This window comes from Equus asinus, chromosome 5, assembly GCF_041296235.1.
Source record: "Equus asinus isolate D_3611 breed Donkey chromosome 5, EquAss-T2T_v2, whole genome shotgun sequence".
NCBI lineage: Eukaryota > Metazoa > Chordata > Mammalia > Perissodactyla > Equidae > Equus > Equus asinus.
In genome coordinates, this window is record NC_091794.1 from 77288268 (window position 1) to 77414293 (window position 126026).

General features: G+C 44.7%; 4 protein-coding genes across 9 annotated transcripts; 1 reads left to right on the plus strand and 3 right to left on the minus strand.

Annotated features, from left to right (window-relative positions):
- Positions 1–21615: 21615 nt before the first annotated feature.
- Positions 21616–47897, minus strand: NSUN4 (NOP2/Sun RNA methyltransferase 4). The gene is made up of 6 exons (XM_014827892.3): positions 47767–47897; positions 43275–43618; positions 37473–37627; positions 33594–33754; positions 24199–24323; positions 21616–23597 (listed from the first exon to the last, which is right to left on the minus strand). The coding sequence occupies exons 1-6, from the start codon at positions 47857–47859 to the stop codon at positions 23321–23323; spliced, it is 1155 nt and encodes a 384-aa protein (XP_014683378.1). The 5' UTR covers positions 47860–47897; the 3' UTR covers positions 21616–23320.
- Positions 47898–47983: 86 nt separating this feature from the next.
- Positions 47984–93280, plus strand: LRRC41 (leucine rich repeat containing 41). 4 transcript variants are annotated; one of them, XM_070510002.1, is made up of 11 exons: positions 47984–48114; positions 59486–59557; positions 79618–79704; positions 80359–80429; positions 86237–87380; positions 90326–90586; positions 91158–91322; positions 91412–91510; positions 92087–92209; positions 92420–92495; positions 92593–93280. In XM_070510002.1, the coding sequence occupies exons 4-11, from the start codon at positions 80403–80405 to the stop codon at positions 92810–92812; spliced, it is 2115 nt and encodes a 704-aa protein (XP_070366103.1). In that variant the 5' UTR covers positions 47984–48114; positions 59486–59557; positions 79618–79704; positions 80359–80402; the 3' UTR covers positions 92813–93280. The 4 variants fall into 4 exon arrangements, 3 of the variants coding, with proteins under 3 accessions (XP_070366103.1, XP_014683360.1, XP_070366104.1); XR_011503415.1 differs by lacking the exons at positions 47984–48114; positions 59486–59557 and adding an exon at positions 75880–76078 and having other exon boundaries at positions 92593–92948; positions 93024–93280; XM_014827874.3 differs by lacking the exons at positions 47984–48114; positions 59486–59557 and adding an exon at positions 75880–76078.
- On the minus strand, positions 68064–75496 carry UQCRH (ubiquinol-cytochrome c reductase hinge protein). Of its 2 annotated transcripts, XM_014827879.3 has the most exons (5): positions 75383–75495; positions 72115–72141; positions 71478–71625; positions 71206–71367; positions 68064–68280 (listed from the first exon to the last, which is right to left on the minus strand). In XM_014827879.3, the coding sequence occupies exons 3-5, from the start codon at positions 71538–71540 to the stop codon at positions 68248–68250; spliced, it is 258 nt and encodes an 85-aa protein (XP_014683365.1). In that variant the 5' UTR covers positions 71541–71625; positions 72115–72141; positions 75383–75495; the 3' UTR covers positions 68064–68247. The 2 variants fall into 2 exon arrangements, with proteins under 2 accessions (XP_014683365.1, XP_014683363.1); XM_014827877.3 differs by lacking the exon at positions 71478–71625 and having other exon boundaries at positions 75383–75496.
- Positions 93200–118272, minus strand: RAD54L (RAD54 like). 2 transcript variants are annotated; one of them, XM_044770708.2, is made up of 19 exons: positions 118140–118272; positions 117591–117676; positions 117398–117484; positions 115822–115941; positions 110379–110439; positions 109520–109655; positions 108993–109062; positions 108588–108876; positions 108235–108359; positions 103565–103715; positions 100927–101053; positions 99791–99865; positions 99525–99655; positions 98183–98293; positions 97900–98023; positions 97456–97534; positions 96959–97138; positions 93699–93862; positions 93200–93601 (listed from the first exon to the last, which is right to left on the minus strand). In XM_044770708.2, the coding sequence occupies exons 2-19, from the start codon at positions 117591–117593 to the stop codon at positions 93391–93393; spliced, it is 2244 nt and encodes a 747-aa protein (XP_044626643.1). In that variant the 5' UTR covers positions 117594–117676; positions 118140–118272; the 3' UTR covers positions 93200–93390. The 2 variants fall into 2 exon arrangements, with proteins under 2 accessions (XP_044626643.1, XP_070366105.1); XM_070510004.1 differs by lacking the exons at positions 93200–93601; positions 93699–93862; positions 118140–118272 and adding an exon at positions 93886–94088 and having other exon boundaries at positions 117591–117729.
- Positions 118273–126026: the final 7754 nt, after the last annotated feature.

Below are 126026 nucleotides of genomic sequence, written 5' to 3' on the forward strand. Positions count from 1 at the left end.
TACCTTTATGATGTAATTGGACAGGTAGATCAACTCATAATGTCATTTGAGTTATAACCCAATATCTGAGAAATCAAGAGCACCTGTCCTAGGAAAATCCTTGTAAGACTGGAAATACAGCTTTAGGGGCAGTTCCACCCATTTCCCTTGTCTCAGAGAGCTTGCAGATCCTCTGGGGACTATCTAGCCCATCACTAATTCCTCAAACTGAAGAAAAAAAAAAGGAAAACAGCCAGAAAAGCACCCTTGCCAAAAATCGAGCATCTGGAGTGTCTTCTCCACAAATATTAGTAGAAAGGCTAAAAACAAAATTTGGATTCATTACTAGGGAGCCTTGTACCTGATTCATGGCAGTAATTTTAAAACAATAGCTGTGAAGTCTCTGTGTATGTGTGTCTATACATATGTTACATGTGTGTGATATTTTTACCTTGGGATGGTATGGCCAGAAATTAAGAGCTCTGTTTAATTGGCTTAAAGTAAGCACTTCTAAATGGAAAAGAAATTAACCCAAATGTCTTTTAAGTTAACATGATATAAAATCAATCTTTGGTAAATGAAAGCTTATTTAAAGTTGCTGGTTTGATTAAAATGGACATGTCCTCCAGAGTTAGCACTGGGTATGATGCAGACATGCAGCCTTTATTCTACATTTATTGGTCAAATAAGCTGATGTTATCTCTATTACAAAACTGGCTCCAAAAATAAGAATTTAAAATGATGGCTAATTTTGTCTAAGGTCTCATGAAGTTTTATAGGCCATGTAAATAATTATTGGGAACGACTAAACTAAATAGATGTGAAAAAGATAAAAGTGTCGGGTGAACTTTTAAAAATAATTTTGTCTTATGATATGTATATTTAAAATAACTTCAAAAATCTTTCTGGTAACTTGAAACTTTGAAGTGTTGCTAGGTAAAATAGAATGATAAAAAACTCACTGAATATCTGGGTCATTTTTCTTTTTTCTTTTTTTTTTAGGAAGATTAGCCCTGAGCTAACATCTGTTGCCAATCCTCCTCTTTTTGCTGAGGAAGACTGGCCCTGAGCTAACATCCATGCCCATCTTCCTCTGCTTTATATGTGGGACACCTACCACAGCATGGCTTGCCAAGCAGTGCCATGTCAGCACCCGGGATCCGAACCGGCGAACCCCGGGCTGCCGAAGCGGAACGTGCAAACTTAACCGCTGTGCCACCAGGCCAGCCCCTGGGTCATTTTTCAAATAAGATAAAATACTGAAACATCATTAGACATGTCTAGATTATCTACTTTTGGCTTCTTATTACAAAGAAACTAAAAGGTGTTTGGGTCCAATAGTAAACATGTCTTGTATTTTATTTATTTTTTAATTTTTTTGTAAAGATTTTATTTTTTTCCTTTTTTCTCCCCAACGCCCCCCGGTACATAGTTGTATATTCTTCATTGTGGGTCCTTCTAGTTGTGGCCTGTCTTGTATTTTATTAAGATTATACCATAAAGTAGCATGTTACTAGAAATTATAAAACATATTTATAAATTTGCCAAGCCACAGGATGCTAATGTAAAGAATAGTTCATAATTGGTTAGTTTTTAGTTTTTACTAGGGTCTGTAAGGGTTAAAAATTCTAATTAATATATGTAATTAAAGCTACTAAAAATTAATAAGGCAAACAGCTCTGTATACTTGGTATTAAATTAAATTGTATGTTTTCAGTAAAGAAGGTATAAAGAATGAAAGTATTTTTGTTTGTTGGGTTAAGAACGATAAATTTGTCCTCAAGTACTAGAAGGGAAGAAAGCAAGCATGGGACAAATTCTGAATGTAAAAAGAAAGTTATAGAAGGTTTGTGAAAGAGAAATTCTGAAAGGAGTTTTATGCCTGGTCAAGTTGGCTAAGATTGAAGTAAATCCAATTAAGAAAATGAGTTTTAATGTTAAAAAAATATACATATGAGCTGGTGCAAAAATTAAAATTTAGTTTCTCTCTCAGGATAATTTTCTTGAACTTTTGGTCTGCTCTTGATAAAGAGGTTATAAAAGATTTTTTTTCTTTATTTTTGAGAAAGTGTACCTAAAAGACAGAGAATCTGTTTTCTTAGAATAATTTCCTATGTTCAGAAAGACTAAGGTCTCTCTGTTAAGATTTTTTGATTGTTTTAACTGTTTGCCCTTGACTGTTTCTATTGTCACTTTGAATAGATAGCCGAGTGTTGTTTCCTATATGAACAAGTGTTTTAAAACCTTTTGATATTTTTAACAAGCCTCCCCCCCCCCCCCCCCACCAAAATATTCAAATCCTGAATAAAGGCTTTCTTTTGGCCTGGAAGAAGGGAGAGAATTTCTCTGAGGATTTTCAGAGGGCCTCTGAGACTTCTCAAAGAGATTTTCTCTCTCTTCCTATAAGGAGGAAGACACTAAGCTAATTAGGCTTATGTGGTATGTTAAACTACATGGCAAGCATTGTCAAATAAGTGATAATAAACTTTCTTAGGTGGTATTATGTGGATAAATGTTATTGATATAAATGTTTTAAAAATTATATAACATTCCTAAAATTCTGATCGGTTCTAGTTGTCAGCCATAATTCTGGTTATTATTTTAAAGTATTGCATGTCACAAAATTAACCAAATTTCTTTGTCAGTTGCCATTTTGGAATCTTGTTGTTTACGGACAGTTAATGTTTTACTCTGATGCTTTCGCAAAATATGTTTCATCTTCAGAGAAATCCATGGAAAGGACTCTGACACTTTAGAATACAGGTTTCTGGTAAACTTTCAGATAATAAAACTGAACTGAGTAAGAAATTACAGAACTCTAACAGAGAAACTGATGACCTCATAAAACTGCCAACGGAAGATGAAGATCAAGGATCGATTTCACAGGACTGAATGAACTGATGAGAATGATTATGATTTATATGACTTTTCATTTGAGATATTGCTGATTTTTTGATGTTCTGTTTTGTTTCCAGATTTAAAGAAGTCTTTTTCTCTTTTTCTCTCATGCTAACTATAACTTATATCATTTTGATAAATTATACCTTTGTAAGCAGACTTGAAACATTTATTTCTCTCCCTACCTGATCCCTCCAGGATTTGAAAACTCTTAATGAGTGAGTATTGTTTTCATGGCAATATATTTATTTGCATAAGTTCAATAAGAATCTATTCTCCTTATAACAGGACACAATTGGAAACATTGGTTATCTTACCAAAGCTTTGACTGGAATGTCATATTTGAGAGAAACATACAGACTCAGATATGACAAGACAGCTTTTGAGGAATAAAGGTTGACTTCCTGGAATAAAGCCACTTGGAAATATTGGCCTAGTACCTTCTTTACAAGGATTCCAGCAACCTGGGTAAGTAAGGTAGCTCACTTATCTGGCAGGTGCCTGGGACTTCGAAATACTTTGGGGAACCTCAAGAGAGGAATCCCCCTAAATCTGCAGGTATTGCAGGCAAAATCTGATGACAAGTCTTTGACTTGGTTTTCCTGGCCTAGAGAGGCCTTTGAAGTTCAATCTGAGATTCCTCATAAAGAGTTCCTGCAAAGCAGATTTGAAAGAACCTATATACTCAAGTGCTATTCTTGCTGTACTTATGTAAATAATTGGGCCAAGTTTGTTGAAACTAAACTTATTTTGCAAACCGATTAGTCTTAATTTGGCTATCTTTGGTAAAAATGAGGGTGATTTTAGAGAGAAAAATTATGTTTCAGTAAAAACTATAGTACACATTCGTGGATATTAGGTTCTCCTGATAATTGTCTTTGAGGTTTTTATTTTATATCTGTTAACTGGACTGGATCCTGAATTCTTCTAGTCTCTTGAAATATCTGGCTACAAATCTCCAAATTAATGTTTTCAATTTTTTCCGGATCATTTTCATTTGGAATCATTGAGAACTGAGCCTGCCCTTTTTCCTGAAGCCTTGCAAACTGAAGCAGGGCAACTTAATATAAACTTAAGAGAGATTCATGTCTGTTGCTGTGTAAGACACTCAATAAGATGCCTGAACACCTGATGACATCATCAGAGACATTTCAAACTGCAAAAGAGGCTTCAACTCTGACACCTAGAAATCTTTTGACTGGCTGCCACCTGGGCTCAGAAAGGTTTATAATTTGCTGGTGTATAATTTGCTCCCACTGTTAACCTTGTTTTTCTTTTTGTGCCTCTAGAAATACTTATTAAATAACTTGTTACTTGCTAACACAATATAGGCTGAACTTTGGGAGACCACCTGCATCACTATCTTACTAAGAGACTGGTTCAGTGAGATGGAACAACCTATGCCCTCATCAACAGGATAATCCCTCAGGATTGAAGATGAACAACAAAAGGGGAGATTGATACCAGTGAACACAAGGTTGACATAATGGAAGCCATATTGTAAAAAAGAAACCATATTGTAACTTTGAATGACCTCTGATTAACCCAGACATGCTCTGTAGATTTTATGGACCCTCTCAGCTGCTATAAGTTGATAACTTTGTTCTTTTGAGTTCCTTAGGAACGTGATGACCCCCAGGCAGAGAGTCTGTGCTGATGGCCATCATTAATGACAACTAAAAGATCAGGGTATAGGCCATTGCTCTGGTCTCTGATGCATATCCAGTAAAAGAAATGACTATCAGGAACTGAGACCAGATGTCTGCCCCCACCTGGAGATCAGAGGACCCAGACTTGCACTGGGATTAGGTCTATTTTTCAGGGACTGTTAAAATTTGGGTTGTTTATACTTCTTACCATTCTGGTAAGCCAGAAACAAGAGAATATTTCCAAATGAGTGCTAAAGAGTTTTGTTCCTTTAACTCAGATCTATGCCCCAATTCAGCAGGAAGTAGCTGGATTGATCATTGCCCCAAATCCCTCAAGAACAAGGAATGACCAAAGAATAGGCAGGATTGAAACTGACAAACAGCCATTGATGATTAAGTATCTAGGTGCTAAAGTTTTTTTTGTTTTTGCAACTACTGATTACAGCTTTTAGCTGTTTGATCTGCCCATCGTTAGCTGTGCTGCTTAGGCAACATGCTCTCTGACTCCCACTAGGCTCATATAGATAACATCTCCCTGGAGCCTGGGTCCCCATGGTAATGGGTGTGTGAGCTGTTTTTCAGGAATTAGAACTCCTTGTCCATTTCAGGCTGGTAGAAACCACCAACTCATCAACTGGGCCCATGCAGATGTCCGATAGGTGACCTTTTGATGTCAAGAGGCTAAAAACTCAGATCATGCTCATGCCGCCATTTTTTGAACATGGGTCCTATGAAGCGGCATGAAGTCTGACTATGCTTGCACAGATCATCAGTTACCTCACCTCTCCTCACCTCCAATCACCTATCTCCACATTTCAGACCACCTTGCCCCCTATCCCATAAATATCCCTGAGTCCCTAATTTCGGGGAAGCAAATTTGAGGCTCCTGCTCTCATTTCCTCACGTGGCTGCCTTGTGAGTAAACTCTGTCTCTGCTGCAATCTTGCTGTCTTGGTGTTTGGCTTTCTGGGCAGCGGGCAAAAACGAACCTGGTTTGGTAACAGATCCCGTGGAGATGGGTTTCCAGGCCTCCACCAGTGTCATCAGAGAAGCAACTGTAAGTCAACACCACACCATTCAGTGAGCCAGAAGAGCATGGACCTGCACACAGGTGGTGCATGTAAGGGAGAATTACTCTTCCATGCAGCAGGTAAGTCCCTCAAGCAGGTCCTGGTGGGTTCCCTGAGCAGGATCAGGGTCCTCCCCAGTTAGCTGGTGACCTTAAGCAAGTCATCCTTATGTGTCCTGAGCTGTCGAGTGGGAAGACAGGTGATATTTTGCTAAGTTCCCTTGGAGGTGGGGGCGGTGCTGCAAGGAGTTGGGGAGAGCTTGCAGAAGGGAAGGGAGCTTCTCAGATTCCAGAGCTTTTCAATCTGACTTTGTTCTGGGGTGAGAACAGAGAGAGTGTTCCCCTGTTCTCAGTAACTGCCCTGCTTCTGTTTCTTTTCACTTCTGTGAGCCTTTCCTCAGCCTTTGTGAGGAGAGGGCCGGAGGGGGACACAGCTGTGCTCCAAGGAACTCACAGTCCCACAGGTGAGGTAGGACACCACACTCAAAAGCACTATGTTGGGCGCTTTATAATTTTCAAAGCACTGTCAGGTCTTTGACCTCAGTTGTCTGAGCGCCCCCCCCCCCCCCGCCACCACCTCAGAGGCCCCCTACTACCCCTACACTTTCCTCCGTGTTAGGGGACTCGATCAATGCTACATAGCCAGTGGGGGGCCCAGCTGAGAGTCAAACGTGGGTCTTTGAGACTCAGAATTGCTACTGCCTCTGTAACAGACATCTAGACTTTAGAACTGTTATTAAAAGTTCCTAGTTGTTAGCTTGGAAACACACCAACCACACCTCACCTTAAATCTTTTTTCCTTAACCTATTTCAACCCATGCCCTCTTTGGATATACGTGAAATGCTATGCTTTCTCCCTTCTAAAATTTATTTGAAACTGCGGGGTAAGTTTCTTTACCATTCTGTAGGTGAGTTTCCTCATCTGTAAAATGGGGATATTGTACTCCCTCACTGGCTATTAATAAGAATTAAATGAGTTAATGTTGGTAGTGTTTAGAATGGTGCCTGACATATAGCAAGGGCTATATAAAATAATGTGACTAAAAATGAGCCACAGCAATAGCAATTTTCTTGAAACCTTTTTATTTTGATCCTGAGAGCTACATATTTTTCATTTGGATCTGGGTACATCAGTGTGAGGGTTGAGTCAGCTGGTATGCCATAAGCTCTATCCAAGGTGGTGTGGGAGACATCTTGTGGGTGGCAAACCAGCTTTTGAAAACCAGACACACAGAAAAGCACATGCCTCCTTTCTCGAGAAGCACTGGCAGGACATTGTTACACATCTACCTCATATTTCACAGAGAGTATATTCTTGGTAGGTGGTGTATAAATCAAATCCTAACATAAATGTACGTTATGCAAAGAACTCATCTGTGGAATCATTCTGCAAAGTGAACATGGCTTTTGTAAAGTAAATCAGTATCCCTTTGAGGGACATTAAAAATTTTGACTACAGATGGATTGAATTTCTTTGTGTCTAAAGCAAACCTGCCCATCTAGTCCCCTCAGGGGACTCTGGTCCTTCTCTCTCTTTCCAGGCTCCTCCCACAGTTTCCAGGGCTGAATGCCACTGAGCCTCAATACAACCCCAAGAGGCCTCTTGCCTCCTCTCATTTGGCCTCTTGCCCTTGGCCCTTTAGGACTGGGACTCATGCGATTCCTGGCTCTACCAAGATGAATCCCTTTGAAACCAGAAGGTGCAGGACTGTTGTCCTCAGTGACTCTGCTGTCACGATGTTGATAGTCTGAATATTCAGCTATCAAGCTCTCTGGCTTCTGCCCTAGCTGGCAACAACCTGTTTACAACTTCCTTCACAAACAGGGGCATCTAAGAGAGATGTAGCCCACATCTAGCAGATGCCCACATCTAGTTCTATGAGTTAGCTGTGATATCAAACCTGGTCAGTTTGCTCACCCGTTACACAGCAAGCCAATTGCTGACACGGGGTGTAGTGGAAGAAAGTAGGACTTTATTATTGCACAGTGCTGAGCAAGGAAAAAGGGAAGCTAATGCCGAAATCCCAAACTCCCCGAAAAGCTAAAAGGAAGGGTTTTATTTGGGGTTTTAGGTAGGGGAGGGGGTGCATATGGCCTTGCTGGTCAGAGCTTTTCCACCAGCCTGTGTTTGGCCTTGAGACTACTTGCAGAGAGGAAGGAGCCCATGACCTTGCTGGTCAGCAATTTTCCCACTAGCCTGTGGGGAGGAGATAATGAATCCAGGTCGTTTTCCTTGGCCATTTGTTTCCAGGGCAGAGAGTGGATTCTGGGGCCAGGAAGCCAGGGAGTAAGCAAGGAATGAGTGCTTGGTTTTAACCCCATATATGCTAGGTTTAATGTAGGGAAACTGATGTCAGGGCCAGTATCAGGTGAACAAATGGATAGGGTTAAAACTCAGTATCCAATGGCTCTGGCAGGCTGTTGGAATGAGCACAGGTATGAAGGAAGGTCCTAACTAACTTCTAAGCTTTCCTCAGACACGTTAGGCCCTAGTATGATTCTGTGCCTTTGAACACACTATTCCCTTGGCCTCTAATGCCCAGTGTTCCTCTATATTCTTCCTCCAACCACCCCCACCCTGTGACACATACTGCCTGGCAAACTTCTATGCATTCTTCAAGACCCAATTCAGAGGCCTCAGGTTCTGGATGGCAGATGAAGCACATGCATTTACCTTCCCCATTAAAAGAACAGAAAAACATATTTTTAAAAGAAAAACAGAGGCGTTATTGGCAAGCCAGAAAAAATGTAAAATTCTTAGAAGATAACAAACTTATTCAAACCTATGATGAAAAAGAGAAACAGGGGCTGACTCTGGGCCAAGTGGTTAAAGTTCCATGCGCTCCACTTCAGCGATCCAGGTTCACAGGTTTGGATCCTGGGAGCAGAATGACTCCACTCATCAGTCATGCCGTGGAGGCATACCACATACAAAATAGAGGAAGATCGGCACAGATGTTAGCTCAGGGCAAATCTCCCTCACCAAAAAAAAAAAACAAGAGAGAGAGAAACAAAGCAAACTACCATAGACATATTTTGAGACGTAACACCTCCTCCATAAGAGCCTAGGCAGGTCCTTCTGGAAGTATTCCAGCAAAGGCATTGTTATCAAAGGAGATGACAGCTCCATGCATGTTACTGCCCCTGAAGACTTTCTAGTGGAACAAGATGTGGAGGTAGGAGACAGTGATATTAATGATCCTGACCTTGTGTAGGCCTAGGCTAATGTATGTGTTTGTGCCTTAGTTTCCAGCAAAAAAGTTTAAAAAGTAAAAAAAATAAAAATTTTAAAAATGGAAAAAAGCTTATAGAATAAGGATATAAAGAAAATATTTTTGTACAGCTATGCAATGTGTGTGTGTTTTAAGCTAAGTGTTATTACAAAAGAGCCAAAAATTTTTTTAAAAATAAAAAGTTTGTAAAGCAAAAAAAGTTACAGCAGGGGCCGGCTCCGTGGCTGAGTAGTTAAGTTCACGCACTCCGCTGCGGCGGCCCAGGGTTCAGATCCTGGACGCGGACATGGATGGCACTGCTCCTCAGGCCACGGTGAGGCAGCGTCCCACATGCCACAGCTAGAAGGACCTGCAACTAAGATATACAACTATGTACGGGGGGGGGGGTTGGGAAATAAAGCAGAAAAAAAAAAAAGATTGGCAACAGTTGTTAGCCGGTGTGCCAATCCTTAAAAAAAAAAACCGGAAGATTGGCAACATTTGTTAGCCCAGGTGCCAATCTTTAAAAAAAAAAAGTCCCAGCAAGCTAAGGTTAATTTATTATTGAAGAAAGAAAACATTTTTTATAAATTTCGCATAGCCTAAGCCCACAGTGCTTACAGTCTACACTGGTGTACAGCCGCGTCCTAGGCCTTCGTACTCCCCACTCACTCACCGACTCAGCCAGAGCAACTTCCAGTCCTGCAAGCTCCGTTCATCGTAAGTGTCCTATACAGGTGTACCATTTTTTCATCTTTTATTCTGTATTTCTACTGTACCTTGTCTATGTTGAGATACACAAATACTTACCATTGTGTTACAATTGCCTACAGTATTCAGTACAGGAACATGCTGTATAGGTTTGTAGCCTACGAGCAATAGGCTGTACCACAGAGCCTAGGTGTGTAGGTTTGTGTAAGTATACTCTGTGATGTATACACGATGACAAAATAGCCTAACGATGCATGTCTCAGAACATATCTCCATGGTTAAGCAATGCACAACTCTATATTAAAAAAATCTTTAAAAGAATCTGATTGGGGGGCCAGCCCCGTGGCTGAGTGATGAAGTTCATGCTCTCTGCTTCGGGTGGCCCAGGGTTTTGTCAGTTCGAATCCTGGGCGCGGACATGGCACCACTCATCAGGCCATGCTGAGGCAGCATCCCACATGCCACAACTAGAAGGACCCACAACTAAAATACACAACTATGTACCAGAGGACTTTGGGGAGAAAAAGGGAAAATAAAATCTTTAAAAAAAAGAATTCTGATTGGGGGCCAGCCCAATGGTATAGTGGTTAGGTTTGCCTGCTTCGCTTCAGCAGCCCAGGGTTCGCAGGTTCTGGGTGCAGACCTACATCACTCATCAAGCCATGCTGTGGTGGCATCCCACATAAAAAATAGAGGAAGATTGGCACACATGTCAGCTCAGCAACAATCTTCCTCAAGCAAAAAGAGGAAGACTGGCAGGAGATGTTAGCTCAGGGCCAATCTTCCTCATACACACAAAAAAAATCTGGTATTCTTAGAGAAGTTTGAAAAAATACTGTAGAATCTGAAACATTTCAGAATAAATTAAAAATACTACAAGCATAGGGGCTGGCCTGGTGGTGCAGCAGTTAAGTTCACACATTCAGTTCTCGGTGGCCCAGGGTTCACCGGTTCGGATCCTGGGTGCGGACATGGCACTGCTTGACAAAAGCCATGCTGTGGTAGGTGTCCCACGTATAAAGTAGACGAAGATGGGCACGGATGTTAGCTCAGGGCCAGTCTTCCTCAGCAAAAAGAGGAGGATTGGCAGTAGTTAGCTCAGGGCTAATCTTCCTCAACAACAACAACAACAACAAAATTACAAGCATAAAAAACAGATCAGGTTGCTATGTAAAAATAGCAATCCAAGAATATGGGGAAGTTCCTGGAAATTAAATATATGGGGATTGCTGAAATAAACAAATTCAACGGACAGACTCAATAAAAGTCATAAATAGGGGGGCTGGCCTGGCAGTGCAGCGGTTAAGTTCACACGATCCCCTTTGGTGGCCCGGAGTTTGCCAGTTCCATCCTGGGTGCGGACATGGCACCGTTTGGCAAGCCATACTGTGGTAGGCGTCCCACATACAAAGTAGAGGAAGATGGGCATGGATGTTAGCTCAGGGCCAGTCTTCCTAAGCAAAAAGAGGAGGATTGGCAATAGTTAGCTCAGGGCTAATCTTCCTAAAAAAAAAGAAAAAGTCATAAATAGGACAACAGGCCAACCTGGTGGTGTGGATGACAAAAATACAGAAATCTCCTAGAATACTGAACAAGAAAGGGAAATAGAAAATGTAAGAAAAAAATTTAAAGGCAAGAAAACTGATCCAAAGGTTCAACATCCATCTAGTGGCATTCTAGAAGCCAGGAAGTAATAAAAGAAATATTTTCCAGGGGCCGGCCCAGTGGCGCAGCAGTTAAGTTTGCACGTTCTGCTTAAAACACTTAGCTTAAAACACACACACATTGCATAGCTGGCCCTGAGCTAACATCCATGCCCATCTTCTGTTATTTTAATGGGGAAGGTAAATGCATGTGCTTCATCTGCATAGAAGTTTGCCAGGCAATATGTGGGATGCCTACCACAGCATGGCTCCACTTTGGGGGCCCAGGGTTCGTGGGTTCAGATCCCATGCACAGACTTACACCCACTCATCAAGCCATGCTGAGGCGGCAACTCACATACAAAATAGAGAATGATTGCTACGGATGTTAGCTCAGGGCCAGCCTTCCTCAAGCAAAAAAGAGGATTGGCAACAGATGTTAACTCAGGACCAATCTTCCTCACCAAAAATATATATACATATAAAAGAACTATAAATGTACAGTTGGGTGCACAGTGTTCAAAGGATTGTAGTTGATCTTTTTTTCTTTTCCTCTTTTTGGCATCTACTTCATTACTGTGCGGCTGGTACACTTGTCTTTCCCGTCTCAGCTGAAGCATCCCTTCTCTGGGAGGACTGCAGCTCCCCAGCCTGGGCCGGGGCCATTCCTCTGTGCTCCCAAAACTCCCTGTGTTCTCCTGATGGGAGGATTTATCACACAGTATTGAAACCATCTGCTTACACGTCTGTCTGGATGCTCCTTAGAGCAGGGACTGTGTCCTATACCATCGTATTCCTAGCACTATGCACATTTAGTGAACATTTGTTGAATAGATTGGATGAATGAAGGAACAAATGAATGACAGCAACTGTATTGTATTGTATTGAATTGTACTAATGACACCTCTGTTTACATCCCAGTGGCTAGTGTATGCAACTGGTGGCTACTGTCCTTCCTTAACACATTTAATGATAAACTATCAGGACTTGCTGGTCAAACCCCAAGACTGGTAAGTTTCTAAAAATCCTTCTCCTATGCTAAGTGCTGGCAGCCTACAATCCACTGGATCAGGAGCGGAGTCCCCCAAAGCAGGCACGATTCCTTTGTCCTCTAAAGGAGGAGGATGGACATGTTCAAACTGAGCCTCCTCAGACTACCCTCTCCTGACTTTGTCACTGCAGATGACAGTGGGGTCCTGATAAACTGCAGATATATCTGTGTACACCCAGAGACACGTGTCCCGTGGGCTTGTGGAGTGACTGAAATCAGGTGTGGTTCACCTGAGAAGCCTTCCTGGCCTACCTGGAGGAATATAAAGCAAAGGGCCCAATGCAGGACCAAACAGGTGGCTCTGAGGCCTGGGCATGTGCATCTCTGGCTCCTTCCTGCTACCCACCACCTGCAGCTTCTGGCATCTGGCTGGCTTCTTGGCAACAGCTGGCACCTAAGACTCAGAATAAGGTGGCAGCCCAAAGTCACTGGGCCATCCTCAGCACTGCAGGCAACAAATGTCCCTCCTGCCTGCCCTGTGAAGTCCCTAGGACTCCATAAAAGACCCAGCTGAGCTCACTGGTCAGTTGTCTACTCTGATTATTACTCTCCCGCTTTCCTTTGGGCAGCCCCAGGATTCCCAGAACCAAGCCTAGGCTCTGGCAGCCACTCATGCCTCCTCCGTGTCCCATCCTACTTCAGCCACGGAGGTAACAGTCAGCCCTCATTGAGTGCTTTTACATGTTAAGCATGTGACAAATATTTTTTTCATTTCACCCTATCAGCCCTCTGAGGTAGGAACTATGTTTTTTCCCATTTGACAGATGGAACTGAGGCTAACAGATTAAAGCACCTAGTTGACCATCCCCTTTTATTAATACTTTATCTCTCTAGAGGGTTCTGTAGTTTATACTGTACTTTCAGGCATGTTCTACCCTTTAATCCTGAAAACATGGAGGCTCAGAAAACGGAAGTCCCTAGTGGCATCCAGGTGAGAAGTGGCAGGTCAGGAAATAGAAGCCAGGTCATGTGACCCTGAAGCCAGGTTCCTCTTCTCTTTCGCAGCTGACTCCAGCTCGAGGGTAACTTGTGTGGGGCTTGTGCTCTTATCTAGGGCTCAGATAGGACGGTGACCTTGTGATTCTGAGTGTAAAGGGCCATCGGAGCCCAAACTTCAGCACCGTTGGCTTGCATGTCACAGACGCTTGGAAGAAATTAAATACTGTACCATGAGTAAGTGCTGCTGGAAAGGCAGCTCAAGCAGTACAGAGGATTAGGAATGCTCCAAGACAGAAGTAAGCTTCCACCGGGCTTATTTGGGTAGGATAAGGGCTGGCCAAGAGGAGAGAGAGAATGGGAGAGATGTCAATGAACTTGGGCTCGTGTCAGCTCTTAAGAGAGACCTCAGAGGTCATTTGGTCCAGTCTCCAACAGTACCCAAATCCCGCCAGTAACATCCTTGTGTCAAGCCGATCTAGGTCACTAATTCTCAGTTTTTAATGTACTCTCAAGTCATTGGAAAAGAATTCTAAAAATGCATATTTCTGCAGAAAGCCTGAATCAGTAGAGATGGAACGTAGATATCAGTATTTTTAACAATCACTCCAGATGAGTCTATTCTCCACACTTGGAAGAACATCAAATTCTGGATCTTATTATCAATACTTCTATAGCAGTTAGGTTGCCTTCAGTTGCAAGTAACAAAAAACCCAACCCAAAGTGGCTTACGTAATAAAGATATTGGCCAAAATAATGGAAAAAACCAGCACGAGGGTGAAATTTGGTTTGATCAGGATGCTGGCACTCATTCTCTGCAATACTCCTGGTTTTGCCTTCACTCTCGGCACATGTCTAATTCAGGCCCATGGCGGTCTGCTCCACACAGTTACTTGGGGACTCAAGCTGATGTACGTTCCATCTCAACAAATGTTTCCATGATCACTGTGATGGGAACGACATGGCAAATCTGGTATCAGCTTTACCCTCAGGCTGGTTTTTCTCATGGTCCCAAGATGGCTGTCAAGCAGCAATGCTTCCTCATTTTCAGCCAGGAAGAAAGCATTACTTCCCACAACCCTTGAACAAAAGTCCTTAGTTTTACTCTGATCCACTGAATCAGTTGCTGAGACAAGAGGGAAGGGTTTACCCCAACAGGGTTAGACCAGTCAGAACCCATTTTGGGGCAAGGGGTAGGGTTGCTTCCACCCAAACTATAAGACTGACAAGCATTACAGGAACATGGATGACAAGGAGGGAACCACAATGTCCACTCCAACTTCTAAAGACTAGAAAATATCAGAGTGCAATACTGTATTGGTTATCTATTGTTGTGTAATAAATTACCCTAAATCTTAGTGGCTTAAAACAAGATGTATCATTTACTGTCTCACAGTTTATGTGGATCAGGAATTCGGGCATGGCCTAGCTGAGTTGTCTGGTTTAGGATGTCTCACCAAGCTGCAATTAAGATATCATTTGAGGCTGCGATTAAGATATCATTTGGGGCTGCAGTCATCTCAAGGCTCAACCGGGGAAGGATCTTTTTCCACACTCACGTGGCTGTTGGCAGGATTCAGTTCCTTGAGGGTTGCAGGACTGAGGGTCTCAGTTCCTCGATGATGACTGGAGGCTGCCCTCAGCTTTTTGCCAGGTGGCCTTCTCCATCAGGGAAAACATGTAAGAGTCAGAAAGAGAAAACCAGGGGCCGGCCCAGTGGTGCAGCGGTTAAGTTCACATGTTCCGCTTCAGCGGCCCGGGTTTGCTGGTTCGGATCCCAGGTGCGGACATGGCACTGCTTGGCAAGCCATGCTGTGGTAGGCGTCCCACATATAAAGTAGAGGAAGATGGGCACAGATGTTAGCTCAGGGCCAGGCTTTCTCAGCAAAAAGAGGAGGATTGGCGGCAGAGCTCAGGGCTAATCTTCCTCAAAAAAAAAAAAAAAAGAAAGAAAGAGAATACCAGTACAATGGAAGTCATAGTTTTTTGGAATCTAATCATGCAAATGACATCTCATCACTTTTGTCATATTCTGTATGTAGAAGCAATAACTTGGTCCAACCCACACTCAAGGGGAGGGGATGACACAAAAGCATGAGTACTAGGAGGCAGAGATCTCTGGGAGCCATGTCAGCAAGTGTCTAATACACTTACAAAGTAGCACTCTCCATTGCTAGACCACTGTCATTGTTTAAAGGGGTGTTTTTTATACCTTTTTTTTTTTTTACCATGATTCATAGAATTATGAATAGACCTTAAATTAAAACCTAGTAATGTGTGTGCCCACACACACACAAGCAAATACTTCACAAAATGATATTTACCCTTACTATATGTGATGTACTCTGATGTTTTCTATTCTATTCTGTTTCATTAAAAACGTGTAGCTGGTCTATACCTGCTGTTATCAGTCAAGATAGACTAAGTTATACTGCAGTAACAACACAGACTCTCAGTGGCTTAACACAATGGTTTTTTTCACTCTTGCCACATGTCTAATTCAGGTCCATGGTGGTCTGCTCCACACAGTCACCTGCGGACTCAGGCGGATGTAGGTTCCATCTCAACAAATGTTTCCATGATCACTGTGACGGGAATGACATAGCAAATCTGATGCTCACTCTCAAAGATTCTATCCAGAAATGACAGATGACACTTCCACTAATATTTCATAAAGCAAGTTACAGGCCACGCCCAACCGCAGGGGAGTGGGAAAGGAAACCCTGCCAATTGCCCAGGAGGAGTAATTAGTACCTGTGCAGAGCCCTAATGCCTACCACACCCACAAAATTGATTTTGTGACCACTAATGAGTCATGGTTGTGAACTATTGTTCAGAAAACACTAGTTTAAAGTTGTCTCATGTTGACCAGAATCTGGCTCATGACAACTTCCTTCGACTGGCCCCAGCTTTCTCCTGGGGACACTCAAAACACATCAGCTCCCCCTGGCTCAGCACAGTCCTATTTAGAGACAGCATCTTTCTTCCCCAATTCTTCCCCTCTCCTGGCTTAATACTCCCCATTCCCCCAATTCTTCTTCCCAAGATGAGACTTTCAATTTCCTCTCCATCCTGGTCTCCCTTCTCAGGCTACACTTGAGTCTGCCAATCTACCTTGTAATGTGTCACCTCAAAATGTGGTCTGAGCAGCTTGGAGTTCAGCAGTTCCCATTTACTCAGAGATATGAGGGCTGAGTAAGCTTAAGGACAGGACTAGCCTTGAGCATTTTCTGTTGAGCCAATTATTTAATTTCCTCATTTGGCAAATACTATTGATAATCATATTCCCAGTGGGAGGCCCATGGAAATCTGATCAGATCATTTTCTGGCTTGAAACTCCTGCAATGGGTTCTAATTACTCAGGATAAAATACCCACTCCTTCAAGTGGCCTGCAAGGTCCTGTGCAGTTGGCTTCTGCCTGCTTCTCTAACCTCATATTTCACAACCATCCCCTTCTCTCTACACCTTGCAGAACACCGAACCTCTTTCATGTCCTAGAATGTACTCTTTCCTGCCTCAGGAGCTTCACAGTAACATGACTTGTTCTCTCTTCTAGAGAATATCCCCTCACACAACACCCCCCCTTGGCCTCACTAATCTAATCCTCATCATCAGGTCTGTTTAAAAATCTCTTCGCCAGGCTAGGGTAAGTCCCCAGGGATATGACCCCCTTCTCTCAGCACTTTGCTCACCTATAATTTAGTTGTAATTCATTTGTAATTACTTGTCTGTCTTGCCCACCGGATCGTATGTCCCATGAGAACAAGGACCTTGTCTGTTCTGTTCACCACTCTCTAGTTTCTAGGATTAGGCCTTGCACATAAGAGATACTCAATATGTACTGACTACCTAATATGTACCAAACATATCAGTGCTTTCGGGTTAGGGATGCAAAAATGAACACTAGCTTCCTGCTCTGAATAATTCCCAGTCTGGGGATGGGGTGAGGAGAGAAATCAAACATGGGAAGTGCTGTGTTCACGTTACACACGGAGGGTTGGGGAAGCATAGAAGAGGGCAACTCAGTCTGCTTTAGAAGGATCGGGGAAGGCTTCTCAGAAGGGAAATTTGGGCTAGCAAGAAGAGCAGAGAGAACCGGGCATTTAGACAGAAAAGACCACGTGTCATGACACACAGGCATCAGTGGGGCACGTTACACTTGGGATAGACAAAGAATCTGTGAGAGAAGAGAGCAGTGGGGAATGGCAGAGATGGAAAAGAATCAATAATCAGGGGCCAGGGCAGAGTTTAGACTTGATCCTGCAGACAACAAAGAGAGAACAAAAGATTATAAATAGGTGAATGATGCTATCAGATTTGGGTTTTTAACATGCGTCAGTTACTTATTGCTATGAAACCAACCACCCTCAAAATTTAATGGCTTAAAACAACCATTTTATTTGCTCATGATTCGAGGGTCAGCAGCTTAGGCTGGTTTTGACTGGGTCATGCATACAGGCTGGGTCATTTGACCACTTCACTGAGGTTGGAAGGTCTAATATGGTGTCCATCACATGCATCCAACAGGCTAACGTGAGCTGCTTCACATGGCAGTAAAAGAGTTCCAGGGAGAGAGCGGAAGCTGCAAGGTTTCTTGAGCTCCAAGCTTAGAACTTACACAATGTTCCTTCCACCAAATTTAACCAGTCAAAGCAAATCATAAGGTCAGCCCAGGTTCAAAGGGTGGGAAACCAGACTGTTTCTTGATGAAGGAATGGCAAAAGTCACACTGCATTGGGACGGGATAGGAAGAATTACTGTGGTCAGCTACCACATAACAGATAACAGGTGGCATGAGAGGGTGGGGAGAACGGAAGGATTTAGGACTGGTTAGAGTCCTAGGAATCAGTTTTCAGGCTACTGTTATTGTTCTGTGAGAAATAAGGCCTGACCTAAGATACAAGAGATATTTCAAGAAAGAAATTTCAGATTGTATGTAACTTTTTGGAAGTTACGTAAGTGGTCTAAGTGCATTTCCTTATCTATAAAATAGAACTAAAAGAGTACCTATCTCTCAGGGGGTTTTGAGGACAAGGAAAAATGCTGCGTGTAAAACAATGCTCAGCATGGGCCTGCCTCAGGTAAGCGTTCGATATGCAGAAGTGACTCCTGTCACTGCTATTATTACATAGGCATCAGAAGCCACTGTGGTTTCTGGCTTGGGCAGCAGGGTGGACGGTGGCGCTGTGTTTGGAGATGAGGAATGCAGCAGGGAAGAAGAGCAGGTGGGCAGGGGAGGGAGTGGGGACTTGAGTTGGCCTGGGGGCTCTGCTTGCCCCCTTGGCTTCCTCTAAAGACCCTCAAATTCTTTTTTTTTTATTTAAAGTTGTTTTTTTTTTTTTCCTTTTTCTCCCCAAAGCCCCCCAGTACATAGTTGTATATTCTTCGTTGTGGGTCCTTCTAGTTGTGGCATGTGGGACGCTGCCTCAGCGTGGTTTGATGAGTAGTGCCATGTCTGCACTCAGGATTCAAACCAACGAAACACTGGGCCGCCTGCAGCGGAGTGCGCGAACTTCACCACTCAGCCACAAGGGCCAGCCCATTAATTAATTAATTTATTTATTTTTGAGGAAGATTAGCTGTGAACTAACATCTGCTGTCAATCCTCCTCTTTTTTTTTGCTGAGGAAGCCTGGCCCTGAGCTAACATGCGTGCCCATCTTCCTCTACTTTATATGTGGGACGCCTACCACAGCATGGCGTGCCATGCAGTGCCATGTCCACACCCAGGATTCGAACCTGCCAACCCCGGGCCGCCGAGAAGCAGGACGTGTGAACTTAACCACTGCACCACTGGGCTGGCCCCAAGACCCTCAAATTCTGAGACTTTCTAATCCAAAGGTTTTTAACTTGGGGTTTACAGATTGGCTTTAGGGAGTGTTCAAACCACTGAGATTATGTGTAAAATGTGGTGTTTTATTTTTCCCTGAGAAAAGCCAAAGCTTTTTCCAGACTCTCCAACAATTTGTGACTCCCCATAAGGTAAAAACCACGGACCCAAGCTGTCTCCCTACCATGACCCATGGCTGCCTCAACACCTGGTCCTCTGCCAACGATGGGCTGTTGTAGATCACAAGGAAAGAGAACGCAGGAGCAAGTCTGGGGCAGCTCTCTAGATATGGCCCCTCCCACAGCCCACATCAAGCCACATGTAGCACAGTTATACTCTACAGGCTTCATTCTCTACCCCCTCCTCTCTTTTCTTGGACATCAGGTGCACAGAATTAGACTAAGCATAATCCTTGTTCACGATACAATTTTATCATGCACAACATACTTTTTTTTTTGAGAAAGACTGGCCCTGAGCCAACTGCTGCCAATCCTCGTTTTTGCTGAGGAAGACTGGCCCTGAGCTAACATCCGTGCCCATCTTCCTCTACTTTATATATGGGACGCCTACCACAGCATGGCTTGCCAAGCGGTGCCATGTTCAAGCCTGGGATTTGAACCGGCAAACCCTGGGCCACTGAAGCGGAATGTGCGCACTTAACTGCTGTGCCACTGGGCCAGCCCCCACAACACACTTTTAAGCACAACTTTTCACTAATTTAGTTGTTTTGACAATGTAAGAAACACCAAAAATGAAAGCCAGAACCTTGACAATAACCTAATCTAACTCTATGCTCCCTCCAGCCCCATCTTATCCCTCTCCCTGTGGGAAACATCATCCTGAATCCCACAGCGAGAACCATTCTTCCCTTTTTACATAGTTTTACTGCACATATGTTCTTTAAAAATGTTTTAAAATTCTTAGTTGTATTTAACTTTATAACATCACTAGTCATCAGAGAAATGCAAATTAAAACCACAATGAGGTGGCCTGGCTCAGTGGTCTAGCAGTTAAGTTTGGTGTACTCTGCTTTGCTGGCCCAGGTTTGGTTCCCGGGTGTGGACCTACACCACTCATCAGTGGCCATGCTGTGGCGGCAACCCACATACAAAATAGAGGAAGATTGGCACAGATGTTAGCTCAGGGTGAATCTTCCTCAGCAATAAATAAATAAATAAAACCACAATGAGACATCAAAACACACCAACTAGAACAAAGTTTAAAACTTAGAATACCAAGCGTCATCAAGGATGTGAAGCAAAGTGCTCTATCTTCGGATGGCATCACTGTGATTTGTGTGAGGAATCTTGGCTTTGGGAGAGCTCAAGTTAGAAGTTCCAGGCAGAGTTTTTATGCTATTCTGGCCATGTAACCAACACCGGTTAGGCCAATTGTAAACCATCAGTAAAGAAAGCAACCCTGGGAGTCACTTTAAGTGGCACATTAGGAATCCCAATGCCCTTACCTTGGCCAAGAGTGAAAAACAAGACATCCAGATAAAGACAGAGCTTTCGCAATGCAGCTGTAAATCAACTCTATCTCCCACAATATGAAACTCTAGAAGAGGCAAAACCATAGTGACAGAAAGCAGATCAGTGACTACCTGGGACCAGGGAGGGGCAAAGGGAATTGTGCAAAGGAGCACAAGGGAACTTTTTAGGAGATGGAATTTTCTTCTATATTTTGATGGTGACAGTGATAATACTATCTGACAATTATCAAAATTCATTAAACAGTACACTTAAAAGTGATAAATTATATTGTATGTAAATAACATAAAAAAGACAAAAGCTGTTTTTTTTTAAAAAAAGACATCATGCTACATTTAATATTCTGAGACTAAACTTCAATTAATATTTTATTGCTAAGATTCATCCATATTGTTATATATCACTGTAGCTCATTTGTTTTGACACCAGTATAATATTCCATTGTGTGAATATTTCAGTTTATTTGTCCACTCTCTTGCTCATGGACATTTGGGTTTGCTTTTGTGACCAAGGCTGCTATGAACATTCTTGTACATGTCTCTTAGTGTACATGTATGAGTTCCTCTTTGATTTGCCCCTAGTATTGGAATAACTGGGCTGTAGGTTAGGTAAATGTTCAATTACAGGAGATAATAAAAGTGTTTTCCAAAGCAGATCTCTGTTTTTCTTAACTGGGTCTGTCTGTCCCCATTAGACTGGGACCCCAGGGGCAGGAGACCCCCTCTTGAATTATCACTGCTTAGCATTCAATTAGCACCAGGCTGGATGCCCAAGCACCTGAGACCTCCCAGCCTCAGCAAATACTGAGTGCAGAATAAACAGCAGGCAGAGATCACATACAACACATGGAGGCTAATTAGGGTCCTACTCCCTGAAGCTCTATCCGCTCAGCTTCACTCTATTTTGAGCCTGGAAGGTCTTCAAGGGCCCTCAGTTACAAGGCAAATCCTAAGAAAGAAGAAGGCTTAACCTTATCTAAAATCCTTCTCAGCTGACACCTGTAATATGCAAACAAGGATTAGCAGGAAAGGCATAAGGAACAAAGGGAGTGACAGAAAGAGGAAGAGGAGGGATGAGGAAGAGGAGGGATAAGGAAAGAGGGAAGAACCCTTTTATGCACAAGAACAAGTTTTTCAGATTTTTTTTTGTGTGTGTGTGAGGAAGATTGTCCCTGAGCTAACACCTATGCCAATCTTCCTCTACTTTGTATGTGGGACGCTGCCACAGCATGGCTTGATGAGCGGTGTGTAAGTCCATGTCCAGGATCCAAACCTGCGAACCTTGGACAGCTGAAGTGGAGCACATGAACTTAACCACTATGCCACCAGGCTGTCCCAAGAAAAAAAAAATTTTTTTTTTTTAAAGATTGGCACCTGAGGTAACATCTGTTGTCAATCTTCTCTCTTTTTTTTTTTTCATGCTTCTTCTCCCCAAAGCCCCCCAGTACATAGTTGTATATTCTAGTTGTAAATCCTTCTGGTTGTGCTATGTGGGACACTGCCTCAGCATGGCCTGATGAGTGGTGCCATGTCCACACCCAGGATCCGAACTGATGAAACCCCACGCCACTGAAGCAGAGTGCAAGAACTTAACCACTTGGCCCTGGGGCCATCCCCAGAAAAAAAATTTTAATAAAAAAAAAAAGCAATATCTGCAAGTGACCATAAGCAATTTTTAATATCCCTGCCATTAAAGTATTGCCTTCTTCATGCTAAAGTCACAAAAACAACACAACTAGCATACAGTCAGTAAATGATGTAATGTCGCCCCAAACACGGTGTGAGGTAAGGCCTTGTGACGCTGCGGGAAGAGCCCTGAGGGATTGGGGGTGGGCCGAAGAACTGGAGCCAGAGCTCAGTTACACACCAGGAATGAGAAAAAACAAAACAAAAAGTAGAATATAACAAGACATCAGGAGATTCCTAAGTGCTCAGAGAGCCAAAGGAGGAGAGCTGCCATTCCAAAGGATGAGGTCTTATTATCTCCCACGATCCCAACTGCTACAACTCCAGCAGCTCCCTGGCTACCTGTGAGATAGGAGCTCAAGGTATACCTGCTGGAGGAATGAACAATGGAAGGAACACACAAGAGAACATCGCAGCCCTGGGGCAGAGCAGCTTCCCCAGCCACATTTAGGCAGCAGTGCTGTAGAGAGCAGGCGGAATGGTGGAATTATCCAGCTCAGGAGAGCTCTCTTGATGTAAGTAAGGAGATTATTACGCATTGGCTTAACATTTTTAGTTACTCATTCCTTAAATTAGATCATGAGCCATATGGAGAAACTAGGTAGGCTTGTTTGGGCCCACTGGGCTCAAGACTGACCACGCAGAACTTGCCTCAAGTGTAAGAAGGGCTCTGTAACCAGAGGCCTGTAACCAGGCTGAGGTCCGGGGCTTTGGGCACCTAGGAACTGGTGCTCAGTAGCAGCAGCTGGTACAAACAGAACTAACAGCACTTGGACTGACATGAGGCCCTCAACTTCAGCCCCAGCTCTATGGAGCTTCAACAATTTTATTGGCTAAATGCTTCTTCCCAAGTTTACAGCTTAAAGTGTAGGCCAGCTCACTGGCTCCTCCTCCTAAGCCCCCAATGGGGCAGGAAACTTTAGCACAGGCTTGGTGATGGGGTGTTGGGGTGAGGTGTAATAAGTTAGAAACCTGCTGATGCTCCACAATTGGACAGCAGGACTGAAAAACTCCTACTTTCGACTGCTGAAAACTGTCTATAGAAAGACTTGAACAGGATGGAGACAGGACCCAGAGCGCATCTTTGCCTCTGGTCTGAGATTCTGGTGCCTCCATGGGGGTACACTCTTTGTCTTCCTACACCAGGGCTTCAGGAATGGGGTAAGGCTACGTCAGCCTACACATTTTGCAAAAGTACATAGGCCCAAAATTGGCCATGAGGTTTGGGATTACCAGCTCTCCAACCTGGCAGGAGGGGAAGAAAAAGAATGTGTCCATGAAAAGCTTTCGGAAGTGAGTCAGGTCTTCCACCTGAACGTGGATGCTGTACTGATTGGCCAGGAACTCAACGGTGCCTTGTACCACATACTCGTTCTGTAAGTGTGAGAGTGAGCAGGTAGAATAGACAACGTGGCCTCCTGGTTTGGTGGCAAGGAGTCCAGCCCTGAAACCAGAATGAGAGAGAAGCAGTGACTAGTGAGCTTCCCAGCAGTAGGAGGGCAACAGAAGCAGCTGGAAGCATGGAGAAGTCTACTGTGGGATGGGTAGTTGCGTTAGACAGCCTCTGAAGTCCCTTCCACAATGACAGTGCCTGAAAAGTCATTCTCAAAGCAGAGAACAACCCAACCTTACTCCATGGGCTCTCCTCCAGGAAGTATTCTTGAAATGATCTCCTGAGCTCTGACTCTGGTTATGGACCAAACCCTGATGCTGGCTATGGACTGAGTCCTTACCCCAGCCCTACAGAGCCTTGACCTCAGTAACTATTTTTCAAACTTGTACTACTCAGTGGTACTTGGACTAGCATGGGGGTAGGATAGCATAAGTGAATCTGTGCAGCTCACCTGCTATGTATGTCCTACTGCATAGGGTTTTTATGTTCCAGAGAAGACCAACCCATGATGTCTGTCTCCTCCAGGCAGATCCCCAGCCAGAAAACCCTTCTATAGCTGATGGTCTTGGTAAGAGCTTCCAGTCCCCCAGGCGACCAGACACCCGGAACACTCTGGTCTAAAATCCTGAGTTTTTGTAAATCTATCACTCACGCGAGAAGCTGCATCTGCAGCATAGGCAACATCTGCCGCTCCTTCTTCCTCGATCGCTGAAAGATGTTGTTCTCCTCCTCATGAAGGGAGTGGCGGTCCGTGGTACAGGGCACATCCACCAGCACCTGCCCAGAGTGTTAAAGGGTAAAATATCAGAGCTCCTTACAGGGTCCTCTTCCTTAGGCCAGGGCTGTTTTAGGCCCCTGGCTTGGGAAGTTTTGTGGAGTGCTCCCTCTGTCCATCTTCCCATTGCAGAGTACCGGACGAAGCTTCTCATTTTAACCTGGTAGACAACTGTGGAATAATAAGTGGGAAAATCGTATATTTAGATATACTCAGGGCTGGTCAAAAAGCCATCAACACACATATAACTATAATTAAATAATTGATATCAGCCTAGGAAGAAGTCTTTAGTGCTTCAAGGTTCTGTCCTTGGTTCTGTCATTAGCTATTTGAATGAAAACATCCAATTTACAGATGATACAATGCTCAGAGGGTAGCCAATATACTGAATAAGAGGATCAGGATTCAAAATTATCTTATGTTGAAACGATGTCATATCCAATACGGAAAAGCTTTAAGGTGAGAAATGTAAAATCATTCATTCATTTACTAAGAGCCTACTGGGTGCTAGGCACTAGAGACAAAAACAAAAATTAAAAATAAAATCCTATAGTTATGTTTTAAAAAAGTAAAATCATTTATGGAAAAGACCTGTGAATTTTTAGTTAAGCAAAAACTCAAGAGTAAATTAATAATGACCCAATGTTCAATTTTCTGATATATTCCTAGGCTGCATGAATTGACACAGTGCATGCAGAGTAAGAGAAATAATGATTACCTTGTATTCTGATCAGGTCACATCTCAAGAGCTATGATGGGGCTGGCCTTCACAGGAAAAAGAGACAGTAACTAAATAGGGATGCCCAGAGAAGGGCCCGTGGGATGTTTAGAAACCACATCCCAGAAGAAATTAACACCTCTATCTCCAGCAATGTAGTAAATTAGATATCCTGAAAACCCTTGGAGTACAAAATACCTAAAAAGGCTGGATAAAATATTTTTCAAAAATACTTTTAAATGCACAGCTCACAGAAAATTAGAGAAATCCTCAGAAGCCAAAGAAAAACTAAGAGCACAAATCTAGGGAGGCATGCTGGAGCTGAGTTGATGGCTTCTATCTTTTACCAACTCCTGATAACCCAAAGCCTTGGTGGACAGAAAACAGGGCAGTGGGCCCACCTGAGGTAGAGACTGGAATGGAAATCCATAGCAAAGCCAAAATCCTCAAAGGGCTTCATTTTCAATCAAAGAGTGAAGTAGGAAAAAAAGCCTCAGCCCACAATAGAAGACAACAAGAGAACTTGTCTGTTTTGGCTTTAACTCTGGGCAAAAAGAGAAAAAGAAGGAAGTCTCCCTGAGAATGTGTAACCACTCAAGTAGAAGGTTCAAACTCATAATGCCTGCATGACCCAGAAAACCCCCTAGAGGGTAATTAATTGTCCTGGGTTGACAGATCCCCCAAACAACTGGCAAAAGTAGGTTTCTTTCTGGAGGAATGCAGATTAGCCCTCAAAACAGGGCTCTTATAATTAACCAGGCAAGGATTCTAAGCTGACAATAAACAAAATCAGATTTTTCCACTTCTAGTAAAGGCAGAATAGCTTGTTGCAAACCAAGAGAACTTTCAGCAATCCTATGGGGCTGAGGGAACAAAAACTGGAGTCCAGAGTCCACACCAAAGAGCAGAGGGTCCTGGTAAACAAACACATCATGCCTTGAGTTGCAGCCCTGAAATTTAATAGCCCAGGTGTAGAGGTAAACTGCAAAGAGAACAGCCCTCACAAACTCCAGCTTGGAATCACACTAATTTCTGACTGAATTAAGACGATCTGCTCTGATATTAACTGTCAGCCTGAAGGAAAATCAAATCCTTTCTAGAGAAAGATGTCACCATCTAGAGCCTCAGATTATCCCTACAATTTTCACACAAAATGCCTGGCATTCAAGCAAAAAATACTACAAACACCAGAAGACAAAATCAAATAACCAAAAACCAAGAGAAGAAAACAGATGATAGAAGCTGACTCATATGAGATCCAGATATTCAAATTATCATAGTTTTTGAAACAATCATGATTAACATGTTCAAGAAGTTAGATGACGGGCTAGCCCCATGGAGAGTAGTGGTTAAGTTTGGCATGCTCTGCTTCAGTGACCCAGGTTCATGGGTTCAGATCCTGGGTGTGGACCTACACTACTAATCAGCCATGTGTGGCAACAACCCATATACAAAATACAGGAAGAATGGCACAGATGTTAGCTCAGGGCTAATCTTACTCAAGCGAAAAAAGGGGAAGATTGGCAACAGATGTTAGCTCAGGGCAAATCTTCCTCAGCAAAAAAAAAAGTTAGATGAAAAGACACAAAATTTTTTTTCTTTTTTTTTAAGATTGGCATCTGAGCTAACATCTATTGCCAATCTTCTTTTTCTCTTCTTCTTCTTCTCCCCAAAGCCACCCAGTACATAGCTGGATATTCTAGTTGTAGGTTCTTCTGGTTGTGCTATGTGGGACACCACCTTAGCATGGCTTGATGAGCGGTGCCATGTCAGTGCCCAGGATCTGAACCGGTGAAACCCCAGGCTGCCGAAGCAGAGTGCACGAACTTAACCACTCGGCCGTGGGGCTGGCCCCAACAGAAAATTTTATAGTTTCCAATTTCAACAGAACTGGAATTTTTTATAAAAAGAATCAGATGGAAATTCTAAAAATGGAAAACATAATAACTAAAATTAAGAACCCAATAGATGTGGTAGAAATGTAAATTGGTGCCACCATCATGAAAAACAGTATGGAGATTCCAAAAAAATTTAAAAATAGAACTCCCATATGATCCAGCAATTCCACATCTGAGAATTTATCCAAAGAAAATGAAAAGACTAACTTGAAAAGATATCTGCACCCTCTTGTTCATTGCAGCATTATTTACAACAGTCAAGACATGGAAGCAACCTAAGTGTCCATCAACAGATGAATGGATAAAGAAATGTGGCACGTGCACATGTGTGCACACACACTCACACATACATACATACTGGAATATTATTCAGTCATTAAAAAGAAGGAAATCCTGCCATTTGTGACATGGATGGACCTTAAGGGCATTATGCTAAATGAAATAAGACAGAGAAAGACAAATACTGTATGATCTTACCTATATGTGGAATCAAAAAAAAAAAAACACAATGAACTCATAGATACAGAGAACAAACTGGCGGTTGCTAGGGGTGGGGGGTTGAAGTGGGTGAAACGGGTGAAGGTGGTCAAAAGGTACAAACTTCCAGTTATAAAATAAATAAATCCTGGGATGTAATGTACAGCATGGTGGTACAGTTAACAATATTGTATCATACAGCTGAAAGTTGCTAAGAGAATAAATCTCAAAAGTGTCATCCAAGAAATCTGTAAGTGTGTGTGGTGATGGATGTTAGACTTATCGTGATAATCATTTCACAATGTATACATGTATCAAATCAGTATGTTTAATGATGAACACCTAAAACTATACAATGTTATATGTCAATTATATCTCAATTTTAAAAAAGACCAATGGCATAGTGGTTAAGGTTACACGTTCCGCTTCGGTGGCCCGGGCTTCGCCAGCTCAGATCCCAGGCGTGGACCTATGCACTGCTTATCAAGCCACGCTGTGGCAGGTGTTCCACACATAAAATAGAGGAAGAAGAGCACAAATTTACTTCAGGGCCAATCTTCCTCAGCAAAAAAGAGGAGGATTGGTGGTGGATGTTAGCCCAGGGCCAATCTTCCTCAAAAAAAAATAAAATAAAATAAAAACAACTCAAAAGACATGTTTAATAGCATATTAGACACAGCTGAAGAAAGGACTGGTGAATCAGGTCAAAATAAATATTCAGATTGAATTATAAGAGGAAAAAAGGAGAGAAGAATATAAAAGAATATAAAATATATATGGGACACAGTGAAAAAGCCTAACATACATCTAATTAGGGTCCCAAAATCATAAGTGAGAAAAACCGAGGCAGAGAAAATACATAAAGAGATAACAGGTGAAAATTTTCTAAAACTGATGAGAAAATCAAGCCACAGATTCAAGAAGCACTATAAACCCAAAGCAGGAAATATATATATCCCCTTGTAAGGGCACTAGCCTACGTGCCCTATCATAACCATGTGTCCTTCTGGCCCCCTTCTGGGCATGCCGCAAACCATCTTGGTATTGTAACAATCTAGGGACTTCGCAAAGAACACCACCTCTTGGAGGAACACCGAGCCCTTCCACGAGAGCTACCCGGCCTTGGAATGCTGTCATGTGAGGACAGCCCCTCTTGGCAAGTGTGTAGCCTTTGTTCCCCTGCTCAGATAAGCAAACCCCTCTCTGTTCACAGTAGCAGGTGTAGGTGCACAACTCCATCCAGCCGGCAGCTCCTGGACATTCCCCATAAGTAAGACCCAATAGACCTTTATGTCTCATACGCCATCTCTGGGTCTTTTCTTCAGTCTCTCCACAACCTATCCCACACTGCTTGCACAACTGGGTGTGCAGCCAGACACACCTTTAGAAGAATTTTAATAAGATTTATAGCTGACTTTTCAAAAGAAACAATGAATAGTAAAAGAAATGAAATAAAATCTTCAAAATGCTGAAAGAAAACAATTGCCAACATAGAATTCTATGTCCAGCGAAATTATCTTTCAAATTTGTTCTTCAGATTCAGTGTAACCCCTGGACAAAGCCCTGATGATTCTGTTGTGCAAATTAACAAACTGATTCTAAAATTTATGAAAATGCAAAGGACCAGGAATAGCCAAGAGAAATCTGAAGATAAACAAAGTTGGAGGATTTACTATACCAGACATCAAAACTTATTACAAAGCTATAGCAATTAAAACAGTATAGTTTCTTGAAAATAAAGACAAATGGGCCAATAAACAGAACAGAGTCCAGAAACAGACTCACACATATATGGATATTTGATTTATGACAAAAGTGATATGGCAGAGCAGTGGGAAATGAATAATCTTGTCAATGATTGATACTGTGCCAATCAGATATCATTTCTGGCATCCTTACTTTGTTCGCTCTATGTAAAAATCAGTTTCAAATGGATTGAAAATCTAGGTGGGAAAAGTAAAATAAAAATGTCTCTAGAAGATAACAGAAGAATATCTTCATTACCTTAGGTAGGCAAAGGTATCTTAAATAAGACCCCAAAGCACTAACCATAATGATAAATTAGACCGCATTAAAATTAAGAACTTCTGTTTACCATTAGGAGGGTGAAAAGATAAGTCACAGAGTGGAAGAAGACATTCTCACAATACATATATTCAATAAAGGACTCATATTCAGAATACATAAAGAACTCTTATACATCAATGAGAAAAAAACAGACAACAGAAAAAATGGGCAAAATACTTGAATTCTCACTTCAAAAAGAATGGCCAATAAATGCAAGAAAAGGTGTCCAAATTCATTAGTTACCAGTGAAATGAAAATTAAAACCACCATTACACACCTACCGGAAAGGTTAAATGGGGAAAAAACAGTACATGTTGATGAGGTTGTGGAACAACTGGAATTCTCATATTGTGTAGGGAGGAATGTAAACTGGCACAATCATTTAGAAAACTGTTTGACAGTATTGACTAAAGCCAAACATATACATACTCCATTACCCAGCAATTCAGCAGAAATGGGTACAGCAGTGAACCAAGAAAACATTTTCAAGAATGTTCACAGCAATGTTCCTTGTAATAGCCCCAAACTGGAAACAACCCCATCGTCTATTACAAAAGAAGGGACAAATAGAATATTGTCATATATGCGCACCATGGGATGTAACACAGCCACAACAGTGAACAAACCACAGCTACAGGCAGCAGCGTGGATGAATCTCACATACGTAATGTTGAACGAAAAAAGTCAGACAAGAGCACAGACTGTATGATCACATTTACATAGAGCTCAAAACATCTATGGTTTCCAAAGTCAAATAGTGATCACCTCTAGGAGGGTAGAAACGGGCATAAGAGAATTTCTGGGACACTGGTAATACATTTCTTTGAAAAGGTGATGATAACATAAGTGTATTTCACTATAATTCCTTAAGAAGTATACTTACAATTTGATCCCTTTTGTGTTATACTCCAATAGAAAAGTTGTCAGAAAATTATGACAGGTAACCAAAATAACCACAAAATTTAGAAAGAAATAAGCTTCCTTGAGCAAGAGTTAGCAGAAACTACAACCAGTAGAATTAAACCCTCAAACAATTTTGATATTGAAATTACCTAATGTAAAATTAAAATATAAACCTACCTAAATAACAATAGAAGTGGAAAGAAAACCAAAGAAGCAAAGAAGAGAGATCAGAGTAAAAGAAACACAGTAAATAAAATAAACACAGTAAAATAATTTGACAGAGCTGACACCATATGTATCAGTGGCATCAATTGTTTTAAAAGAATAAAATTTACAGATTGGTTCACAAAGTGAAACCAAACTCTATGCAGTATATAAGAGACACATCCGAAAGGAGGTGATTCAACAAGGCTAAATATAAAGGGATAGGCAAAGTTATAACCACAATGCACCCAGAAAGAAAGCTGTGAGCGGGAAAGGGAGTAGGTGTCTTGCCAGGAACACACAGAGCTCTGGAGTCCTGTCCTCACTCCAGCTGATGGCCAGGAAGAGTTGGCGGAGGGAAGGAGTTATCAAGAGTGTGTGGAGCCCTGAAATAGCATTCTTCTTAGCATCTAAAGTGCTTAACACTTGCCTAACACATAGTATGTTGTACATAACTATTTGTTCAACAAATAAATTAATCATGACATATTCAGGACATTAAAACTGTTTTCAAATGTCTGAAGCACTTTCAAGTGAAACGGGAGGCAGCTCATTCTATATTGTTCCAGAAGGCATAGCTAGGATCAGTGAATGGAAATAATAAGGATTGTGATGATGATAATATTATTAAACGCTTTCTATATGCCAGCAACTGTGCTAAACGCATTCTTATTTAATCTTCACCTATGGGATAGGCACTGCAATCCTCATTTTACAGATGAAGAAGCTGAAGCTTAACTGAAAGGTTAGCTTACCCAAACTTCTCTAGCTGGTAAGTGATGAAGTCAGGACTCCAATCCAAGCAGTCTGACTCCAAAATCCTTGTACTCAACCATAGACCATACAATCTACAGATTTTTTTTTCTTTTTTTCTCTTCTTCTCCCCAAAGACCCCTGGTACATAGCTGTATGTTTTAGTTGTGGGTTCTTCTTGTTGTGGCATGGAGCATGCTGCCTCAGCATGGCCTGATGAGCTGTGCCATGTCCGCGCCCAGGATCTGAACTGGTGAAACCCTGGGCCGCCGAAGTGTAGCGCGCGAACTTAACCACTTGGCCATGGGGCTGGCCCCCAATCTACAGATTTTAATTCAATAAGAGGAAGAACTTCCTAACATCAAACCTGTCCAACCACAGAACCTCAGTGAGCCCCTGTCAATGGAAGTGTGCAAGAACAGGTTGAGTAACAATGATAGCTACTACCTGCCTAATCTTCATGGCCAGGTGATATGCTAAGCGCTTTCCCGGGACATTCCCATTGAATCCTCATAATAATCCTACATAGTAATACTCCCTGTTTTACAAATGAAGAGGTTGAAGTTCAGAGAGATCAAGCAGCTTTTCCAAGGTCAGTAAGTGGCAGCCCTGTGACAGAGAAACAGGTTAGGCTGACAGCAGAGGTCATGCTCTCTCCACTCTGTTCTGCTGACTCCAAGTAAAAAAAGCCGAATAGAGGATTCTTACACAGGCAGGAGGCACATCTCCTAAGCCTACCTAAGATTCTATAAGCCTTGGTCTTTCAATTTCTCAGACTGGTTGAGGCAGGGTGGTGAGAACTGGACACATTAGATAAACGAGCTAGATGACAACACAGAGACAAGAGTTACATAGTTTTTAGAAGTATCTTTTTTAGGGGCTTGCCCCTTGGCCAAGTGGTGAAGTTCCCACACTCCACTGCATGTGGCCCAGTGTTTCGTTGGTTCGAATCCTGGGCGCGGACATGGCACTGCTCATCAAACCACGCTGAGGCAGCGTCCCACATGCCACAACTAGAACGACCCACAACGAAGAATATACAACTATGTACTGGGGGGCTTTGGGGAGAAAAAGGAAAAAAATTTAAAAAAAAAGAAGTATATGTTTTAAATAAATATTTTTAGAATATGCCAATTAAAAGAAAATACAGATAACCTAAAAATATGAAATGACTTTCAACATCATTCACAATAAGAGAATACAAATTAGATGCTACCAGTTTGGCAAAAACCAGTTTGACGACACCAATGATGGCAGGATGTGAGGAAACATTACTCTTATTTGCTGCCAGTAGAAGTGAAACTGATTTAACCTCCACAGAAAGAGATTTAGTGACCTCAGCCAAAATCTTAAACGCATATAAACTGTTCCCAGCAATTATACTTCAAAAACATAAAAAAGGGGCTGGCCCCGTGGCCGAGTGGTTAAGTTCGCGTGCTCCGCTGCAGGTGGCCCAGTGTTTCGTTGGTTCGAATCCTGGGCGCGGACATGGCACTGCTCATCAAACCACGCTGAGGCAGTGTCCCACATGCCACAACTAGAAGACCCACAACGAAGAATATACAACTATGTACCTGGGGGCTTTGGGGAGAAAAAGGAAAAAAATAAAATCTTTAAAAAAAAAAAAAACATAAAAATGATTGACCCTCATGTTATGTTATTAACTGAAAAAACACAAAGTTCAGAATAGTCAATATAATATACTACTATTCCCATTTTTATAAAAAACACACACATTTATATTTGTATATATACAAAGAATGTATTTTAAAGGTTACTGAAGAACACAAACACTGGTCATCTGAGGGAGAGGAAGTAGACGGCTGTGAGACAGGAGTAAGAGGGAAATGTACTTTTCACTCGATACCCTTTTGTGCCTTCTGAATTGTGCAGCATGTGCTGAATTAATATTCAAAAATAAATAAAATGGGCTTATTCATACTTATTTTAATGAGGGTTTCTGAGCAACCAAGTGAGTCAAGAAATAAAATAAGTTAACTTTTTTCCACTCGATCAGGTTCAAACTCTTTTTGCTGCTGTCTCTAATGAAGACAGTAGCCAGTCATCTAAGCTGAACTGATAATTCCACAGATGACTGTTTTCTCCCAATCACCCATGGAGAGCTGCCCAGGTCCGGAAACAGCCCTACATACTCAATTATGTAGGGTTGAATCCTACTGGCTCAGGGCCTGGAGCCAGGATGGGGAGGCCAGATTTGGCTGGCTGGATGTCCCAGGTCAGGAATCACTTACCCGGTCATAGGTGTCCCCCTCCAGTTCTCCCCACTTCCTGCCATCCCATGAGGTAACTCGAACTCGATTCCTCTCCCTGATATCTTGAGGTACATAGCTGTGAAGGACCTTCTGTAGTCTGCCTGTTCGGGAAGTGGAGAGATCATTGGCAGCAAGATTGCCTGTGGGAATATAAATTTTAGGGTTATTTATTCTACTTCCGTAAAAAATGCCATTGGAATCTTGATAAGGATTGCATGGAATCTATGGATGGCTTTGGGTAGTATGGATATTTTATGCCTGTGGGAATAAAGAAACTTCAGGTGCCAGTGAAACATCCCATTAGCAATGGAGCTGATGGACTGTCAGACCACTTCTCAGGCAGAGCCAATCAATGCAGACCCTGGGGCAGGGAGGGGCAGGTGGAGGAGAAACCTTTATTATGTGCATGGCACTGTACTAGACACTCTGGAGCAGGGGCTGCAACAGCAAACACCTACACAGGTCAAAAAGTTTTTGTAAATAAATAAAGTAGACCAGGTAAGAATATTTTTTCTAAAGAAATACACTCTCTTGCACTTTTCTTGAAATATGTATCTCTCTTCATCTTTGGCAGACACTACACATTATTTACCCAAAATTTATTCTCCCCTTATTCTTTAGTAATGGAGCTCTAATTTTATTTGGGGAGGAGAGAGCAATGTGCCCCAAAAGTCTACATTTCTTAGCCTCCTTTTACAACTAAGTATGACTATATGACTAAGTTTTGGCCCAAGTGTTATGGGCAGAATTATTGTGTGACGCTTCTGGGAAGATGTTTAAAAGAAGCTGACACAATTAGATGCGCCTCTTTTGCCCCATCTTCTCTTCCTGCCTTGAATTTGAGTGTGATAACTAGAGTTCCAGCAGTCACCCTGGACCATGAATCCTGAGGACAGAAGCCAGCAATAAAATAGGTTGCCAAAAGAAAAAAGGAACCCAAGTCCCTGATGATTGTGGAGCCTCCATACCAGCCCTGGACTGCCTATATCCCAGCTTCTCTCATGTAAGAGAGAAATAAACTTTTCTTCTTTAAGCCAGTTAGTTGAGTTTTCTATCATATATGACCAAACCTAATCCTAACGATCCTGATTCACCATCTGTCTTTCATTTTCCCTTTTGTGATAGACACGAGTTCAAGAAATATCTCACTTTGCTCTTGGCTCTACTATAAGAAAAAATATTACTGCAATCTTGATGCTAAATAGCACTTGATACCTGGCCTCAGAGCCAAGGAGTGAAAGGGAGAGGTGGAAACTGTGGTGAAGAACTAGAAAGTGCATATCTTATCTAACGGGAGTGGTCACTACTATGAACTAGCTTAGTGTTCCCACAAAGAAATATGGTCCCAATTCTTTTTTTCTGTGTGTGTGAGGAAGATTGGCCCTGAGCTAATACCTGTTGCCAATATTCCCTTTTTTGCTTAAGGAAGATTGTCTCTGAGCTAACGCCTGTGCCAATCTTCCTCTACTTTATGTGGGATGCCGCCACAGCATGGCTTGATGAGCAGTGCTAGGTCCGTGCCTGGGAGCCAAACCATGGCCAGCTTGGTGGCACAGTGGTTAAGTTCACACCTTCTGTTTCAGCAGCCCAGGATTTGCCAGTTCAGATCCCGGATGTGGACCTACACACTGCTCATTATGCCACGCTGTGGCAGGTGTCCCACATATAAAGTGGAGGAAGATGGGCACACGTTAGCTCAGGGCCAGTCTTCCTCAGCAAAAAGAGAAGGATTGGTGGCAGATGTTAGCTCAGGACTAATCTTCCTCAAAAAAAAAAAAAAAAGAAGACGACAAACCTGCAAACCCCAAGCAGCCGAAGCAGAGCATGCAAACCTAACCACTACACCACTAGCCAGGCGCCCCCCTCCCCCTTTTTTTGTGTGTGAGGAAGACTTGCCCTGAGCTAACATCTGTGCTAATCTTCCTCTACTTTAGTATGTGGGATGCCTCCACAGCATGGTTGATGAGTGGAGTAGGTCCACACCCGGGATCTAAACCTGAGAACCCAGGCTGCTGAAGCAGAGCATGCAGAACTTTAACCACTCAGCCATGGGGCCAGCCCCAGTCCCAACTCTTGAGGGCACTCAAAGAACTAAAGAGTGAGCGGCCGGCCCCATGGCTAAGTGGTTAGGTTTGCACACTCCACTTCCGCACCCCAGGGTTTCGTCAGTTCGGATCCTGGGCACAGACGTGGCACCGCTCATCAAGCTACGCTGAGGCAGCGTCTCACGTGCCACAACTAGAAAGACCCACAACTGAAAATACACAACTATGTACCGGGGGGTTTTGGGGACAAAACGGAAAAAATAAAATCTTTAACAAAAAAAAAACTAAAAATTGGGTTGTCTGCTCAACAAGAATTTGCAGAAGGATATGAACTGAGAACAGAAAAGCTGGGTTCCAGTTCTGGCTCCACCTCCAACTCGTGTAAAAACTTTAAGTTATTTAATCTCTCCAGAGTTCAATTTCCCCCTCCATAAAACATGAGGGCTGGACTAGGTAATCTCTAATTTCCCTTCTTGCACTGAAATTCTGTGCTCCCATCTCCCTGGGATCAAGGAGTCACTTGGGTGAGTTGCTGGGATGAGGGTGAGGTGCTGGTAATTCAGCACACCTTAGAAGAGCAACTCTCAATTACTTCTCCTTGGCCCTTCTCTCGACTCTTATTTCAAGTTCCTCCTCTTCCTAGTAACTCTACCTCATTCATCCCCCTTCTGACAGATTCCCACACCACTCAATCGGATTAGCACAGCCCAGCACACAGACTGGGCTCTCTTGCATTGGACTCATTAAGCCATATCAAAGTATCTGTGGATTTCCAGACGGCTAAGATCAAATGTGGTACCTCTCTGAATCACTCATGGGGCCTACCATGAGGGTGGAAGCTAACTCAAACTGTGCAAGTTGGCTGATGAGAACTGGAAAAGAAGAGTCCAGGTCCAACAAAAAGGCCAGGGCATATGGCAAGAGAAGCCTGGCTGAGCTCCAGGGTGAGTGTGAAAATCACAGACCCCTTGTGGATATTTCTCAGGTCCCCAAGGAAAAAACACTGCCTAGTATAAGGCAGGATGTTGGCCAGTAGATGCTGGAGTAAACACTTACAGTGCACAGGCCCTGGCTGGGCTAGGCTACTGAGATGAGGAAGACTTGGGCCTATCCCCAAGGAATTCATAGTCTTGAAGAGGGAGAAGATGCACACCCAATAAAGTTTGGATGCAAGGCTAATGTGCTAACAGTTGCAAGGGTGATGCCCATCGTGTAGGAGCACGGGGGACAGAGGCATCACTTCTCAACTGGCCAGCAGAGGTCATGAGGGAAGACTTCCAGGAGGTGGCACACTTGAGCTAAGGCTTGAAAACTAAAAGGATGTAGATAGGCCCACTGGGATGGGGTGGGGGTATTCTAGAGAGAAAGCATAACATGAGCAAAGGTGGAAGCTTATTCAGGCACCAGAGAGTAGCAGGATGTGGCTGAAGCACATAAAGCCGGAGGAAGAAAGATCTACAAGCTATAAAGGGTGGCTGCAGCCAGATCTCATCGCTTTAGCTGGCAGGCTAAGGAAATGGAAATTAATCTCAGAGACTAAGTAAACAGATGCAGAGGAGTGAAAGTGTCTGCGGTAGATTGATCAGGGCCCTGCTTTAATCTGCCTTCTGAGACCCTGCTCTGCTCAGCAATCTTTGCTGGCCAACTGACAGAGAAAGGGAGGAAATAATCGCAAACAGAAAAAATATACCAGCTTAGCAAGCAAGCACTATCCCTTCTGATCTTGGACCAAAGAGCCCACCATATTCATGGTGCCCCCGGCTGGGTGAGGTGGGGAGCCCTCCCTGCCCAAGACATCAGCCCTCTGACTTACGACAACAGCCAGTCTGAAGCAATGCTAGTGTCTTTCCCCCAGGGGCTGCACACAGGTCAAGCACCGTGTCACCAGGCTGCAGGCCAAGGGCCAGGACAGGCAGCAAGGAGGCAGCGTCCATCAGGTAGTAGTCCATGACACCCAGGCTGCCAAGCCTAGAAGAGAGGAGACCACCTTACAGTCAAATTCCAAGTCAAGAGACCCACTGGAAGTCAAGGCACCAAGTTCACGCCCTCAGGGGCTACTGAGTTCTACTCAGCAAAAACTCACTTCTTAAACCCACACTCACTTATTTACTCACTCACTCATTCATCTACACAGCAGCCAGAGCAATCCTTTTAAACCATAGATCAATTCACTCTAATTCGGCCATGCTAGCCATCTTGCTATTCCGTAATAAAGTCATGCATGCTCCTTCTCAGGTTTTTGCATTTGCTGTACCTTCTGCCTGCAGAGCTCTTCCCCCAAATATCCCTCATTTGCTTCCTCACTTCTTTCCAGTCTCTCCTCAAAAGTTCCCTCATCAGAGAGGCACTGGCATTTCCTGACTACTCTACCTAAAACTAGCAGCACCCAACTCCCATCACCTTCTCTCTATCTTGCATTATTTTCCTTTAGAACACTTCTTAATCACTTTACATGTACAGGTGTGTGTGTATTTTTTCCCCTCTCTCTCTCCCTATTAGAACAAGGGCAGGGATTTTGTCTGCTTTGTTCACTCTAATATCCCTGACACCTGAAACAGTGCCTGGCCTATAGTAAGAACTCAGTTTTATTGGGTTACATATTGAGATCAAAGAGCTTTGTGGGTTCAGAGAAAAGTGCCATCAACTGTGCCTGTCAGAGTTATCTGAGTTAGGCCTGATGAAGGAATAGGCCTTCATTAGGTTTAAAAAAAAAGGAAGAGCAGCATTCCAAGCAGAAGAAAAGAGAACAAGCAAAGGCACAGAAGCATGCAAACTCACAGCTTCTTTCAGAAAACAATGAGAAATCTGGTGTGGTAGAAATACAAGGTGTATGAGATTGAGGTTGGAAAGCAGATAGAGGCCAGGTTGTAAAAGGTCTTAAACCCTATGCTAAGGAGTCTGGACTATAACCTATAGGCAGTTACCAAAATTTTTTAAGGAAAATGACCTGATCCGCTAGATAGAGTTTTAGAAAGCTAGGTAGGCTACAAAGAACAAATTAGAAATAGAGACACCAGTGAGAAGGCTGTTACAAGAGTCCAAGTGAGAGCCAATGAGGCATGAAGAGAGGCAGCAATGGTGTGGGTAGAGAGAGAGGAACAACAGACAACAACCTAATGGTCACAGATGGACTCCTCACTCCCAGGCCAGTTGACAAAGGGCAACTGGTAGTAGAGCCATTCCCCAGGCTGAGACACAACTCAGCAGGAAGCCACTGGGGACAGACTCAAGGAGACAGAAACCACTGAGGGTCAGCTACAAGAGCTACAATCCCCAATAGTAAGGTTGTGACACCTCCAGGATTCACAAATGGGCTCAGGCTGTGATAGGATATTTTCAAAGTCCAATTACACTTGGATTGTCTGCCAAATTGTGTGCTTCATGTCTCACAAAGGAGAACGAGAAGAAAACTGAGAAATCTGAGAATTGCTATCACATCACCACTGGCCCACAAAATCCATTCTCATCAAGTTCCTTCCTTTTGGAAGCATCACTCCTTAATATTTTTTCAGTTCACAGACAGTTTTGAGAATCTGCTGAAAGCTACAGTCCCTCTTTCCAAAAAAAAAAAAGAGTACAACAAGTTTTCAGACAATTCCAAGAGGTTCCTGGACTCCCTGAATACCCTGAATCTTAACCCTGAAAGGTTAAGATTCCTTGATTTATAAGGAGTCCATCAAGACAAGAAGGAAAAACCCAAACATACAGGGGTTGCTTTCCCTGCTACTCTCAGGGCATTCTCCCTGAGTAGGAGCCAAGCCCCTCAGGCAACGTAGGAAACCACATGGTTCTTACCCCAAGGTTCTGCATAAAGCCAGTGCTTCCAAACTGACCTCCAATCTTGCCCAATCTCTCTCCTCTACCCACCCCCCACAACTAAAATGATCTTCCTGAAGCATAACTTTTTTTTCTTTTTGAGGAAGATTAGCCCTGAGCTAACACCTGTTGCCAATCCTCCTCTTTTTGCTGAGGAAGACTGGCCCAGAGCTAACATCTGTGTCCATCTTCCTCTACTTTATATGTGGGATGCCTACCACAGCACAGGCGGTGCCATATCTGCACCTGGGATCCAAACTGGCAAACCCCAGGTAGCCAAAGCAGAACTTATGCATTTAACCACTGCGCCACCGGGCCAGCTCCCCTGAAGCATAACTTTGATGAAAATAACATCAATAGCAAGAGATTTATTTATGAGTGCTATATTGTGGTACTATAGTAGGTGTTTAATATGCATCATTTCGTGTAATCCTGACCACAACCCTACGAGGCAGGAGAACCCGGATTCCAGAGCCAGACTACATGGATCTCAAAATCCAGCCCAGTTGCTCTTTAGTTGTGTGACCTTCAACAAATTACTCAACTTCTCTGTGCCTCAGTTTCTTCACGTGTAATGAGTACCCACTAGATACAACTACCGTGAGAAAGGAATTAACAGAAGTCAAATGCTTAGAACAGTAGCTGGCACATAGTGAGCTATAGTGTCAGCTATTACTATCATTATTTTCCAGAGAAGGACACCAAGTCTCAGTTACCCAATGCCAAGTCTAATAAGTGAAGCAAGCAGGATCCCAATCTAGATTTTCCTGACTCCAAAGCCCATGCTTATAACTACTGTGCGTTATTGCCTTTCCCCTGCTCAGAAACTCTTTTCAGTGGTTCCCTAGAACAGATCTTGGCAACTTAGAGCAATAGGTAGTAAAAGGCACATGGTCTGAAGCCACCCAGCCCTGGCAATTCCAGCCATTTATAAGCAACCCTGGGCCACCAGAAAAATTCCTTTTCCCCAAACTGCAAGCTCCTGGCACTCCCACACATAGCCCCCCATACACTTTTCCAGCCTCGTCCCTTACTTCTCTTAAGCATACAGCCTTTCCTCAAGCTAGTAGCTAGGATTATTGCAAAGCCTCCTACTTTACATCCCCATTTCTAGCCTTGCCCCTCTCCAATCTGTTTTCCACACAGCAGCTAGCATGATATTTGTTTTATTTATTCTTTTATTTTATTATTTTGGTGAGGAAGATTGGCCCTGAGCTAACATCTGTTGCCAATCTTCCTCTTTTTGCTTGAAGAAGATTGTTGCTGAGCCAACATCTGTGCCACTCTTCCTCTATTTTGTATGTGGGATACTGCCCCAGCATGGCTTAATGAGTGGTCTGTAGGTCCACACCCTGGATCCAAATCCGTGAACCCCAGGCTGCTGAAGTGGAGAGTGCAAACTCAACCACTATGTCACCTAGCCGGCCCCTACAATGATATTTAAAAAATCCAAATCTGGTCATGTCATTCCCCGGGTTAGAACTTTTCATGGCTCCCTCTTTCTTTTAGAGAAAAAGTCCAAAATCCCCTATAGCCTATAAGACCTTCATAATCTGGCTCCTGCCTGCTTCTGTAGCCTCATATTTAGCCTCTCACCCCCATCCCAATCACCTGCCATCAGCTTTAATTCATACTCAGTTTTCAGGTCTTAGCTTACATTTCACTTCCTCAGAAAAGACCGGGTTAGGTCTCCTAATAGTCATGTGTCGCTTAACGACGGGATATATTCTGAGAAATGCGTCATTAGGCGATTTCGTCGTTGTGTGAACATCATAGAGTGTACTTACACAAATTTAGATAGTGTAGCCTACGACACACCTAGTCTATACGGCACCAGTCTTTGGGATCACCAATGTATATGCAGTCCATCATTGACTGAAACATGATGCGGCACATTTCTGTTTAAGACTTCACAGCATCTTGTACTTTTCCTTTGTAGCAGTTAATCACAATCACAAATAGTTTTTTAATAGTTGTCTTCCTCACTAGACTGGAAGCTCCAAGAGGGTTTGTACATGGGGCCAGCCTGGTGGTACAGCGGTTAAGTGCGCACGTTCTGCTTCAGCAGCCTGGGGTTGGCCAGTTTGGATCCCAAGTGCAGACATGGCACTGCTTGGCACACCATGCTGAGGCAGGCGTCCCACATAGAAAGTAGAGGAAGATGGGCATGGATGTTAGCTCAGGGCCAGTCTTCCTCAGCAAAAAGAGGAGGATTGGCAGCAGTTAGCTCAGGGCTAATCTTCCTCAAAAAATAAAAAAAGAGGGTTTGCACACCCATAACCCAGGCACTTCAGAATGCCTGGCATTTGGTAGACAATAAATACTTGTTGAATGAATGAACTAATCCTGCAAAAATCAATTCCCACATTAACAATGAGCTCTCCTTTTCTCAATTTCTAAAGCACAATTTAGCATTTGATTACAGAGTCTCCTTTTTTTTTTTGAGGAAGATTCATCTGAGCTAATATCCGCTGCTAATCTTCCTCTTTTTGTATGTGGGCCGTCATCTCAGCATGGCCACTGACAGATGAGTGGTCTAGGTCTGCACCTGGGAACCGGGCCCGGGCCACTGAAGCGCTGTATTTAACCACTAGGCCACTGGCTGGCCTTAAGGAGTCTTTTTTTTCATTCAACTTCATGTACATTCGAGGAATGGATCAGAAGACCAGAAGTTCTCCTTCCCTCTCCGCACACCTCATCTGTTACTAACTCTGTGCCCCCGGGGAAGCCCCATTTCCTAGGCAAGTCCCACTTCTTTGGTACCAAACCTACTCACTTTGATGGGTGGCTACAAGAGCAAACTGAGAAAGCAGTTGTAAATCACACACATTTTAACTGGAGAGGGTGCAGTAAGTGCTCAAGGAAGAGGTGGTTGTTTTCTATGCGAGGCAGTGGAGCACAACAGGTTCAAAGCACAGGTTCTGGAGTTAGACCGCCTGGGTCTAAACATTAACTGGACCACTTACTATCTAAGGGACCTAAAGTAAGTGAAACTGAGAACAAAGGAGTATAACTTTCCCTGATTTAGGGTGAAACCATGCCTGTACCCACAAAGTTGATGTGGGAGACAAAATAACCAAAGTTTCTGAGCTTGTTTTACAGAACAACAGGAAGACCAATGATAAGAGAGCAGCTTGCTGCAGCTCCCCTGCAACTAAACATCGCACAGGTGCACTGAGAAAAGCTAAAATGACCGACTGTAAATTTTAGATGTCACACACTAAAAGTCCATCACATGCAACACATAGAACCCCCCCAAATTTGCACATGCAACCCATGAAGAAACAGGAAAGGCATTCGCACCTGTGCAGAGGATTATTAAAACTTTAGCTCCCAAGGCCACATGCTCCCCCTCCCCTACCTAAAACGCCAAATAAAAACCCTTGTTTATAGCTTTTTGGGGAGTTTTGAACTACAGCGTTAGCTGCCTGTTCTCCTTGCTCAGCGCTTTGCAATAAAATTCCTACTTTCTTCCACTACACCTGGTGTCAGAGATTGGCTTGCTGTGCGACCGGTGAGTGAACCCACTTCTGGTTCGGCAACATAACTACCTTAATTTCTCTGCACCTCAGTTTCCTCAAATGTAAAAGAGGAACAATATTACCTACCTCAGAGGGTTGTTGACAGAACAAAAGGACATAACATATATACAGCACTTAGAAAAATGCCTAGCATGTATAAGTACTCAGTAAATATTAGCAATACTATGATCCTTATTAAAGAGGGCAGGGGCTGGGTCACTTCCCGTCTACTTCCAGCAGATGCTCAGGACAGCCCCAACCATGGCTTCACACCCTACCTGGCAGGAGGGAAACGGCTGACATCCCCTCTGGGGAAAGTGAAGCATCGAAGGTTGGGACTGCAGGCCCAGGAGGCTGGGGATGGAACTGCAGTCTGGCCACTCTCAGGCTCCCGTTCCCTGTGGGAGATGGCTTCATTCACAAAATCCCGGGCACTCAGTTGCTCCAGCTCAGCACTCACATGGTCCCAGGCAGCAAAGTTATTGACCAATGCACCATACTTCTGCTCTGAGAGGAGACTGACCCGGATTGATGGCCAAAGATCTTCAAACTGCACACTGTAGGTCATGTCAAAATTCTGCAGAGCCAGTCGAGTGGCAGGAAATTTGGGCTCTGTGGCAGCCTAAAAGGGAAAGAACAGAATTATTGATCTTCCAGTCTTGCCTCTACCCCCTACTTCCTGACCCCACCAATACCTCAGAACCCTGGGGCAAATGTGGATCCAGCTAGTGCTCACTCCTGCCTTTGCATCCTGCCTGAGAAGAGAAGTGCGGGAAAGAATAGCGGAGAGCTGCCCTTTCTATCTCAGGTTTGTGAGAGAAAGGAAGCTGTACCTCTCACAGTAGCATGTGGGGGTCACCAAGAAAGGGGACACTCCTTGAGGCCTTGGAGTAAGAGGAACTTAAAAGAATGGGAGCTCAGGAGAGGATTCTTGAGGGGAGTCTACAGAAGGTTGGAAGAAAGTACAGAGGCTCTGGGGGAAGCTTCAGGCTTAAAAACAAAAGACGCTTTCTCTCTGAACAGTCCTTCCATTTCTCAAAGCACTTTCACATCTCCTAGCTTATGTGAGCATCACAACAGATAGCTCAGTGGGACACAAAAAATTTCAACCTTCCATATTTGATGGAGAGATGAGGGTAACTTACCTACAATCATGCAGTGACTGACACCATAATGCTCAGAATCACAGGATTAAGGGTCATTTTGGGAGAGTTCCCAGACCCCAGGAAGGTGGGATAAGGAGAGCACACAGAAACCTTGAGGTGTGAACCAAAATGGGGACTTCTAGGACGACTGCTATGGGGGGTAGCAGTGAGGGACATGAGTCAGGTTTGAAGAGCATAAAAGTAGATTAAAAGGAAAATTAAGACTTCAGCTGAGAAGTCCACAAGCTGGCCCTAGTTGCCACAGCTGGAACACCTGCTGTGGCTGGCAACCTTGTTACTGTCCGAATTTTGCTCTGGCCTGGATTTTTGGTTTGTTCAGAACTCTCTTGCTCTGATCATCATTTCTTTCTATGGCGGGGGCTCTTGCTCCGACCATGATGTCTGTGACCGCTGTGACTCCCACTTCGACTCCGACTTCCTTTATGACGGGCTCTCTTGCTCTGGCCCCGACTTCTGACATGGTGAGGACTGTTGCTTCGGCTCCGACTTTTGCTACTGTGGCCCCGATTTCCTCTAGGTGGAACACTCTCATTCTGATCCTGATTTCTACTTTGGTGGGTATAGTCACTCTGGCTCCAATTTTCGTTTTCAGAGGGACTCTTGCTCCGGTTTTGACTTCTACTAGGATGGAAACTCTTGCTTTGACTCTCACTTCCGCTACAGCGGTGGGGACTCTCACTTGGGCTCCGACTTCTGCTTTCGTGGGTATTCTTTCTCTGGCTGTCACTACTCTGGCATTCATTAATAATAATAGTTGAACTACAGCTGGAACTCTTGGATGAAGGCAAAGGACAGCTGTAGGGAATCTGGGGAGATTCTTTGCAAGAGCCTCGAGAAGCCACAGAGTAGACATGGAGGCCACAGGGCATAGCATCAGGGCGGCCCCGGGCTCGGGGGGCAATGGGTAAACTTTGGAGGTCAAAGGGTGTTCTCAAAGGGATACAAGAATAGATGTGGGTAGAACAAGGAGGTGCCACACTCTGGCGACGGGGTTGTGGTGGGCCCCTGGGAGGGCCACAGTGGGGCACCATGGGCTGCCTATGACACTGAGGGGGGCCTGTGGATTGACTGAGGGAATCAGAGAGTGGGCAGGGATTGGGGGTGGGAGGAATCACAGAATATACATGGGTACTGCAGGGGGACCTTAGGAGAGGTCCACGGGGGCTGCTCTGAGCACAACTATTGGGTGGGACAGGATCACAAGGAAGGCGGGGGGGAAGAGAAGTGGGGATAACAGTTTTGAGGATTGTAGGGACCACAGTAGGTACGGCAGTCCCTTGGGGAAGTTCTTTAGGGCAGGAATTTGAGCAAGTTGTCACGGATGTCACTATACAAGAAGCACCTGAGAGATCAGACGAGCAGGAGGGAGGTGGAGGAGAGGTGCTGGCCTTAGGGGGCGTGGGCTCATCAGGAGGAGTTTGCTGGAGAGGGGTGACCAGGGAGCGACTTCTGTGGGGAGCACGTGGCTGCCTTAACTCTGAAGATTTCGGGGACTTCACTTGGGGGCAAGCTGGGGTAGGGAGAGGAGGTTCATTATAGCTTCTGCTGGGGGGTGACTGAGGTGGAGATATCAACTGGTTGCCCAGGGGTGAAGGGAAAGAGAAGGCAGAACAAGGACAGGGGGAGGACAGGGGAAGAGGTGGTTCCTGGGGACAGGGAGGACCAGAAATCATGGCGACTGGGGTTACGAAGAGGTAAGGGCTCCCAGCAGTCTCCCAGGAGAACGTGGACCCAAAGCAAGGCTTCCTGGAAGCCTGGGACTGGGGTGAGCAAGGAGAACCAGTACTCCCAGGAGGCAGGCGGATGGCACCACAAGGGCTCCCAGGGGCAGGTATGTGGGTCTCTGGGGGAAGATGGGAACAGTGATGAGAGCCCTCTGGAGGTGAGCTGGGACAGCCAGATGTGCCTGCCTGAGAAGAAAGTGGGGCGCCACAATAATTTTTCCCACAGGGCGAGTCAAGCTGTGGTTTCGGTTCATAAGAGTCTGGAGGCTTAAGGTGGCCATGGTAAAAGCTGCCCGTTGGTGGGGAAGATGCTTGGGAAAGAGGAGGGTCATTATAACTTCTCCCTGAGGACCAGGGAGAGAGTGGAGGGGAAATCATGATCCCAGTTTCCAAAACCCTGTGAGAAAGGGGTGGGGAAATTATAGCTCTAGTTTCCATGGGCCGGTGAGAAAGAGGAGGTGAAATCACGAGGCCAGTTCCCAATGGCCTATGAGTAAGAGGAGGTGAAATCATGGGGCAAGTTCCCTGGGATCCAAGAGTGATGGAAGGGGAAATCACGGTACCAGCTCTGGGGGGCTCACGAACGAAAAGAGGTGAAATCACGGGACGAGTTTCCAAAGTTATATGAGCGAGCGGAGGGGAGGTCCCCAGGCTGTTTGCTGGGTGCTGATGAGTGACAGGTGGTGAAATCATGGGGCCAGTTTCCAAAGGCACACAAGTGAGGGGAGGAGAGGTCACTGGGCTGGTTCCTGGGGGCCGATGAGTTAGAGGAGGGGAGGTCACCGAGCTGGTTACCAGGGCTAAAGGGTATCCACCACAGTAACAGATGTACGTCTGCTGGTCAATGTACGGGCTTCGGGGACAGGGACACGGTGTTCTCGGGGAACTGATCCAGCCGCAACAAGGGCTCCGGGGACAAAGAGGGGGTGACTGCAGAAGGCTGAACCGGTCAAAACAAGGGCTCAGAGGGGACGAGCCCGGGAGGATAGGCTCAGGGCAGCAGGGCCTTCCGAGGAGCGGAGAAGAGGGTTCAAAAGAACATCTCCCCGGACGCAGGGGCGGCTGTGGGGGTGGGGACGGGGGTGGTGGGGGTGGGGAGGGAATCGGTCGGGGTAGGGAGGGGGGCGTGCCGGTTACGGAAGAAATTCCTGGGCAACAGGCGGGGCCAGAGAAAGGCTGTCTGGAGCACGGGGGACAGCCCAAGGGGTGAGAGGAGTCGCTGCACCTTTTGCCAGGGTTTGGGGAGAGGCCGGGAGTAAGGGCAGGGTGGTCACTGTAACCTTTCCTGGGCACCAAAGGCAGCTCGAGGGTGAGGGAGTTGACTCCTTTCCTGGAGGGCGGCGGAGACCCAGGAAGGAAGGGGAAGTCGCTCCGACATTTTCCGAAGAGTGAGGGCGGCCGGGCTCGAAGTTCTCGGAGGAAAGGAGGAGAAGAGGTCATAGTGGGTGAGGTGGGGATGGGGGCGGGGTAGGAAAGAAGGGGGGCGGGGGAGGGGGGGAAGGGAAGGGGAAGGGACAGTGGCGGCCCAGGGGAAGGTAACCGCGAGCCAGGGAGCAAGAGGCGGTGACATAACTGAAAGAATGAGGGCGAAGGTGATGACGTAACTTAGAGGGGCGGAGCCAGGAGGCTGCGGACGAAACAGGAGCGAGAGCCGAAGACGCGCGACGAAACAAAAGGGCGGACAGAGGCGATGACGTAACACATGTGAGAGGAAGGAGCCTAGTGACGCTCCCAAGGGGCGGGACAAGAGGCCGAAGACGTTCCAGAGGAGTAGCGAACCTAACTGAGCCGGCTGGCAGCGGAAGGCCTGGAGAGGTTTCCCGAGAGGTGGCGGCAAGAGGCGCTATCACTGTTCCCTCCTGGGCCCGGCTGGACCTTACCCATTTCTTCTTATGTCGATGTCTCCGCGGGACGGTCGCGAAGTCTGCACGCTTCAGCACGTCCCGAACACCTCTCACTACCAGCGCAGCCATGTCTGCGTGCGCAGCGGGGTAATTCCGACCGGAACCGCAACCCGAGACTCGCGGGTTCCGTAGAGATGATGCGCGCCACTCTGGACGAAAAGAGGAGGGAATTACTGTTGTCTCCCGAGGCTCCGCCCACCTTTACATCCCCGGTGCAAACGCCGCCCCGCCAGAGATCTTTGAGAGCGCTGGAAAGGAGCAACCGTTCGCACCTAATGGTGGTTTCGCCTGGATGCTTGGAGCATTGGGAGAGACTCCATAAAGGTCCCTAACCCAGTTGGGGGATCAGGGAGGACTGGGAGCTGGCAGTTGAATACTTAAAGAGTTAACTAAAAAGGGGCAGGAAGGGCCTTCTAGGCAGAAGTTGCGCGGAGACAAGATCCTAAGGTAGATAAAAGCCGGGCTAGGGGGCTGCCCGTGGCCGAGTGGTTAAGTTGGCGCGGTCTGCTTGGGTGGCCCAGGGTTTCCCCGGTTCGGATCCTGGGCGCGGACGTGGCACCGCTCATCAGGCCGTCCTGAGGCGGCATCCCACGTGCCACAACTAGGAGGACCTGTAACTGGAATAGACAACTATGTACTCGGGGGGCTTTGGGAGAAAAAGGAAAAATGAAATCTTTAAAAAACAACAACAACAACCAAAACGAGGCTAGACTTGTGGGTAGGGACGGATTTAGAGTGAAGCTAAGGATGTGTCATTTGCACTGCCCCCTTTAAGGCCCTGTACCTAATTTTATATTATTTTTCTTAAAGAAGGCCTCCCGAATTGTGTAAGTTTTAGCCCCCACAAAACTTCAGTCTACCAAGGAGCCAGTGGAGAGGAGGGACATGTGCAGATGAGCGTTTTTAAAAATGATCATCTTGACAGCCGATGATAGGAGTAGGTAGGAGTAAGGCAGGGAGATCAGGTGAGAAAAGATGATGATTTGGATTAGTGTGGTGGCAGTGAAGCTGGACAGAAGAGGATGGATTCCACTTACGATTAAGAGAGGATTACAAGATTGGTTGACTGATTGGGCCGTACAGCACCGTTAATAGCTGTCCTCTTACTCTGCTTTTATTCTTATAATTTATTACCACCTGACATGTATTTATTTTCTTATAGTCTGCTAAATTGTAATTTTCAGAAGGTTAGAAACATAATGCTAGGGGGTGGCCTGGTGGTGCAGCGGTGAAGTTCCCACCTTCCGCTTATGAGGCCGGGGTTGCTGGTTCAGATGCCGGGTGCGGACATGGCACCACTTGTCAAGCTGTGCCGTGGTAGGCATCTCACGTATAAAGTAGAGAAAGATGGGCATGGATGTTAGCTCAGGGCCAGTCTGCCTCAGCAAAAAGAGGAGGATTGGTAGCAGATGTTAGCTCAGGGCTAATCCTCCTCAAAAAAAGGAGAGGGGTAAAAACCAATGTAATGCTTATATAAATATATAATGAACACATCCCGAAGATTTTATTCATCATCATAAACCACTCATCCATTACTATCCTAAATAATGAGGGAACCAGTAAGTTGGTAAGACTTATTCAGATGAGAATTTGAGTTTTAGAGATTTAGATTATCAGCCGAAGGAATGCTGAAATAAATTTGCTAATACTTGCAAAAACAGTATTTTATTAGGTAATAAACTGTAATGTTTGGGATTATCTCTTCTCCCAGATGAAAATCAATTTTATCTTTACTGGACAAAATTCATTTGCATTACTATGCACAGGAGTCATTTGCATTGCTCTCAGACAAGAATTATTTGCATTTGCCATCAGTTTTCTACAAGTTAGCCTCTACCCCAACAAAATTGTAAGATGGCCTAGTCAACATAAAGTCAATCAAATGTAAACCACAGCACTAGAATGAAAGAGCACCCAGTAATCCTCTTCTGCCCATTTACAAGTTCTGGACAATTTTTCTGGACGTGTCTCCCCTCACAAGAATGTAAGATTTAAAAGAGCAAGGATTTTGTTTAATTCATTGCTCAATGATCAGCACCTGAAACAGTATATGGTACATAGTTGGCTCTCAATAAATATTTATTGAATGAGTGAGTGAAAGATTAGAAAGTAGAGATGTAATTGTAAACAATTTTTTCAAGAAGTTTGTTACAGGGACCTAGCAGTTGTAAGATAGAAGGAGAGGTATGTGTATGGAGGAAGGCCTTTTTTTAAGAAGCTCATAGACATTTAAATGCAGGCAAGGATTATGAACCTTAAAAATAAAACTCAATTGTTTTACCAGTGAAATGAATTTATTCAGAATAGCTAAAGAATTGCAATTCGGAATGTGCATGCTGTGGCAGACCATAGGCAAATCCAACAATCAAAGGAGGGGAATGTTATTTCATAGGGAAAAAGGAAGAAATTGGGAGGAGTTGTTTTGAAGGAAAATCCATTGGAGAAAAGCAGGAGTTCAGAGTGGCGATGGCTTCTCATTGGCTCCCTTGCTGGGGTACTGGGTTTCTGTTTGAGATGCAATGTACATTTCTTCCTGATGATTCTTTCCTGTTGATGACTTCTGTTGGGGTCTATGATTGATTATCTTTTATGTGATTGACCTCAAGTGGTACTGCATGAGAACTCCCCTTTCTGGCCTCCCAGCTCCTTTTTAAATGAGATTTCCCCTTATTAATTCTCACTTTTTCCCATTTTGATCAAGATCTTCTTCCAGAGCATTGCTGATCAAAAGTCAGGTTCTCTGCATGTAGTGGTTTTGTCCCCTGGTGCCAGGAAGGACGTTTCCTAGTAGTCATGTCCCATGGTGGAGGGAAAGTGCATAGTGGTTGGAAACCATTGAGGCCACATGTGAGTAACAAGGAAGGCCATGGGGGAGAACTCTCAAGCATCTCTTATTTAAAGTCTGTAGTTGTCCGAGATCATAAGCATCAGAAATCATTAGAAATTCTTGAGTTAACATCAGCTGATTAGGTTTGTCATGTTTACAAAGGTTCAACAGGTAATAGGTACAGAGTTTAACAACAAGTACACAAAGCAGGATTAAGAACAATACAACAGCACAGTTTGTAACAGGCTAAATAAATCAAACCCACTGTCTAGTGGGTTATTGGGTGAAATTTGTTGCAGCCAATGTGCTTGCTCCCTAATTCTCTGTAACTGGATCTCTATTTCCCCAGAGTTATTTATCCAGGTACAACAGGTGGTGTTTGTTACTGCACGGACACCTCCCTGCTCAGCAATGAGGTATCTAAAACTCCTCTGGCCAATGAGTTAAGCAACTGTTGTTGGGTTGTAACTGCTTTGGCTGTGGAATCAGCTGACTCTTCTAGTGTTAGGGAGAGAATCCTGATCATTTATACATTAGCGCTTATTCCAATCCACAGAAAGAAAGCTCTCCACAGAGGCATACTCAGAATCATGCACACCTCCTGCAAGTTCTTGTTTGAGGCAATTATAGGAATTTAGTGGAACTGACCAATGAGAGGCTTCTGATTGGTTATGCAGGGAGAACAGGGTGGTGAATATGGCAAGGGCGTGCTGACCTCGTACTCTCCAGCTGTCAAGGCAATGAGATACCCAAGCATAAAGGCTATTGTCAGAGCCTCCACATATGAAAATGTAACCAGCAGGTGTACATAAGGCTCCTGCAGAAGCAACAATATCTGTGGACTCGTTCACTGACATTGAGTGATTACCACCATTTAACCAAGGCTCAGACATTGTACTGTTACATATTAATAGGTTGCCTAAATACATGGATATAACAAATGTACAAATGATCTGATTTACAATTGCCATCTTACAGAATTTATCATACAAATATCCATAGGATCTTGTCTTTCCCTCCCAAGGGTGGGTTAAATTAAAGCAAGGAGTGAAATTAGGCAGGCTTAATACCCTGACTTAATGGGCCTGCAGAACAATTTAAACATACAATAGCATCTGGAATTCCAGTGAAATTTCTTATAGGGTGAACTAAGGGGTTATTATTGTCCTGAACACATCGAAGTTTCTGATGGCAAATCCAGCAATCAGAAGTTTCCCCCTTTGATAAGGGATTGAGAAATGTGGACAAGGGCGTTGTCTTCCCAGGAAAGGGAGGGAGAAAATAAAAGTGAGACAATGGTGGGAAGGGGCTATACAGGCCTGGCCCAGGAACCTTGAGAAAGCTGTCTGCGTCAGATGTCAGTGCTTCTCTTCCTAGTCAGTTTGATTTGGAGGTCTTCAGCATTTGTACAGGACTAGATGTCAGGGAGAGCCTTCTTTAGCTGTGAGGTTTGTACCCAAGGCTCAAGTCCCTGAAGTTTGGCTGCCATCTGGATAGTGAGGAGAGCCTAGTTTAGTCCCTTCCAAGGATATTTCAAGGGCAGTAAAAATAGGAAAAGTTAGTTTGGAGTATGATAGCCAGACATTTAAGGAAACTGTAAGAATTTAGGATCCAGTCCAGCTTACAAATATATAACAAAACCTTAAAGACAATTAATAGAACTAGAATTTAATACTTACAAATGTGCAAACATAATTTCTCTCTCCACAATTACCCCCATTTTTATTAAGCATAATCATAGTAAAACTAATTTGTTTGTGTTAAACTTGGCCTGATTATTTATATAAATACAGCAAAAATAGTGATTGACCATATAAGCTCTTTTTTTTTTAAGATTGGCACCTGAGCTAACCACTGTTGCCAATCTTTTTTTTTTCTGCCTTTTCTCCCCAAACCCCCCCAGTACGTAGTTGTATATTTTAGTTGTAGGTCCTTCTAGTTGTGGCATGTGGGATGCTGCCTCAGTGTGGTCTGACGAGCTGTGCCATGTCTGTGCCCAGGATCCGAACCAGCGAAACCCTAGGCCACCAAAGTGGAGCACACGAACTTAACCACTCAGCCACGGGGCCAGCCCCCATATAAGCTCTTTTTTAAGATTGCTTTGCCGAAACCTTATAACCAAGATACTAGGCTGATTTTTCCTAGTGGTTCCTTAAAGCTCTCTGGTTGTTTCTGAGTCTATGTACATCTTTTTTTAATATAACATATTCTTTCTTGAATATGACAAGTCGGAGCCTTGGTAATGTAGCCAATATTTCCAGTTGTGTCCTGTTACAAGGAAAACAGACCCTTACTGACCCCATGCAAATATATGTATATAGTCATAAGAAGAATGCCTAAGAGATTAATCCTAGACCATGTAACTTGAAAACATTTGGATTAGTTTTGTTATATTTCTGAGGTTGAGGAATACTTTATTTATAAGCACTTGAAATTTCAAGCCAATTAAATAGAGCTTTTACAAATCAGTCTTAGCCATACCATCTGGAGGTAGAAAAGTATCCCATGCATACATAGACAGACATAACATATAGACAGACACAGAGACCTTATAGCTTTTGTTTTAAGAATTTCAGCCATGTCTCAGGTACAGAGTTCAAAGGAATAGTTAGATCCAAATTGTGTTTGTGGCAGATGGACTAAGTTAAGGTTACTTGCTCAGGTGGCTGAAGTTTGAGCAGTAGAGGTGGGGTAGAAGGGAAGGAAGAAGATGGCACCAGAGGTGGGGCCTGAGCTAAAGACAAAGAAAATGGGCAAAGGGAAAGAGGCCTCAGAAGCCATTTTATCTTCCCTCAGTTTTTTAGTTGTTTCAGCTAATTTAGATATAGTATCCTGTATTGACGTGATTTTAGAGTTTTGTGCACTTTTGGAAGCCTCCAGGTATCGATTAAAATAAGCATACCATTCGTTTTGTTTAATATTGGAGCTGCAGTTTTCCAGTTTGGTTTTAAGAAAATGAGTTTGGGGAAACTTCTAAAGTTCCCAATGGCCATTGTAATTCTGGAATACTCTTGGTCACTTTGGCCCATTTAGTTAACAATGCACATGTAGGGGGGCCAGCCTGGTGGTGGAGCAGTTTAAGTGGGCACATTCTGCTTCGGTGGCCCAGTGTTCACCGGTTCGGATCCCGAGTGCGGACCTACACATCACTCGTCAAGCCATGCTGTGGCAGGCGTCCCACATAAAATTGAGGAAGATGGGCACGGATGTTAGCTCAGGGCCAGTCTTCCTCAGCAAAAAAAGGAAGATTAGCAGCAGATGTTAGCTCAGGGCTAATCTTCCAAAAAAAAAAAAAAAAAGAGAGAGAATGCACATGTAGGGGCCCAAAGTTTTCAGATATAAACCTGACCAGGGTCTCTGAAGAAGGGTTTCCTTCAGAACATTTAGATGACTTGGATCTCATTTCTGAAATTTCCTCTGAAAACCCAAGAAGCTGCTAGAGTCCTAGCCCTGATCCCCAGAGGAATCTAAATACAAAAGAAAGTTGCTGGATTCACAGCCCTAATTCCAAATGGAATCTGAAAACTCCTGGATTTTCAGCAAGGTCAAGCCCCAAAAAGATCTGTATTACCTTCAGAAAACAACTGAGTACTTACCAAGGACAACGCCTTGAAACCAAGGACAGAGGCTTGAACTCGGAGGACAAAGTTCCTCCCCTGAGAGAGCAAAGCCTCTCCCCAGTGATCTGGAATAAAGTCAGAGAGGTCAGAATGCAAAGGGAGTGGAGCTCAAAATCCTAGAGAAGACTCCAAACCGAAAGTAGGTGGTGACTCATGGAGGCGATCAGTGCAAGGGGCTTGGTGCAGGTACCTCGCTGAATCCCAGCGGCTGTTGTCTCTCAAGGGTCACCTCCTTTGGATCCTACTTCGGACGCCATATGTGTCAACCTTAGAAATAAAACAGCTGGTTATTTTACCAGCAAAAGGAGTTTATTCCGGAATAGCCAAAGAATTGCATTTCAGAACATCTGTGCTATGGCAGGCCATAGACAAACCCAACAACGAAAGGAGAGGAACTTTTTTTTATAGGGAAAAAGGGGGAAATTGGGAGGAGTTGTTTTGAAGGAAAATCCGTTGGAGAAAAGCAAGAGTTCAGGGTGGTGATGGCTTCTCATTGGCTGAGTTGCTGAGATAGTTGATTTCTGTTTGGGATGCAATGTACATTTCTCCCTTTTATTGATGATTCTTTCCTGTTAATGACTTCTGTTGGGGTCTCTGATTGGCTGTCTTCCTGTTGATGACTTCTTTCTGTTGGGGTCTGTAATTGACTATCTTTCCTGAATTGACCTCAAGTGGTACTGCATAGGAGCTCCCCCTTCTGGCCTCCAACTCCATTTTAAGTGAGGTTTTTTCACAGGACCCAGTGAAGAGAGACTGAATACACTGGACAGGAGGTATCCCAGCCACACCTGTTCTCAAAGGCTGACACCAAAGATGGAGTGTCAGGACCACAGCCACAATCTTCCTGTGAAGGGCCCCCTCCCACTCAAAGCCTAAGTTTATCTGTCTGTAAAGTGGGGTAGCAAGGGAGAAAGAGTTGGGCCATATCAATGATTCTCAAACTTTTTAGTCTTGGGACCACTTTACACTCTTAAAAATTATTGAGATGGGCAGCCAGTGGCGCTGCGGTTCAGTTCGCACGTTCCCCTTCTCGGCGGCCCAGGGTTCGCCGGTTTGGATCCCGGGTGCTGACATGGCACTGCTTGACAAAAGCCATGCTGCGGTAGGCACCCCACGTATAAAGTAGAGGAAGATGGGCATGGATGTTAGCTCAGGGCCAGTCTTCCTCAGCAAAAAGAGGAGGATTGGCAGCAGTTAGCTCGGGGCTAATCTTCCTAAAAAAAAAAAAATTATTGAGAATTATTGACCTTTTATTTGTCTATTAATATTGCCAGGTTAGAAATTAAAACTGAGAAATTTTTAAAATACTTATTCATTAAAAATAACAATAGGGGCCGGCCTAGTGGCGTAGTGGTTAAGTTTGCACACTCCGCTTTGGTGGCCCAGGTTTGCAGGTTCAGATGCTGGGTGCCGACCTAGCACCACTTGTCAAGCCACGCTGTGCTGGCATCCCACATAAAATAGAGGAAGACGGGCAGCAGATGTTAGCTCAGGGCCAATCGCCCTCACAAAAAAATTAATAAAAATAACAATAATAAACCCGTTATGTTAGCATAAACATCTTTATGAAAAATAATTATATTTTCCTAAAAGAAATTTAGTCAGAAGAATGGCATTGTTTTATAAGTCTCTTGCAAATTAATGTCTGGCTAATAGCTGGATTCTCATATCTGGTTATTCAACGTGTTGTGGTATATTGTTCTAGTTGAAGTACACGTAGAAAATCCAGGGGCCAGCCCGGTGGCCGAGTGGTTAAGTTCACACCCTCTGCTTTGGCAGCCCAGGGTTTCGCTGGTTCAGATCCTGGGCGTGGACATGGCACCGCTCATCAGGCCCTGCTGAGGCAGCATCCCACATGCCACAACTAGGAGGACCCACAACTAAAATATACAACAATGTACTGGGGGGATTTGGGGAGGAAAAAAAACGTAAAATTAAAGAAAAAAAAGAAAATCCATCCTCACACAGATATGTAGTTAGAAAAGAGAGAAGTATTTTAATAGTCTTTATAGATAACTGTGAATATTCTTTGGTACTACACCAAAATTTAAAAGTGGTAGTTTCCTTAGTTAGTGGCAGTGTGGAATCTGAAGCCATATCAAAGAACTTTCCATGTTCTGTTATATTAAGATCCATTGGTGTCTTGTACTTTGAATGAAGCTTTTGCCCTTGCGTGATTTTGTCACATCACACAGTGGTGATTTGAAAATTATTGGTTCACTGAGTTATGCAGCTCCTTCAAATATTTTCACAGTCATTATACAATATCAAAAAATCACAGGGCTGCCTGCTGGCATAGCGGTTAAATTCACGTGCTCCACTTTGGCACCCAGGGTTCACCAGTTCAGATCCCTGGGCGGACTTATGCACCACTCCCCACACCATGCTGTGGCAGGCATCCCACATATAAAGTAGAAGAAGATGGGCAGTGTTAGCTCAGGGCTAATATTCCTCAAAAAAAAAAATCAAATTTGTTATTATCACTGATTATCTCATGAGACAAGTCTATAAATGTTAGGAAGCTTTTAAGCTCACAAGGACGGGTGCAAGTTTTTCAAAACACTAATTTTTGCTTGAAAGCTTGAATTTTATCTTTGGCCACAAATACTGTCGATTGTTTTTCTTGAAGTGACAAACTTACTTTGTTCATTTTTTTTAAAAAAGTATATTAAAATACATTTGATTTTTATCTATTGCTCTTATCTCAAGACCTTCCTAAATTTATGTTTTGACAACTGTTTTGGAAATCTTTTCAGATTTTCTGTGCACAAGGTCATATCTTTTATAAAGGCACTTTTACTTCTTTCTTTCCAATCTATATGCCTTTTCTTGGCTTTATTCCACTGGCTACTGCTTAACAATACACTGTTGAATACATGTGGGAGTGTTAGACAGCCTTGCCTTCTTCCCAGTCTTAAGGGGAAAGCATTCAGTGCTCCATTATTCTATATAATGTTAGCTGTAGTTTCTTTTATAGATGTCCTTTACTAGATTAAGGAAGTTCTTTTTCATGCCTAGTTTGTTGAGATTTTTTAAAAATCATGAATGGTTGTTGATTTTCTTCAAATGCTTTTCCTGAATCTGTTGAGGTAATCATATGGTTTTTCTTCTTTATTCTGTTAATATGATGAATTATATTGACTGATTTTCAAATGATGAACCAACTTTGCATTCCTGTAAGAAAAACACACTAGTTCATGATGTATTGTTCTTTTTATATATTGTATTTTTGCATCTGTGTTCATGAGAGATATTGGTCTGCACTTTTCTCTTCCTGTAATGTCTATTTAATTTTGACATCAGGGTAATGCTGGCCTCATAAAATGAGTTTGATAAGTGCCTTCAACCTCTATTTTCTGAAAGAATTTTTGTAGGATTGGTATTATTTGTTCATTAAACTTTTTAAAATGTTTTCTTCTTCTTCTCCTCCTCCCCCTTCCCCTCCTCCTCCTCTCCCCCCTCCAAAGCCCCTCAGTACATAGCTGTGTATTCTAGTTGTGGGTCCTCCTGGCTCTGCTATGTGGGACACCGCCTCAGCATGGCTTGATGAGCAGTGCTAGGTCCACGCCCAGGATACGAACTGGTGAAACTCTGGGCCGCCAAAGCAGAGCTCGCAAACTTAACCACTGGGCCCCGGGGCCAGTCCCCTTCATTAAATTTTTGATAGAGTTTGACAGTGAATCCACCTGGGCCTGGAGTTGAGTGTTTCTTTGGGGGGGGGGTAGTGTGGGATGAGTAGGAAGGGAAGCTTTTTAAGTACAAATTCAATTTCTTTGATTGATATAGGGCAATGGTTTTCAACCAGAGGTGATTTTGCGCCTCCCCCAGGGGACATTTGGTAACATCTGGAGATATTTTGAGTTGTTACAACTGGGTGGTGCTTCTGGCATCTAGTAGGTACACTTTAGGGATACTGCTGAAAACACTACAATACACAGGACAGTCCCCCTACACAAAGAATTATCCAACCCAAAAGGTCAATAGTGCTGAGGCTGAGAAAGCCTGATGTAGGGCTATTTGAATTTTCTAACTCTCATACCAGTTTTGACAATTTGAGTCTTTTTAAAATTTTATTTCATCTAAGTTATCAAATTTCTTCACATAAAGTTGTTCACAGTATTCCATTATTATCCTTTTAGTATCTATATCAGGGGGCATCAAAGTTCAACCACAAGCCGAATTCAGCCTGTAGCCTGTTTTTGAAATACTGTTTTATTTTAACAAAGCCACACCTTTCGTTTACTGCGGCTCTGTTACTGCTACAACAGAGCGGAATGGTTGTCTCAAGGTCATATGGCTCACAAAGCCAAAAGCATTTACTCTGTGATCTTCACAGAAGAAGGGTGCTGACCCCTGATTTTAGGATCTACAGTAATGTCTCCTTGCTCAGTACTGATATTGGTGATTGGTGTCTTCTCTCTTTTGTACTTTATCAGCCTAACTAGAGATTTGTCTATTTTATTGAACTAGTCAAAGAACCAGCTTTTGGTTTCGTTCGTTTTCTCCTTTGTTTCTTTTGTATTTCCTAGATTTGTGCTCTTTATAGTTTCTTTCATTCTACTTAATTCATTCTTTTTATTGTTAGATATCTTTTTTCCATTTTTTAAAAATTTTTATTGAGTTAATGATAGGTTACAATCTTGTGAAATTTCACTTGTGCATTATTGTTTGTCAGTCGTGTTGTAGGTGCACCACTTCACCCTTTGTGCCCACCCCCCACCCCATTTTTCCCCCAGTAGCCACTAATCTGTTCTCTTTGTCTGCATTTTTAAATTCCTCATATGAGTGGAATCATACAGAGATTGTCCTTCTCTATCTGGCTTATTTTACTTAACATAATTCCCTCAACGTCCATCCATGTTGTTGCAAATGGGACGATTTTGTTCTTTTTTACGGCTGAGTAGTATTCCATTGTGTATATATACCACATCTTCTTCATCCAATCATCTCTTGATGGGCACTTAGGTTGCTTTGGGTTGGATAATTCTTCGTGTAGGGGGACTGTCCTGTGTATTGTAGTGTTTTCAGCAGTATCCCTAAAGTGTACCTACTAGATGCCAGAAGCACCACCCACTTCTAATAGCGTCTTGGCTATTGTAAATAATGCTGCAATGAACATTGAGGTGCATGGGACTTTGGGAATTGCTGATTTCAAGCTCTTTGGATAGATACCCAGTAGTGGGATAGCTGGATCGTATGGTAGTTCTATTTTTAATTTTTTGAGGAATCTCCATACTGTTTTCCATAGTGGCTGCACCAGTTTGCATTCCCACCAGCAGTGGATGAGGGTTCCTTTTTCTCCACAACCTCTCCAACATTTGTGAGTATTTGTTTTGGTTATTTTTGTCATTCTAATGGGTGTAAGGTAATATCTCAGTGTAATTTTGATTTGCATTTCCCTGATGATCAGCGATGATGAACATCTTTTCATGTGCCTATTGGCCATCCGTATATCTTTGGAGAAATATCTGTTCATGTCTCCTGCCCATTTTTTGATGGGGTTGTTTGATTTTTTGCTGTTGAGTTGTGTGAGTTCTTTATATATTATGGAGATTAACCCTTTGTCGGTTGTATGACTTGCAAATATTTTTTCCCAGTTAGTGGGTTGTTTTATTGTTTCAATCCTGTCTTCCTTTGCCTTGAAGAAGCTCTTAGTCTGATGAAGTCCCATTTGTTTATTCTTTCTATTGTTTCCCTTGTCTGAGAAGACATGATGTCCGAAAAGATCCTTTTAATACTGATGTCAAAGAGTGTACTGCCTACATATTCTAGAAGCCTTATGGTTTCAGGTCTTACCTTTAGGTCTTTGATCCATCTTGAGTTTATTTTAGTGAATGGTGAAAAAGAATGGTCAATTTTCATTCTTTTACATGTGGCTTTCCAGTTTTCCCAGCACCCATTTGTTGAAAAGACTTTCTTTTCTCCATTGTAGGCCCTCAGCTCCTTTGTCGAAGATTAGCTGTCCATAGATTTGTGATTTTATTTCTGGGCTTTCAATTCTGTTCCATTGATCTGTGCACCTGTTTTTGCACCAGTGCCATGCTGTTTTGATTACTGTAGCTGTGTAGTATGTTTTGAAGTCAGACACTGTGATGCCTCCAGTTTTGTTCTTTTTTCTCAGGATCGCTTTAGCAATTTGGGGGCTTTTGTTGCCCCATATGAATTTTAGGATTCTTTGTTCTATTTCTGTAAAGAATGTCATTGGGATTCTGATTGGGATAGTGTTGAATCTGTAGATTGCTTTAGGTAGAATGGACATTTTAACTATGTTTATTCTTCCAATCCAAGTACATGGAATGTCTTTCCATCTCTTTATGTCATCATCCATTTCTTTCAGAAAAGCCTTGTAGTTTTCATCATATAGGTCTTTCGCTTCCTTAGTTAAATTCACCCCGAGGTATTTTATTCTTTTTGTTGTGATTGTGAATCGTATTGTGTTCTTGAGTTCTTTTTCTGTTAGTTCGTTCTTAGAGTATAGAAATGCTACTGATTTATGTAAATTGATCTTATACCCTACAACTTTGCTGTAGTTGTTGATTATTTCTAAAAGTTTTCCAATGGATTCCTTGGGGTTTTCTATATATAGGATCATGTCATCTGCAAACAGCAAGAGTTTCACTTCTTCACTCCCTATTTGGATTCCTTTTATTCCTTTCTCTTGCCTAATTGCTCTGGCCAAAACCTCCAGTACTATGTTAAATAAGAGTGGTGATAGAGGGCATCCTTGTCTCATTCCTGTTTTCGTGGTTTTTATTCCTGAGTTTGTTGATGTGGTGTATCATGTTGATTGATTTGTGGATGTTGAACCATTCCTGTGTCCCTGATGTGAATCCCACTTGATCATGATGTATGATCCTTTTGATGAATTGCTGAATTCGGGTTACCAAAATTTTGTTTAGAATTTTTGCATCTATGTTCGTCAGCGATATTGGCCTGTAGTTCCCCTTTTTTGTGCTGTCCTTGTCAGGCTTTGGTATCAGCATGATGTTGGCCTTGTAGAATGTGTTAGGAAGTGTTCCATCCTCCCTAATTTTTTGGAATAGCTTGAAAAGGATAAGTATTAAATCCTCTCTGAAAGTTTGGTAGAATTCCCCAGGAAAGCTGTCTGGTCCTGGGGTTTTATTCTTTGGGATGCTGTTTCAATCTTTTTCCTTCTGTTTGGTCTGTTCAAATTGTCTGCTTCTTCTTGACTGAGCTTTAGGAGATTGTAGGAGTCCAAGAATTTATCCATTTCCTCTAGGTTATCCATTTTGTTGGCATATAGTTTTTCGTAGTATTCTCTTGTAATCCGTTGTATTTCTGCAGGGTCTGTTGTTATTTCTCCTCTTTCATTTCTGATTTTGTTTATTTGAGCTTTCTCTCTTTTTTTCTTTGTAAGTCTAGCTAGTGATTTATCAATTTTATTTATCTTCTCAAAGAACCAGCTCTTTGTTTCATTGATCCTTTCTACTGCCTTTTTTGTTTCAATAGCATTTATTTCTGCTCTGATTTTTATTATTTCTCTCCTTCTGTTGACTTTGGGCTTTGTTTGTTCTTCTTTCTCTAATTCAGTTAGGTGTAGTTTAAGATTGCTTATTTGGGATTTTTCTTGTTTGTTAAGATGTGCCTGTATTGTGATGAATTTCCCTCTTAATACAGCTTTTGCTGTATCCCATGTGAGTTGGTATGGCATGTTATCATTTTCATTTGTCTCCAGGTAATTTTTTATTTCTTCTTTAATTTCTTCAATGATCCATTGTTTGTTCAATAGCATATTGTTTAGTCTCCACATCTTTGTGCCTTTCTCAGCTTTTTTCTTGTAATTAATTTCTAGCTTTATAGCATTATGATCGGAGAATATGCTTGTTATTATTTCAAATTTTTTAAATTTGTAGAGGCTTGCCCTCTTTCCCAACATATGGTCTATCCTTGAGAATGTCCCATGCGCACTTGAGAAGAATGTGTATTCTGCTGTTTTGGGGTGAAGTGTTTTATATATATTTATTAAGTCCAACTGTTTTAGCTTTTCATTTAGCTCCACTGTTTCTTTGTTGATTTTCTGTCTGGATGATCCACCCATTGATGTGAGTTGGGTGTTGAGGTCCCCTGCCATTATTGTGTTATTTTTGATATCTTCTTTTAGGTTTGTTAATAGTTGCCTTATGAACTTTGGTGCTCCTGTGTTGGGTGCATAGATATTTATAGGCATTATTTCTTCTTGATGAAGTGTTCCTTTGATCATTATGTATTGGCCCTCTATGTCTCTCTTTACCTACCTTATCTTGAAATCTGTTTTGTCTGATATAAGTATTGCGATATGTTAACTATCTTTTAAATAAAATTTTAAAATAAGATAAAATATCGATTATATTTACCCATATATTTACCATTTCTTGGACTGTTCATTCCTTTGTATAGATCAAAGTTTCCATTTAGTATCATTTTTTTTCCCTGAAGAACTTCCTTTAGTATTTCTTTTTTTTTTTTTAAGATTTTATTTTTCCTTTTTCTGCCAAAGCCCCCTGGTACACAGTTGTGTATTTTTAGTTGTGGGTCCTTCTAGTTGTGGCATGTGGGACGCTGCCTCAGCATGGCTTGATGAGTGGTACCACGTCCACGCCCAGGATTCGAACTGACGAAACCCTGGGCCGTGGAGGCACAGCGCATGAACTTAACCACTCGGCCACGGCGCCAGCCCCTTTAGTATTTCTTATAGTCCAAGTCTGCTGACGATAAATTTTCTTACCTTTCATTTGTTTAAAACATCTTTATTTTGCTTTCACTTAAGGGTATTTTCACTAGATACAGAATTCTAGGGTCAAAATTTTCTTTCTAGGGCCAGCCCCATGGCCGAGTGGTTAAGTTCCTGTGCTCTGCTTCAGCAGCCCAGGGTTTCACTGGTTCAGATCCTGGGCATGGATATGGCACCCCTCATCAAGCCATGCTGAGGCGGCATCCCACATGCGACAACTAGAAGGACCCACAACTAAAAATACACAACTATGTACCAGGGGGGCTTTGGGGAGAAAAAGGAAAAATAAAAGCTTTTAAATTAAAAAAAAAATTTCTTTCGACCCTTTAAAGATGAGTTGTGGGGCTGGCCCAGTAGCACAGCGGTTAAATGCGCACATTCTGCTTTTGCAGCCTGGGGTTTGCTGGTTCGGATCCTGGGTGCAGACATGGCACCGCTTGGCACACCATGCTGTGGTAGGCGTCCCACATATAAAGTAGAGGAAGACAGATATGGATGTTAGCTCAGGGCCAGTCTTCCTTAGCAAAATGAGGAGGATTGGCAGCAGTTAGCTCAGGGCTAATCTTCCTTAAAAAAAAGATGAGTTGTTTCTTATGAGAAGTGTATAGTAATTCTTATCTTTGCCTCTTTATGTAATGCATCTTTTCTCTTTTAAGATTTCCTTTTTATCACTGGTTTTCAGTAATTTGAGGATAAGTGACTTGGTGTGATTTCCTTTGTATTTATTCTGATTGAGGTCTGTTGAGCTTCTGGGAACTGTGAGTTTATAATTTTCATCAAATTTGGAAAATTTCAACTACTACTGCTTCAAATAGTTTTTCTCTCCCTCCCTGCCCTCCCCAACTTTCCTTCTCTTCTAGGCCATTTGATATTGTCCCACCGCTTACTTTTTTCTTGTTTATTTATTCTTAGTGTTTTTTTCTCTTGTGCTTCAGTTTTTATAGTTTCTGTTGCTATGTCATCAAAAACATTCCAGTACACTGATTTTTTTCTTCCTCAGTGTTTAATCTTTTGTTAACCTTGTCCAGTGAATTTTTTATTTCAGATATTATATTTTTGAGCTCCAGAAATTCTATTTGATTCCTTTTTATATTTTCCACTTCTCTCTTTATTATGTTCTTGATTTCCGTTAAGTCATTGAGCATATTTGTAATAGCACTTTCAAAGCCCTTGTCTACTATTTTATCATCTCTATCATTCTGGGTCTGTTTTTATTGACTGTTTTCCTCCTGGTCACGTTTACCTGCTTCTTTGCATGTCTAGAAATTTTTTATTGAACACTAGGTGTTGTAAAATTTACATCGAGTGTTGGATTTTCTTGTCTTCCTTTAAATTGTCTTGGACTGTGTTCTGGCAGGTAGCCAGGTTTTTTTGTGAATCAGCTTGATCCTTTCAAGGCTCCTTTTTAGGATTTATTATAGCCTATCTTTTTCTTTTTTTAAGATTTTATTTTTCATTTTTCTCCCTAAAGCCCCCTAGTACACAGTTGTATATTTTTAGTTGTGGGTCCTTCTAGTTGTGGCATGTGGGACGCCGCCTCAGCATGGCTTGATGAGCGATGCCATCTGCACGCCAAGGATCTGAACTGGCAGAACCCTGGGCTGCTGAAATGGAGCATGCGAACTTAACCACTCGGTCATGGGGCGAGCCCCCTATTATAGTCTATCTTGAGAAGCCTTTCTCTTGGGGTAGTTTTAACCCTACTGCTGAGGTGTCCCCTTCTGGAGTTCAACAATTTCAACAGGAACTCCCCACATTAGCTGGTCAAAATTCAAACATCTCCCAGACATCTGTTAACTTTGGGAATTATTCAGTTGATAGCTACCAAGTAGTTCTTTGCCTGGCTACATAGAGTTTTACTCTATTCATTTGCAGCTTAGTATTCAGCAACAGATTCAAGCATCCTCTAAGCAGAATTCTGGAGCTCTTTCTCTGGGTAATTCTGTCTTCTCTATGATAAAATAAGTACAGTAACATTTTACTAACCATTCACTAAATCTGAGTAATGAATTTAGGGATGTTCACTGTAAAATTTTAGCTTTGCTGTATTTTTGAAAATTTAATAAGATGTTTGAAAATAATCAGATTACATACAACAAATACAATGCCACCATTTGTAAAAGTATTTGTGAGATTTTATATCACCATGAAATGGGTTCTAAGTCAGCAATGGCTGGGAAACACTGGCCATCAACAATAGATTAGAAGAGCCTCTAGGTTCAAGTGCCCTTTGCCCCATTTTTTTTTTTTTAAAGATTTTATTTTTTCCTTTTTCTCCCCAAAGCCCCCCAGTACATAGTTGTGTATTCTTTGTTGTGGGTCCTTCTAGTTGTGGCATGTGGGATGCTGCCTCAGCGTGGTTTGATGAGCAGTGCCATGTCCGTGCCCAGGATTCGAACCAACGAAACACTGGGCCGCCTGCAGCGGAGCGCACGGACTTAACCACTCGGCCATGGGGCCAGCCCCAACCCTTTGCCCCATTTTTGCAAACATAGTCCTTCAGATTCTCAGAAGCTCCATTTCCTTACGTTCGTCTATGAAACTTTCCTCGGTCTTGCTGCCTATACTGAATGTCAGTCTGCTTATCGCTTCTGAAGTACAAGGCACTCGTTTTTGGCATGGCTCACTTTCTGTCTAACTATTTGCATATAGGTCTTCTTCATGTGCAACTAGAGGTTGCAAACTAGTGAGCCAAATCCAGCCCATAGAAGTGTTTTATTTGGCCTAATACTTTCAAAAAGTTGGTTGTCCACATTTAAGAACTGGGAGATTTCACATAAAACTTGGATTTCTGGCCCCTTAACAAGCAATCTGGCAACACTGGATGTGCATTCCCCACGTAGCAACAGCTGACTGCAGTGGAGAAGCAGTTTTCCAATGCCTACAGGTCCTGCTTCCCTTAGTTACCACTCAGGTGGTTGAGTTGGCAACTCCTAGAACTCCCCTGGCTAATATGGTAACCACTCGCCACGCATGGCTATTTGAATATAAATTCATTCAAATTTAATTATAATTAAATAAAATTTAAAACTCAGTACCTCGGTCACATTAGTCACATTTCAAATGCTCAATAGCCATATGTGGCTAGTGGCTAATGTACTGGACAATACAGAATCGAACTTTGCCATCACTGCATCACTATTGGACAGTGCTGACCTAGCCTGCCTCCCCGCTTGGAACAGGAAGCATTTCCCTATCCTTTGGGCGATATATATTTACTAGCAGTACTGCAGAGCCTCAGCACTATTTACTGTTTTTGTGGGAAAATATGTCAAGTTCTAACACTAGACATGGGCCTGTGGATGGCTCACAGCACCAGCTGTTAAAGTCTGAAGCCAGCCTCTATTCTATACGTTTGGGACTTAGTGGGGTTTTTTGTTTTTAATAATTTCAAACCTTAACATTGATAGATCACTGCCATCTAATATTCAGACTCCACTTAAGTTTTATCAATTGTCCCAATAATGTCCTTGATAACAAAAGGATCCAGTTTAGGATCACACGCTGCAGTTGTTTTAGTCTCCTTCTATGTGAAACAGTTCTTCAGTCTTAGAGTCGACTCTCACAACTTTGACACAAGTGAGGATTACTTTGTACAATGTCCAATTTTATAGAAAGTCCCTCAATTTATCTGGTTAGATTCAGCTTACCTATTTTTTGCAGGAATCACAGTGATGCTGTGTTCTTCTCACTCCTGCCTATAGGTGGTACAGTTATTTGTCCTATTATTGGTGATGTCAGCCCTTATCTAACCTCATCTAAGCCACTGTCTGCCAGGCTTCTCCAATGCACTTTTTTTTTTTTTTGAGGAAGATTAGCCCTGAGCTAACTGCTGCTGGTCCTCCTCTTTTTGCTGAGGAAGACTGGCCCTGAGCTAACATCCGTGCCCATCTTCCTCTACTTTATATGTGGGACGCCTACCACAGCATGGTGTGCCAAGCGGTGCCATGTCCGCACCCAGGATCCGAACCAGCAAACCCCAGGCTGCCGAAGCAGAACATGCGCACTTGAACCCCTGCACCACTGGGCCGGCCTCCACTTTCTCCTTTTATAATTCGTTTGTATCCCCTTCCTCACCAAACTTTCTATTGATCCATTTGTTTATATTAGTATGGAGTCATGGATTCTTATTGTATTCAATGAGTTATAATCCACTACTATATTTTGATGCTCAAATTGTCCCAGATTTGGCTAGTGGCTTTTGTGTACTTTTGACATGTCCCTATGATTCTTTGATCACTTCCTTCTTTCTGGAATAATAGAATGTTCCAGGCTTTTCTTGCACTTTCCCTGTCCCAGCCCTGGAATCCCCCATTTCTCCAAGGAGCCCTGGCTCCTTTTATTGGAGAATGATGCCCCCTTTGTGGGCTGAGCTAGTGAATATATGCATTCCTTACATATATACACATTGGCAGCTATATTCACTGACAATGAAATCAGTACTTATTTAATTCCTACCAATATCTCAACACTGCAGAGTTCATTTTTTTCCTTTTCCATGTTTCCATCATTCTCTCTCTGCTAGCTCTCATTGTCTTTGAAATATTTATTTATTGGATCAACCCCCCCCCATGTATGTAACCAGTCTCCCATTGCCAACACCACCCACCCAGGTGCCTTCTTCTCACCCTAAAGACATTTTTTGTTTTGTCTTTTTTGAGGAAGATTAGCCCTGAGCTAACATCTGCTGCAGTCCTCCTCTTTTTGCTGAGGAAGACTGGCCCTTAGCTAACATCCATGCCCATCTTCCTCTGCTTTATACGTGGGATGCCTACCACAGCATGACGTGCCAAGTGGCGCCATGTCCACACCCGGGATCCGAACTGGCAAACCCTGGGCCGCTGAAGCGGAATGTGTGAACTTAACTGCTGCACCACCGGGCTGGCCCAACACTTTTGAGATGAGAAATTGTTATATTAAACAATTACTGTTAATTTTAAGCGTGATAATATTATCAAGGTAAATTTTTTAAAAGTCCTTATTAAGAGATGCATACTTGCTGGGTCATGGGTACATGGAGGTTGATTATTATTCCATCTATTCTTAGGTTTGAAAACTTCAAACTAAAATAATCTAAAAAGACAGGAGGCAGGTCTGCAGATCACTGGACTTTATTACGATGGAACCACTCCTGTTACATAGAAGCTACTGGCCTAAGCCAAAATCCATGAGGTTCACATGAACTTACAGTACGCAAATAAACAAATGGCACGTTCAAAACCATAAGGAAATATCCCGATGCCCAGAAGATGAAGGCTGAGGTGAATGAGTCTGCACATTTATTTCAAGCTGTTAAAGAGTTTGTGGGCCACCTAGATGGAGAAAAGAAAAGAAGTCATCAACTGGCAGCTTTAATGTCCTAGCTTACAAGGTCCATCATGCCCTGGAAGAGTACTGCCTCTTCTCTCGCCACCTCCCTTCCCACACACCCGCTCTGGAGCCCTTGTGAACTCCCTTCAGTTACAGAATACTGTCTCGCTTCTACATGGAACCCACTTTTCTCATCTTTTATTTTTCCTTTAGAACTTAAGTTTACATGTCACTTCCTGCAAGCCTTCTCTAAACAAGCTCCTATCCCCACGCAATGTCTGTCCTGTCTTCCCCACAGAAACTTATACCTCACACATCACAGTGCTTATTAATTCAACAGATAGTTAGGAACCATCTACTATATGCCAGGTACTGTTCTAGGTGCTGAGTGAGTCACAGTGGTAAACAAGACAATATGTCTGTGTCTTATGGAACTTAGAGAATAATGAAATATAATATAGACATAAGCTAACTTCTGATAGTGATAAATGCTATGAGGAAAATAAAATGAGGGGAGGGCACAGCAGCTTTACATAGGAGGGTCAGTGAAGGCCATCCTGGGAAGGTTACACCCAAGAGACTTACCAATTTATTCACTGTTCTACTTCTGTTTCCTATGCTGGCTCATAACCCAGTGAAGGAAAGGACCATGCCTGTCTCACTCCCAGATATTAACCCAGTGCTTGGCTCATAAAAGTATTTGAATAACATAAAATTTACCATTTTAAACATTTTTAACTATACATTACTATAGTATTAATTCATTGTCCTGCAACCATCCATCTCTAGACCTTCATCTTCCCACACTGAAACTCTGTACCCGTTAAATAATAATTCCCCACTTCCCCCTCCCTCAGCCCCTAGCAACCACCATTCCACTTTCTGTCTCTATGAACTGACTACTCTAGGTACCTCATATAGTGGAATGATATATTTGTCCTTTTGTGATTGAAACCAATCACTTAGCATGTCTTCAGAGTTCATCCATGTTGTAGCATGTGTCAGTTTCCTTCCTTTTAAAGGCTGAATATCTCACTGTATTTTTTTTTTTTTTTGAGGAAGACTAGCCCTGAGCTAACACCTGCCAATCCTCCTCTTTTTGCTGAGGAAGACTGGTCTTGAGCTAACATCCGTGCCCACTTTCCTCTACTTTATATGTGGGACGCCTGCCATGGCACGGCTTGACATGCGGTACGTAGGTCCACACCCGGGATCTGAACCAATGAACCCCAGGCCACCAAAGCGGAACGTGTGAGCTTAACTGCCGTGCCACCAGGCTGGCCCCCCTTTTTTTAATGATACAGAGAATTGTGTATGCATATTTTATATATAAAATTTTCCTTTCCACTAAAATCATGTTAAAGAATTAAGATGTATGAATAATTGTATGTATACCAAAGAATGGATGAAATAAATGAATGTATATCAATGGAAATGAATACAATGCCTCTATTCATGTTTTATATGTGAATGTTTATGATTTCATTTTTATTTAAAAATCTGATAGTATATACAAGAAAACATAGTTATCACCGGGCAGTATGATTTCAGTTGGATTTTTCTATCTTTATAAAAATCTTCCTTAATTGTCACAATTTGTTTAATAGGAGTGTGTGTACACGTGCATGTGCATTTGTGTGTTTGCGCTGTATATTATAGAATTAAGGGGCCAGCGCTGTGGCCAAGTGGTTAAGTTTGTGCGTTCCACTTTGGCAGCCCAGGATTTTGCCAGTTCAGATCCTGGGCACCGATCCAACACCGCTCATCAAGCCATGCTGAGGCAGTATCCCACATAGAACTAGAGGGATGTGCAACTAGAATATACAACTACATACTGGGGGGCTTTGGGGAAAAGAAAAAAAAGGAAGGACGATTGGCAACAGATGTTAGCTCACGGCCAATCCTCAAAATAAAAGCAGGGGGGCGGGGGCCTGGCCCAGTGACACAGCAGTTAAGTTTGCATGCTATGCTTGTGCTGCCTGGGATTCGCTGGTTTAGATCCTGGGTGCAGACCTACACACTGCTTATCAAGCCATGTTGTGGCAGGCGTCCCACTTCTAAAACAGAGGAAGATGGGCATGGATGTTAGCTCAGGGCCAATCTTCCTCAGCAAAAAGAGGATTGGCGGTGGCTGTTAGCTCAGGACTAATCTTCCTCGAAAGAAAAACAAAAGAATTAAAACAAAATACCTGTATTGGGATTGTTGAAGCATAAATAATGAAAATTGGCTGAGTGGAAATCATTAACTAGTTTTTCTTTCTTTTTGAGAAAGAAGAAAAGCTTATTTGTTTGTTTTTCTTTTTACCTTCTGACCCATTTCTCCCTATCTTTTTGATTAAAGCCATCCTAGTGGGTGTGAAGTAGTATCTCATTGTGGTTTTGATTTGCATTTCCCTGATAGCTAATGGTGTTGAGCATCTTTTCATATGCTTATTAACCACCCAATCAGTTTTAATATAAGCAACCATATCAAATTTTGCATACCCTGTAATTCATTTAAAATACCTTACTATTATATTTGCAGAGTCAAACAAAAGTTTACTTAAAAAAATTAAAAAAAAAAACTTTTTGGACCAACTACTGTGCACAAGACACACTGGAAGATATAAATTATTTTAAAGAATAGCCTGTTACTTAACAATACAAAATCCACTTCCCCACTGTTTAGCAGTGCAAGTTAGGACATCACTTCTCTGTAAGAACATCACTTTCTTATCTGGAAAAGGGGGATAATGATACCTATCTCCAGTGCCAGTGGTAGAATTAGGTAAGATTATTTATGTAAAGTGCTCAGCACTGTACCTCACATATATTGGGCCACAGTAAATGCTTATTGATGGATGTGCCTCTAGGATGAAAAGGTTGTCAGCACCAAGTCTTCCCTGGCCACTGGAAGCGTGCCCCTTTCTGACTTTAGGCTGACTTACGCAGTGGTCCCTTGCATGCAAGAAGTCAAAGAGCTCCTCTGTGCAATCCTCCTCTGTCTGTGACCTGGAGGATACACGCTCATCACAGAGCTCTAGCCGCTCCCGAGCCTTTACACATTTCTCCGTCTGCTCGCATTGCTCTCTCACTGTTGTTAGGGGATCCTGAAGGAGAAACACAGAAAAAAACCAAAATGGGGACTTTAGGAGGAGACCCACAAACCATATGCTTTGATTAATACAACCACCAAACCAAGGTGCTGCCTCTGAATTACCGTGCAGAAAGCCAGCTGGCAGAGCCACACTGCCGCCAGAAATGGCAGAATGGGGTCTCCCATTCAATTCTGATGCTAAGTAGTAGGGAAAAGTTTCACATTCCTGCCTTCCAAGGTTGCCAGTATGCACTGAAAGCCTCAGTCCTATCTGAAAAACAAGGTGGTAAAGGAAACCTGGCCAAACTTGAAGTAGATCTAGAGGAGGCCTTACTTATTAACACAGCATTTTGGGATAGGTAATGTCTGTGAATTTCAGTTCCCTTATCTAAGAGCCAGGCCTATGCACCCCAGCCACCCAGCTAGAAAGGCAATGTTGACATGGAAAAGGACCATCTAAGAAAAGTTCCTTCCAGAATTCTTTATTAAGCCACAAATAGCAGATGATTGAGTGCCAGGCCCTCAAGACGCTGCTCTGCTCCCTGACACCACGACTGGAGAAGCCCCAAACCCAGAGAAGACTCAGCTCCCAGGCCCACACCCCCAAACACTCCACTGCACAGGAAAGAAGTATTAAAGGCTTCTTCAATTCTCATTCTCTCCAAGGTGTCAAGTAAAGACTCCTTAAAATTCCCTTAGAGTTTCATGAAGCTCAAACTTCTTTTTACTGAGATGGTTCGAAACCTGAGACAGCTCTTACCACTAATTCCTCCTCCTCCTCTTCCTCCTACAAAAGGAAAACAAAATTAATGTCAGCAGCAGTTTTATGACATATATATGCCCAATCATACCAATGTTGTAATTACTGAGGATAGACATTCTACCTATCATGTTTTAAATTTTCTGTATTTTATGATGCTTTGACTTTTTAGGCGCCTTGCTAATCCTGAAGAGACAGTCCTCCCAGGGCTGGCTAATTTCTAGAGCTAGCAGACAACTTGCCTGGGGGCACGCCTTTCACATGCAAACCAACCCAAACTCTTATCACCAACTACCTCCTTTTTCTAATTCTCCTACACTAAACCAATTACTGCCCCTGTCCTAATCACCCCAGGGTCAAGTACCAAACAACCGAGGACTAGAGCCCACTGATATTATTCAAACAATCCAATCCTCAACTTGCTAGAGTTTGCCTATCCTGCCTCACTCATTCCTTCCCTTGGAAACCAAGGGTCTGATTTCCCTTGCTCCTTCTGCTCCTAACTTGTCCAGGCACTTCCCCATGTGGCTCCAGGTGGTGAGGCCTGCCCCCTTCTCTTGCGAACTCTAAGTAATAAACTCTTCCTTCAAACATAGTTGTCTCTATGTCTGTAACCTATCTACAAGCTGATTAAAACAAATCCTGGGTACATTTCAACAAGGACACACTGACTCATTTTCATTCGTAACCTAAAGTGTGCACAACACTCAAGTTTATAAAGGACTTTCACATCTGTAATAATTTGATTAATCACAACAGCCCCTTAAGGAGTTCCCAGTTTAGAGGTAACAAACACTAATTAGACATTTTCTGATATATGTTCAAGCTGTGAGATGTTCAAATGGAACCTATGTATTTTGTTTTGAATATTGGTAGGTGCCAGTATTATCAGAAATAACTAAATTTAGTCCTTACATCCCAAACCAAGTTAGGAGGAAAACCAACATTTTTTCTAGACTCTGAGCTTAAATTGGGAATATGAAAATGGCCAAACCTAAACTCTTCTTAGGCCAGAGCTTAACTAAAGATGGTTACAGCCACTGCTTTTTGGCTTGCTGAACTCCCAGGACTCTAAGTAGACTATCAATATAAGTGCACCAAAGGTCTACATTCACAAAGTCTACTCCATTCACAAGGTAGGTAACACCAGGCCCTACCTATTTACTTCTGATTCAGGTACACAAGCTCAAACTTGGTTTCCTTTCTTCCAAGGGAAGCAGTATAAAAAAATTCCCTGTGGGAGCATCAGCATAGACCTAATCCGGAGCATCGCAGAATCTGATCAGTATCTCAATCTGTCAAAAGCAAGGTGCTTGCCTGCCTGTGCATGCACATATCCACATGTGGGAGAAGGGAAAGAAAAGATATAAAGGGAAATAAAAAGAACCAGCTCAGCAAGCCCTCATTATGTTTTCAAAATTCCAACACAATCTGCCTCATACTCCACCATACCCTTCAGGGAAGGGACCACAGCTCATGAAAGCTGGGAGTGAGGGGTAGGGCAGGTTCAACTGTAACCGAGGCTATTTATTCTCACAATTGGCAACGGTCTCTTCTAAACTGAAGATGTTATTGAGGATGTAAATTCTAGTTTTTCATTAAATAAGGTTTCTTAACCTTGCTCTTTAAAAAAAATTCATACTGAAAAAGTCTTTACAAAAAACTGAAATCACATGCTGCCTGAGTTAGAAACCAGAAATTAGTATCCTAGAAGCAAGACCTTTACATCATTTCCCTATTATCAATACTACTACACTGATGATTCTGTGTCTTTTATAATTTTATGTCAAAAGTATCTCGGCATGTTTTGGAAAAACAAATCAAAATAAAGTCTAAATATACACTACTTCGTGTAAAATTTCCAGTCAATGAGAAAAACCAAGATCACACTAAAAAGATCTAATCTCCAAGAGGTATAGGTTCTTCATAAAAGACTTCAGTTTTCTTAATTTTAAAATTGACTAGTGGGGCCGGCCCGGTGGCGCAGCGGTTAAGTGCGCACGTTCTGCTTCGGCAGCCCAGGGTTCGCCGGTTCGGATCCCAGGTGTGGACATGGCACCGCTTGGCACACCATGCTGTGGTAGGCGTCCCACATATAAAGTAGAGGAAGATGGGCATGGATGTTAGCTCAGGGCCAGTCTTCCCCAGCAAAAAGAGGAGGACTGGCAGTAGTTAGCTCAGGGCTAATCTTCCTCAAAATAAATAAATAAATAAAATAAAATTGACTACCTATTTACTTTCTTTTCTCATCTACTGCTGTGGTGAGCCCTTACTGAGTTTTCTGGTATACTTTCTGCTAACTTCTTGACGCTGGCTCCCCTTCTTTCTTGTCCTCTTTCAGAAAGTAAGACTAGGGAAAATTAAGGCATAAACTAGTTTCCAACTATTCTGAACCCCTAAGGCCAGAAGAGCTGCCCCAAAGTGACCAAAGAACAAAGAAATAGACAGGAAATGTGATTGGAAACAAAAAGCTAGCGGGCTTCTACAGTAAAGCTGTGAGCATTTTGGGTAAGTCTTGGCTGTGGAACCAGCTGCACGGGTACAATTCCTGGCTCCGAGATTTATCAGCTGTGTGTCCCTAGACAAGACATATAACCTCTCTATGCTTGTTCCCTCACCTGCAAAACGGCAATAATAACAGTACCTAATACTTACAGGACTATGGTGTGGCTCAAATGAATTAGCGCACCTACAACACTTAGAGGAGGAAGCGGTCGATAAATAACCATCTTATACTGGCATTCGTACTCCGGGAAGGAGCGCCTCCTCCAGCACAGAATTACCTTCACATTCCTACACTGTCCCCAAAGATACCCCCCTCCCCCAAAGAAAAAGGAACCACTTTGTCACAGAAACTAGCCTAAGGCCAGATCTCCAGAAGCTCCAGAGAAGATGTGGCAGGGATTCCTGACCTGAGCTGAGGTCAGGGCCCAGCCTGGTCAGCTTGCTCCCCAAACCTGTCACACCAGGGCCTCAGAACACCGGACTGACTAAAAATATAAATAAGCTCAGACGACGCAGCACTTTCGCTCTCGTGAAGGCTTCACCCCATTCGGAGAACGGGGGAGCCGAGGCCCAGAGAAAGACTAGTCATCTACTCGCCCAAGGTCACTCGAAGAATTCTGGGGAAGGGTCCAGGGAACCAGCTCTCCTGACCCTGCAAACTCTAGGGGGCCACCAGGGCCAAGCGGGCCCCGGGCGGGTTTTGGCGGGCTACCTGCTGAGCCGCAGCGCAGTGAAGACGGTCCAGTCGACCGTCTCGCCTTACCTCCTTGGGATCTCCGGACCCGGTCAGCATTTTTCGCTCGTCCTCCAGCCCCATGTCCGGCTACTGCCCTGGATTCAACACGAGCAGCAACAGCGGCACCTATTCCACTTCAGGATCAAGAAGGACTTGTAAGGGTCACTCAGCGGATATCCGGCGATCTGGCCGGAAGTGCGGCAGACTCGTCGTGGTCGCGAACACACGCTCCGATTGGCATGTACTACCGTCCACAGGCAGAGGATAGGGGTAGCTGGTATTTGCACCTGAGAAGGATTTGCTAGGAAATATCCCCTTAGTCACTCCAGGCCCAAATATACTGATCTAAGAGTTTATTTCAAACATGAGCTTCTGAGAGGCTTGAGAAGTCTGCAGATTTCTTCGATGTTCCTTTAGCGCAGTTGCCATTCTTACCCACAACGCTGATGGAACCGTCCTAACTGCTGACCTTTTCAAGATGGCGGCCCGCGTGTGCCGCTCTCGGGCTCGCGCACCTCCCCAAGATGGCGGCGCCCGAGGCCTGGCGCGCCCGGAGTTGCTGGTTCTGTGAGGTAGCGGCGGCAACGACCATGGAGGCCACGTCCCGGGAGGCGGCGCCAGCGAAGAGCTCGGCCTCGGGCCCCAGCGCTCCCCCCGCCCTGTTCGAGCTGTGCGGGCGGGCGGTGAGCGCCCATATGGGGGTTCTGGAGAGCGGGGTGTGGGGTAAGTCGCGGGGTGAGGGGCTACCTTTGGCAACGAGCGGAGGCGGCCCGGCGGCCGGGGGGCGCGGGGGGCGAGGCCGGGAGGCCCGGGGCAAGGCCCAGCCCGGGGCACTGGAAGCCCGACTGTCGAGTCGGAGCATGAATTCCGTGACTGACCGGGCTGGGCAGAGTAAAGTCGGGGACCAAACCGGCAGGTGGATCCGCACCGCGGCCTGGCTGAGGGGCGCAGGGGGCGAGGCCAGGAGGCCCTGTCGGGGCCGAAGCAGGCAGGGCCCGGGCGCCAGAGGCTGGACTGAAGGGCCAGGCCGAGGGCACCGAACTGACACTCGGGCTGGGCCGGGCGGAGGAGTCTCGGATGTCGAGCCGACGGGCAGGGATGGAGCTGCTGCTTGGGGGCGGGGGCCGAGGTTGGGAGGCCCGGCCTAAGGCAAGGAGGCCAGGCCTGGAGCCACCTACCCTGACGGCCGGCGCGGGGCCTCCAGCATCGGCCTCGCAAAGCACGGGGGCCGAGACTGCGGAGGCCAGGCCGATGGGCGTGGGTAGCCCCGTGCATCGGAGAGCGAGGGAATGGGGCTGGGGGAGAGGCCGAAAGGCTCGGGGCGCCGAGGCCTGTTTGATGGCCCGGGGCTGAGGAGAGCGCACTGACGACCCGGGCCTCGGGCGCCAAAGGGATTGAGCGACGGCTGACAGGCGGGGCAGGGAGCGCCGGAGGCCACTCGGATTGGCCTGAGCAGCGAGGAAGGTCCCGAGAGCGGGGGAAGAGAGGCCCGGAGCGGGTCAGCAATCGAGGGAGGCCCGAAGGACGGACAGGCGGGAAGGGCCGAGGAGGCCCCAGGCGGGGCCACGGCCCGGGGAGCCCGGACTGGGAGGGGGCGCGTCGCCGCTAGGAGGCCTTGGTCCGAATGGGAGTGAAAGGCGGCCCCAGGCCTGAGGGCGCCCGGGAGCGAAGGGCCGGGCTCTGGTTGAGGGCACCAGGCTGAGCAGCAAAGGCGGGCGGCCCGCGGCACCGGGAGGAGGGGCCGGGGAGGGCGAACCGCCTAGGCCGGCCGGTGGGCCTCGCAGCACGGCGGGCCGGGCTGGGCCCCTCACGGAGGAGAGGAGGCCTGCAGCCAGACGCGCGCGAGGAGGCAGGGCTGTGGGGTGGGCGCCGCCGGTCGCAGCCTGGCAACTGGTGGGGAAAACTCGAGGCGGCGTTGTGAGGGGTGAGAGGGGAAAGAGAGGGCGCCGGGGGGTGGCCCGGCCGCACGGGGACGGGGAGGCCTTGGGCCTGACAGACTGGTGGTGTGAGGGGGTGGGGCCCGGAGGCCAGGGCTGAAGTTGGGTGAGGAGATGGCAGGCCCGGCCGCCGAGGGCCCGGGAAGGGGGAGAGGGTGGCGGGAGAGAAGGCCCGGGCCTTGGTCAGGCCTCCGGAGGAGCGGTGCTGGTGACTGCCAGGAGGAAGGCCCCGGTAAGGTCAGGCTTGAGGCTTGGGGTCCTGGGATGGGGGGTTGGGGTTATACGGTGAGGAGGCAGATGTGGAGAAAAGGCCATGGAGTCTGGGGAGCCGGGCCTGCAGGAATAAGGCCCACGGCCGTGGAGAGCGTTCAGGACGAGGGAAGGCCTTTGGGGAGGGGGTGGGGCACTGATTCCGAAGAGGCCCAAGCATAGAAGTCCTCAGGCCTGGCGGGGGAAGGGGATTGTGGAGGCCCTGTCCCAACAGCTGAGAAGGGTCAGCTGACCCATGGGGAATGGGAGAAAATTCTCCGTGGAGTTGGACAGGGGGCTCAGAAAAGTCCTGGGGAATGTGGAAGAAGGCAGAGGGATGTGGCCGTGTTAGCCTGGAGCTTTGAGGATGCTAAACCTGGCTAGGAGGGAAGAGGCCTGGGTGTGGAGGCCCCAAGTTGGGAAGGGGAAGCATTAAAATGTAGGCTGGAAAGAAGCAAGGAAGAGCCTGGCTTAAGAATGGAGAAAGGAAGAGAGGAGTTTGTGCATAATAGGGGATGAGCATTGCTGTGGCCGTGAGAGGGGATGGCTAAACAGAGAGGAGAAGTTTGGAGGGACCGAGGAGGAAGAGCTCCTATGGGTCTAGCCCAGGTAAACAATCACACAGAAAAAGCTGAATCAAGTTAGGCCTCTTAGAAGGTCCAAGTAAGAGGCCTGCTAAGCAGTGCTATTTTGAAGGAAGGTCTCAGCGTGGGCTAACAGCCAGGAAAGGCGTCCTGGAGGTGGTGGACTAGCGTTGCTTTGTGTAGGGAGAGAGGGAGCGAAAGTGAGTAGAGGCAGCAGGAAAGGATACAAAACTTAAGTAGACTAGGTATGTTGTACCTTGAATGCCAGGATATGGAGCTTGGACTTTACCTTGAATGCAGTAGAGAGCCTACATTAGTGCAACATCTTAGGGAATTAACACTTTCATTCATCAGGTACATTGAGTACCTACTGTGTACAAAGAATTGTACTGGACTCTTGGATATCAAGATTCGGTTACTCCACAAGTAAAGATAAAAGGAGGTCTTGGAATGAAGTTTTGGAAGATTTTCCTTACTCTTAGATAGTCCAAGATCTTAGACTTGTTCTTGGGAGGCCAGAGATGCTATTGACAGTATGAGAATAATAGACAACATTTAGTGAGATTATGGCCAGGCATGGTCTTTAAAAAAGATTATCATCTTCACAACAATGTTATGAGGTAGTTATTATTATCTCCATTTTAAAATTGAGGAAACTGAGGCTTAAAGACCTTAATTTGCCCAAGCATTCACAGTTAAGTGGTACAATCAGGATTTCACCCAGTTTTGTCTAACTCTCGAGACTAACCTGTTTAGCCACAGTACTATAATGCCTCTCAGATCTAGGGAAGTCAGCAAGAGCAGGTTTTCTTTTTAAGATGTATTGAATTTAAAGTATAGAGCCTAATTATTTCTATTCTTTATAGGAAAATTCTAGTTCAGGGTATGGTAGGGGCCCAAAGAATGGAAGTGGTCAGTCTGGAAGAGTGGGAAGGGAATTCAGGAAAGGCTTAATAAAGGGCATATGATACTTGAAAGATGAGTAGTTGATATGCTGAAAGTGGCAAGGACATTCCTAGTGGAGAGAACAGCATGACAAAGGCACAGACGCAGAAAGCAGCGTAACATATTAGATATAAATGAAACAAGTAGTTTAGTATGGCTGGAGTGTAGGAGGCAAAGCAGGAGCTGGAGAAGTTAGTAGGTCCTAGATTATGAAGGACTTGTTTATCACACATATTCAATAGGACCTTTTAAATGCAGAATGGTTCATTATGCTTGGGCAGAAGTGAACTGACCAGCTCCTAAATGAGCCTATCAGCTTGCTCTGTGGTATTATCTCACCCTTGAAGATGTGCATGCCCCCGAAATTCCGGCTGCCAACTATGTGGCTGAAGATAAGTGGACCAGAGTTTGAATTGGATTTAGGTTAGCTTCCACAGGTTCAATTGGTAAAATGAGAATTGTGCCCTTCTGTTTTCCTTTCCAATAGGATAAATAATACTTGGAACCCTGGGAGAAAAAAGTAAATTTTGTGTTTTGGTTTTTGTAGCTCTCCCAGGCCCAATACTTCAAAGCATCTTACCTCTGCTCAATATATATTACTTGGAGAGGATTGAGGAAACTGCCCTCAAGAAAGGTGAGTGTCTTACTGTCTCTTTCTCAGTCAGTAATTGTAAGCAAGGCACCATAATGTTCTTCAGGTAAATATTACACCTGATACCTGTATAGAACTTCATGCTTTTCAAAAAGTGCCCTCCCACCTACTTTCTTATCTAATTCCTTACAGTGTCCTATGAAACACAAAGCAAGTATATGATTTCTATTATCCTAATAAAAATGAGACCACAGGCATACCACTGTTAATAGCAAAGCTAGACTAGAACTTAGATCTTCTGAATCTTAGTTTTTCTCTTTTACCAAGTTGCCTCCCAAACCCCTCACTGGACATATCTGTTAACAGCTAACATTTATGTAACTACCCCTGATGTGCCAAGCACTGTCGTAGGCACTTTATCTGGAGAAACTAATTTAATCTTTTCAAGAACTCTATGAAATAGCTATTATTACAGATAAGGAAACTGAGGTACAGAAAAATTAACTTGCCCAAAGTCACACAGCTAGAGTGTGGTTTGCTGATATTTAAATCCAGGCAGTCTGTCTTCAGAGCCAGTGCTCATTACCACTCTGCCATATTGCTCCTGTGAACCCAGAGAAGGATAACATTAAAAGGCTGATGTACTTCATGCATGGCCAAGGAGCAGCCAAGTAAATGTGATATTTCTCCCTACAGGCCTCTCCACTCAGGCCATCTGGCGTCGACTATGGGATGAGCTGATGAAGACAAGGCCTTCCAGTTTGGAAGTAAGTTAAGGCACCAGATAGAACTCTGGCCTGACTTAGCACAGGGAAAGCAGGAATAGCACACAAACACAAGCTGGTTACCGGTAAAGTACAGGGACAAGGATGGAATGAATTTAGGAGGAGGCCTCTGAGGGCTTGTCACAAGGTTCTTTCCTATTTGGCCTTTGTCACTGCCATGCTTGCTCACCATGTTTGCAGGTGACACAAAACAGAGAAAGGTAGTGATCACAATGAATGGCAGAACCCGGATTCATAGAGGTCCTGACAGGGCTGAAGCAATGGTCAAACCTAACAAGATGAAATTTAACAGAATAAACCAACTCTTCACTTGAGTCTAAAAAATTCCAATTGCATGACCTCAGGGTAGGGGGTGGAGAGGTCTGGCTTAGCAGCAGCTTATATAAAAAAGATTAAGGGGTTTAGTCAACAATGTGCTGAAGCCACTCATATAATGACTGTACCCTGAGCTGTGTGAACTAATGTAACTATAATATAGGCTGAAGGACAAGGGGGATGATAGACCTGCCTGGCTCTGCAGTGGTCAGGCTACCCCTGGAATATGGAGAAAGAAGTCAAAGCCACATCATGTGAGTCACATTTGGAAGACTGGAGATGTTTTTCCTGAAAAAGAGAAGACTTGGGGAACATGAACTGTCTTGATATATTTGAATAGTTTCACATGAAAGAGGGATTAATAGACTTGTTCTGGGTAGAAGCTAAAGGAGGGTAAATTTTTGCTAAACTGAATTAGAACTTTTAAACTCTGAGCTTACTGCTGATGAAACAAGCTAATTCCAGAGGTAATAAACTTCCCATCAAATAGAACACTTGGATACTACTCGGAACACTGGATAACTACTTGACACAAGGGTATTGTAGAGGAAATTCAGCATTGTAAGAGAGGTTGGACAAGATGACTCCTTTTAGCCGTGAGATTCTGTTATTCATTAATTCAGATATAACTCACTATAGCTCTCATTTAAGCAGAATTTCTTTTGCTGCTCCATAATTAGGTGACAAAACAGATTGATTTCAATAAACATTTACTAAAACTTACTACACACCAGCTCTTATGCTAAATATTGGAAGTACAGACACAATCCCTAATCTTGAGGCACTACTAGTACAGTAGGGAAATCTGCAAATACATCATGTTTGAAGTGGGCTTTATATGGTGAAATGAGGCCAAATGACAAGAAAACACATCAGGAATTGGGGATTTATTTCTGGGGATGCACTGGGTTCAGTAACGTTCAGCTCCTTTCCTTCAGCTTTTCCACTTCTAGATCTGGACGCAACCCTGGAGTTCAGTGTGTTGACACTGAGGCCCAACAAAATCTTCAGGCACTATGTACAGGAGTTAGGCCTTATGAGAAAGAGCAGTGGGTGCAAGAATATTAGAAAACAGTAACAGCTTCCCGTGACCTTTAAAAAAACATGAGATTCACTTTGTCCCAGTGTTTCCCAAGCAGTATGGCTGACTAGCAGGTGATGGAGATTGTATGATCTTTCTCTTGGAGACATCCTTTTTCCCAACATTATCTCAAGCTTCCTGGAAAAGAATGTCTACTTGTTATCTTGTCACAGAGCATTTCAGAACATTTAGGAAGCCCCAGGCTTGGTGACCTAACAGCCACCCTGACAGAAGTCCTGACTTGGAGCATATCCATTCCAGAGGATGTCTTCTGCATGACAGTAACCTTCACTTCATAATTCGAAAACATTTACTGAGTGCCTGTTCAGTTCCAGGCTCTACGCTAAGTTCTAGGGTTACAATGATGAGCAAGATGAATAGAGCCCCTGGCTGCTTATTATGTAACAGTATTTCAAACTGTGTAGTACTAGTGTGTGTATTAAGAGATCTATAGAAAATAGATATTCTGGAGACAAAGCAGTGGGGAAGTGAAGGATTATTCAATAAATGGTTCTCTAGTAATTGGTTAACCATATGGAAAAAATAAAGTTAGAGCCTCACTTTACAAGATACTCAATTTCTATATGGATTAAATATTAAATTGTAAAAAGTAAAAGCACAAAACAACTAAAAAAAGAATAAAGGTGACTGGTTATGTAATCTCAGGATGGAGAGTGCTAATTATTAAATGGGCAGGAAAAAAGAAAATATGGACATATTTGGCCATATAAAATGCCAACACTATAAACACAATTTAAAAGGTACATAAAGTGGGAAAGAATGTTTGCAACAATATTTGCAAAACAAAGGGATACAGAGAATAAAACAAAGGTGAACTTCCCAGTAGAATAAAATGAGTAAAGATTTGGACAAGTCACAAAACATACAAAATCTCCAATAAAGTGAAAAATGTTCAATCTCAATAAAAAAATGGGAAAGTAAAATTGTACCTCCTAAATTAGTAAAGTCTTGTTTTGATTTGGTTTTGTTTTAAAAGGTAATTCCTGGGTGGGGTGAAGCTTGCATTTTAATATGCTATTAGTGGGAACAGAAACGTCATAACTTTCTTGGTGGGCAATCTGGTGATAATTGTCAAGAGTCTTTAAAATATTCCAATTTTTGACTAGAAATTCTGCTTTAGAATTTACAGTATATAAAATTTGAGATATTCATGAAGATTTCCAGATGCTCACTACAGCAAAGTTTAATATAAAAAAAGCTAGAAACAATTTAAATATTCAATAATACAGGAAATATTAAATATAGTACATCCATATTTTCAAAATATTAATAAAGTCTATTCTGAAAATATTTAAATACACGGTGGTAAAAATGTTTACTCACATGGCGGTATGATGTTACAAAAGTCCAGCATTTGAAACTGTTCAGAATTGTCTCAGCATTGTAAAAACAAATATCTATAGCTACTCACATAGACATATACACTCCAGAGTTGCTCTACACATGATCTTTGATTTTCTTATCTTTCCACAAACAGTATTTGTTATGAGAAAAATAACAGTGGACAATATATACTTTATGACCATTTACTGGCTCTAACAGCTTAGTACAAGAAAATATTTAGCCCTCCCTAGTGTGTACACATACTTCCTCCCCAACCAGTGCCTGAGCTGCCAGCCCACTGCGGGTGGGCCAAGGATTGTGTTGGTAGGAAAATGTCATTTCATCTCTTTAGTGGTGCCTCATTCCCCCTACTCTCACCCCAAAAGGATTTAAATCAGTTTGCATCGTCTGAGCTACAGTGTACAAGTCCACAAAATGAGTCACTTGGACTAGATCTCTCAGGTATTTGTCAGCTTGAAGTTTTAGCGCAGATTCTTTAAGAGGTGGTGATGGAATAAAATGCAGTGAACTGCTGTCTGCTTATGCATTAACTTGTGAGAAAGAAGCCTTTGAGTTGTCATAACTAACTGTACATACTCATTTAATCCTCACAACTCTATGATGGAGGTACAGTTATTCCTCACTACACTGATGATGAAACTGAGGCAGAAAGGTGAAGTGACTTGCTTAAGGTTACAGTTCATGAATGTCAGACCCAGGGTTCAAGTTCAGGTGGCAGTCTGGCTCTGGAGTGCTTCTAATCACTGTCATGCTGCTCTCACTGCAGTTACCACGTCTGGGGTGTTCCAATTTCAAATATTCTCTCCCATTGTCTTCGTCAACCAATAAAATGTCTGAAAAAGCCCAGTATTTAGTTTTCTAAACTACGTTCCACATGTCTTATGGTCAGAAACAGCCACAATATCTTGCTTCACATCTTTGTCCGTATTTTAGACCCAGATCTTATAATAACCATCTGATTCTCACCTGTGAAGCTGAAGCCTTGCTAGGGTTACCTGCAAGTGTTTTTCAAAGCTGAGCACAGGCCAGCACATGTGTAGGAAAAGTGCCGGAGTGAGGTAGGATTTGAAGGATTCAGGAATACCCTCTGCTTCCATTCGAGGCTCAGTAGAGATTTGGTTGCCAGGTATTTTCTCCTGCACCCCTAATGCCCCCACACTACTGCTGGTGAAGAGAGGTCCTTCTCTCTTGTTGCTGCCATGCAGTTAGCTCAAGCATGAAGAAATCATTCCTAATTATTACCATAGCAGGCAGTCTTGGGGAAGAGCTGGAACCAAGGGAATGACACTTTTGCCTGAGAACAAGAGGCCCAGCTCCTGCCAACGACCTCAGATATAAATTGAGGGTCACTCTGGTATGAGGGAATGCATGGAGGCAGGGTATCAAAGAGAAGTGTCTTTTAGTCTTAAGGAACCGCAGGCTACCTTTACTTCAAGCTGAATAAGCACCCTGCTTAAAAGGCTCTGCCTCCATGAAGTCCATTCCACATTGCCCATCTGGACTGATTATTATCTTTAGCAGCAACAGAAGCAACATTTTGAATTTTGTAGTTTACAAAGTGTCTTAATTTGCACTGTCTCATTTGATCTTCACAAAAAACCTGTGAAGGGGGTGATATAATCCACATTTTACAGATGAAGAGGTTCAGAGAGGTCCGGAATATAGTGGCAGAGCTGGCACCTGTATCAAAGCAGACTTTCTATTGCACATTACGAAAGAACAGGGACTTAGGGAAGTCTTTGTCTCAATGTGTGCTTTTGGGGTAGGTAGGAGTAATTCCTAATCTCTGACATACATCAGAATCATCTGGGGTAGGTTTAAAAAATAAAGATGCAACGGACCTTATCTCTGATGTAACATAACAGAATCACCAAGTCTGGGCACCTGGAATGAATTTTGCAAAAAAGGGAAAGCTCCATGGTAAATTCCATTGTGCACCAAAGGTTGAAAACCATTTGCATTCAGAGTTCTTCTAACTATATCAGAATAGTCTGAGATGAAGTCTCATATCCATCAAAGCAAATAACTGTTGCCTTGGAGAAAACAAAGAAATCTTAGATTTTGTCCCTGCTCTCCAGGAATTTCTAATCTTGTTGGGATAAGACATGCACATAGGCAAAGAGACAACACCATGAGACATATCTACGAATGTCCAAGACTGAGTAGTCAGAGTATCAGGAGTCCCAACGAGGTGTTGGCGGGGGCGGGGTGGGAGGGTGGCTATAGAGACAGACGCTGAGACTCACAGCCTCAGAGGATGAAATGTTAGCAGGTCCTTTTAGGGAGTCTATTTGGCCCACCAATAGAGAGCGTTCCTGGCAGATATAGGAAAGGACATAGAAAGCAGGTTTGGGTCAATGAGGTGACCAATTTGGCCAGAGCAAAGCATTCACATGAGCAAGATGTGGAAGATAAAGCTTCAGGGAGGCAGAGGGCTCCCTGGCAGGCTGAGGAACTTCAAATTAATCCTAGGCATTGGAGAGACATTACGAGTTTTTAAGCAGAATAATGTAACCAGAGGTGTTTTACAAAGATGAATCCAATGGACTTGAGCAGAAGTTTGGGAGTGGAAATGGGACAGGGAGAGCAATCAGGAAGCTAATGAAGTAGTTAGCTGTGAGATAAGGATCTGAACACAGGTGGTAGTGGCAAGAATGGAAAATTGGAGTCAGGTTCTAGAAACAAACATGGAAGAATTTACAAGATTGAGTGACTCTTTCACTTGAGAGTCACTATAGCACAACAGTCTCTGGAACCAAATTTCCAGGGTTCAAATCTTTTCGATTCTATCCCTTACCTGTGTAACCACAGGCAGTAACACCCTTTGTGCCCTGGTTTTCTTACTTGTAAAACAGGGCTAATAGTAGATACCTCAAAGATGTGAGGGTTAAATGAATTTATATAAATTATTTAGAATGTTGCCTGGCTCAGTAAATAGTTAGCTATTGGAAAGGAGGAAACTGGGAGGATGACGGTTCCATGGGTAGCACTCTTAGTATCAGTTATCTGGCATGTTTTTTGCTTTCAGAGTGTGACCTGTTGGCGAGCCAAGTTTATGGAGGCCTTTTTTTCCCATGTTCTACGTGGGACCATTGATGTATCTTCTGACAGGCGTCTTTGCGACCAGCGCTTCTCACCTCTTCTGCATAGCTCCCGCCATGTCCGTCAGCTCACCATCTGCAACATGCTGCAGGGTGCAACTGAGCTGGTGGCTGAGCCCAACCGCAGGGTTCTGGAGACCCTGGCCAGTTCCCTGCACACCCTCAAGTTCCGCCACCTGCTGTTCTCTGATGTGGCTGCTCAGCAGTCACTTCGGCAGCTGTTGCATCAGCTTATTCACCATGGGGCTGTCAACCAGGTGTCGCTGTACTCCTGGCCTGTGCCTGAGTCAGCGCTTTTCATCCTTATTCTTACCATGAGTGCTGGCTTCTGGCAGCCAGGCCCTGGTGGCCCACCCTGCCGCCTCTGTGGAGAAGCCTCCCGAGGCCGGGCCCCATCCCGAGATGAAGGATCCCTCTTGCTAGGCTCACGCCGGCCTCGCCGGGATGCTGCTGAGCGATGTGCTGCAGCCCTGATGGCCTCCCGGCGGAAGAGTGAAGCCAAGCAAACAGCCAGAGCTGTACCTCCCACTCGGGTGACACGCCGGAGCACACAGGAGAGCCTGACAGCAGGTGGGACAGACCCTAAGAGGGAGCTGCACCCTCCAGCCACCTCCCACGAGGCTCCTGGCACCAAGCGGCCACCCTCTGCTCCAGCCACCACCTCCTCTGCCTCTGCCTCCTCTTCCACATCCTCATCTAAACGGGCTCCAGCTAGCTCAGCCCCCCAGCCTAAGCCCCTAAAGCGTTTTAAGCGAGCTGCAGGGAAGAAGGGTACTCGCACCCGTCAGGGGTCTGGTGCAGAGTCTGAAGACCTGTATGACTTTGTTTTCATTGTGGCTGGTGAGAAGGAGGATGGGGAAGAGATGGAGATTGGAGAAGTGGCTTGTGGAGCTTTGGATGGATCAGATCCCAGCTGCCTGGGGCTTCCAGCACTGGAGGCCTCCCAAAGATTCCGCAGTATTTCCACCTTGGAGCTATTCACAGTTCCGCTCTCCACGGAGGCGGCTTTGACACTGTGCCACCTGCTGAGCTCCTGGGTGTCTCTGGAGAGCCTCACACTCTCCTATAATGGTGAGTGCTCTGGAGGGGCAGGGGTTGGGTCTCCCAACAGCACCAGCTGTTTGCCCAATCCTGTGGAGGGGAATGGGAAGCTGGAGACGTGGCCCTGCCTGCCCCACAGGGAGGCAGAAGGCACACACATGAAATAGTGGCACACTGTTGGTGCTAGGGAAAAGGAAGATGAGGTCTATAGGCTTGATTTACAGTTGGAAGCAGGGGTTTCTGAGAGGCAGTAAGAACTTGAAGAAAGTACATTTTAGATATGGTAGGCAGTCCAAGGGCAGGTGGGAGCAACACAGTATATGCAGGCCCAGCTAGGGCTGAGGTTGGATCCCACCAGTCATATCAAAGCAGCTGTACAAACAAGGAGGTGTGGGACACATTTTTTTTTTAATCAGACCAGCAAACTGCAAAGCAGTCCTCAGTTATTTCTCACCTGGCTGTGCCCAGGTAGCCAAACTTCAACTCTGGCTAAAGCCAGCAATCTGCCTACATTGCTGAGCACTGCTAGAGAAAATCACATACCGGCTCCCATTCATACTCTACCACTTCCAAACCATTCCTTTTTCTTTCTTAGCAGACGACCTCAACTCCTACTTCTACTTCACAGAGAAAACAGAAGCCATCACACATAAATCCTTCAACTTAATGTTAACCAACCTATAAACTCTCCGCCATCTGTACTTATCCCTTCCTCCTTCACCACAATGGAAGAGACTGCTGTCCCATCTAAGACAAACTCTTCTACATGTGCTCTGGATCCATACTCGCTCACCTTCTTAGGAAAGCTTGTTTCTCAAATGCCTTAGTAATAAGAATTAATTTTTATATACTGCTTAATATGTATGTCATATTTTAAGTATTCTCATTATATTAACTAATTTAACCCTTACAACAACCTTATGAAGTCAACCTTATGAACTTGCCCAGGATGACCTAGCTAGTATATTGTTGAGCCAGGGTTCAAACCCAGGCAACCTGACTCCAGAGTCCATGCTTTTCTACCACTACTTAATGTTGCCTCCCTTCTCTCCATTGTCTCTCCCCCACCATTTAAACATCAAATAAAGTATCCACCAAAAACCACTACCACCACTTCCCTCTATCCTGTATTAATTACTGTCCTATTCTCTCCTGTCCTTCATGGACAACCTAAGGGTCACTGTACTGTCTCTTCTCACAGTCCACTCCAGCCTTGCTGACACCCCCACTACTGCATTGAGGACCTAGGTCACCAAGGTCCTCCTTGTTGCTAAGTCTAATATATACTTTGCAGTCCTCATCTTACTTAATTCTTGGCAGCATTTGCTATTAAGCAGTGTCTTCTTCATGAGAAACTTTCATTTCTCAAAATGAAATTACCTCAAAATCTTCTGATTTTCCCCTCCATCTCTGGACATTACTTCTCTTAACATTCAGAGTTCCTCAGAGCTCTCCCACATTACACACACTTCCTGGACAATTTTGTCCATCCCCTTGGTTTCAAAGGCCAACTATGCTGAAGGCTCCCCATTCTAAGACATTAGCCCAAGTTTCTCCTAAATTCCAGACCCATTTATCCAGCTGACTACTACATAGCACCACTTCATAAACCATAACCTTCCCAACCTGAATGCATCTTCTTCCCTCTATACTGATCCTCCTCCTGTTTTCAGTCAATAAGATCACAGGTGACTTAGTTGCCCAAAAAGGAACCTGGATTCTCTCACTCCACATATTTAGTTACCAGGTCCTGTCTTTACAATCTCTCTCAAATCCCTTTCTCTATCTCCACATCTTTAATTCAGGCTACCATTCTCTCACTTGGACTCATCATGTCAACAGTTCCTAACTCCAACTCACCATAGACCCATTGTCTATACTGCAGCCCAAGCATTTTTTCAAAAATGCAAATGTCATTCATTCATTCATTTAAAAAACCTCTCAATGGCTTCCCGTCACCGTACTTCTTAATTTTACTAAGCGGATCATTCATGTTCTTACCCCTGCTTACCTGTATTGTCGTATCTTGAACACTTTCCCCCTCATACTTCACACATCAGCCACATTGAATATTTTTCCGTTCTTGGAACCTCCCACCCTTTCTCTTTCAGGCCTTTATATATGCAGAGAGAACTCTGCAAATATAAGGGGTCTCTGCCTGTCACTCTTCTCCTTCCTTTTAGCCTGTCTCCTTTATGTTCTTTAGGACTCATCTAGAAAGCCTTTACTGATGGAAGTTGGACTGGGTGTTAAGTACCCATCCTCTGTACTTCCACAGTACTCTACTTCCCCAGTTCCCATGTTCATGTTATCAAATACTTCCCAGTTTTTGCTATTATCAGGCTATACAGGCAGAAACAATTATCTTCTGCTCACTACTGTCTAGCAAGAAAACATTTACTAGGTGCTGGGTAAAGTTTAGTTTAGTGAATCAACAGGAGCATAAGTCCAAGGAGAGATAAGGGAGTGGGTTCCAAGGAATTATTTGCTTTGTGGCATTAAGCAACTGCCCTCACCGTTCTGGGTCTTACTTCCTTCTGTGGGATGTGGTTATCCTTTTCTGCCTCATTCCTACCCAATGAATCTGTTAAAGATTCCCTATTGGGTCAGTGTCACTCTCCTGCCTAGTTTTCAGATGTTCCCTATGACCCACAGGAAAAGTCCAGAGACCTCTGCTGCTATCTGGGCCTATCATTCAGCTGGCAGCCACGTGCTGCCCCACCACATCCTATTTTCTGTTTTGTGACTTCACCCTGACTGACGCTTGAGGGCATGGCCCAGTACAGTAGCCATCAGTTTGCTGGTTACCTGAGGAAAAAGCAAGATGATGGATCAATAGTTGAGACAAATGATTTTAAATCTGATCCAAAGCTTAAGAAACTTCGTAGTTATCAATAGAAATATTTGGAGTTGTCTCTGAATGTTACTCCTGCTGGCACTCCCACACGACTGACCTAATCTCTTTCCTGCCATAGGCCTGGGCTCTAACATCTTTCGCCTGCTGGACAGCCTGCGGGCCCTGTCAGCCCAGGCTGGATGCCGACTCCGTGCCCTGCATCTCAGTGATCTGTTCTCACCACTGCCCATCCTGGAGCTGACACGTGCCATTGTGCGAGCCCTACCCCTGCTGCGGGTCCTCTCTATTCGTGTCGACCACCCCAGCCAGAGGGACAACCCTGCTGTGCCAGGGAATGCAGGGCCCCCTAGCCACATAATTGGGGATGAGGAGATACCAGGTGAAGCAGTGTGTGTGCATGTGTGTGTCTCCACACAAATGTGCAGGTGCATTTGTGTGGGGAAACTGGGAAGACCTCTAATCCAGGCCTGCTACCACTCATTCCTGGTTTATCTGGAATCTGTTCCCTCTTTAGGGCCTACTGTTCTTAAAGGTAACCAGACTGGACAGGGCCCAGACCACCACAGCCCAGTAGGGAGTATCCATGGCAGATGAGTTTCCAGAGAAGGGGTCTGAACCAAGAACAAAACTGTTAGACTAGATTGGGTCTCCCTGAGTATGTTCCCTTAGTTCCTGTTCTATCTCCTATCCCACCACTCTGCATACTCTATTATATTTGCTGGTGTCTGAGTACTCTAGTGTTCTGGACTAAAAGCTCCATAAAGGAAAGGACTAAATCTCATATTTGGTGCTCTATTCCCACAACCTAGCATAGTGCCTAGCATATAGTAGGCACTCAAAGACAAGTAGATGAATAAATGAGTTTTTAGTGAGTCTCTTAAGGAGGATGGAAACTCCAATGGGACTGAAGTAGATGGGCAGCTGGAATCTTCTCTCCCTACCACATCCAGAAAACTGCCTGGAACAGTTGGAGATGGGATTTCCACGGGGAGCCCAGCCAGCCCCACTTCTCTGCTCCGTACTGAAGGCCTCAGGTTCTCTGCAGCAGCTGTCCCTGGATAGCACCACCTTTGCGTCTCCCCAGGACTTTGGGCTTGTGTTGCAGACACTCAAAGGTAGGACCCAGCTAGAATGGTAAAGGGAGGAGGAGACCCTGCATTGTTCTTGGGGAAAGCTAAGGCCCATGGCCTCTGCCCCCATCCAGAGTACAATCTAGCCCTGAAGAGGCTGAGCTTCCACGACATGAATCTGGCTGACTGTCAAAGCGAGGTGCTCTTTTTGCTACAGAATCTGACTCTTCAAGGTAAGTTCTTCATCCAGAACCTGAGGCATTCTTGGGTCCTCATTGTGGCTCTGCCACCATCCCACTGAGTGAGCAAGCCAGTTATTTTCTTGGCCTTATGTCCTCAACTATAAAATGGTTATAGAACCTGCGCAACCTTCCTTCTAAAGGGTCCCAAACTCAACTCCTCCTATAATAAACACGGGAAATTACTCACTTTTAGGGTGCCTCACCTAAAAGTTTCTTACCTTTCAACAGCTGACAGAAGTGATGGTGGTGGGGAGGGATAAATGTGCTGTCAGGCTCCCCTCATAGACTCGTCTCTAATCCCCACCCCTGCAGAGGGCAGTCAGTGGATAGAAAGAAAGAAGTGAATGGAGAATTGTCCGTGCAGAGAACCTCCCTACAGTGAACATTTAGGCTTAGTTTCTGGTTTGAATCCTGATTTAGTTCCAGCCTTGCTTGGAGTCTTAGACAAATTCCTCTCTTTTGGGCCTCTCTAAAACGTCCACACCCCTTGCTAAGGCCAACTAGGGCAGGAGGGGCAGCACCAGTCCTAATGCAGCCATCAGAATGTATTCTAATTTCTCTTGACAGAGATTACCTTCTCCTTCTGCCGTCTGTTTGAGAAGCGCCCAGCCCAATTTCTGCCTGAGATGGTTGCTGCTATGAAGGGCAACTCCACACTGAAGGGCCTCCGGCTGCCAGGGAACCGCCTGGGTGAGGGCAGGGCCCTGGGGAGGGAAAGGGAGAAGGAGCCAATCCCTTGACCTAGAAACTCAGTGGGTGAAGGCGTAGACCTCTCCACTGGGAATGTGAGGGTTGGAATATAGTTGTGTGCCGGGGCTTTTCCCCAGCCAGAATTGGGTTGAGATTCCTTGTTCCCTGTTCTTGAGTGGAGGTGACAGGCATTTCACCCCTTCTCCCTAGGGAATGCTGGCCTGCTGGCCCTGGCAGATGTTTTCTCAGAGGATTCATCCTCCTCTCTGTGTCAGCTGGACATCAGGTACATGTAGGAGGTGGGGGACAAGGGATGGAGCCACAGGGACATAGACCAGGGATTAGCTGCTTCCTGGATGTCTAATCCATCTCACCCCTACCAGTTCCAACTGCATCAAGCCAGATGGGCTTCTGGAGTTTGCCAAGCGGCTGGAGCGCTGGGGCCGTGGAGCCTTTGGTCACCTGCGCCTCTTCCAGAACTGGCTGGACCAGGATGCAGTCACAGCCAGAGAAGCCATCCGGCGGCTGCGGGCCACCTGCCATGTGGTTAGCGACTCGTGGGACTCATCCCAGGCCTTCGCAGATTATGTCAGCACCATGTGATGGGGCCCATGCCTCACAGGCCCATGCTCAGTACCACCAGCTTGCAGGGGCTGAGGCATGGGCTGCCCAGAACTCCCAACCACCAATTCTGTCTTTCTCTTTCTGCCACCTTTTTTCCTTCTTCCCTTGCACTGAGGTCCTGGAGGCCTTGATGGGGCCCAGCAAAGGCATTCCCACAACTGGGTTTAGAGCCTTTGGGCCCCTTACTCAGTATCCTGGGAACCCTGGGCCAAGACGTTACAGTGGTCATCAGTCCCCCTCCCCCTGCCCTGAGGTTCCTGCTTTCCTTCCTCAGGCAGGTACCCACCCAGGCTTTAGAGAAGTGTAGGAGTGCCCATTACCAGGCCTCTTCTCTGCTGGGCTCACCATGCTGCTCCCAGGCCTCAGTCCCTTTCATACCTTTATTCCTTTCTTTTTTTTAACCAAAAAAGTTTTTCTTATAAAATAAATTTTGGGCAAACATCATGCAGCCCTCTTGATGGTTTTTCTCCCAGAGAACAAAATTCAGCAGGGCCCTATGGGGCAGGGAGCCCCTTTTCCCTGTCTTCTCTAAGAGCTACACCCAGACCAGCTGGTTATTAGCAGAGGCCCCGCTGCTCCTCATGGGAACGCTGGTGGAAGACGAAGGTGATGGCAGTGGAGGCAGCATCCCAAGCAGCCTGGAGTACCTCATCCTTGAGCCCCCGCTTATCAGTGCTGTGGTTCCACTGAGCCAGGTCTGATGTGCAGTCAGAACCATCAGGGGGCGGCCTGACCTGGTGGCTGTTGACACAACGGCGGCAGCGTAACCTGGTGGCAGAGGACAGAGCTGTGGTCACTATAGATCCCATCTCCATGCTGTGCAGGGAGTCCAGGGGTAATGGCCAGCCAAGGGCACTCTACCCACCTGTCATGTGTGTCACTGAGGCTAGCCTCATCCAGGGTAAACAGCTCCTTCAACTCGCCCAGAGAGAAGTGGCGCTCCACATCCTGCTCCTCATCCACCACACAGCTGCTCAGTGCCTTCTTGTGGCTCTGACGCTGAAAGATCTTCTCCTCAATGGTTCCTGCCTGCGGGGGGCAGGGGAGGAGGGGCGGAGCCAGGAATGCGGAGCTAAGTCATCCCCATACACAGAGGGCAGGAAAACCCATGGGTTGAAACTATAGGCAGCCAAGAGAAGGCAAGATGAATGAAAAGAGTCCTGTAGCAATACCTCTGCTCAGCTGAATCAATTTTCCCAGTTTATCTCTTGGGACCGACCATGACTTCTGCATGTCTGCCCACCCAGGATATTTTCTGTAACAATGGAGGATTTCAGGGCCTGGCTAAATTCCTTCAGTGTGAGCTGAGGTTTGTCTGCAGCAGCTTCACCAGACCTCTTTACCAAGCCAAAGTCTCACTCACTATCATCTAGGTATCCTATGCCAGGCTCTGTGCTAACACTAGGATACAGAGAAGAATCAAATATGACTCCTGTTCTTGAACACATAGACTAGTGGGAGAGACAGATATATAAACTACTTGGTACAATGATAGAAATATGCATAGGATACCCAGGGGCCCACAAGAGGGATGGTAGAGTAAAAGTGTTAAAAAGCTTAAATGTAAAGATTATCCTTGGGGCTGGCCCCGTGGCCAAGTGGTTAAGTTCACACGCTCTGCTGCGGTGGCCCAGGGTTTCGCTGGTTTGGATCCTGGGCACAGACATGGCACCACTTGTCAGACCACGTTGAGGCAGCGTCCCACATGCCACAACTAGAAGGACCAACAACTAAAATATACAACTATGTACTGTGGGATTTGGGGAGAAAAAGCAGGAAAAAAATGGCAACAGTTGGTAGCTCAGGTGCCAATCTTTAAAAAAAAAAAAAGATTATCCTTGAGCTGAATCTTGAAAATTGAATAGATGGTTTACAAGAAAAGAGAGAAGGGAAGGCATTCCCAGCATAAGAGAAAAGGAATAAGCCTGGCCTACTGGAGGACTGTGAGGAGTGCAGCCTATCTAGAGGATGGTGGGAGTGTAGTAACAGCTGGGACTGAGCAAGTCAGCAGAGGCCATATTGGAGAATCTTGGATGCCATTGGCCTTGTTCTGGAAGTGAGGAAAAGCAAAATCAGAATTTTTGGAAAGCTCATTCTGGAAGCAGTATGTGAGGAATGGAACCCCATGGAGCCAGAGCTACTTAAGGTAGAATTAGGAATTAATTAATTAAGGTAAGAATTAGGAAGCTGCTACAATATCTAAGTGAGAGATGACTGTGACCTTAGTTTAGCATGGAATAGAGACGAAAGTTAGATTAAGAAAATTTAGTAAGGTAAAATCAATGGTAATTGGAATCTGGCTGTTCGGAGACAGAGAATGATCTAGTAGGATGATGCCCAGATTTGGGTTGGGTAGATAAGGGAGCCATTAGATGACAGAATTCAGAAGGGGAATGAGTTTAGTCATGATGCATCTAAAGTGCTCATAAGACAGTCAAGTGGAAATGTACAGTCAGTGATGGAAATATATGTCTAGAACTCAGGTAAGAGATCTGGGCTAAAAATTTAGTTAGAGATTTGTCAATATAATGAGTATATGTAATCACAGAGGTAGGAAAACCAGAGTGGAGTTTCCAAAGAGAAAAGAATTTTAAAAGTAGTAGTCAACAGTGTCAGATACACAAAGAGGAAAAATCAAGAGTCTCTTGTTTTAGCAATTAGGAAGCTAACAGTACATTCAAAAGCAGGTTCAGTGGCATAAGTAGTCTTATGAGTAAGTAGAAGATGAGTAGGTGAAGTTATCTGTAGGCTTTGGAAAAATATGAGAGTGAATGAATGGAAGGTAACCCAAGGTAGTGGCTAGAATAGGACAGAGGGTTGAGAAATTGTTTTGTTTTCAAGGTGAGAGCTACTTGAGCATGTTTAGACTTTGAGGGAAAAAAAGAGAAATCGATCAACTAAGAAAGGAAAGGATGGGAAGGGGTCTAGAGCCGAACTGGAGTGATAAGCCTCAGACAGAGGAAAGAAATGAACTTCCTCTGAGATGGAAAAGGAAGAGCCGGTGTAGAGATTTACAGAAGAAAGGAAGGGAGGCGAGAGAATGCAAGCCTGATAGCCTACATTTTCTCTGTGAAGCAGAACACAAAGTCTCTGCAGAAAGAGTGAGAGACAGGGTTAGGTAGGCAACCTGAGGGAAGTGGTGAATGCTTGAAGTGGCTGTTGAAGGAAATGAAATACGACCCAGCCCAAAATGGAGAAAATCTGTGGTAGCGCCAATCCGTAAACGCAAATTTTATCTAGTGCAGAAGCTGAGAACAGCTGTAATGATCCATGTGGAGTAGATATTAGGGAAAGAGTGGCTGAAAGGATACACAGTGAGGATCAGACTGAATAGAAAGGGAAGTCAAGCCAGACTAGGGGGACGTACTAGGGACATGAAGTTGAAGCAGATGTAGGAGGTATAAGAAAGCTGGAAAAACAGAAGTAAGAGTAGAATGATAGCTATTCAAGTTTTCGGTACTGTGTAAAGTTTTGGTACTGTTAAAGTTCCAGAGTGTAGCCTTGGGAGTAATTAAATGAGGAGTTAAGGAGGTCCTTAGAGATGAAGTCAAGGAAACATGAAGGCCAGAGTGCTGGATGGTCCTTGAAGTCCTCCAGGATGATAGCTGGATTTGGGGAAGAAATGAAGACTGAGCTGATATCTGAGTTCATCAATGAATTAGGAAAATAGCAGAGAGTAGATGACTGTAGCGGGGAAGAAAAGGAGTGGTCAAGTCAAACAACATGAGCGTCAAAAGAGAAACTACAGGATGGATGGTCTAAGTGATCACTGAGAACTTGGAGACTGCTAATACCACTTCTTAGCCCCATGGGACATGGAGTGTGAGAAGACGACAAAGCAAGTAGAAATCAGGTACGAGGGAAAGCAGGTGTCCTGTGTAAAGGATGAGGCCACAGGGGAATTTAACTATTGAACAGGTGTCCAGAGGGCACAGTAAGAAGAATGTGAGGGAATGGGGTGGAGAGAGGAGAGAAGAGAAGAATAAGAGGTCCAGGCTAAGCCCATAGCCTGACCACTGCTAGAGGCAGAGGGGCCAAAGACAGGCAGTGAGAAACAACCCAAGGTGGTCCTGAAGGTCTTGTCCCATGACCCACCCCTACTTTAACCACAATCACCATCCTTACAGACAGCAGGCGATAGATATAGCAGGTCTTCTTTTGACCGTCACGCCAGACCCGGGCCATGGCTTGTTCATCATTGGCCGGGTTCCAGTCAGGGTCAAACATGACCAGTCGGTTAGCCCCAATGAGATTGAGGCCACAGCCCCCAGCTTTGCTGCTCAGCATGAAGACAAAGTCAGGGCTCTAGAGAGGAAGCAAGAGAAAAAGAACCTCTTGCAGCCTGAAGTGGAATCCTACACAGCCCAGCCAACTGTTCTCTCACACATCTGTACTCTTATGCTCAGACCAGTTGTGAGCACCACCAGTTTGCCTACCAGCCAATTTCCCAGCCCACAAAGTCAGTTCCCAGCCCAGCCATCACCAACCAGCCTAACCCTGCCACACCCACCAGAAAAAAATCAAAGGAGTCTCTAAAGCAGAGCCCCCTTATAGCTTCTCTATCAACCCTTAATTCCATTGTGCCTGCATTGGTGATGTGAGGACAGGGGCTCTGCATTTACCAACGGATTGTTGAAGCGCTCCACAACCTTGGCTCGCTTCTTAATGGACATTGTGCCATCCAAGCGGACATACAAGTACCTGAAGGGGAATCCAAAGATCAAAACCCAAGAAGGAAGCAGAACCCCATGGAGCCAGAGCTACTTAAGGGACTGAACCAACCATGCTTTAGGCTGTTCACACACAGCCCAAGGCCCTAAACTCCCAAAGGGAGGAGCAGGGATCTAGGGGCCAGGACTCTGTCCTGTGGGAGTACCTGAAGGACCAGGGGCTATTCTGCTTGGAGATGGAGCTGGGGTCACTGCAGCAAGAAGGGCACAGACATCTTCTGAGAAGTCCCTTCTGCACCCACATCTTGGCCCATATTCACCAATCAGAACACCTACTCTTTCTAGGGGGACAGTAGAGGAGGCACCCCTTGGCAGGCTGGTTAGGCTCTTCCCTACCTTCGGGCCCGGCAGAGCTTCTCAAAGAGGTCCAATGTCTGTGTATAATTGGACACCAGCACTACTTTGTCATTGCCACGGCTTCGGGTCACCGCCAGGATGTAATCAAGGACCAGCATCTTACCTGGGGAGATCAGCAAACCTTAGCCCCCCATAGGCCATCCCGATAGTTCAGGATTCTTACTCTTGATCTCCTGCCTGGAGACAGGATAGGTCTAGCACAAAGAGACAATCTCCCACCCCTCCTCCCAGAGGAACCCAAAGACTTTAGGAAAGGGCTCACCTGACAGCTGGGGCTCTAGAGCCTTGGAGCTATAACCAGGGGGGAATATGTCCAAGGCACCTTCAAAGCCATCTTCCTCTTCCACACACTTATCATAGATCAGAGCTGGATCTGGAAAAAAAAAACCCAAAATGCCAGCTACATTGCTTTTGGAAGTTTCCACTTTAATGCTCATTAGAACTCCATCTGGAAGCCTACCCAGAAGACCTTCCTCAGCCCCAGGCTTGCTTGGCCCCAAATTCCAGTGTGCAGTCAGTACCACCTGGGACCATGAGTGGACAATCTTGTTCACTAATGTGTTCTCCCAACAAGAAGGGAGCTCTACCAGAGAGGGCAAGGTTTGCTACTTTTCCTCCTGGTCAACATTTTATATGCACGTGTGCGCGCGCGCGCACACACACACACGCACGCGCGCACACACACACGCGCGCGCACACACACACACACGCACACACGCGCGCGCACACACACACACACACGCGCGCGCACACACACACAGGCACACACACACGCACACACGCGCGCGCACACACACACGCGCACACACACAGGCACACGCGCGCGCACACACACACACACGCGTGCACACACACAGGCACACACTCGCACACACACACACGCACACACGCACGCACACACACACGCGCGCACACACACAGGCACACACACACACAGGCACACGCGCGCGCACACACACACACACGCGTGCACACACACAGGCACACACGCGCACACACACAGGCACACACGCGCACACACACACAGGCACACACGCACGCACACACACACAGGCACACACGCACGCACACACACACACAGGCACACGCGTGCACACACACAGGCACACACGCGCACACACACGCACACACGCACGCACACACACACGCGCGCACACACACAGGCACACACACACACAGGCACACGCGCGCGCGCGCACACACACACACGCGTGCACACACACAGGCACACACGCGCACACACACACAGGCACACACGCACGCACACACACACGCGCGCACACACACAGGCACACACACACACAGGCACACACACACACAGGCACGCGCGCGCGCACACACACACGCGCACACACGCACGCGCACACACACGCGCACACACAGGCACACACACACACACAGGCACAGTCCTATATACCCCAAGCATCAAGCATGGGCTGGCAGAGGTTAAGCAAAATTTCCAAAGCGAAGGGTCTGCTCTACAGAGTATACAGTGCAGGGCTCATGCCTCAGGGAGGGTTGGAATCACATGTGGCCTCTTTGAGGACTCTGGACAAGTTTTTCTTGCTTGCTCTCACAGAGGACTCCTGACAGACTGAACTCACGATTACATAGCTTCTTCAGTGAGGTGATGGAAGAAAGGGAAGACACACTCATTTTGCCCTCTCGCAACTCTTCTGCTGGCTTGGCCTGTCTCAGAAACTTCTTGTATAACTCATTCTGAAGAGGTGTCAGCCTGAAAAAAAGGCAGCTGGGTCAGTGGGAAAGGCTGGACCACACTTCTACCCTGAGGACACCTTAAGAGCCCAGCCAGGCCTCAGGGGCTGAGCTTTTACTCACTCACTCCACACCCCTCAGTTGAGTTCAGTACCTACAACAAACCACCTGCTCAATCTTCACAGGCAAATATTTAGAAAGGATATCAGATGTCCTCCGTATCAGGCACCTGGGGAGAACAGGATAAAAAGGTCAGGGGCTGATAAAACTGCCATGCTAATTACTGGAATACAAGCTACCACCCAGAGGACCAAGTCTGACTCTCTTCTGTAGTATCAAATGTCAGAGACCCATTAGCCCTACGGCATAGATATCCAAATCAGGGTCTCAGTCATGGAAATAGAGACCCTTTCAAGCAGTCTAGCTTAGACTGACAACTCTTCCCCTTCCCCTTCAAAAGCTTAGCTAATCTTCAAGAGAAGGCCAAGGTTTCCCATTGTCCAAGGTTTCTGACAGGGACAGCAAGGGGCTAATCACTAAGTCCTTAGGGAAGTTTCTGTTTGTATTTGCCCAAATGCTTGCTGCCACATGGCCCGAGGCTCAATGAAATTAACCCATACCTCCTGGCAGACCAGGAAGGACAGGGATCAGGCACCTCAGAAGTAGCTCCTAGGAACACCGTGACTCTCCTTCCTGCCATCTAAAATTGAGGGAGAGGTGGCCAGGCAGTTGGGAAGGGCAGGACTCTTTAGGATATAAGCCATCAAGTGTATATACCTACAACAGAGGAGTGCAGAATGTGCCTGCCCCCTAGGCTATGTGGCCCCCATGGAGAAAGCTCTCTCAGCCTGGGAGCCACACTCGTCCTTCAGATCTACTCCTACCTGTGGCAGAAGACTACGAGGCCTGGGAAAGAAAGCCTGGTGCTTTAGATCTGAGACTGACTGACAGCAAGCTTCTATAGTACTAATAATGCTCCAAGGGATATTTTGCTCAGGAAGTCCAGCAGCATCAGAAAAGAGCTTCCTCAGCAGGTTGCTAAGCAGCCCAAAATCAGACCACAGGCCCAAGCCAGGAAGAAAGCATTGAATTAGCCTGTAAGACCCTTTCATTTATTCAGTAGCTATGGTCAGAGCACAAATCTCACTCTCTTCCTAGAATCCCAGCCCTCAAAGGCCAAGGCCCCAAAAGATTGGCCTTGGATGGCTTAGGAGGCAATTTTGACGACCTAACTCAGGGAGGCCCAAAGAGAGGTGCTACTGTCTAGCCCAGCTCCCACCCTGCTATTACCTATTCACAATGCTGGTGAGCTCCCGAAGTCGTTGCTCTCCTAGGTGCCTGTCTGCCTCACTAGCAGCTGCATCTCGACCCTTCAAAATTGGCAACTCAAAATGCTTCTTGAACTCGTGGGCAGTTCCTAAGCATAAGAGAGAAGGAAAAATTACAGCATTAAAGAATGTGGGAAAGGAATGATTTTCCCACTGCCAGTAATGACAGACTACTTTGTTACAGACCAACCTTCCTGCCAAGAACAAAAAGAGTGAACAAATTACAAGCAATTTCTGTTTGAATTGATCAGAGAGCTACCAAAGCAGTGAAGACTTGAAAGGCCAAATAGTGAGATAGTAGATTAAAACCCAAAAATATAACCAATTACATTAAATATAAATGGACCAAATAATCCAATTAAAAGGCAGCTCAACTGTCAGACTGGATTTTTTTTAATGCCTACCTATATGCTGTGCTCTTTATAAAAAATGTAGTATGTATCAGTACAATGAAGTACTGATACCTGCTACAACGTGGATGACCCTTGAAAACATTATACTAAGTAAAAGAAGCCAAACACAAAAGGTCACATATGGTATGACTGCATTTATATGAAACTTCCAGAACCAGCAAATCCATAGAGACAGAAAGCAGATTGGTGGTTACTAAGGGTTGGGGTAATGGGGGATAGGGAATGACTGCATAATGGATATAGGCTTTTCTTTTGGCCAGGAAAAAAAATGGTCAGGTACCTCACAAAAGAGGATCTCCAAATGGCCAGTGAGCATATTAAAAGGTGTTCGACTTTATTCAACATTAGGTAAATGCAATGAGGAGATATCACAAACACCAGAATGAGTAAAATTAAAAAATTTCTTTTAAAGAAAATAAATATTGGTGACGATATAGAACAGAGATCATCCAACTACAGCCATGCACCAGCTACCTATTTCTGTAAATAAAGTTTTATTAGAACACAGTCATGCCCATTCATTTACATATTATTTATGGCTGCTCTCATGCCACAATAGCAGAGCTGAATAACTGTGACAGAGACAGTATGACCTATGAGCCTAAAATACTATATAACCAGGAAAAAATTTGCTGACCCCAGATGTAGAGACACTGGAATTCTCATGCACTGCTGGTACAATCACTTTGGAAAACTGGAATATCTACTAGAGCTGAACACATGCATAACTTATGACTCAGCAAGTCCACTCTTAGGACAGAGAAATGCATACTTAACCAAGAGAAATGCATACTATGCTCATGTAAAAACATCTACAAGAATATTCACAGCATCACTATTCAAAATAAAAAACCAGAAACAACTCAATTGTCTATCAACAATGGAATAGATAAATTCTGGTATATTCATAAAATGGAATAGCATAAAAAAAGAAAATGAACAAACTACTGCTACATGCAACAACATGGATGAATCTCATAAATATAATGTTGAACAAAAGAAACCAGATGCAAAGGAATATATACTGTATGATTCCATTCATATAAAGTTCAAAAATAGGCAAAAACCAATCTTGAGTGTCAGGAGAGTGTATACTTCTGGGAAAAAAGGAGAGTAGTAATTAAAAGGGGACGCTGCTGAGATGGTGGTAGTAATTGATCTGGTGGTGGCTACACAAGTGTGTTCACATGGTGAAAAATCCTGCTGCTCAGCCTGTTCTCTACCTAAAGTAATTTCCTGAGCACTGGCAAGTTGAGGTGGCACTGACAAACCCTTCCACAGCTATCTACATGCAAGAGTTGCCCAAAGTGTAGCTGCGAGGAGCTAGAGGGAGTGGGAAATGGGGAGTTATTGTTTAAAGGGTAGAGTTTCAGTTTTGCAAAATAAACAAAATTCTTGAGATGGAGAGTGGTGACAGCTGTACAACAATGTGAACATACTTAATGACACAGAATAGTACACTAAAGAATGGTTTAAAAAAAAAATCAGGGGCCAGCCCGGTGGCACAGTGGTTAAGTGCACTTAAGGGCTAATCTTCCAAAAAAGGCAGGGAGGGCCGGTCCAGTGGCATAGTGGTCAAATTCAGCTTGCTCCACTTCGGTGATGTGGATTCACAGGTTTGGATCCCAGGCGTGGACCTACACCACTCATCAAGCCACACTATGGCAGTGTGGCAGCAACCCACGTACAAAATAGGGGAAGACTGGCACAGATGTTAGCTCAGGGCCAATCTTCCTCAAGCAAAAAAAAAGGGAGAATTGGCAACAGGTGTTAGCTCAGGGCTGCTCTTCCTCTCACACACACACACACACACACACACACACACACACACACACACACACACAAACTGTCCAAGACAGAGTCTGCTCTGAGGCCAAAGTTTTTGTGGGGCAGCCAGGATGTGATGAGCACAATTGCCTGGGGGTAGTGTTTCCATCCCCAGCTCACAATGACACCACGCCCTGCATAGGCCCTGCCACCTCTGCAGTGGAAAAATGGCCAGAGTGGGCCATTCTTGCTGAGTTGCCCAGCAGAGCCAAGGTCACCCAACGACTTTGCTACTCCCTGACAAGAGAAGTCTTCCTACGAGAGTGCCTAGTGACCCACTAGCTCTCCTCAGCTTGAGTTACATTCCCAAGGCCACGGCAAGGCTCCTCTCCAATGTAGCAGACAAGGCTGCATTCTTACCCAGGATGCCTGAATTAACAAAATGTACCAAGCTGAAATACTCAAGGAGATCATTCTGGATGGGGGTCCCGGAGATGAGCACCCGTCGGCTGGTGTTCAAGCTGTCCAGGGCCTGGTAAGTCTGATTCTCAGAGTTCTTGAGCCTGTGTCCCTGCAAGGAAATCAGTTCTCACTTAGGCCTGGACACAATGTGACATCCCCAATGGTGGCAGTCTTGTGTATACAGGAAAAGAGGAATCATAAACATTACAGGTCCTGGGGCTTTGGGAAGTGAGCAGGCAGCATCAAGAGTGAGAGTGTACCGGCTTGCTTAGGGAAAAACATCAGGCTCAAGAGACAGACCTTCAGTTTCCAGACCAGTACTACATCCAGAAAGCAAGGATTGTTTCCTCCCCTCTTCTTCCCTGCCCCAACCTCCAGAGCCTTAGCAGCCTGCCTATCCTCTTCAGAGATCCTGCAGTCACATTAGAGACCTGTGCTTTCAGGGAATCCTCCCTCCCCACCAGCCCAACCAATCCAGAACCTCCTGAGCCAGATGCCTTCTACATTAGTCTCAGGCCAAGTCTGGGCTGTCAGTGCTAAAGGGACTTGGCCCAGGCTCCTCCTCTCTTCCCACAGAACCCACACAGCTCATATATCTAAAGAGTCTCTCTGACTCCCTTTGCATCTCTTCCCCAATCCCTATTCTCCCTGTCACCCACCCCACCACCATACACACCTCTGTTACTTCTCTCTTTTAAGTCTTTGTTTTGTTTTGTTTTGCTGAGGAAGACTGGCCCTGAGCCTATCTTCCTCCACTTCATATGTGGGATGCCTACCACAGCATGGCTTGCCAAGCGCTGCCATGTCCACACCTGGGATCCGAACCGGCAAACCCCGGGCCGCTGAAGCGGAATGTGCGAGCTTAACTGCTGTGCCACTGGGCCGGCGCCTCTTTTAACACTTTTTCAAGAAAATAATAAAGGACCATATCATCTTCCCTCTTTCCCCACATGGGCAAGATCAGGCTTGTGATCTGCCTCCAGCTGCCATTCAGCCCCTCACTGGGCAAGGCACACAAAACACAACCACCAGTGAAAGAATGAACAAATAAGTCAGTCTTGCACGATACAATTAAACACAGACCCTCCACTGACTCTCCCATCTATCAGACCAAGTCCAAGCCCATTAGCTTGGCACTTCTCAATGAGGCCCCAGCAAACTTCTCTGACCCTCTCCACAGCTTGTCATAGTCCAGGAAGTCGTAACTCCTCACCACTCCTAATACTGCATGTCCTTAGGTCTCTTTGCCCATGCCTCTCCTCTGCTCAGAATTCTCTTCCACAGGCAAATTGTTCCAATGTGACCTCCTATGCAAAGCCTTCCTCAATGACCCCAGGCTGTTGGTCTCTCTCACCTCTGTGCTCCAATGACACTGTACATAATAGCTGTTTACTGAATCCTTTTAATGTGCCAGACACTGTACTAAGCTCTTTACCTATATTCTCTTCTATAATCCAGATGACAGTCACATGAGTTGAAATTCTAACACCCATTTTAGAGACTCTGAGGTTCGGAGGTGAACTATCCAGAATCACACTGGTAGAAAGCAGCAGCACTGGCATTTGCACTCAGGTCTGAACGATTCTGCAGTCTGGGCCCTGTGCTGTTCCGCCTCTCGCCTACTGCTCTATATACGAGAGCACCACTCACACCCTGCCGTGCCCTCTCTCCTCACCTGGCCAGCAACTGCTTAGGGAGAGACCATGGCAGATTTGCCTTTACAGCTTCAGTGCACAGGACAGAGCCCCACACAGAGCACTGTGTAGTGAATGCTTGCTGAATGAAAGAACAAAGGAACAACCAACACTGCTATTAAAGAATTTGACATAGAATTTTAATTTTTAAAAAATGACTGGATGTTGTACACCTAAAACTAACACAATGTTATGTTAATTACACCGCAATTAAAAAAAAATTCTTTAAGATATCCAAAACAAAAAAATTCAACTGAATTAAAAATGACTGGAGGCTCCAAGCACTAGCCCTGAAACAGAAGGCTGAGACTTCTGAGCTGAAGAGGAAAATGGAACTTGAAACTTGTGAGGAAATTACTCAAAAGGCCCTAGGGCAATGGACGTCAACACTTGGATCCCTCAAACTGAAGCTCCCTGAGAGCAGGCGTCATGGGATTCCCAGGGCCTGACACATAACAGGCCCTTAATAAATAACCCAATGGATGAACTGGGCTGATACACTATCCCTGTGGGTCTCCGTGGAAAAGAAAGCCAAACCCAGCTCCCTATGGGAGCTCCCTGGCTCCTGCCACCATCGCCTGTGAATTTAAAACCCCAACTCTGCATGACAGCAAATCAAACATTTTGGCCCAATGAAGAGTTGTCAAAGCTCTTATTTATAAGCTTCTGCTGAATTCCTCTTTTGGCAGAGTTCTCAATTTATCCTTTTCAAAAGCAAAAAATGATACCAAGATTGAACACCACCACTTCTCTCTCGGAAACGTGAGCCCTATGAGTAGCATGCTTGTTTGTCATGCATTTCCCCAGCATCTTTCATCTGCCTTGTTTTGGGTTCTAGCATTTGTAAAGGAACATATACGGGTCTGGCTGAGGCACACAGGGACAGCCCTTCCATACCCAAGCCAAGCTTCTTCCTACACCAAGCTTTGAGTTATATCCAAGGCAGTAAGGGAGAGGAAAGTGAGCCAGGACTCGAAACCTCAGACCTGGATTCCAGTCCCAGCTCCCCATGTCCTCACCGGGGGGACCTGGACGAGTCACTGCACTTCCCTCAGCTAGTCTCATCTCCAAAACTGAGATGATGATGACATCAGTCCCTCCCCTATTTGGACACTTTACAAAATGCTTCCACATAGCCTCACTCTTGATCCCGATTATGTCCTTTTCAGGTAGACGCTGTGCCATCTACCCTATAGATGAGGAAACTGAGGCTCAGAGCAGTCTCATCTGCACAATCATGCTTACAAGCGGCAAAGCCAAGGCTGATCCCAAGTCTTCTGACTTGCCCTGCCTAACTCAGAGTACTGTGAGGATCAATGATCTTGTACACAGAGTTAATATGCAAAACTATGTGTCCAGAGAGAAGCAGTGGCTGGGAGGAAGCGCTGTGGGTGCGGGGAACATGAAAGCCTGGGGTGGCAACTTCCCTCTCCATGGTCTGAACAGGACACTCTCTCCTCCTAGAGTAGGCTGACTATCTGTCAGGGCTTTGGCTTCCTCAGGTCTCTGAAAATTAACAAGCTGCCAAAAAATAAAAGGTAGATGAGCAGAAGGGAGGGCCGGCGGCTGCAGTGTGGCAAGAGGCACTCTTGTGCCCTGCAGAGTCAGCTCAGGAAACAAGAAAGAATGAGGAGGAAAGGAACGCTACAGAGCAGAAGGAAACGTAGATGCCCCTCAGTCCTCAAGGACTTGACAGCTACAGCCTACCTTCCTCTCCAATGCCCTGGCCTCTGGATCAGGCTCCTGACAGTCCCCTTCCAGGGTGAGAAAGCAAATGCCAGGACCCTGAGCTGCACAGGGTGGTCACACACATATGCCACCTCAACCTGCTAAATCTCTTACTCCTACCAGAAGGAACAGCCCATCAGTGTATCAGACATGCCAGACAATAACTGACTTTTCATAGGGACAAAAGCCCAACTGGGAAATAGCTCACAACTAGCAAGCATGGCACCCCAAAGTAAGATTTTCTTCTCTGTCCCCTCCCAAAAGACCCTCAGATACTGGGGTAATCTATAGTCCCCAGAGCACAGTCACACCTGCCAATCAGTTGACAGATCTGGCCAAGTCTTTCAGCCGCCTCTCCACTAGAGCTCCAAGGATGTGCAAAGTGACCTTAACTCTCCCAAGAAATGCAAACAACGGCAACAACTTCAAGATAGCCAAACCCCCTAGAATCCTGGAAAATTCTTTATACTTGGAAGCTCCCAGCCACCATCACTCCTTTCTAAGTAGTAGCATCTCTACCATCATTCATGCATAGTGCTGGAAAAGGTCAGGAAGTAACTATGGCCATATTTCCCCTAGTCCTAGAGAACCAACACAGATTAATGTAAGGTATATGGATGTCCACACTGGGCTTTCCTATCTCTGTGCTTCTGTTCATGAGTCCCCCAGCCTAGAATAAAAACCAGAGCTGACATTTACCAAGGTCTTATGACTACTATAAGAGCTTTCCCTCAATAGCCTCATTTAATCCCCACAATAATCCCATAAGGCAGATATTACCACCCTATTTTACTGACACAAAAACAGAAGCTCAGGTGATTAAGCAACTTGTCCCAGGTCCTATCACTGGTAAGCGGCAGAGCAGGATTTGAATAAAGGTCTCTCCAACCCTAGACCCTGTTCTCCTAAACTCTGTACGATGTCTCTCCACCCATCCTTCAAAGTCCTTCGTTGGTCTAGGAATACTGTGTGGAGGCAACAAAACCAATCAGCCTACAGCACCTCACCCTCCTCAGAGTTCCAAGCCCTACTCACTCCCTCTTTCGGCAGACTGGTATCTTGGGCTCGCCCTCTCACCCGCCCCTCTGAGGCAGCATGCTCTGTCCCCAGCATTCCCCAGTGACTGGCACAGCCCTGGGCTGGCAGTGCTCAGTGAGGAGACTTTGAGAAACTTTCTCCTACCCCCCCGACTGCTGAGTCAAGTACCTCGTCACATATGACCAGTCCAACACTCCCTTTCTGGAGGACTCCAACGTGAAGGCGGAATGTCTCATAGGAAATGATGAGGATGGGAGAAGGCACTCTGGCTCCACGCTGGTTCATGAATCCTTCTACAACAGAAAATTTGTCAAGGGAACAAATTTTAGAATATCTTAAAGAAAACACCAGTTTGACAGCTCTTTAATTTAGCCAGGTAGTAAATATTTCAACCATATTCCATGAGAATTCTCTTCTCTTCCACCCCTTCATTGCCCTCAACCCTGACCATCAGTGAGCACACACTAAGAAAGGAGCATGTGGTGTGGAAAAGCGCAACCATCTTCGTTAAGGCTCCATACCCAGCTTTTGGTCTATCTCATCCTTAGAGCCTCCGTCGATGGCCAAAGGTTGGATCCTCCCTCCAAGCCATTTCCCAACTTCATTGTACCAGTTCTTCACTAGGCTGGAGGGCGACACCACCACTGCCTTGTCAATTTCTGGCTTGCACTCTGGACTCTGGCGCAAAAGCGTCCACATCAACGTGATGCACTGCAGTGTCTTGCCCAGGCCCATCTCGTCAGCCATGATGCAGCCATGGCTGCCAGGGATGCGCCGACTGGTGACACACTCCCACAGGAACTTCACTCCCTGGGGAATAACAGCACTCAGCCCACTTTGGCATCCACACCGCTGCTGCCGCAGGGATGGCAGCTTCCCAGGCTCAACCCCTTAGCCCATACCTCATTCCTCCCACCCCCATTTACCTCTCTCTGATGAGGCCGCAAGACCTTACTGAGAATAGGATCAACAACCACATGGACAGGGAGTTTTTCCCTAAGAAAGCACAGCAAAGAAAACATGAAGCTCAGACATGAGCAAGGGCATGCCCTCAGAAAGTTGTGTCCTGCTGATCCAGAGGCCACAGAGCCAGTTGACTGAGAGAGGACCTCCTTGGCCTGGTAATCAAACCATAGCAAATTCCTGCTCCAGGAGTTAGAAAGTTAGGAGGGGTGATGGATTCCCTATGCCATCACCTCAACCCTTCTTGCTCCCCCGAATGAGCCTAGCTGGAAAGGGTAAGGAACCCCCACCAACTAGACATAACCACATGCTCTTCCCCAGGCACTCCCCTTCCCCACCTATCCACTCTCTGGATGGTGCAGTAGCCATGACAGCACTCTGAAAACATATGCCAAAACCAAGGAGAAATCACACACCAAAATGCCCTCTGCCCTCTCGGGTAAGTGTAGTTAGAAGACCAGAACTGCTCAAGAAATACCAATGCACATACTTGTCAAGCTTCAGCTGGTCATGGGCGCTCAGTGGAGGAGGCTCATACAGAACCAAGGCACCTTCATCCAGGGGGTCATGGAGGGCCCTGCGGACCCCAGCCCTTTTGAGGCCCAATGCTCGAGAGCCCAGAGGACCTAGAAATCAACAATCTGTCACCTAAGCCTCTGCAGTGAGTAGCTCCAGCAGGCCCAGCTCAAATGCCTATCCTTCACATAACCTTTCCCAAGCTCCCATATGACCCTCTCTCCCCTAGAACCTCTCCAAGCCCTGTATAGGCAACTCCACCTGACCATTATCCCAGTCTGCCTTAGACTAGTTTTTCCCACGTTACTTCTCCCATTCAACTACAAACCTCTGGGGGGCAGGGTCTTGCTCATCTCAATTCAAATCAATTCCGGAAAGGTCTGAAACCCTACAGGGGCCTTTCAAGACTGAGAGCTCTTGAGAGTGGGCCTCCTCCCTCCCCAGTCCCAGTTTTAACACAATGCTATGCCCTACACAGGACAGGGGAAAACTGTGTAGAACCTAGGCCTCTGACAGAGTCAACCTCATAAAGGAGAGGCCAGTGAACTCTCTTGGACTGAATGAAGCCTGGGTCCATTAGCCACCCTGGCCCACCAGGAGCTCCCTGAGCTCTGGCACATCCCCAACAAGATGAGGGTCTTGGCAGCCCCTGCTGAAGCTACCAAACACAGCCTTCACGCAGGCCTCAGGATGGTCAGCCCATACACAGTCACCACTGGACTGACGCCTTCAATTCCAAGCTAAGCTTGTATTTACTAAAGCAGAGGTTTTTAATCTATTCAGGCACATTCACACATGAGTGATTAAAAAAACAGAGAAGTCTCCATTTTTACCTTGATAGTTCGGAATGGGGATTTTGAAAGGCTTTGACAAAATGCTTCGAATAAACGCTTCCTAAAAAGAATGAGAAGAAACAGGAATTCAGCATTGATTGGAGATGTTGTGCGACAATAGTTTTACAATGCAGTCTAAAATGCCTATTTAAGCATCATAATACATTCAGAGCATTGTATTTTGATTATGTCTCATTCAGATGCATGTGGAACATAAGATGCGCTCAATATTAGGTTAAGTTTTGTCCAACAGCTTCCGTCTTCGAGGCTTTACATAAGGTTCTACAAATACCCAGGGACAGCAGAGTGCCTTTGGCAAGTGCCGAGCCTCAGTCAACCACAAGGTTCAGACTCATCAGCTCATGAACGACCACGCCAGTGAGGACACCTAGCTATTCCCTAGGATGCAGCACCTCAAGAAGAAAGCACTAGACACTTACCCAACCCCAGTACTAACAGGAAACTCCAAAGTCTGGGTTCAACCACTGTCCTATAGGGCTACGTCTTCCCAAGCACACCTCACAAACCTTTTTTTATCGTATCAATTCTGCCTCTAATTCCCACATCAATTCCTACATCAGCCTTCTTGGGAACTAAAGAGCCCTTCAAAGAGTAGTGGTAACAAGAGTAATAGGAGTAGCAGTATTAGTAAAATAATAATATTAAAAACAACAGCAGGGCCAGCCCCGTGGCCGAGCGGTTAAGTTCACGTGCTCCGCTTCGGCGGCCCAGGGTTTCGCCAGTTCGAATCCTGGGCACGGACGTGGCACCACTCATCAGGCCATGCTGGGGCGGCATCCTGCATGCCACAACTAGAAGGACCCACAACTAAAAATACACAACTATGTACTGAGGGGGACTTTGGGGAGAAAAAGGAAAAAAAAAAAAACCAACAGCAAAAATGACAATAATGTGAGAGGCAGTACTAAGCCCTTGCATTCATGTTATCATTTAAACCTCACTAACAGCCCTATGAGATCTGTTTGATATTACTGGTATCCCCATTTTACAGAGGAGCAAATTGAGGCTTAGAGTGGTTGAATCACTTTCCCAGGTCACACAGCCAAGACAGATTCAGGACTTTCCTGATTCCAGGGCCCTTACTTGTAACCAGTGACAATACAGCCTCCTAACCCAACCTGTTTGAGTATAGCCAAGTGGATCAGCCCAGACTCAGCAGCCTCCTGCCATGGGAAGGCAGAAGAGAGAGAACAAGATGAGAAAGGGGACATAAGAGAAAGGGCAAGCCCATCACCAAGAAAAAGCAAGGGGGACAAAGGTGACAGGAAGCAGACACATGTAGGTCCCAGTCAAGGGTGGCCTTGGTCCCTCCACCTCAGGGCTTGCAGGAAGCCTCTGTGCCATCACCTCAGCCTGGAATCAGCCCTGGGCTATGGGGCTGGGGTGGGGCAGAGAGCAGCAAGGGGCGTCCACGGCACTAGCTCCTGAGCTAACCCTGACAACTCCCATCAAAGTTTTGGTCTACACACACCTGAGCCCTCTGAAGAATTACAATAGCCTGTGAACCCCAACAAAACAAGAGCTGGAAGCCAAGAGAGCAAGAAGAAAACAAGAGCAGAAACCCTAAAGGTAGTTTTAATGGGAATACATTAGGGAAAAAGAAGTGAAGAGAAAAACTCCCTTCCAGCAAAAAGGTAGTTTAATGTGGAAAAAAAAAAAAAGCAAGCCTATCTCACCCTGAAATTTTTACCTTTGTATTCTGACCCATTTCTATACCGATCATTATAAATTTCTAGAAACTTCATTTTTTATTACTTTTTTTTTTAGGAAGATTAGCCCTGAGCTAACATCTGTTGCCAATCCTCCTCTTTTTGCTGAGGAAGACTGGCCCTGAGCTAACATCCATGCCCATCTTCCTCTACTTTATATGTGGGACGCCTACCACAGCATGGCTTGCCATACGGTGCCATGTCTTCACCCGGGATCCAAACCAGCAAACCCTGGGCCGCTGAAGCACTTAACCGCTGAGCCACCAGGCCGGCCCCTCAGTGTACTTTAAATAAGAAAAATGTAATGAATATTGGTGATCTATTGGAAGATAGAAAAGGAATGTGGATAAGTGAACTTCATTATCACACTAAACAACATGACAAGGGCAGGGCTGGAGAAAGGCCCAATTCTTTGTTTATTTGCATATTTCTTTGCAGCTGAATAAAATCTTTTATTGACTATTTTTAGTTACCATGTTATTATAATTATGAAGAGCAATGATAAGGAGAAACTCACATGAAAAATGCTAACAAAAAGCTACCTTTAAGTCAAAGAAGAGGAAAAGGAAGGAAATGGACTCTTCCTTTTTAATTTGGCATCAATTCTGCTTTCAATTCTGAAACTGAAATATTATTTTCAAGATTATCAATATAGAAGGCTAGATTTGAGGCTCTGAGTAGCCAAGAATTTATACTCCAAATTTAAAAAGCAAGACTTTCAATAAAATCCGGGAGCCACGGGTTCTGCAGGGAGAACTGCAGGCTTGTGCAACCAGGACAGCAGGATTCTAGGGACCCAGGCCAAAAACGTCTGAGGGCACAGTCCACAAGACTTGCGATGGCCAGCCTCCGAGAATCTGGCCTGGTAATACCCGCTAGACTCCAGCAGAGGCAGGGGAGGCGCATGCTCTCACTTTGTACATTTAGTTACTGAAAATTCATACCGTCTTTCCTTCTGGCAGAAGAGGGAGAGCACTCCTCCTCCCACCAAGGTCGAGGCCGCCCTCTCCTGCAGAGATGCACTCCAGCAGTTCTGCCGTGTCTCTCCTGCATCATCTCTCCCTCTCTGCTGGCTCTTTCTCACAGCATTTAAAACATGCTTAACTATCTCAAAAACAAAAATTCCTTTGACCTCTTATCTCCTCCCTTTCAAACTTCTAGAGTTTTCTGTCTCTCCCTCCTTATCTCCCACACCTCCTATCTATCTTATGCCCCTTCTACTCCTCTGAAATGACTCTGGCCAAGATCACCAATGGCCTACATGACCCTAATTCCAATGGACATGCTTCTATCCTTATCTTACTAGGCAAAGCTGGCCATTCCTTCTCAAATATTCTCTGCCTTGACACCACTCTCCCACCATTCCACACTTCCATGACACCACTCTCCGACTATTCCACTTCTCTAGGACCTCATGTTCAGTCCCCTAAGGGGCTCTTCTTCCTCTGCCTAACCCCCTCAAGTCAGTGTTCCTCAGGGCTCAGCCCTCAGCTTTTCTGACTGTACCCCCACCCTGACACTCCAAAACACTTCAGAGGTATGAAATATTATCTCTATGCTAATGACCCCAAATCTATTTCCAGTCCATACCTTCCTCCTAGGTTCCATAATCATATTTGCAACCACCTCCAATCCCAGACATCTTACAGGACTTTAAACTCACAGCGTCTAAGGCTAAAGTCCTCATCTCCAGGGCTGCACTATGACTTTTGTGGGCCCAAGGCACTCTTGCCTCTTGGGTCCCTTCCTCCAGTTTTCACACAGGCTCTCCCCTCCATCTAGAACATTTCCCACACTCTTCGCCTGGCTGACCTCTTACATCTTTCAGGACTCAACCTAACCAGCATGTCCCTCAGATTCAGGTCTTCAACCAACCTCCAGACTGTGAGCCCCACTACTGTGTGCTCCCACCACACCTGCACTTACGTTACATAGCTACACTGGACAACTTCAATGGATCCTGAATGGAAACTGTCCCAGAGGACTACACACCATTTTTAAAGCTCAAGAAACAAATGACGTATTACTTAGTGAATTATATACATATGGTAAAACTATCACAAAAAAGCAAGGGATGATGAACATAATCCAGGATAATGGTTACCTCTGGGGATGGGAAAAGGGATTATGGCTTTGATAATGTTCCAGTCCTGGATAGTGGGTTCACAGGCACTTATATTGTGTTTTATATCTTACACACGTTATATACATATAACATTCTTTTCTTTTTATCAACTACTACATGAAAATGTTTTAAAACGTTTGCTGAATGAACAAATAGCTAACCTCCATTACACATCCTTATCAACATATTCCCATCTTTCCTTCAAAACATCCCTGTAAAGGAAACACACACTCCTGTGTGTCTCTCAATACTCTACTACAACACTTCACAACCAACACCAGGTGTGTGGGTTTTCCACAAACGTCGCAATTCTTCGACACCACCTGGGAGTCCTACAGTCTAGCTCAATTCTGACACTATCTACCTGGAGCAAGCATCAGATCCTACAGGTTAAGTGTTCAGCCCCACAAGACTTCTTCCCCCACCCCCACTTCAGAAGCCAATACCAAGTCTAGGTTGTTACCTGTGCTTCTGGCCAACAGGCTATAAATTGGAGGTTCCCACAACCCTCTCCTCGGGTTCAAATAATTTGCTCGAGTGGCTCACAGAAGTCAGGAATACAGTTTACTTACTGGATTACTGGGTTATCACAAAGGCTAGTGAAGAATATGAATGAACAGCCATATGAGGAGATACACAGAAGAGACCTGGGAGGGTCCAGAGCGCAAGAGCTTCTGTCCCAGTGGACAGGGGGCACCACCCTCCCTGCACATGGATGCATTCCTGTTTGCTAACCCAGAAGCTCTCCAAACCCTGTCCTTTTGGGTTTTTTTTATGGAGACTTCATTACCATGATTAAATCATTGGCCAGCGGTGACTGAACCCAATTCTCCAGCCCTTCTTCCCTCCTAGAAATCAGGGTGGGGCTGAAAGTTCTAACCCTCTAATCCTAGGTTTGGTTTCCCTGGCAACCAGCCCTCAAGGTTAGGTTCTTTACAAAGGACATCTCTTTAAAGTAAACTCAGGTGTGGCTGAAAGTGGCTTGTCATGAATAACAAAAGACACCTTTGATGCTCTTATCACTTAAGAAATTCCAAGGGCAGAGAACTCAAAATCACTGTCCCTCAGAAAGCTTGGTGGAAAGAAGCTTCAGAGCTAGCAGACTTCAGGCAAATTACTTAACCCCTCCGAGACCCGGCTTCCTCATCCTAAAAAAGAAGAATTACATGAGATAATGCACAAAACCTGCCACGGTGATGCTTATGTTTGACCTCAGTAGAGGAAATATGTGAAAGCTATAGGACTGCGATACTCCTTACAGCCACACGCAGAGACAGAGACTGAGCTGGCAGGAGGATCCTGGCTCCAACGCCTTCCCTCTCCTCTACCCTCCTGTCCTGCGGAATCTGAGCCACCTGAGAGCTGGTGCCCAAGTACCTATAAACAAAAGGGAGTCCAAGTCCAGCGCACATCTCTAAGGAAAGAGGCCAGGCCTCTCTCAGGCCGCGGAGCTGTGGGCAGGCTCCAAGCTCCCCATGAAGTTTATCTGTACAGCACTCTATACAGCACTGACAGAATCTTCAGGGACGAGAGGGTCCCTATGCAAAACAGGGCACACACATACACCGGCAGGCGGTAGCTGACTTACATGTTGACTACTGTCCAGACAGGGTGGCCGATTCGTTAGTTGAGTCACAGCTTTCCGAAAAGGAGACAGGAAACTTTCCTGGCTCTGTGTCTCACTGCTGGATTTCCGTTTCTTAGGAGTCTAGGAGAGAGTATTGAAGAAGGTGAAGTCTGGAAGACCCGGGTGTTCACTACAATGGCAACTAATACTTAAAATGCTTATTAAGTGCCAGGCACTATGTTAAACTCTTCACATGTACTATTGTGTATCATCTTCACAGTCATGCTATGATATAGGTTTACTATCATCCTTATTTAACAGGTGAGAAAACCGGAGCTGAATGAGGTTAAAGAACCTGCCTAAGGTGAGGAGGGACAATGGAAGAGGTGAATGATGCCTGTGAAGGACAAATCCGCCAGGAGCATGGAGTCATGCTGCCTCCAAATCTACACTCCAAAAGCCCCAAGGAATGGCTGAGCAACCGTTTGCCCTGAGTACTGCTGCCCCCAACTCCCGGGCCACTGAGGCCACTCCCCAGTCAGTCAACACCATGGCCGTGAGGACACTAGAATGGAATTTATTTTCAGGAGTCAACCAGCAGCAGCCAGCACCATTTATGACCTAGCTGCACCAAGTGCTACCCCAAGTTCAAGTCTGAGACCTATGTAAGTGGCAAGGGGCAGCCAGTGTGCCTCCCTCACAGGCAGAGGAGCCCCCTGCACACTACTGGTGCAACTTACAGAGCAAGCTCTACCACGCCATCAGGCAAGAACCCACTTGTACCAGCTTGCCAAGCTATATGAAGCATCAATGATGCTGTAAGACACAGATGAAACAGAAGCACCAGGCTCCTTCCCCTCTCAACACGTGCTTTGGCTCATACACTACCCCTGCCCAAAATTGCCTTCTAGACATTCCTTAGCTAATCCCTTCCTCCAAAGTTTGAGCGGCCAAGCCCCTGCTTCTTGAACTGCTCTCTCTCTCTCTCTGAAGTACATGCTCCATTGCCCTATTAATTTTGGTTTACATAGGTCCTGCCCATAGCCAGCCCCAGAAAGCCTCCAAGGCAGGAAGCAGAGCACAAGGCCCAGTCCAAAGTCAAACATGTTGTCCTTGAATGTCAGCAGGGACTGGAGGGGCACCATCCCTCCAATCTAGAACCAAACGAGTCCAGGACCCTCAGGTAGGCCCAGTATACTCTACTGCACTGGGCAGGGGACGAAAGGCAAAAGGGCAAGCTGCTAGTTGCTGCTGGGGGGCTCTTTTTTTCCAAGGGAGCCAAAGGGCCCAATCCAAGCTGCTCTTTTGCTTTGGAATACCTCTTCCTACCAGAGAAATTGAGGCTATATTAGCTTCTAGTGAGCACCTTGAGGACAAAGATTTTATTGATCTTGTCCAATGCCTGACACATGGTAAGCATATATGAAAGAGGCTTCTGGGGCCTCTTTGATATGTGCTTACTATAAAACATACGGAGGAGGCTTCTGTAGGTGACCAGGTTCATTCCATCTAACCCCAGAAACCAAGATCAGGCTTCCTTTTGGCTGGAAGCCCTGCATCCCCACCTTCCTTACCCCATTTAGGGCGGAGTACTCACCACTGCCCCAGGCTGCCAGTCTTCATCATCAAAGGCTCTGCCTTCTGGTTTTCTCTTGGCCAGCTGGCTGGGAGCTAAGCTTCTCCTCTGTTAAGGGGAGAATGAAAACTGAGCACCAGCATGGATCCTGCAGCCTGAGCCTATTAGACCCAAACACAAGGCTACCCACAGTCTTCTCTGGACCCACACTTACCATCCTGGGCCCAGGAGCATAAGACGTCAAGTACCCATCAGCCAAAGGTCAAAGGCGCCGAGCAGCTAAGAATGCAGAACCAGGGCCTGGTAAAGAGCGGGCTGCTGTATTACTAAGAGGATGGGCTAATTAAAGAGGGAGCACGGATGGAGGGGTCCCAGGCAGGGGCTAGGGTTTGGGCCCAAACTGTAAGAGTGTCGGTAGCCAGTCAGCCGAGGCAGGAGATCGGGCCAAAGAGGAAATGTCCAGGGAGAGAAGAGTAGAGGTCTGGGATGAGGCAGGAGACAGGTGGAGTGCAGGACCGGAAGAGTGGAGTCGGGATAAAGGTCCCAGGTGGATCGGTGAGGGGTGGTGCGGGGGGGGGGGGGGGAGGTAGCTGAGGGGGAAGGTAATCACAGGCCAGAAGAGAGAGGCTGGAGTGAAAATCCGAGGCCCGGGGAGGGCGAAGCGCCCGAGTCCGGAGAAGGGGGATTTCCCAGCCTGGAGTGCGGATGGCAGGCCCGGACAGAGGGAGGCAGGGCAGGGGTCCAGGCGGGACAAGAAGCAGACCCGGGCTTGAGAGCGGAATCCCAGGCGGGGCTGGAAAGAGCGGCAGAGATGAAGTCGGACCCAAGCGCTCCCGCCGGCTCAACCTTCCTCTTCCCAAAGCGCGCGTTAACAGCCGCCAGGGCTCCCCGGTCCCGCCAGGCTCGGTCAATCGAACCTCCCGCGGTGCTGCCGCCACACCACCCATTGGCTGCGTTCGATGCGTTCGGCGCTCGCGACCCAAGGAACGGGGCGGGCCTAGTGCTGCGCCAACGTGCGGCCTGGCTCTGCGGCGGAAGAGGCCCACGGCCCTCTAGGAGGCGGGGCTTAGAAGGAGGGCGGGGCCGACAGCGGCGGGTGGGCGGAGCGCGCAGGCTCCGGCGGGCGTTTTGTGCCCGCGGGCCGGACTCTGGCTCTGGTCCCTCGGCGTTTGTCGGAGGCTGGTGACCTGGTCTTTCAGCAGCTCAGGTGACGATTTGCACCAGCCTGAGCTGCGGGGGAGTTGCCACCTGTCTGCGGAATCCTGAGGATGATGAAAGGCGGCACATGTCTGCATCCCCCCTGACTCGGACCTGAAGCGGAGGTCCCGGGTTGGAATCGGAAGTCGCCCACCCCGAGTGTGGTGGGAACTCCCTCGGCCAGGGCGACCTACGATGAGGTCGGCTCCGGCGGTGAGAGCCCCCAGGGGACGTGATGTTTCGGTCCGGGGTGTGTTGGAGGAAGCTACCTTCCTTTGCTTGGCAAAACTGTGTTGGTGGAAGTGTGGTTTTTGGAGTCAGGCTTGATCCCAGACACTCAATCTCTCAAAAATTCAGTTTCTTCATATCTAAAATGTGCATCGGATTAATACCTTCCCCACAAGGTTATTTTCAGAATTAAGTAAATTAATGTGTCTAAAGTACTCAACACAGTGCCTGGCACAACCTGGGTGCTCACTAATGATAATAAAAGTATGCACGCAGCGCCTACTACTAGACACTTACAAGTGATGTGGTAATTCGTTTAATGCTCACAACTATGAGGTAGGCTTATTGTTCTCATTTTATAGGTGAAGAAACAGGGTCAGAGAGGCTAGTAACTTGTCCAAGGTCACACACCTGATGAAAATAGCCGGGATTGAATTTAGGCAATCTGGCTTCAGAGCCATTGTTCTTACCGGCCAGGCTATTGTTGGGGCCCAGGGCAGGCCACCCCAAAGTATCCCACAATGGCATACCGATTATTTTGAATTAAAGTTACTTGAGAAGCAGCCAATGCAAAAAAAAAAAAAAAAAGCATTTTGCTTCTCCTCTCTCTCTTCCCCATGAAAGCAGGAAATAAATCTCCCTTGTGAAAGGTGCTCCCTGCATTCTTATCACCAGAGCTGGGTGATTCAGGGAGGAGAAGCTGCCTGCTTTGTTCACTCTCCGAGCATCATTTCTTTATGATCTCTAATACATACATATTAAACTGGGCTCTTCTGCTAATCTGGGCTTGTGTCAATTCTATTATTAGTCCAGCCATAAAAACACAAGAAGAAAAGAAGGGAAATTCCCGCTCCCCAACAGTATGTGTGGCAAGGAGGAGCAGAGCTGGGTTTTGTGGGGCCTGAAGTTTTTGTAAGTACTTATTGAGACCCTCTAAAATTAGGTAAAGGCTAAAATTGGGTATACATATTAATATTTATTTAGAATGAGAAAAAAACACCCAGTATGGAATCTTGGAAATTTAGGTCCCTTTCTTTCAAAACCCCTTTAGGCAATTTATCAGATTGCTTCCTGTTGCAGTCTGGCTTCTTCCCAGTTTACACACTCTGATTACAAATCCCCAGTAACTTCAGCACTTCCAGGGTTTGTGCAGGTGGGCCCTGAAGCTTACTCTTAGCTTCACGGTAAATCTGCCTCTGATAACTATTACTATTTCAGGGGGTGGAGAACAATAATTTTTTACTTACTGATTTTTTTTTTTTTTTTTTGGTGAGGAAGATTGGCCCTGAGCTAACATTGGTTGCCAGTCTTCCTCTTTTTGCTTGAAGAAGATTGTTGCTGAGCTAACATCTGTGCCAGTCTTCCTCTGTTTTGTATGTGGGGTGCTGCCACATCATGGCTTGATGAGCGGTGTGTAGGTCTGCACCCAAGATCCAAACATGCTAACCCCAAGCTGCAGAAGCCAAGCATGTGAACTTCACTACGCCATCGGGCTGGCCCCTATTTACTGATTTTTTTAAATTAGTTTTTTTATTTTGAGATAGTAATTGCAGATTCACATGCAGTTGTAAGAAATAATACAGAGAGATCCTGTATGCCCTTTACCTGGTTTCCCTTAATGGTAACATCTTGCAAAACTACAGTACAACATCGTGACCAGGATATTGACAATAATACAGTTAGGAAACAGAACATTTCCATCACCACCTGAGGATCCCTCATGTTGCCCTTTTATAGCCCAGCCCATTCTCTCCACTTCTACCCATTCCTTAATCCCTGGTAACCAGTAATCTGTTCTTCATTTCTACAGTTTTGTCATTTCAAGAATGTTTTATAGGGGGCAGGCCCAGTGGTGCGGCAGTTAAGTTCACATTCTCCGCTTCGGTGGCCCAGGGTTTGCCAGTTCGGATCCTGGGTGCGTACTTAGGCACTGCTCATCAAGCCACGTTGAGGCAGCGTCCCACATAGCAGAACCAGAAGGACCTACAACTAGAATATACAACTGTGTACTGGGGGGCTTTGGGGAGAAGGAAAAAAGAAAAGAATGTTTTATAAATGAAATCATATAGTATGTAACTTTTTAAATTGGCTTTTTTCACTCAGCATAATTCATCTGGATTGTTGCATGTATGTATATCAATTGGTTTCTTTTTGTTGCTGAGTACTATTCTATGGTATGGATATTCCTCAGTTTATTTAACTATTCACATGTTGAAGGATATCTGGGTTGTTTCCGGTGTTGGCTATTATGAACTGCTATAAGCATTCATGTGCAGAGTTTTGCATGAACCTAAGTCTCATTCTCTGGGATAAATGCCCAGGAGTGCAATTTCTAGGTTGTAGAGTAGTTGCATGCTTAGCTTTTTAAAAAACTAACAAATCGTTTTCCAGAGTGGCTATACAATTTTATATTCCCATCAGCAACGTATGAGTGATCCACTTTCTCAGTATTCTCGCAAATGTGGTGGTGTCACTATTTTTTACTTTAGGTGTGAAGTGATATCTCACTGTGCTTTTAATTTGCATTTCCCCAGTTGCCAATGATGAACATCTTTGCATGGGCTTATTTGATGTCTGTATATCCTCTTCAGTGAAATGCCTCTTCATAACTACTCTTGCCCATTTTCTAATGGGATTGTTTGGTTTTTACTGTTGAGTTTTGAGCATAATTTATATATTCTAGATAGTAGTCCTTTGTCAGATATGCGGTTTGCAAATATTTTCACCCGTTCTGTAGCTTGTTTTTTCATCCTCCTGACAGACTCTTCTGCAGACCAAGCATTTTTAATTTTGATGAAGTACAATTTATCAATTTTTCCTTTTTATGGATCATGATTTTAGTGCCAAGTCTAAGAACACTTTGCCTAACCCTAGATCCCAAAGATTTTCTCCCATGTTTTTTCAAAAAAGTTTTGTAGTTTTATGTTTTACATTCAAATATGTGATCCATTTTGAGTTAATTTTTGTATAACATGTGATATTTAGTAGAGATTCATTGTTTTGCCTATGGATGTTCAATTGCTCCACCACCATGTTAAAAAGTGATTAAAGAAGACAATTTAGGTCATACAAACTGTATTTAACACTTCATGAAGCAGACGGTCACCGTTAGAGAACTGCAAAATGGGGTGGAAGGCAGGAAGCTTTTACAGGATAAAAGATAAAGAACAAGGAAGAGAAAAATAGAAAATATCTGACCAGCTGGGGCCACATAGTCAACCTAGTTTGGGGTGAGAAGGAACAAGGAAATAAGCATAGAGCCCTGAGTTGGCTTGTTGTTTGGGGATTAGCTGACTGAATATGCTGCATTTCTGGTCAAACAGAGCATTTATAGGAACACAAAAGTCACCTAAGTTTCAGTTTGCTGATGTGGCATCCTGGGCAGGAGTGGCTCCATCTTGGACCTAGAAATTTATTTCAACAACCATTTGTTGAAAGGCTATCTTTCCTCCATTGAATTGCTTTTACACTTTTGACAAATCAGTTGGGTATATTTGTGTGGGTATATTTCTGGGATCTCCATTCTGCTCCATTGATCTCTGTGTCTGTCCTTCTACCAATACTGCACAGTCTTGATTACTATTGATATAAGTGTTGAAACAGGGTAGACTGATTCCACCCACTTTATTTGCTTTTTTGAAATTGTTTTAGCTTTTCTAATTCCTTTGCCTTTTCATATAAATTTGAGAATAATCTTGTCAGTGTTTACAAAAAAATCTTCCTGCGATTTTGATGGGAATTTCATTTAACTTGTGTATCAATTTTAGGGAGAATTGACATCTTCATTATGTTGAAACTACCAATCCTTGAACACAGTATGTTTTTTTCATTTATCTCATTCATCAGCATTGTGTAGTGTTTGGTATGTAAGTCTTGCATGTATTTTTTCAGATTTACACCTAAGTATTTCTCTTTTTTCTGCTTTTTCTCCCCAAATCCCCCTAGTACATAGTTGTATATTTTTTTTAAGATTTTTTTTAATTTTTTCCTTTTTTCTCCCCAAAGCCCCCCAGTACATAGTTGTATATTCTTCGTTGTGGGTCCTTCTAGTTGTGGCATGTGGGACGAGGCCTCAGTGTGGCTTGATGAATAGTGCCATGTCCGCGCCCAGGATTCGAACCAACGAAACACTGGGCCACCTGCAGCACAGCGCGCGAACTTAACCACTCGGCCACGGGGCCAGCCCCAATAGTTGTATATTTTTTAGTGTGGGTCCTTCTGGTTGTGTCATGCGGGACACCACCTCAGCATGACCTGACCAGCGGTGCCATGTCCGTGCCCAAGATCCAAACCAGTGAAACCCTGGGCCGCCAAAACAGAGTGCGTGAACTTAACCACTCAGCCACCAGGCCAGCCCTGTACACCTAAGTGTTTCTTTTTTTTTTTTTGAGTGATTATAAATGGTATTGTATTTTCAGTTTTGGTGTCCACATGTTCATTGCTAATATATTGAAGTGAAGTTAATTTTTGTATGTTTATTTTGTATTCTGTGACCTTGATGAACTCACTTATTAGTTCTAGGAGGTTTTTTTATAGAGTCCTTGGGATTTTCTACATAGACAATCATGTCATCTGCACATAGGGGCCGTTTCATTTCTCTTTCCAATGTGTATTTATTTTATTTCCTTTTCTTGCCTTATTGCAATCGCTAGAACTTCCAGCATTATGTTGAATAAAGTGGTAAAAGAAGACATTATTTTCTTGTTCCCAGTCTTAGGGGGAATACATTCATTCTTTCACCATTATGTATAACCTTAGCTGTAGGTTATTTGTAGATGCTCTTTAACAAGTTGAAGAGTTCCACTCTATTCCTATTTTTGTGAGAGGTTTTATCATGAATGGCTGTTGAATTTTGTCACATGCTTTTTCTGTATCAATTGATAGGATCATGTGATTTTTCTTCTTTAGCCTGTTAACATGGTGGATTACACTGATTAATTTTTGAATATTGAACTGGCCTTGCATCCCTGAAATAAACCCTGATTGGTCATAGTGTGTAATTCTTTTTATATATTATTTAATTCTATTTGCTAATATTTTGTTAAGGATTTTTGCATCTATATTCATGAAGGATATTAGCTGTTGTTTCTTTTTTGTACTATTTTGTCTGGTTTTTGTAGCAAGGTAATACTAATTTCATAAACGAATTGGGAAGTATTCCCTCCTCTTGTATTTTCTAGAAGAGATTGTATAGAATTGGTGTTAATTCTATAAATGTTTGGTGGAATTCTCCAGTGAAACCATCTGCTCCTGGAGATTTCTTTTATAGGTGTTTTTAAATTACGAACTCAATTTCCTTGATAGAGGACTGTTCAAATTATCTGTTTCATATTGGATAAGTCATGGTAGTTTGTATTTTTCGAGGAATTAGTCCATTTTGTTTAAGTTGTTAAATTTATGTGTATAGAGCAGTATTTTTGTAGTATTCCCTTACTAAATTTTTGATGTCTGTAGGGTCTGTAGTGATATTCCCTGTTTCATCCCTAATATTAGTAATTTGTGTCTTCTTTTCTCTTTGTCAGTCTTGCTAGAGATTTGTTAATTTTACTGATATTTTCAAAGAAACAAATCTTTGTTTCATTGACTTTCTCTGTTGTTTTTCTGTCTTTGTTCTGTGTATTCTTATATTCTGCATGTGTCTATTTGGCACCCATTAATCACAGGGCCAAACTAATGACCAAAGCTGTTTCCATCTCCCCTGCAATCCAGCTTTCACAGGCATGTGAAAATCATATTACAAACCCTTCAACCAATCCCAAGTCTATACCCCAACCACTTCTTTCATTTAACCTTCACACACCAAGCCAATATTTGCCCTGCCCTATAATACCCAGGGCCGGATACCAGAGGACCAGGGACAGGCCTTATGCCCTAAAGCCTACTGGAATTATTCAAATTAGCCAATCCTAAACTGCTTACCCTGCCCTACCCCATCTTTCTCATGGAAACCCCAATAAAGACTGTGGCCTATGCCTTCCCCTCACTCCTTTCTGCCTCCTGACTCACACTAGTGCTTCCCCCATGGCCCTGTATGGTGTGCTATGCCTCTCATTTCTAGCAGAACTGTGAATAGTAACAGTAACCCTTTCTTTCAGTGTCATTAACTTCCCTGTATCATCACTCAGTCACCTTTATAAATTAAGACTGTTAATCAGCTTTCAACTTCATTGATTTCTGCTCTTGTCTCATTTTCTTCCTTCTGCTGACTTGAGGTTTATTTTGTTTTTCTTTTTCTAGATTCTTGAGGTATGGGTTTAGGTTATTGATTTGAGATTTTTCCTCTTTTCTAATGTAATTTTAGAAATTTCCCTCTCCACACTGCTGTAGCTGTGTCCCACAGATTTTGATATGTTGTATTTTCATTTTTATTCAGTTCAATCTATTTTTTCCCTTGAAACTTCCTCTCTGACCAACGAATTATTTAGAAATGTGCTGTTTAGTTCCAAGTATTAAGAAATTTTCCTGTTAGTCTTTCTGTTACTGATTTCTAGTGATTGCATTGTGGCTAGAAAACACACTCTATATGATTTAAATTCTTTTTTGTTGTTGTTGAGATTTATGACCCAGGATATGGTCTATCTTGGTATATGTTCAGTGGACACTTAAAAAGAATGTGTATTCTGCTGTTGTTTGGTGGAGTATTGTATAATGTCCATTAGGTCTGTTGGTTGCTGGGGTTATTGAGTATTTCTATGTTTTTTTGTTTTTTTTTTGAGGAAGATTAGCTCTGAGCTAACATCTGCTGCCAATCCTCCTCTTTTTGCTGAGGAAGACTGGCCCTCAGCTAATATCCATGCCCATCTTCTTCTACTTTATATGTGGGACGCATACCATAGCATGGCTTGCCCAGCAGTGCCATGTCCACACCCGGGATCCAAACCGGTGAACCCCGGGGAGCCAAGAAGCAGAACATGCAAACTTAACTGCTGCACCACCGGGCCGGCCCCTTTTTTTTTCCTACTTTTTCTCCCCAAATCCCCCCAGTACATAGCTGTATATTTTTTAGTTGTAGGTCCCTCTAGTTGTGGCATGTGGGACGCCACCTCAGCATGGCCTGATGAGTGGTGCCATGTCAGTGCCCAGGATCCGAACCAGCAAAATCCTGGGCCACCGAAGCAGAGCGTGTGAACTTAACCACTCACCCGGCCCTGTATTTCTATATTTTTGCTGACTTTCCGTCTAGTTGTTCTAATAATTGCTTAGGAAGGGGTGTTGAAGTCTTCAA

What these genes read in the sequence shown, in the direction of transcription:
- NSUN4 (XM_014827892.3), bottom strand. Translation starts at nt 47,859, where the DNA reads ATGGCTGCGCTGGTAGTGAGAGGTGTTCGGGACGTGCTGAAGCGTGCA. An exon ending in ATCGACATAAGAAGAAATGG is followed by an intron (nt 43,619 to 47,766) that starts GTAAGGTCCAGC and finishes TTTCCCTTTTAG; the next exon opens with GCTGCCACAGAGCCCAAATT. An exon ending in CTGCAGATGCAGCTTCTCGC is followed by an intron (nt 23,598 to 24,198) that starts GTGAGTGATAGA and finishes TTCTGGTTTCAG; the next exon opens with GGCTGGACTCCTTGCCACCA.
- UQCRH (XM_014827877.3), bottom strand. Translation starts at nt 75,436, where the DNA reads ATGGGGCTGGAGGACGAGCGAAAAATGCTGACCGGGTCCGGAGATCCC. An exon ending in GGTCCGGAGATCCCAAGGAG is followed by an intron (nt 72,142 to 75,382) that starts GTAAGGCGAGAC and finishes TTCCTTTTGTAG; the next exon opens with GAGGAAGAGGAGGAGGAGGA. An exon ending in AGGAGGAGGAGGAATTAGTG is followed by an intron (nt 71,368 to 72,114) that starts GTAAGAGCTGTC and finishes TTTCTCCTTCAG; the next exon opens with GATCCCCTAACAACAGTGAG.
- LRRC41 (XM_014827874.3), top strand. Translation starts at nt 75,880, where the DNA reads ATGGCGGCGCCCGAGGCCTGGCGCGCCCGGAGTTGCTGGTTCTGTGAG. An exon ending in GGAAACTGCCCTCAAGAAAG is followed by an intron (nt 79,705 to 80,358) that starts GTGAGTGTCTTA and finishes TTCTCCCTACAG; the next exon opens with GCCTCTCCACTCAGGCCATC. An exon ending in TGTGTTGCAGACACTCAAAG is followed by an intron (nt 91,323 to 91,411) that starts GTAGGACCCAGC and finishes GCCCCCATCCAG; the next exon opens with AGTACAATCTAGCCCTGAAG.
- RAD54L (XM_044770708.2), bottom strand. An exon ending in CCCCATTCCGAACTATCAAG is followed by an intron (nt 109,656 to 110,378) that starts GTAAAAATGGAG and finishes GTTGATTTCTAG; the next exon opens with GTCCTCTGGGCTCTCGAGCA. An exon ending in GACCAGCTGAAGCTTGACAA is followed by an intron (nt 109,063 to 109,519) that starts GTATGTGCATTG and finishes GTGCTTTCTTAG; the next exon opens with GGAAAAACTCCCTGTCCATG.